Here is a 144,179-nt window from a genome sequence, read left to right on the forward strand (position 1 = left end):
CCCCAGCATACTTCTTAATTTTAGCCCTCACAACGTGCTCCAAACCCTTAACAGAACACAAATTAGAACAAGAAAACGGGGTCCGTGTACCCTGATAAGGAATTCTAAACCCCTGGGAAAACCCTTCCCAAAGGTAACATCTCTCCTCCAAACGTGGATAGTCCCACAACAATGGCTTAAGAACCCACAGATTAATGGGGCTGGGCCCCTTTTGCAGCATGCTGCACCAGCCCCCCACTTGGCCACTTACTAGCTCCCCTTGGTTTGGACCTGTTACAGGTCGTGAATGCGGAATTGTTCGTCATACTAAACCCATGCCCCTCCAGTAAAGTCGTTATACGCCCTATAAATAATATCACAGTACTGGAAGAGGGGGGCAGCACGCCATGGCTGGGCCCTAGCTATGACCCCCGCATATATAAGAAATCCTGGCAACCAATTTGACCATGTCCTATCTACCTTCCTTCGCTTCAGCTTCTCCTTATCCTTCTCATCTAGCTCATCCTTGGACTTCTTTTCCAATTCCCTATATAAAAGGCTAAACACATCCACATATTCGCCTTTTAAAATCTTATCCCTGGTAGCAACAGTAAGATGACCCCCAAGAGGCATGGCAGGATCTCCAAATGGCAATGCGTGAAAATCCACCATGCTATAAGGGACTGGTGGGTGAGATGGAAACCCCCAAAGCCACTCTGCTGTGGAGGCCATGTTGACGGCAGGGAGGCGGCCTGCTGCCAGCCCCATGGTAAAACTCCCCCCAGCATCACATGCCCAGCAGGCCCCGTGCTTCCAACTTGACCTCCTCCCATAGGAGCTGCATACTACGGCACCCAAACACCCTCAGGTGTAGAAGCCGTAGCCGAACTGCTCACCTGAGGGGTCGGTGTACCTGAAATTGCCTGCCGAATTATGGGCGGCCCCAAATAGGTTGACCCCAACACCTGGGACACCACTGCCGTCACCGAACCAGATGCCCCATTGGGACCCCATGGACCCCATAGCCATACCACCCCCTGCTGCTGGGCAGGTAACTTACCATCGACCTCGGGTGATACTACCACCACTGCATCAGGCTCCTTTTTCTGCTCGTCCTCTGGCGGCACCTCCCTCGCTTCGCTACTGCTTTCCTCGGCACCCTGCAAAACAGAAAGTCGAGCAAGCACCTCCTTTTGAAAAGATATGGTGGCCGCTCTCCCGGAACCCTTGAGCCCCGCAAATCTCCGTGAAGGGCCACCCACCCCTCTTGCCTCCTCCATGGCAGCCAGCCGCTCCATGATGGCATACCTGGTACGGACATCATCCCCGCCATCAAGCGGGGGCTGGTCAGGGGGAAGCCTCTTGAGGGACCTCTTAGCAGGTTGCTTCCCCTTGGATGTGCCCTGGCCCTTTTTTGGCCCTATGCTGAAGGCCGCTGTGGACATACCAACCAACACCTGCCTCAACAAATCCTTGGATCTCTCAAGGAGGGTTCCCTCCCCCCCCCCCCGCTTAAACCAAGGCCCAGCTTATTCACCGCGATATGGAGTGGCCAGACCCCTCAGGGCACCCAACAACACCCCTACTGCCGCCCCCCAGAGCAAACCATCCCCCCAGCTTGAGCCTGCACACTTCCAGCTCACAGCCCTTAAATCGACGTCAACGGAGCTCCACGCTCTGGCTCCTCCCAGCGCGAAAAAAACCCACAGCCGTCCAAATCATCTGGCTCCCGACGCGCCAAGGCATGCGCCGCACAAAGCCCCTGCCGCCGGCGACAACCCGCAGGCTCCTGACGAGCCCAGGCCTCTCTTCCACGCCGCTCCGGACCGCAGCAGACCGCTACTCTGCTCCTTGTCCGAGAGCGGTTTCAACTGCGCAGTTGAGGGCGGGGCCGGCCTTTTAAGGCTGCGCCTCATCCTCCCCCGGATTTCCACTGCCTTTGATCCTTCCAGGGAGGCAATGGACGGCCCCCAGCCTTGGCGGTCGGTCGACCACTTGGCTGGGAGGGGGCCGAATTACCAGGAGCCAGACATTTCATACTAGTTACCAGTTGCACTGGCCAATGTTGTGCATCCCTATTTTCTTCCTCACTGGACCTATTAGCAAGCCCAGACACCCTGATGCTAGGCATACTTGAAATGCTGAAGCTAAAGAGCATGGATAGTGGTACCTGGGAGCAGCAGCTGCTGCCAGAGTTGAGCAAACCAGCGAAAGCAGTCAGCCCTAGTAGCAGACTTAACCAAAGCCTGAAAAATCAATTGACTTCACCAACGTTCCTTAAAGAAATATGTATGCAAGACAAAGTGGGAGAATGGAATGTTACTTACTGAAGCAACTTTATCTTTGAGTTTTTAAAAACACAATGCCCTAATGGAATAACAGAAAACTCAAGTTAGTCAACAGAATGCATACATGTCTTCATCAAAAGCCATTGCAGAGATGACTGGATGAACTGTGATTTATCTATTTCTTAAGAAAATCTGTATGCTGCCTCTCCAGACCTGCTCCAGTCAGCTCTCAACTAAAACAATAAAGTGAAACCAAGCAAGCAAGATATTAAAACCAAGTTGATAAAAACATATTATGGCAGTAAAAAAAAACAATAAACAAACCAAGCCAATAAAATAAATCATTAACACCAAATCAATAAAATTAGGCCAATAAAGTCAGTTAATATAAGCAAGTCAGGGCATAAAGCAATATAAAACAAAGTAATCTAAATAATGTTGAGAAAATAGTCCTCAGGCAAGGAGCAGCTAAAAAAAGTTGACACCTCTTAGTGAAAAGCCTGGGGAAAGGAAATGTGTTGACCTGTCATCTAAAGAAAAGGAAAGCAGGTGCCAGGTGAGTCTCAAGAGGGAGGATGTGCCAAAGGCAGTGTACCAAAAATGAAGTGCAGTTTTGTCTTGTGGATACAAATGAGCATCCTGATGTATACATCTATGTTTGTATCAGCTGCATGTGCAGAATCTCAATAACTGGATTGGGGCATATCTTCTCATAAAATCATTTTACATACCCTTCCACCCATCACAGTAGAACATGCAGAAGATATTAGTATATCCAGTTTGGGAATATTAACACATATGTTTGGTGCTTGGGACAGGAACCTGTGGGAGGGCTTCTAGTGTCCTGGCCCCACTAATGGATCTCATGATGGCACCTGGGGTTTTTTTGGGAGGGAGACACTGTGTGACACAGAGTGTTGGACTGGATGGGCCATTGGCATGGCTTCTTTTATGTTCTTATGTCTGTGATGCCTTTAATTTTGTGTTTTAACACAATCAAAGAAATGAAGGAAACAGTGCTGGAAATTAACAGCCCAATTAGTCAGGATTTTGTGCAGCTTTGCACCATACAGACTCTTCCATCTAGACTGATCCTACAATTCTGTCATCTGTTTCATGAGATACGAGTGAAGTCTGTCCATGTGTGACTTCTGGAGATTAACAGTCCAATCCTAAACAGAGTCACATCTTTCCATGTCCATTCAAGTCAATGGATTTAGAAGGGAGTAACTCTTAGGACTGCAGTGTACATACTTCAAATGTGAGGATCAGCTCCTAGATTTTGTGTGTGTGTGTGTGTAGCTGCAGATCAGCATATCTAAGGCCTGCAGAGGGAGTGGGGCATGCAGATACACCCTTTGTTTTTCTTGCTTTACCAGAGTAAGAAAGCCTTTGAAGAACATTCCTAATAAAAACAGGATATGCACAAAGGGCTGAATTGTTCACTTGGGTACAGCTTTAGCGGGAAACTTATTTCTTACACTATGCATTTTTTGTGGGAAATAATGTTTGCCTTTCATGAATTCTAATTGACAAAAACGTCTTCTTATGTGTGCGCCATTACTCTTCAATTACAACATTTGTTACTTCCTGTTAGAATAAACTGAGCAAGACTAAACAGCATGGACAAATTACATAGTCCAAGAATTTATGACAGATGCCTACAGACAAGTGGAATATTTTTCCAAACTTTCAAAGAATCCTTGTTTTTTTGTTTTGTTTGTTTGTTTAACTAAGGGATGCAAATAGCTGTTTCTCCTTTCTGCACCCTCTTCGTCTTAATAGAACAGGACATTCTTTCTGCAAGGACTACATGTATGTAAACATGTAAATAAGGGAATGCCAAATAATAGCTTGAATTCCCAATTGAAATACAATTAGACTTTCCATTGTTTTCATGATATTACACTAACCCTACTATAATACATATGTATATAGAGGCAACTCACTAATGGCCCTTTTCACATTAACATTCTAAAACAGATCCTATTTATTTTGGCCCAATTTCAAGTAAAGTGATAAAGGGACGCAGGGTTGATACAGTGAATTTCTTTCCATTAATGTGTGTTATGGTTATTTCAAACTGCTGCTTTTTCACTGCACAATCTTCCCTGACTTTTTTTGAACATTCTAAGTTGTGCACTCTTGCGCTAAACTGATATAGCACTTCAGTGTTATAGCAGCACCACTGTGATGCCTTGACTCCATTGACTAAGAAAAAAAGTCTGAGGAAGATCACACAGCAAAAAAGGGTGTGTGGGGTGGGGGAAGCAGCATTGTAGGAAGTGCTATGGACATTTTACACAGCACACCACAGTGATTCAAAAGTGCAATGAAGGGGTTGAAAATGGAAGAAAGTAGTTTCCCTCAAAAGCAGCTCAACCACACTTTGCTAACCCAACACAAGCAGGTTTGTATGAATAAATAAATGTTGCTAGTAGCCAGTTACTAAAATAGATCTGTCTGAAATGACAGAAAAAATCCATTAGCAACCAGTTACTAAAATGGAATACAAAGGTAGTTTTAAAAGGGTCTAATGTCCTTGCCCTTCCCCCACCCATGCATTCACTCAGAACTGTGAACACAGTCTTCATATGTATAAATTAGACCAACAAAGGACAATAAACTTTCTTGAAAAGAATCTCCAAACATATCCTGGTGACATATCAGATGAAATAGTTTACATTTGGAACTAAAAATCCCATGAGTTGAATACAGTTTACTTCCAAGCAAGTATGCCAAACATGGAGTCAAATACTCTGCATGTCTATTCAGAAGTAAGCCTTACTGAATGCAATGGAATTCATTGTAGATGTGCATAGGATTGCAACAATAGAACTGTCTACTGTTTAAAATGGTCCCTGTAGCTGTTCTTTTCTTATCAGTTTGATTAACAAGGAATTACTGGGTGATGTTATTTAACTTCATGCTATTTCCACTCATTAACCTCTTTTAAAGAGACAGGACATTTTTTTCCTCTTTCCAGTTGGGATGCGTAGTTAGGGTTTCCAACTGCCTACAGAAATATATGTCTTTATGAGAGGCATAATTGGCTGTTATTTACCAGGTGATGTTATTTACCCTCATGCCATGAAAAGTTTCAGTTGCCCATTTTCACAAATTAAATCTCTGTTTATAGGTCCAGGACATTTTTCTCCAGGCCTGCTGGCAACATTATTGGTAGGACTTGCTTCTGGACAAACATGCTTGGGAGTGTGCTGACCATGCCATTTGAGAACCATTGAAAAAAAAACTTATACAGAATGACTAATTTTGTTCCACTATGAGCTCTCAGTCATAACATAAATGCTAATATATTTGGATAGGTTAAACAAGAAAAAGGACAAGATTTCAAAATGTACCAAAGTCTTGCAACACTGCAGTATTTAAGGAGCAGGTTGTTATAACCTTCAGGAAAAGTTCATTCTAAACGTATCTAAATTTAAAACTTAATTAAATAAAGTTGCATTCTATTTAATAAAACTAGGACAACATTATGTAACCAAAATGGCCAAAAATGCACACAGCTTAGCTTGTTTAATCCTTTACAGTTTCATTGCTGCACAGCATTTAGATACTTATCAATTTTAAAAGTGGTTTATTTGGCTTTAAAAACACTATTAAAACTAGACAGTGCCCTCTAGTGTTTTCATGGTGGAAAATTGCTAGTGAAATACTAAAGCATTGCACCATTTTAAACCCAAATGATATGAATGGATTTAGACATGTGTAACTCTGTTTAGGATTGTATAGTTACACATTCCTATGAATACAGTTTCATAATTTATATCATAGCCTTTTTAGATTGCTGATCTTAAAAACTGCAAAAATGCCACACATTTCTATTTTCAGTAGGCAAATCACTGAGAACAGATTCCACAATTGAAGTGCCCTAACAGAAGGGGTCTGGTTGCCACCTGTCTTACTTCAGACAAATACAGAACAGAAAGTCTGATCTTAACTGATGTGTAGAATTGCATGTAAATAGGTGATCTTTCAGATACTCTACTCCCACTACATTACAGCAAACAAGAATAGCTATGTTGATTATCTTTAATTCTGCTTGTGCCCACACACCTCACTGCAGAATTTTACCCTTGTTCATCTCTATCACAATGGGATGGTGTGGCATGTTAGCAATACTTGTTACACTACCTTGTTTTTCAGGGTCCTTACTGGTCCTTCAGGCCAGTAGCTACGAGGGGGCCTATGGGGGAACAGCCCCCTGACTTCTGAGTGAGGCCCCCTGACTCAGGGCCTTCAACCACTCCCTAGGGCCTCTGCCTCGTCCTCACACGCAGGCAGGTGGCACAAGCAGTCCCCAGCCTCTTTAACCCATGGGGGAGGCTGAGACTACTTCTGCGGCAGGCCCTACACACTATTTGAGTGGCGGGGAAGGGAGGGCAGCTGCAATGAGACCTTTCCCAACATGATCCTAGTAAGCCCTCTGCTCCTACCTGGCCCCTGCCTCCTCACTCCCCCCACCTTGGGATTCAGATCATGCCGGACTAGGAAGCAGGAGCTGCTGCCAGCCTCACAGCACCATTTAAAGGGCCTGGCAATCAGCTGGTCAACAGGGCCTTTAAATCTCTGGTAGAGGTGGGGGCTGCTCCTGCTGTGTTCCCCCGCCCCCCGCATGCTGACCAGAGACTTCCCTGGCAAAGTTTAAAAAAAAAAGAACACCCCAGTGGTTTTAAATCCCCCCTCCCATTACTTTGCAGTGGAATTGGAGATCTCCCCCCACCCCTTCTGCTAAGAGTTGGGAGGAGGCAATGTGCCTCAATTGCTGGCCTCCACTAAGGTGACCCCCCCTTCCTTCCAGGGCCAATGGCGGCAACATCTTTGGTGCAACAGGACAGCTGGGGTAGCTGAGGCGCTGCCCAAGATGCCTGGCCTCAACACACACCCCTGCGGTCCCTGGAGGGGCTTCTTCCTCATAGCTGCAGGCAGTCAAGGCCAATGGGAGCGTGGCTCTAGCTAGCAGGAAAGCAGCGGAAGGGTGAGGACCACTGGGCAGCAGGAGAGCTTGAGTATGTGTGTGGGAGTATCACTTCCCTCCATCAGCGCACATTAGCATAGGCAGTCTGAGTCTCCACCGGCCTTTCTAAGAAGAGCCACAAAGAACCACCCTCAGAAGAGCTGAAGCTGGCCAAAGGGGCTGTGCACCAGGTCCCCCTTCTCTTCCCTCCCTTGCAAGCCTGGACCTTCAATTGGTCTTTGGGGCAGGGAGAAGAAGCCCTGGCGGGGTGGTGGTGTTCCGGTAGCAACAATCAGTTTCTCTGGAAGTTGCACTGGGTTTCAGCAGCGGACCTTGAGAATGAGGAGGATGCCTGTTTCCAAGGGATTTTTGTACTGCAATCAGGTACTAAGAGGAAGGAGGAGAAAGAGGAGGAGTTGGGGAAAGTGCAGTGAGGGGGGAGACTGTAGGGCAGTGAGCTGGCAGCCTTCCTTCTCAAGTGGTGGTGAAAGGGAAGGCCACAGGGTTGGGGCTGCTATGTGCCCCCTGAAAACATTCAAGGCCTCCTGATTCCTCAAATCCTGGCTCGGGGCTGCCAGTAACACACTGCTATATAACAAGACACATAACTAGAATCACAAAACTAGAATAACACATAACTAGAATCACCAGCTCTGGACTAGGAAATAACACATTGCCCCCCCAGGCGGAATAACGAGGCAGACACAAAGTTGGGTTAACGGGCCACTTTATTAACTTAACGGCAAGGGCAAAACATGGGGACAGGTCAAGCCTGGGGTCAATTCGACCACCTCCTTGACCCGAAACTGGGCGAGCCCCCTAAGCCCCGGGTGTGAGCCAACCGAATGGCTCAGACCCGGCCGGCCCGGCAACTTGATCACCGCACACCTGAGCTCCACCATCCCCACAGACAGCAGCCTGGGATGCGGACGCTCGGCACTTGCCGGGATCCTACAGACTCCCTGGAGCCAACCTTGGGCCGTACAGCTTGCAGTTCCCCAGGACAGTCATACGCCAAATGGCGCGATGCTACAGGAGCTCACCAATCCCCAAAACATAATGCCAACCACAAATTGCCAGTGACCAACCTATATAACGGCACCGCCATTCCAAATGCCAACACCAAACATCAGCAGTACAAGGTAGGCAAAAACACCCCCGAACAAGGCCAATCGTCCGAGGGCGAAAAATTCCTACCCGGCCCCTATAAACAGGCGACCAGCCTCTGCCTGTACTGCTTGAAGGGCGGGCAGGCGGGCCGAGAGCGATTTTCCACTGCGTGCTAGGGGGCGGGGGCAGCCCTTTAAGGCTACCCCAGCCCCCTCCCTCCAGGGATATCCCATTGCCTCTCATCTGTGCGGGGAGGCAATGGGCGGCCCCCAGCCTCAGCAGTCAATGGTCTGCTCGGCTGGGAAGGGGCCGAATTGCCCCCCCAGGCGGAATAACGAGGCAGACACAAAGTTGGGTTAACGGGCCACTTTATTAACTTAACGGCAAGGGCAAAACATGGGGACAGGTCAAGCCAGGGGTCAACTCGACCACCTCCTTGACCCGAAACTGGGCGAGCCCCCTAAGCCCCGGGTGTGAGCCAACCGAATGGCTCAGACCCGGCCGGCCCGGCAACTTGATCACCGCACACCTGAGCTCCGCCATCCCCACAGACAGCAGCCTGGGATGTGGACGCTCGGCACTTGCCGGGATCCTACAGACTCCCTGGAGCCAACCTTGGGCCGTACAGCTTGCGGTTCCCCAGGACAGTCATACGCCAAATGGCGTGATGCTACGGGAGCTCACCAATCCCCAAAACATAATGCCAACCACAAACTGCCAAGGACAGCGCCAAGCCTCTGCTTAGGCCGCTGTACCCCCAAACTATAAGACCTGAACCAGCCCTTGCCGCAAGTCAGTTAAAAACAACTCATTGCCCTTTTCTGATAGGTGTACCCCGTCATCCCGGTATAATTCGGGCTCACTAGATAGAATCAAAGGATGGGGCACATAATCTCCAAGCCCCCCATACAGGGCCTTACGCAAGGCCCGGTTGGCCTTTATTCTAGCCCGCTCCAGACCTTCAGGGTCCCATGCTGACCGCCAAACACGGCGCGGCAGCATGGCCGACCACAAAATAAGGACCCTCGGCCAACGTTTTTTGATCAAAGCCAGGTCCGACTGGGCCTGAATAGAAAGGGCCTTGCCCTTAACCAACCCCAAGTCGTTCTCCCCCAGATGAATTACAAGAATCTGCGGAGGAGGGCCGACCGGCTCCCTGAACAAGAGAGGCAGGAGCCCAGGCCACCTCAATCCACAGTGGCCTTGCCAGGTGATTACCGCTCTGTCGCTCAGGCCCAGTTGAGAACCGATTGGCGTCCGACGGGCCTGGTGTGCCGCCCAAAAGACAATGCTGTGGCCGCATATCAGGACCCTCCTCCTTGCATCGCCAGCCACAGCCCCTAGAAGAGAAAACTATTAGAACTGGAAAGAGAGAAAACAGATAACAACAGCCCGGTTCCTTGAGACTACGGAAGTAGACAAAACCAGCCTACGACCTCAGAGGCCTAATATAGGTTCGATAGGCCCCTGACCTCCACCGTCCGACTCGGCGAATATCATCACCACCGTATCCCAGTGCAGCAGCTGTAGAGGCAGCACCGATTCTAAAGGAATGAGTACCAAATTTTTGATCGCCGAGGCCCAAATGATGCAAGGCCCGGCTGGTGACGGCCCAAAATTGGTACTTTGTCAAGGGGGATTCATCGGCATGGCGGAAAAAAGGGCCATCAGATGCGCCCCGCCATTCAATATAATGTTTAATCACCGTGACTGGGCATAATTCACATTCAGCGCAAGTTCCAATCTTAACAGTGCAGCCATGCTGCTTCTGATCCGTCTTTGAACGACGGACTCTAAACTCCACCCGGTCGCTGAACAAAGTAACATCCCTAAACTGCAGGGCCCTTGCGGAAACATCATTACGGGAGAGTGTAACCAGCTCGGATACCCTAAAGGCCCCAAAAAAGGCCGTCAAAGAGGCACCATGGAAGAGGGCCTCCTCATAAGCTGACCCACAAACAAGGGCCCAGGAAGCGCGCAGCCCCCGCAGGATAGAAGGCGAAATAGGCTGCCTCCCGTCGGCACGAGGTCCAGCCTCACGAGACCATCCCTCAAACATTTTTTGAATGCGAAAATCCTTGGTGGCATCGCAGTGCCCCCCGGACTTACTTAGAAAAGCCAGGGCCGCCATCTGGCCTTTAATAGACTTAACCGACAAACCCCGCTGTTTCTGGTACACACAGAATTGCAACAAATGTTCAACAGGAACTGGCCACACATCCGGTAAACCTGCCCCCTTCCTAAATGACAAAAACTGGCTAGCCGCCCGGTCATACGACCTTTTAGTGCTGGGCGCTATGGCCAGGTGTATCACCCGGCTCACTTCTTCCCTCCAATCAGCCATAACTCCGCCGGGATGCGCTGGGGCAACAGGTCGGCCTCTGGGGCTAACTGGCGGAAACGGTCCATCTGTTGGCGAGACAGAGCGTCCGCCACCCCGTTACAAATGCCAGGAACGTGTTTAGCCAGAAACAAAATGTTCAACTTCAAACAACGTAAAGTAAATGCCCTAACAAGCCGCATAACTGCAGGGGACTTAGAGGTTAACCTATTGACGACATGGACCACGGCCATGTTGTCACACCAGAAGTGAACCGTGCAATTGGCCAGGGCTTCGCCCCAAAGAAATACGGCAACAACGATCAGAAAAAACTCCAAGAACGTTAAGTTCCGACACAGCTTGGTGCCCAACCAATCCTGCGGCCATTGCTCGGCACACCAATGCCCCCTAAAATACACCCCAAAACCAATAGAACCAGCGGCATCGGAAACTATCTGCAGCTCAGCTTCAAGCTGCATATCCCTCCGCCAGAAGGAAATGCCGTTAAAATCCTGCAAAAATGTCAACCAGACCTGAAGGTCCTCCCGCATATCCCTAGTGACACGAGTAAAATGATGCGGCAAGCGCAGGTTGACCATGCCATCACAGAACTGCCGCAAAAAGGCCATGCCCGGGGCAACCACTTTACAAGCAAAATTCAAGTGGCCTACGAGCTGCTGAAGCTCCAGTAAGGTGACCTTGCGCTTAACCAGAACAGCTCGGATCCGGGCTAAAAGGCTCACTCGCTTGTCTTCGGGTAGCCTAGAAAACTGGTGTACCGTATGCCCAGAAAAGTAAGCACCGTGGCAGGACCCTCAGTTTTTTCAGGAGCCAACGGTACCCCTAATTCCTTGGCCAAGTCAACAAAAGCCGTTAACAAGAACAAGCACTGCCCAGAACCCGCGGGGCCTACAAAGAGAAAATCGTCCAAATAATGAACGGTGTCCTGGATGCCCGTCCTGAACCGTAAAACCCATTCCAAAAACGAACTAAAACGCTCAAATGCAGAACAGGAAACTGAGCACCCCATAGGAAGAGCCCTATCAACATAGTAACTTCCATCGAACGCGAAACCTAGTAATTCAAAGTCACTGGGGTGTACTGGGAGGAGGCGAAAGGCTGATTTTATATCGCACTTTGCCAACTCAGCACCACGCCCACACCGCCGAACAATCTGGACCGCTCGGTCAAAAGAAGTATATTTTACCGAACACAGCTCAAATGGGATGGCATCATTTACAGATCGACCCCTAGGGTAAGAAAGATGGTGAATCAACCGGTATTCGCCAGCTGCTTTCTTAGGTACCACTCCCAGGGGGGACACCCTCAAGTTTGGCAGGGGGGGGGGACTTAAACGGACTTAACACACAGCCCTCAGCACACTCTTTACTAATCTTCTGCCTAACAATGTTTTCCAAACCCTTAACTGAACGCAAATTGGAAGAGAAGAAAGGAGTACGAGGGCCTTCATATGGAATTCTAAATCCAGCTAAGAACCCCTCTGCCAGGTAACACACATCCTCCCTATGAGGGTAAAATTCCAACCACTGCCTAAGAACCCTCAGACGAATGGGGCTGGGGCCCTTTTGGAGGGTGTTGCCCGGACCCACCGCCGGTCCGCTTATTAGGCCACCTCTGCTTTGATCTGGTGCAAGCCGAGAAGGCGTGAGGGCCCGCACAAATCGGGCACTCATGTCTATATTTACAGGCCTTCCTGGAGCAGGAACCTTGGGAGGTGAACTCCCAGAAAAGCAGCCGTGGCTGAACCGACTGCCCCGCGGCTGCGCGGGCCCCAGAAAAGGTTGTTCCTGTTGACTTTTGCACCAAATGACCACTGTCAGATCGCTCCCCTACGTTCGGTTTTGCGGGCGCCATGAGCTGCAGCCAAAGCTGCTGGTTAATTTGATTCCACTGAAGGAAAGGGTTAACCGCCGCACGCATGCGGAACTGCTCATCATATTGAAGCCATGCCCCACCAGCGAAGTCATTATATGCACGATATATAATGTCGCAATACTGAAACAGTGGAGCTGCTCTCCACGGCTGGGCCCTGGCGATAACACCCGCATAAATGAGAAAACCGGGCAGCCAATTTGCCCACGTTCTATCAACTTTACGACGCTTGAGCTTCTCTTTATCTTTCTCGTCAAGCTCATCCTTTGATTTCTTCTCCAATTCTCTATATAACAGGCTGAATACATCCACGTATTCGCCTTTAAGGATTTTTTTCCCTGGTCGCCGCAGTAAGATGGTCACCAAGAGGCATGGCGGGGTCCCCAAAGGGCAAAGCATGGAAATCCAAAGAACCGTAGGGAACAGGTGGGTGAGGTGGGAACCCCCAGATAGCACCATGATGCCCGGACCACGGGGAAGACATAGACGGGGCCTGCTGCCATCCCCATGGTAGCACACTCAAAGCCAGCCCCTGACTACCGGTCCCAAGACCGCCCCCGTAACCATCGTTCCCCGGCGCTAGCCCCCAAGGCAAACCGGAACTCTGAGACGCCTGAACTGCAGTAGAAGTAGTAGCTTGTGGCAGTAAACTGGGAGCCAACTGCTGCCCCACAAGTGGCACCGCCCCTGCGTAAGTGGCCCCTGCAGCCTGGGTTCCTCCCGCCAACTTGGATGCGTAAGCTACATTGGGCCCCCACGGGCCCCATGGCCATGTCATTCCCTGCTGTGGCATGGGTAACTTACCTTCACTCACGGGAGGTACCACCACCACCGCATCAGGCTCCTCGCTCTGCTCCTCTTCCTGCAGCACACCATCCTTCGACGCACCACTGCCTCCTTCCGCTCCCTGCAACACAGAAAGCCGAGCCAGCACCTCCTTCTGAAAGGAGATGGTGGCCGCTCTGCCCGATCCTAACAGGCCTGTAGCCCTCCTAGAAGGGCCAGCCACACCCCGCGCCTCCTCCAGTGCTGTCAATTGGGCCATAATAGCCTGCCGCGTCTGGGCCTCATCCCCTTCATCCTGTGGAGGCGATTCTGGGGGCGGCCTCTTAGCAGGCCTTTTGGCAGGCTGCTTCCTTTTTTGTTACCCTGTCCCTTCTTAGGACCCTTTTTTTTTAATATATGTTACACGAGCCCACTGGCTAAAATGGCACAGGGGGGGGCATGAGGGGGAGGGTGGGAGGCCCGCCCAAACAACACCACAAAAACTATCCCTCCAAAAACGGGGGGGGGGGGGACCCAGAACCAGGCCCAATGTTGAATCCCCACCCTGGCAAACGACTGGCTCCACCACTATCGGGCCTGTGAAGGCCTCCCAAACAGAATGATGTGTGCTTGTGGGGGGGGGGGTGAGGGCTATCGACTATCAGCCCCTTAGGCCCACACCGCCCCTCAGACGCAGCTGAGCCGTCTGCACACACTGAAACAACCCCCCCAAAAGGGGCGTCGGCCCTTGCTCCGGCCTACTCGGCCGTAACCAGCCGAGGAGAGAGGGGGAGGGAGGGGCTGAAGCGACCGCGCAGCCTCCGAAACGCTGCCGCGCCGCCCCAAAAGAACCCGACGGCTCTCAATCCGGCCTACCCAGGCCCTCACTAGCTGAAAAAAGGAGGGGGTGGGTTAAGGCGGCCGCGCGGCCTCCGAAACGCCGCCGCCGCACTACAAGACCGCCGGCTCGGCCCTTGTCAGGCTTGCCCCCCGCCTCTGCAGGAACGGGTAGAAGGCCTGGGGAGCTCAAACCCGAACGAGCTGCTGCCGCCGCAAAAGCCGCCCGCCGCCGACAGAAGCCGCCCGCGTCGTTCCTCGACGCTCCAGAAGACGCTGCAGCAACAACGCTCCCCACCGAGGAGGCCAACCGACGACGCCTCGCTCTCAACGGCCACAGTCAGCCTACAGGTGACTGACCCGTCCGAGAGCGATTTTCCACTGCGTGCTAGGGGGCGGGGGCAGCCCTTTAAGGCTGCCCCAGCCCCCTCCCTCCAGGGATATCCCATTGCCTCTCATCCGCGCGGGGAGGCAATGGGCGGCCCCCAGCCTCAGCAGTCAATGGTCTGCTCGGCTGGGAAGGGGCCGAATAACTAGAGAAGACTCTTGAGAGTCCCTTGGACTGCAAAAAGATCAAATCAGTCAGTCCTAAGGGAAATCAACTTAGACTGTTCCCTGGAAGGTCAGATGATGAAGCTGAAGCTCAAATACTTTGGCCACCAAATGAGAAGGAAGCACTTCCTGGAGAAGATCCTGATGCTAGGAAAGACAGAAGGCAAAAGAAGAAGGGAACGGCAAAAGATGAGATGGCTGGACAGTGTTACTGATGTAACAAACATGAATTTGAGCAGACTTAGGAGGATGGTGGAAGACAGGAAGGCTTGGCATGACTTTGTCCATGGGGTCACAAAGAGTTGAACTTGACTGTGCAACTGAACAACAACAAAGAATCACCAGCTCTGGACTAGGAAATTCCTGAAGATTTTGGGGCAGAGCAAGGGGTTTAAAAAACGCTGCCAGATCTTTTTTGCATTTCTCAATTATGCCCTTTTCCCCATTCTTTCTCCTTGCCACAATATCCATAGTGGGTTATGGTCTGCAAAAATCTCTGGTCGAATCCCTGCATTTTAAAGATTCATGATTAAGGTTTTGGACATCCAACATATATCAGTTCTTGAATAAGTTTGGTGTCTGTCCAAATAAAAAAAATATAATTTCAAGATTTAGAATTGATTATTCTCCAAGCATCAATCAGCTGCAGCAACTCTATATACCAAACTACATTATTGGGAAGTCTTTTTACTTTCCCCAAGTTTTATCTCAGAAACTAATAGCAATTTTATATACACTATGGCTGCTTACAGACCGGCACTTTGGGTCGACTCAGAGATGCCTCTGAAGTCTACCCAAAAAATCTGTGCAGATGGCAACATCTGCCAGCCATCCTCCTCCCATCCTCACCCAGTCCTCCAGGCTCCTGTGACCAACTCAAAAAGTTACCACTTCCAAAGTGGTAACAAATATTTGAGCCGGCCGTCAGTCACCTCCCCGCCGTCTGGACGGGGAATGGCGCAAGCGAGGCAACTTGGCAATCTGGAGCTGCCACGCCGCCCCAAGCTGTTCTGTTTTTTATTTTTATTTTTTTAAAAAGGAAGCCTATCAGAGTGTTGGTGTGCTTGTGCACATGAGCGCTTGCCCCACAAGGGAGGCACCCGGGAACTGTCTGGAGGCTCCAAGCTCTTTTTGAGCCGTCCCGATTCGGGATGCCTCCCAACCGCCCCAGAATGCCCATCTGTTCTCAGCCTATTAGAAGTTATTTTACCTTTTTCCCTCTGAATTTCCCTTGTAAAAGACTCTTTCATGCAAGCTTTGTGTTTCTCTTTACAAACACATTAAATAGCACAGCTTTCAAAATGGCAACTCTAATCTATGCTCTTGGTTTAGAGAACAACATTTTAGTTAACAAAAACCACACTGATTCTGCTGAAAATGCATTTTTTAGCCAGAAGGTCTGAAGCCCTGTTTCTATATATGATTAATAGTATTATATTTAGGGCGTTTTATTACATTATGTTACATGACTACGCTTACTTCATTTTGGACTTTGGTTGCTGAGTACAAAGATACTGTTGACTGAAATGACCAGATTTATCATTTGCAGGAAAAAAATATCATTGACTGTAAATAGCAAAACACATTCATGGTGACCATTATTTATGCATTGCACAGTAATTGACCTACAGTGTGGCTATTGAATTTCCAGGAAGTGTTTACTAGGTCACACTGACAAGGTGTTTGCTGGCACCTCATCAATTAGTGGTTAAAATAGGGTAACCCCATCACCAGTGAATCATACTTGCTGACATTTATTTGTGGCAACCACTCAGTTTCTCCATAGTTTGTGCCACCTCAGTTAATCCACCTGCTCATTTTTAATTTTTTTTAGATTTACTGTGGGACCATTCCCATAATGTATAAATGGAGCCAGTTCTACCTTTCTTTTTTCACAGACTTTACCGCATGATATTATAGTGGATCCATAAATAATCCAAATTAATTCTGATTCAAGATTTGTTTTCCACCAGTTAATGACAGGTTACCTTAGTCATTCTGTCAATATTTTCTTTTTGCTCTTGGGAAATACAAATGCCAGGAAAAAAAATATGTATCTTACACATAGAATCATAGAATTGGAAGGGATCTCTAGGGTCATCTAGTCCAACACCCTGCACAATGCAGGAAACTCACAAACACTTCCCCCTAAATTCACAGGATCTTCATTGCTGTCAGATGGCCATCTAGCCTCTGTTTAAAAACTTCCAAGAAAGGAGAGCCCACCACCTCCTGAGAAGCCTGTTCCACTAAGGAATCACTCTAACTGTCAGAAAGTTCTTCCTAATGTTGAGCCGGAAACTCTTTTGATTTAATTTCAACCCATTGGTCTGGTCCTGCCTTCTGGGGCCACAGAAAACAATTCCACACCATCCTCTATATGACAGTCCTTCAAGAACTTGAAGATGGTGATCATATCACCTCTCAGCCACCTCTTCTCCAGGCTAAACATCCCTAGCTCCTTCAACCTTTCCTCATAGGACTTGGTCTCCAGACCCCTCACCATCTTCGTTGCCCTCCTCGGGACCCGTTCCAGCTTGTCTATATCAATCTTAAATTGTGGTGCCCAAAACTGAACACAATACTCCAGGTGAGGTCTTACCAGAGCAGAGTAAAGTGATACCATCACATCACATGATCTGGACACTATACTTCTGTTGATACAGCCCAAAATTGCATTTGCCTTTTTAACCACCGCATCACACTGTTGACTCATGTTCAGCGTATTATCCACTAAGACCCCTAGATCCTTTTCACACACACTACTTCTAAGACAAGTCTCCCCCATCCTATAACCATGCATTGGATTTTTCCTACCTAATTGCAGAACTTTACATTTATCCCCGTTAAAATTCTTACAGAAGAAATGATAATCAGCAAAGGTACAAGACAAAGTTGTCCGCTTTCACCTTTGTTGTTTATAATGGCTCTTGAAATTTTATTGATGCAAATACAAGATGATAAAGAAATAGAAGGGTTGAGAGTTAAAGGATTTATTTACAAATATAGAGCATTTGCAGATGATATAATGTTTATAAATGAAAATCCTACACAAGTAACACCTTTGCTGTTAGCTAAAATACAAGAATATGGAGAACTGGCGGGATTTTATGTTAATAAAGAAAAATCAAATTTTTTATGTAAAAATATGCAAGTAAATAAACAAAAGAAGTTGCAGAGACTGTGAAGTTACCTCTAAAGTAAAATATTTGGGTGTGGAAATTTTTTCCACTCCCTTTTAAAATCTTTTTTCCCCAGATCTGTCCAATGTATTCTGAATTGTTCCATTAAAGTCTCCCATAATCATGACCTGGTCATATGTCACTTCATCAAGTTGTTTTATAATGTCTTTAAAAAAAACATCTTTTGCACCATTTGGTGCATACAGTCCCAATAATAAGTTTTTTTCACATTTATTATTACTTCTACTGCCACAAATCTTCCATCTTTATCTTTAAATATTATTTTTGGGTCCAATTCTTGTTTAATATAAAAAATCACACCCCTTTTCTTCTGTTCAACCAATGAAAAAAATTCCAGTCCCAATAGTTTATTCCATAAAAATTTATAATCCTTTTTTTAATATGAACTTCTTGTAAGCAAATTATATTACAGTTTTGTTTTTTAATCCAATGAAATATTGCCTTTATTTTTTGTGGTAAATTTAATCCATTCACATTCCAAGATAATAACTTATAATCCATCATGGTGCAAATTCTTTATTCTCTTCATAAAATTTATGCAGCTCCTGCGTATTTGTAACTGTACTCCTTCTTCCTTTTAGCACAAAGCTGAAACCTTCAGGTATTATCCATTATACCTCATTCCATTGTCACATAGTTTTTCTGTTAATTCCTTATATGTTCTCCTGTCATTTATCACTTGTCTTGGCAATTCTTTCATTATTCTTACTCTGCTTCCTCCCATTGTCAATGTCTTTTCAAAATTTTTATTCAAGATTTTCCCCACCATTTCTTTTGTCATATATCTTATAACCACATCTCTTGGTAAATTATTTTTCTTGGCATATGATGAATTCACTCTATAGATATAATCATACATATTTCTAGTCCCTTCAGGATCTTCCTCCAAGAAATCAGCAATTATTTTTATTACATGTTCTTTTAAGACTGTCCCTTCTTCTTCAGGTACTCCTCTCAGACGTATTTGTGTCTCCATCAATTTACAGTCATGGATTGTTATTTTTTTTCTTGCATTTTTAATAAGGTGGACTCCTGGAGTTTAACTTTCCCTTCTATCTCCTGCACTTTTTTTGACACCACCACTGTTTCATTTCTAAGCTCTTCCATTTCTTTTTTAATGTCCTCAATATCTTTTTAAAGTTCTTTTTGCAAGCATTTATCATCTTTTCCACCCCTTTCATCATCCTAGCTTCCATTGCTTCCAACTGATCTTGCATCTTCTCCAATGAGGCAGCCCTTGCACGGGTTACCTTTGACTCTGACATTAAAAAAACAGCGAAAAGTTTGATATCACCAAATTAAATTTCAGCTATCAAGTTTGATAGATTAGAACTTGCCCTTTCAAATGAGCCTAATTTCGCTATCCTCCAACCTCCCCAGGCTCAGATATTAATTTTTTAAAAAATTAGCCTCCCAGTAATGGCCGCCGATGTTTTTCTATGGTAATACAATCCTAGAGTAGGTCCACTTATTCAATAGTTACTTCCTGCTTTGCTTGCCCCAAGTCACGTTCTCACTGATAACAAAGTCTCACGATACTTGACGTATTTCCTGTGTTGACTGTAGAAACTGCAGATTTCTGATGATGGTGCTTTCATTCCACGACCGCAGGTAGACAAAACAATAAATTCCTTTCCAATTTTTAGCACTGTCCTTAATTTAACAAAGTCCAAAATTCACCCCTTCTCCTTTTCTTCTTCCAAGCTTTCAAACTTTCTCTTTCCCACCTTCTAATATTATTTTGTTTCCTTTATGGTCCCAAAATGGTAGATAGCAATCAGTACCTTTTTCTAAGGTCATCCAAATCAACACTGGTCTCGTAGAGCATCAGATGCTTAGCAGTCTCAAAGAAGATTAGGATCTTGTCAAGCTTATGTCAAATAAATGACTCTGTAAGCTTCTGCAGATGATGAATATGCAACTCTTCTCCGGGGATCCTTCAAAGCCTCAAAGGAGCCCCCTCCAGGACTCCCTTTTAGCCAAGGTAAATCACCTCAAAGTTTCCTGTGCATATCTTGGACTAATCTCTCACTGAGAAAAGTAGGCAGAAGGCAAAAATTTGCCCTTTATTACCCCGAACAGAAGCTCCAGTCTGCCCTTCTTAGAGAGGAAGGTCAGCTCAGCATTCTCCGAATCCCAGAATTTAACGGTAACAGGATCCAAACCACATTTTACCAACTTGTCAACGATAGTATGTGGAACTTTATCAAAAACCTTACTGAAATAAAGATAAACGATGTCTACAGCATTCCCCTGATCCAGCAAGGTAGTCACTTTCTCAAAAAAAAAAGAGATCAGTTTAGTCTGACATGACTTGTTCCTGAGAAAATCATGCTAGCTCTTCGTAATCACATCCATTCTTTCTAAATGTTCCATGACCGACTGTTTGATAATTTGTTCCAAAACTTTTCCAGGTATAGACGTCAAGCTGACTACTAATCTTAAATAGGTACACGCAAGGCCCAGCAAAACATGGCATGACCTTACATGGCACAGCCCGACGAGGTCTCATTTATGTCAGATCCAGCCCTCATAACAAATGAGTTCGACAGCCCTGCTCTAGATGGACTTTAACATTTTTTTCTAACTCTATAATGCTAAAAATGTTCTAAAGGCAGATAAGGATTGTGATCAGTGTTAATTCCAATAAACAATTAGTATGGATATATATCTGTATGTAAATGTTAGGTTCATGTCAAGGACCTCAACTGTGTGCCTGTGGGCACTTTGGCATACTTCCTTTAAGCTGTGGAGTCTTGTGAGCAAAAATTCTACTTTGTGAGCTACTGGCATTGAAGTTGTGAGCTACTGCGCTGGGGACATTTTTCTTGAGCTAAGACATAAACGTGTGAGCTGGAAGCCAAAAAGCTGTGCGTTAGCTCACATTAACTCAGCTTCAAGGGAACACCTTTCCTGGCACCCAGCAAGTGCTTTCAGAATCAGGGTGGAGCTAGGTAGGATTTTTGACCAACAGGATTTCTGCTTGGCTACACAGATAGAAAAGGTATCCAGTTTAACAGAGCTTCTGCCTGAAATGTTGAATAGTTGCTATTAGAGTTGACTGCCTCCTGTGACAGTCATTTTGTGATTGTTGGCTTTGCTTCCTGTGTTAGAATTCCAAAGGAGCCCATAGTCTCAAAAAATGCTCGCAAGCATTTGTGTTTTTTGTAGCTACTAAGGAATGGGGGACTTCCTAATTATTGTTTTTCTGTACAAAAACCACATACACTGGTTTTGTGACTGGGTCTGCTTCTCAACATTTTATTTGGTGGGTATGAAAGGTTATTTTTAGTAATGTTTATAGTCCACTTTTCTATCATAAAATGGCACTTAAGGCATGCATAAAATTTATAACAGAAACAAGTATAAACTCAACCATCAGTAAACTCAGCAGACTGCCCATAATCTAGGAATGCAAACTGAAAACTCTGGAAGCTGAGCTAAGATTGAAGCCTTGCTCCAGCCTAAGGAGTCATCCTTCACATTAAGTGGCTCTTCTTTCAACAAGTTGGAGGAAGCTTCTTTATGCTGAAGCAACTTCCTCCAGCCTAAATAAGAATAAAAATAACAAGGAATAAGAATACTTACAGAGTATTTCCAGAATAAGATAGTTTTGACACAGGTCTTGAATGCCAAGACCAAGGGGAGATGGCATAGCTCTTGAACAAGGAAATTTCACACTATGGGAATCACAGCTGAAAAAGAAGTTGTCAGCCAATGACACTAATAATTTTCACTGCCTTCCTGGAATTGTCTGGAAAGGAGACATATTGATGACTTTGTACTGCAGCATGGAAGACAAGATAGGACATTATGGAACACTGGAGCTAAAAGCCAATGGGTAGAGCAAGTTCAGCTTCACTTCCTGGAACCTGTTGACCAGGAATAACCAAGCCACAATATAACAGTGTCTTCAAGTCTCATCTCAGCAAGGCAGTCATGAAGAATACTGTGGTCCTTCAGACAAGTCTGTTCCTTTAATTTGGGCCATTGTTTTAGACTGTGCTAATCCACTCCAGGTCTTAGTGTGAACAAGAACACAGGAAAAAAGGAAATTGTTTTTACGGCAGCTCCACACAAAGAACTGGCTTACTAAACTGTATTCAACTTTAAAATTATACTGCCTCCTTATTCTAATGCCTAGCATTAAGGACACAGTAGATATAATGGCTGATGGTACCAAAAGCCATTGAGAGGTTCAATAATCATAGTCACCCTGGAAATGAGATTGAAAATTATCTAGATCAGCATTTCCCATTTGCAGGGTTGTGACCCGGTACTGGAGAGCCAGTTTGGTGTAGTGGTTCAGTTTGCGGGCTCTTATCTGGGAGAACCAGGTTTGATTCCCCACTCCTCCACTTGCACCTGCTGGAATGGCCTTGGGGCAGCCATAGCTCTGGCAGAGATTGTCCTTGAAAGGGCAGTTGCTGTGAAAGCCTTCTCAGCCCTACCCACCTCACAGGGTGTTTGTTGTGGGGGAGGAAGATAAAGGAAATTGTGAGCCGCTCTGAGATTCTAAGTGGAGGGCAGAATATAAATCCAATGTCTTCTTCTACAGGGCCATGGAAGCCTCAATACCAGGTCACAAGAAAAGCCAAAGCTATCCCCACACCCAGCAAAGCATGAGCTCTGCTCTGCTTCCTTCCTTCCTTTCCTGTCTCTGTGTTGTGCAGAGAAAAGCTAAGCTTGAAGACTGACACAGGCTGCAAAGCCTGAGCCCCGTTTTCCTTCCTTCCATTCCCAACATCTTTGTGTTGTGCAGAGAGGAGCTGGGCTGCCTCTCCTTCCTTCTTCCCCCCTCCCAATGTTTGAGAGAAAAGCTGGAGTCCACTGGCACTTTAAACCCATGAAGTGTTCTTCAAGGTATGAGCTTTCATGTGCCTTGCAGTATGTTCTTTTGGAGAGATTTCCCTGGGAGGCAAAGAAGGGGAGGGGGGTTTCAGCCGGGAGGGGTGGGTAGTGGACATTCCAGTAGCTTTTTTTTTTAACCAAATGACTCCTGGGCAGATTTGTTGCTGGCTGGGGTCATCTGATGGTAAGACTTTTGTTTTCTTTCTTTCTTTCTTTCTTTCTTTCTTTCTTTCTTTCTTTCTTTCTTTCTTTCTTTCTTTCTTTCTTTCTTTCTTTCTTTCTTTCTTTCTTTCTTTCTTTCTTTCTTTCTTCCTTTCCTTTCCTTTCCTTTCCTTTCCTTTCCTTTCCTTCCTTCCTTTCCTTTCCTTCCTTCCTTCCTTCCATTTTACTGGATGAAACTTTTCTGTTCATCATACCGTTGTTGAAGACATAGGAGCTCTGCCAATGAAAAGTTGCCCCCCCCCCCAGTTGTAGCCATCTGGCCTTTCTATGAGATTTCTGTGTGAATGAGTGAGAGAGGTGTGGGGCAGAAAGAGCTTATTGGAGATTACTACTATATATCTCAAAAGCACTGGAAGTGATGGCACTATGAACTTGGCACCATTTTACTGGTCCTGCTTTTAACAGCTGTATGACACCAAAAATTAAACTCCTCCTGTAGATATTAAAAAGGATGAAAGAAGTTCACTTGCTAAATATCTGCACAACAGGTTGCTTTTAAAGGCATGGGAAACACAGCCAGTAAAAAGCTGCAAGCCCCTCTTAAATATCCATTTGGGGATAACTGCAGAAAAGCTTGTATGAACTTGATATAATTTTATTTATTTATTTATTTATTTATTTGGGATTTATATCCCGCCCTTCCCACGAATGGCTGAGGGCGGCTTCCAACAATTAATCAAACTTAAAATTAAACAATTTCAAATATAAAACAGTTAAATAATTAAACAGTTAAAAACATTAAAACAGAGTAATTCAGTTTCCTGTAAACAGATGGCTGGCCAGTTACCTCAAGTTGTTATCCTAGCTAGATGTAGGCTAGGTATAGGCTAGCCGGAAGAGGGTCGTCTTACAGGCCCTGCGGAACTGCGCCAAGTCCCGCAGGGCCCTCACCTCTTATAACTTGAAATTAATTCATTAGTTGCAGTACAATTCTCTGCTACCTTTTACAGCAATTTTCCAGTGTTTCAGCCAAGGAAAAGTATGAAAAATAGCTGTCAAAAGATTTTCTTGAAACCAAGCAAGCTTGGTTGTAGCTGTAGACAGGGTTCCAGTAGTAGCAACTGAAGGAAGGGCCTACTAAATGTGTCAGCATATTTTGAGGTAGAGCAGCAGCCAGAGCCCAGTGTGGGTGGTACACAGTGCTGGCATTCCTGATGACAATGGCAACAGCACTCTCCACTGCATACACTGGTCAGTACTGTTGTGGAAGGGGTGTGTAGGTGGTGCAGGCAATTGAACATGGGCATTAGGAGTGCTTGCAAGCTGGAGAAGAACACACAAACAGATGCAATAGGTACATGCAGGTGTGGGAGTGGAAAGAGAAGAGCCTGGGAATGTATGAAAAAGTTGCAGACCACCCACTTTCCACCCCCATTTTGGCTCAGATTTCTCTGAAAACGAAGTTACTTCAGAAGAAGAGGCAGGTTTGGGGGAGTGCCCTGGAAGTGACATCACAGGAAGAGGCGGAGTTTTGGTTCAGTGTGCCCTGGAAGTGACACCACAGAAAATGACATAATTCCTGCCTCCCAGCGCCACCCCCAAAGTCTTCTGGCTCCACCCCTGAATTTTAGTGGCCCATGAAGGAGAAGTGTAAAATTAACCAGGTCACGGGGGAGCAGGGAAAGTTTGAGAAATCCTGATCTAGATGATTTGTCTCATTCAGAAATACATGGAATGAGAAGTCAATATTCTCTACACCCGAGGAAGGTAATGGGGGGGAAAGCTGTTTAAACTTGAGAATAGAGATTTTCTTATCTTTTCAGCAGAGGTCTTTTCACCACTTCCTTTAAGTTTTTAGGAACCCATTGGTCTCCCATCTTCTGAGTTCAGGTATTAAAGTAAGGTTGAGGTTATGGTAACTGCTAAAATCAAGGGATGAATATGCATTTGCAAGTGTGCAGTAGACAAATGTGAAGAAATCAGCAATTTGCAAGCTAGTGTAATTCAGGTTTCTTGTTTTGTGGTGCGCTCTGCCATCTACTGGCTGTTTGCTACCATCAAAAGAATTTGGCCCAACTTTTGCTCTCGCCTCACGGTTCATCTGTGTTTGAATAATCTCAGTACTGGGTTAACTGCATTGTTAGTGCATACATTTACACCCTCCTTACTGACTTAAGAACTGGCATGCCAGGACCTTTCACTTATGGTGTGTGGAGAGGGTGGGGGGAAGCTTAAGTTTTCCATCTAGGATAGATATGACCCATGGAGTTTTTCATCCTTACGAATGAATATTTTGGGGGGAGAGGAGTTCAGTTACCTCTTATTTGTGCCAGAGATCTTCAAATTAATATATGTTATAAGCATCTAAGAGATACTACAAACTGAAGTCCATTTTGATGCCACCACCACCCCACCCAAAGAGGGAGAAATCAGTAGGAATGGAGGGGCTTAGTCACTGGGGGGGGGGGGGAACAAATGGTGCGTTCACACACACTAAATAAAGTGCTTTGCAACTGGATTTCTGCTGTGTAAGAGTGGCAAAATCCACTTGCAACCAGTTGCTTTGTGAACACACCCAAAGTGTATAATGACTCAAGCTTGCAATAATTTGTCCAGCTCTTCTGTATACATTCACTTTACAACTCTCCCCCCTCCCTTCAATGTAATGGCCATTTAAAGCTGAAGTCTTTGGGAATGTCCAGGCCAGAGAAGGACTTTGGGAGTGTCCAGGCCAGATACAATAGCAGCAACCCCTAGCAGGTCTTAGCCCCTATACCAATTTAGCTTGGTTAAGACAACTAGCAGAAGGGTTTAAAGCTGCAGAAAATATTCACCATTGAATTGTGCATCTGCTGGAGCTGGAGATGCTGTTTAAACAGGAAATAATCTATGTCCAAGGATATTCTCCATGGTATTAGGAGCAGGTCACGGAGACCCACAATTCAAAAATACTGCTCAGTGCTTATTATAAACCTGTCCCAGTGTTGTTCAAGACCAAAAGCTCTTCTTCAGAACAGCTTTTAAAATGTCACATAATTGGATTTAGAACTCTTGCTAAAAGCATTTTTTTTACACATGGCAGTATAATATAACCATGTTCATGTTAAAATCTACTATAAATATGTTTATTATATAATGAATGTATTCAATTAGAATTAATCGGTTGGTCCATTTCCAATTAAATAAAGAGAAAATAGAAACAACCTTATTGTACAAAGAGACTTGGTTTTTCTGGAATTAAGCTTACTTTCTGCCATCCCCTGTCTTTTCACACCCCACCCTGGTTTGTGACACTAGAGCAACTTATCTAGTAATAGAGGCAAGATTTGTGATATGAATGGTAATGGAAAACTTCATGTGTTTGCTTTATGTTTTGTGCACTCTTGAGTTTCAGGAGTGTGGGTCTGAAGTACCAGTCCATGGCTCATTTGCAGAGCAGTTGGTTTGCATGCCAAAATTCCTACCTTCAGTCCCTGTCATTTCCATTCAGCAGAAACTGGTAGTGGGTGATGTGAAGGACCTCTGCCTGAGACCCTGGAGAAGTATTGCCAGTCAGAGCAGACAGTAATGACCTTGATAGTCTCTGTATAAGACAGGTCCAGGTGAGTAGCCATGACACTGGGTGTCAAGGAGTCCAAGGCTGAACCTCATGGATCCCCTTTAATTTTTAATAACATTTATCACATTTATTTCAGTTTCTGTCAATATGAAAATTATTCTATAGTTATGTCCAATTCAAGAAATATCTGGGGACTTTGGGGTGGAGCCAGGAGACCTTGGGGGGTGGAGCCAGGAGCAAGGTTCTGACAAGCATAATTGAACTCCAAAGGGAGTTCTGGCCATCACCTTCTAAATGCCTTCCCTCCATTGGAAATAACGATGGGGCACATTATTTTGGGGCTCATAGAATTGGACCCCTGGTCCAATCTTTTTGAAACTTGGAGGGTGTTTTGAGGAGATGCACTGGATTCTATACTGAACATTTGCTGCCTCTACCTAAAACCTAGCCCCTCCCCCCCCAGAGCCCCAGATACCCATGGATCAATTCTCCATTATATCCTATGGGAATCAGTCTCCATAGGGAATAATGGAGTGCCCAGAAGACGTTTCCTCCCCCCACACTTTCTGATGACCCTGAAGTGGGGGGAAGGGCCTCCAAACCAGGGGATCCCCTGCCCCCACCTCAGGATTGCAACCAAATAAAACAAACCACTCTGTGAAAAATACTATTACAAAATATAATTCACACAAGGAAAACAGTGCATTTCAGCAACCTCATATTTTACATACTGCATGTGCATAATTATGCACATATATACAACAGTGTGCAAATAGTTCAAATCATGAATAAGTCCAAATCATAAGTCCAAAAAGACCTCCAACAGACCACTAGCAGAGTAAAATCCATTTTGGATGGCCAGGTCCTTCCTCCGGGGAGCGTCTTGGAAAACTTGCAGTATATGTGTAAAAAATATTCACAATGTTTAGTTCTATCACAAATTCATGCACATATGTGGAGAAACGCCATTTTAGTCAATGTTGGTGCTTCATTGGGAGGGAAAACATGAAACTCCTAAGCAGGCTTTGGCCTAGCCTTCCCCTCACTCCCCCCCTCCCTTCCAGAGCCAAACCAACAACTCTAGGGGGAAAGTCTCCTAGAGCGGCAGGAAGTTCTTTTGTTCTTGGCATGTGTTAGGCAGGAAGAGAAGGCAGTTTGCAGCTGGTGCTCTGGAAGAGAGGTTGCCTGCCTGTGGGCTCCTGCCTGTGGGGGGGGGGGGCTAGTCAGGAAAATGAGGCCTCCAGGCAGTAAGACCAAGTAAGTCATCCAAAAGGCAGGGTGTGTTTAGATCAGGGACAATAGGATGCGTTTATAATCACCTTTTCTTTGTCATGCTGTTTGAAGAAGAAGAAGAAGAAGAAGACTGCAGATTTATACCCCGCCCTTCTCTCTGAATCAGAGACTCAGAGCAGCTTACAATCTCCTATATCTTCTCCCCCCACAACAGACACCCTGTGAGGTGGGTGGAGCTAAGAGGGCTCTCACAGCAGCTGCCCTTTCAAGGACAACCTCTGCCAGAGCTATGGCTAACTCAAGGCCATTCCAGCAGGTGCAGGTGGAGGAGTGGGGAATCAAACCCGGTTCTCCAAGATAAGAGTCCACGTACTTAACCACTACACCAAACTGGCTCTCTGTTTGCTGTGCGTGTGCTGTGCTGTGCTAACCATTTACATGCAACTGTTTTTGTTTTGTTCTTCTTTTCTTTTCTTTTTCTCTTTTAATTAAATATTTTTACTGTTTTAAATGCTGGCAGTCCATCTCTGTACCACATAGATCCCCGACCGTTTAGACCACGCTGCTTTATAAAGGGGGCCCCGGGGAAGGCATGCAGTTGGATAAGGTGCCAATCCTCCAGGGGTGCCCCAAAGAAGTGCTGAGGTCTCTGTGAAACCCAAGTACAGGGTGGCAGAGGACCTTGAGGCCTGGCCTCATAGCTGGAGAGGGGGATTGGGAGTCCTGTTCCTCTCAATCTGAACCCCTAGACTGAGCAGGTGGTGGCAGCGAGCCCAAGGGGCAGGAGGAGAAATAGCTCCCTCCAGGAGTTGGCGACTCAATAGGGAGCTGACGGGACCGGGTCTGAAGGCAGAATCGGGCCGGTTCCGTCACAACATAATTGAAACTTGTTGACCAGATGGAGGCAGCAGCATTCCGATTATGTGCATGAATATTTTCTACACATATACCGCACATTTTGTAAGACACTCCCTGGAGGAAGGACCTGACTGTCCAAAATGGACTTTACTCTGCTAGCGGTCTGTTGGAGCTTTTTTTGAGCTTATGATTTGGACTTATTCATGGACTATTTGTACACATTTGTATATATGTGCATAATTATGCACATGCAGTATGTAAAATATGAGGTTGATGAAATGCACTTTTTTCCCTGTATGAATTATACTTTGTAATAGTATTTTTCACAGAGTGGTTTGTTTTATTTGGTTGCAACTTTATTCTTCTGTGTAGCCTATTGTGTATCCCCACCTGGGGATTGGCAACCTTATCTATAGCCAACACAGTACTCTGAAATAGGGTTGCCAGGTCCAATTCAAGAAATATCTGGGGACTTTGGTGGAACCAAGAGACATTAGGGGTGGAGCCAGGAGCAAGCTTGTGCCAAGCATAATTGAACTCCAAAGGAGTTCTGGCCAACACGTTTAAAGGGACCACACACCTTTTAAATGCCTTTCCTCCATTGGAAATAATGAAGGATAGGGGCACCTTCTTTGGAGGCTCATAGAATTGGACCCCCTGGTCCAATCTTTTTGAAACTTAGAGGGTGTTTTGAGGAGAGGGGATGCTATGCTGAAAATGTGGTGCCTCTACCTCAAACCCCCCCCCCCAAGCCCTAGATACCTGCGGAGCAATTCTGCATTATACCCTATGGAAATCGGTTTCCATGGGGAATAATGGAGTGCCCAGCAGACATCCCCTCCCCGCTTTCTGATAACCCTGAAGCGGGGGGGGGGCTCAAAACTGGGGGATCCCCTGCCCACAACTGGGGATGGGCAACCCTACTCTGAAATCATGCAGCAAGAAAACCAGCTTAACTTTTTTCAGCAGCTGTGTTAGATGGTACCAGCCTTGAAATCAAGAGTCAGAGGTCAAAGCTCAAGTGTTCTCTATGTTGCTAGCAGTTACAATTCATTCAAGCAGGTCACAAGTTCAGGCCTTTAGTCCATCACAATCTCAGTTATTCTGTCTTTTTCAGGGTTTTAGCTCAATTATCTCCTCAGATGCTAAGATCGACAAGGGGATTGACAACAGGCTGGCAAAGGCAAACCGTGCCTTTGGCCAACTGCACAAAAGAGTATGGAGCAACAAGCATCTGAAAAAAGGCACAAAGATCAATGTTTACAAAGCGGTTGTGATGACAACCCTCATCTACGGCTCCGAATCGTGGGTTTTATACCGTCATCACCTGCGACTCCTTGAGCGCTTTCATCAGCGCTGCCTTCGCACCATCCTCAACATCCACTGGAGTGACTTTGTGACCAACACTGAAGTTCTCAAGCGGGCGGAGGTTACCAGCATCGAGGCACTGCTGTTGAAGACGCAGCTGCGCTGGGCAGGGCATATTTCTAGGATGGAAAACCACCGCCTTCCCAAGATTGCCCTGTATGGCGAACTCTCCACCGGCCATCGAAATAGATGGGCACCAAAGAAGAGGTACAAGGACTCCTTGAAGAAATCCCTTGGCACCTGTCGCATCAACCATCACCAGTGGTCTGACCTAGCCTCAGATCGCAAAGCATGGAGGCACACCATCCACCAGGCTGTTTCTTCTTTTGAGAACGCACGCATAGCTGGTCTTGAGGACAAAAGGAGATTGAGGAAGAATCGCACTGCTACAGCACCAACCCTAAATCAGACTTTTCCCTGCAGCCACTGTGGCCGGACCTGCCTGTCCTGCATTGGTCTTGTCAGCCACCAGCGAGCCTGCAGCAGACGTGGACTATTGCACCCTTCTTAAATCTTCGTTCGCGAAGCCAAGCCGAGAGAGAGAGAGAGAGCTCAATTATAGTTTTTGTCACAGCAATGTCAGGTGAGGATGACATCCAATAAGAACATAAGAGAACATAAGAGAAGCCATGTTGGATCAGGCCAACGGCCCATCAAGTCCAACACTCTGTGTCACACAGTGGCAAAAAATTTTTATATACACACATACACTGTGGCTAATAGCCACTAATGGACCTGTGCTCAGAACAATCAGAACACATTCTGAAGAGAAGCCTCTAGAAGACTACCTCATCACCCTGGTTCTCTCCCTCCCATCCAATAGACACAGATTTTCATTAGAAACTAAATACCATGCTTCCCTCTCTGGCCTTGATGGTGATAAGGGTTGTGTAGGCTGGGAGACCAACTTGTAATACCTGCTGGATGGATCAGGTCCATAACTGTTCACATTAACCCTTGAGGGGAGGCCAGAGGTGCTTTGCCTCACACTGGGAGTTCTGTGTTTGGAGCTCCTTGTTTTTATTTCTTGTATCTCACACTGGGCTATATTTGGATTTGTAATATAATGCAGCAGGGGAGGAATAGTTAATCCCTGCCCCCTTGCTAATTAACTTACCTGAAAGAGCTCTGTAGAGTTCCTATTTGCACCATGCAGCCCTTCTTTTTGTTTTTTAGTAAACTGACAATATAACCATGATTTGGCAAATCTACATATTTTGTTCTACACTGTACATCCTGTTGTTCAGGTTTCTGCAACAATATTGCATACTCTTGAGTGGTATTTACACAAGATCCCAAGTGCTTATTGAGTATTATTATTATTATTATTGACCAGCAACTGAATGTTCACATGCACAAGGGAAAAAATATCATAGAATTGTTACCAGTATTTTTCTTAAACCAAAATCCAGTGTTAATTTGTCCTCCCTTGGCCAAAATATCTGAGAGGTTGTACTAACACTGCTAGAATGTCTTAGTGTGCTCCTGATACCTTAAAGGTTTTTAAATTTATACATTAATTTATACCCCACTTTTCTCCCCTAATAGGGACCAAAAGTGCCTTACATCATTCCTCCATTTTATCCTCAAAACAATCCTTTGTGGTAAATTAGGCTGAGAGACTGTTTTAATGGCAAGCAGGGATTCAAACCAGGGTTTTCCAGATACTAGTCCAACACTCTTAACCACTATACCACACTGGTTCTTCACCATGTTTTTTAAAAGTGAAAATTTAAGTAAAATACTCAGGTAAAACATCTCAGGAATCTGAAGGTGAGTCTAAACCATTTCAGCAAAATTAGCATCATTTCTGAGAGAGGTTTTACATATCCTTAAATTAAAATTAATCTTTCAGTGCTATCATAAGCAGAATTACACTGGAAACAGACTGGCAGGAAAAATGGTGCTCGAAAAGGCCTTGCGCCCAGCCTTCCCAGGCCCCACCCCCACAAAGGAGGGAGGGAAGGATGGAGAGAGGAGTCAGCCATCGCCACAGCTCTGTCATGCACTGCATCTGGCTTGCACCAGCTGGCATCTGCTTTTCCATTTGAGAACCACCTTCCCGGGCTGAGAAAGATTTGCACTGACTGGAAGCTATCTATGCCAAGCCATCTTGACTCTTCTACCCTGGGCTGGAACTGCAAAAGTGGGAGAAGCAGGCCATTGGCCCACTGAGAAATTTCCCTGTTATTATAATGGATAGTCCACCTCAATTTTTTGTTGTTCAGTCGCGCAGTCGAGCCTGACTTTGCAACCCCATGGACTAAGTCATGCTAGGCCCTCCTTTCTTCCACCATCCTCCAAAGTCTGCTCAAATTCATATTAGTCACATCAGTAACACTGTCCAGCCATCTCATCTTTTGCCATCCCCTTCTTCTTTTGCCTTCTGTCTTTCCCAGCATCAGGATCTTCTCCAGTGATTGCTCCCTTCTCTCAGTTACAGCCTGCTAAATCCACTTAAGTAAACGGGCTTAGAAGTGTGCCATTCTGCTTAGGATGGGACTGAAAGACTCTGAATTCTAAATGGAAGTTGCACGAAAATAAACAATCATCTTGTGGCAACTTCAATATTAAGTTTTTATTTCTACTGCAAGTTTTTGTGGGTTCCCACACACTAAAAGCTTTTCTTTAAAGAGAGCTCTTATCTATTACACTATAGCTACCAGATATCAGACAATGTTTACAAAACTAAATTCCTTATTAATAACATAGCTCTTGTGCTGAAATATTTTTCTTGTCTTTTAAAATCTGAATAATATACCCATACAGTGAAAATAAACTGTTGAAACAAATCATTTTATTCTGCATGACACAAATTACTTTCTCAGTCCACCAGAGGGTGATAGTTCCTCATATATTTGCACTGCATTGTATTTTTTTCTCCATGCATGAGTATGTATTACTAGCTCTCACGTCATTTACAAATCTCTGTGAACTCTATGTTCATGCTTATTCACCTGCCAAGCCCCAGAGTAATTTTGTGCTTTTAAATGCATTTGCATGTTTTTAAGAACAGGCAATGAATGAGTGGTTAAATGTATATTTTAAGGATGTTTCCACCTTGAGAAGCCTACCTAAAGCATGAAAGAGAGGAAGAAAGATAGATGTCAGAACCATGTCATGGGTCTGATCATCTGTAATCCACATTGTGTAGTCAAGAGAACACTGGGCTTACACTATGGACAAGGGATCCACTAGTCATTCTTTTTTTATATATTACATTTGTCTTCACCCAATAGGGTTGCCAATCCCTAGGTGGGGGCAAGGGGTCCCCTGGTTTGGAGACCCTCCCCTCACTTCTGGGTTGTCAGAAAGCAGGTGGGGAGGGAAATGTCTGCTGAGCACTCTAATGTACCCTCTGGAGACCAGTTCCTGTAGGGTATAATGAATAATTGATCCATGGGTATCTGGGGCTTTGGGGAGCTGGGTTTTTTTCCAGCATAGCATCTGGTATCTCTCCTCAAAAAATCCCCCAAGTTTCAAAAAGATTGGACCAGGGGGTTCAATTCTATGAGCCCCCAAAGAAGGTGCCCCTATCTTCTGTTATTTCCAATGAAGGGAAGGCATTTAAAAGAAGTGTGGTCCCTTTAAATGTGATCATCAGAACTCCCTTCAGAGTTCAGTCATGCTTCTCACAACCTTGTTCCTGGTTCCACCCCCAAGGTCTTTCAGCTCCACTCCTAAGTCCCCAGATATTTCCTGAGTTGGAATTGGCAACCCTACCACACATACATGACTGCCTAGTCCGTGCCTGGATAGCACAATCCTGGGAGTCCTATTGATGCCACTCTGAGCTTCTGGATAGGAGAACAGGATATAAAGTTAATACTTAAATAGAATCAGCATGACTGATTAGCAGTGCATGAAAAGATGACAACAGTATTCATCGATTGATTGGTTTGCATTCCTCTGCATTTAGACAATGTGATGCCAACTGGCAGTTCACCAGCTCAGAGCATTCCAAATGACTGCAAAAGTATTCATGAATGACAGAATCAAAGTCAGCTCTAAGCAGTGAAAATTAATAATCTGCATATGAGTTTTAGCAAAACACTAAAGTTCTAATGCTCTCATTTAAGAGATGTTAAAATTTTAAAATACAAGTGTTATAGTTACAAGGCAGTTTTTATTTGGCTTTAGAAGCAGATTCAGTGTGTCATATAGAAAGAACAGCTGGAAGCTGTGCAACTTCTTAGCTCATATGGCCGTATCTCAATATAATCACCTTTCTACATGTCAGAAAACAACACCTCAGAAAGTAGTGTAGTCCTCTGTTGTGAGATGGACAGAGAAATCCAGTGAATTGCCTCAGAAGAACCACAATTTAAGCTGATCTACAGAGTTCCAAGCCCCCTGGCCTAATCCTTTCAATGCTTAGCACTTTCTCATGTTGGTCATGCTGAGGAAGCAGATTAGGGAAATGGCCTGGGGTTGTTACAAAATGTTAGACACATTAATCATATGTCTAAAGAGAAACTCAGACTGTTATTACACCTGTTAAGATGCTAATGTCTTTTCAAGTCAGTCTTATTTTTATAAGGGAAAATTCAGTAACTCTGCTCATTATGTTTTTCAGGCAAGGAGCCAGAGGAAAGTTAATTTTGTCTTTGCAAGATATGGTTTTGTAATATTGTACTTTCACCTATTGCACAGTAACTCTTCCCCACTATTAGGTCATCTGCATACACCTCATAATCATGATGGATGACTAGTAGTGTTACTTCTTATGAAAAATGCCTGGAGAATAGGGCTGATTTCAGAATTCTCATCCCTGTTGTTTTACTCCAAAATCCTTTTTTGACAGGGATGCCTAAATCTGTTCATCTTTCAGTTCTTGGTGTGTATGGTTTTGGTTTGTGTTTTTAAAGGAGTTATCATTATTGCTATCTTAGCTCCCCCCCCCCCCCCCGCCACTTATGTTCAGTTCTTCCATCAAATGTTAGATGCCAGTTTTAGGCTTATTTTATTATTCCTTTACACTTCTTTTATACCTGTTCTAAAGGTTTTTACTCAATTACTTGCCCCACTTTAATCTCCAATGTGACCTAAAGCAGCTTACAAAATACAGTTTAAATAAGCAAATGGAACTAAGCAAGTAAACAAGAATAGGTAGGTTCTGGATCTACTGACCTGGCTCACATAAAGGACTGAGAGCAAAGAGCTTTTTTAGTTGACTGTAATATTTCCATAATGTGTAAACTCCATCAACTTATTTGTAATTAATAATTAAAGCATTATTTTCAAAAGATGAGAAAAAAAGTTAAAGTTGACTACAAAGTGTTTTCCTTTAAACACCACATTTCCAAGGAACCCAGAGCACCTATGGCCATCTTCTATTTTATGGCCATTTTCCATGTTTAGCTTTGGAAATACAGATCTTCCAGTTCCAGTGCCACTACAGGAAGTTTTCCACTCCCCCTCTCCTATACTAAGAACATAAGGGAAGCCATGTTGGATCAGGCCAATGGCCTATCCAGTCCAATACAATGTGCCACACAGTGGCCAAAATTCAGGTACCTGTTGAGTCCTGGATGCCTGCAAAACAGGGCTGCCAAGCTCCCAAGCGGGGTAGGAGTTCCCTCGCTTTTGGAATCCCCAACCCGCCAGCCCACAGTGGGCTGCTGGAGGGGATCCCCTCCCAATGTTGCCGGCATGATAACATCACTCATAAGTGATGTCATTGTACTGGTGACATCGTGTGCTGTCTGTTCTAGGAGCTTCCAGGAAAACTCAATGGTCTTCCCAGACGCTCTAGCAATTTGGGAGGAAAACTCTATGGTACTCTAGGGATGATTCTGCACTACTTGTTTGCCTCAGTGTTTTTGCAGGTATGTTTCCCATGGCTCAGATTTTTTATTTCTGCACCACAGCTTCACACACACACACCCAGTACATCTGCAAAATTGTTTTCAGAGCAGTCTAGGTCGCTCTCTCTCCCTTCCACATTGTTTTGTCAATCAAATCTCTACCTCCTTCCCTTTCCCCCCCCCCCATGCATGCATTGTTGCAATTTAACACAACCAATGGGCAGCAACCTTACAGGTAGTAGGCTTCTATGTGCTCACTTTAAACCAGCATGCTGATTGGTTGCCTGTATTACCGCCATTGCTTGAAATGCTCTGTTTTCAATAAAGTTTGAGAATCACCTTCTTCGTTCCTATTCGCAACTGCAGAACTGAGGCATGGCAGCAAACGGATATCAGAGAGCACTTGTAGCACTTGTAGGAATACAAGATAATAAAGTCCGTGGGGAAAGCTGCTCTCCTTTGAAGGCTATGCTAAAAAGAGTGAGGGGAAAAGGTTTCTCTTGCAGAGAGAGAGGGAGGGATGAAGAGCAGAGAGATGAGGGCAGGAGAACCGGGAGCTTCCCCCTTCTCACCTGTGTTACTGTCCTTCACCACCACAAGCCTCCCATCTCTCCCCCCCCCCTCCCGATTCTGGTGCTTTACATCTAGGACTTGATGGCTTCACAACCTGCCATCACTGAGGAGCCAGGGAGGTAGCCTAGCTGTTGGTTTCTCTGGATGCCTTCCTCTAGAGCTAATCCACCAGCAGGCACGATGCCTGGAGCTGCACTCAAGCAATGGGCCATTGGCGGCAGTGACTCGTTCCTCCTCTTCCTGTCCTTACTTCTGGCTTCCCTACTGCAATGCAGCTGCCAACCTTAAGCTTTCGCAACGCTTAAATCAGACAGTGAAGCCCAAATGGTGAGCCTTCCTCTTTTGACTACACACTTCCTCTTGCTTTTCTGCTTCTTCGTGGATCAAATGAGAAGTTGCTTTGACTGTCTTCTTCAAGGGCAGGAGGGGGCAGAGCTGGGAAGCATCAGCCATGCTAGTTCTGAGAAAATAACCTGCCTGCCTTACAGCAGTACAGGAGGATTCCTTTTTAAAAAATCACATGCATGCACTGGCACCCACCTGGCACCTGGGAGAGGTGGAGAAAACTGTGCAGTCATGTCAGGTTCTCACCATGTCACAATATGCATGTCAGAAGAGGAGGAATGGAAGGCATGATCACCAGGACAGGGGCATGAAAAAGTAGGCCTGAATACAAGAATTCCACTTACACAGCCATGGTTTGACAGCCGAATCAAAAAAAGGGAAACCTGAAAAAAGAGTTCAAAAAATCTGTGTTCAAGTTTACAAAACCCGGATCTAAACCTAGACCCGGATCAGCATGTGGGGAATTCTTTCCAAACTCCAAATTACTTCGTCAGCCTGCTCCTGGGTAAGTGACTGTGCAGAAATGCCCTAGGTGAATTTCCAACTGCTCTTCTACTCTAGGAGGTTGTCCATTCACCTTAAGATAAGAGAATAAGGAAATACAGTGGCTTACCTGTTCATTAAGGATTGGAATTTTGCTGTGGGTCATTAGTCCTTCCCTCACCTATTTATTCTGTTTTGTATGTAAAACATGTGCTGGTACATGTTAAAGAAATTATTTTGTTAATCTCCGAGTTTGTTAATATCTACTATCTGTGAGTCTCACCCTAGTTGCCAAGCCTCCAGGTGGGGACTGGAGGTCTCCCACTTTAACAATTGATCTCCAGCTGACAGAGATCAACTGCTCTGGAGAAAATGGCTGCTTTGAACGATGGACTCTATGGTATTGTAGTATGCTGAGGCCCCTCACTTCCCAAATCCCACCTTCTCCTGAATCTACCCTTCAAAGTCTCAAAGTATTTTCCAACACAGAGCTGGCAGCCCTAGTAACCTATAATGTGTTATTTTGAACTAAAATACACCTCTTGCAAGGTGGAGATGGATTAGCTGATTGGAAATGAAAGGTGTCTACCTCTTTCTCTTACAATCATTCTCCCATTTTCTATCTTCGAAGGGGCCTCTCTCACATGAAAATAGGAGAAGAGGAGGACTATAAGTATCATAAAATGTATTTAGAAAGTAATGTGTCAGCAGCCACTGACTATGGTATATCTTTTACACTGGAAACCAAGGAGAGAAATGTTTTTAAATTAGGTTTACCTTATTTCATTCTGCACTGAAGTGGGTTTGCCACTGGAGGTTTAATAACACAACATTTCAAGTACAAGGCCTCTAATATTTCCCTGGCCATCAGAATGGGTCTCATGGCTGAAAAGGAGAACAGTGATCTGACATTGAATTATCATAGCTAAGATTGCATCGTAGTGCCCAGGTACAAATACCATGGCTCATTACTGAAGTTATTTTTTCAGAGTAATTCCGCCCCCCGCTCCTCTCAGTCTTGTTGACACATTTCAGCTAATAACACACTTTTACATCCTCAAGCACACACAAACTGCCTTGACGAGTTTTAGAAGGACTAGCTAGGCTTCCCAAACCTCCCGCCCTGGCGGGGGAACACTGGATTTTCAGCCTCCTCCCCCGCTCTGCAAATATTCGGAAGCGGGAGGGGGGACGATGCTTCCCCCTCACAGCGCCGGGCCGCCGCAGCAACACCAGCGCAGCGCCGCCACCACAAGCGCTGCTGGCACAGGCACAGGCAGCAGCTGCCGCCGCCATCACCGCGGCTGCGGCCCGAGCTACAGGCTGCCAGTGCCTGAGGAGAGCGGCAGAGGGTCTCCTCTTCCCCCCCTTTGATCCTGCCTTCTGGGAGGGACTTGCGAGAATTTTTTTTACAATAAATACCAATTGCCCTTTCCTTCCGAGGAGCAGCTGTAGCTGGGAAGGAGCGATCGGGAAAGTCAAAGGGAGGAAAGGTAAAACAGAAAAACAACAACCCCATGCAAGCCCCCCCGCCCCGTCCGAGGCTGCCAGTTACAGGCCGTTTTCCAAATCGACACCCCCGGTTGAGATCTTTTCGCCCTCAACCCTGAAGAGAAGCTAAAACCGGCATGAGGAAGCCCGCGCCTGCCTGCACTCTTTGCTTTCTTCCTGAGTGAGAAGGAAGCCGTCCACTTTCTTAACGCTTGCAAGGTCCGGGTAAAGTTAGAGAGTCCAGCGGCTCCTTTAAGACCAGCAAAGTGCTATTCAAGGTATGAGCTTTCGTGTGCACAGCATGCACACCTCAAATACGCAAGGTCTGGGTAAATAATTTTAAAAGCACATTATGCGGTGGGAAAAAGGCCAGAAAGGCATCGCAACCAGCCAGGCAAGACTGCCTCCCTAGCAAGAGAGAGCATGTGACTTACTACCAGACTGGGGAGGGAACTGACTGCTGGGCATTCATTATTCCCTATGGAAACCGATTCCCAAAGGGGATAATGGAGAATTGATCAGCGGGTATCTGGTACTCTGGGGGGGGGGGCTGTTTTTTGAGATAGAGGCACCAGATTTTCAGCATAGCATCCAATGCCTCTCCTCAAAAGACCCTCCAAGTTTCAAAAAGATCTGACCGCGGAGTCCAATTCTATGAGCCCCCAAATAAGGTGCCCCTATCTTTTATTAATTCCAAGGAGGGAAGGCATTGAAAAGGTGTGTGGTCCTTTTCAATGTGATGGACAGAACTTCCTTTGGAGTTCAATTATGCTTGTCACAACCTTGCTCCTGGCTCCACCCCAATGTCTCCTGGCTCCACCCCCAAAGTCTCCTGGCTCCACCCCCAAAGTCCCCAGATATTTCTTGAATTGGACTTGGCAACCCTAGGACTAGCTGTCATTAAAAACATGATAGCTTAATAAGTGCTTATCTGTATTAATGAATACATACTAATAACCTGTCTTGTGGAGAGTTTCTTAGTCACCACTTCTGGGCTGAATCAGCAACTTCTGGATCACTTCCATGAATTTCTGCCCCATAAGGTAGAGGAAATTGATTCTGCAAGCTACACAAAATAGCAAACTCACTGGCCTCTTTGTGGCCTACCTCAAATTATAGGAGACACCACTGAATCTCCCTCCTTCCCTTCTTCAACAGTGAGGGGTGAAAGTCCTTGTTGCTATTGTTAAACTTGTGTTACAGATAAATTGTCCCAATTTATTTTAAATAGCATAACTAGGGTTGCCAGTCCCCAGATGGGAAAGGGAACGGAATACAAAAAGAAAAATCACATGAACAATGAGCAACCAAAAACCTCTAAAGGTATATGTGATCAAAATTACTAGGCTGTGATCTCCATTCTATGTGTTGAAAATTTAATCAAACAAGTGTCTCTTTAAAATGTCCCAAACACAAATACACAGATCAGGTTCACAGTAGAACTGATATATATTGAAATCCCATACAGAGTAGATCACGACAGGATTGTTACTTTGTAATTCCTGTTTCATTAACCAATTTCTTCAGGCTTGGGATTTTCTATAAAACTCAGAAATTAATCTGGACTCAGTTCTATTTCATTTCCAAGGTACCCGAAGGTCTCCACAACAATTCTATAGCTGGCAAAAAAGCTCTGTCAGACCATAACTCCCATTATGGCCAGAACTTCCTTCAGAGTTCAATTAAGCTTGTCACAACCTTGCTACTGGCTCTACCCCCAATGTCTCCTGGCTCCACCCTTGAAGTCCCCAGATATTTCTTGAATTGGACTTGGCAACCCTAAGCATAACAATTGTTGTGTTTCGTTGTATATAATTTCAGAGTAATTCATTATTGTGGCATTCAGTGTTTCACATGGAAAAGCCATCAATGACCCTCTGAGATCACCAGGCCTCTGCTGCTCTAATCCATATAAATTACTCTGGCAGCAGGCTATAGCCTAATGGAAAATATCTGATAGTGGTACTGAATTATATACATATTAGAGAACAGTGGCTCAGTAGAAGTCACATTTTATGCAACTATGGCTATAAATTGATAAAATATGTTTATGACAGCCACCAATATTGCTCCCTGGACTCTAATTAAAAATAAAATAAAATAAAGCAAGACCTTGAAAACAAGGAAGGTCATTCTCTATCCCCAATCCCAGTATTTGTGTTGGGGATTGGTTCAACACTCCCAATATGTGTGTTGCTTTAGTGGGGTGGGTTGAAACAGTCCTCTGCTCTTACATTGTAAATAGATTATCAGAGTATCCTGTCCAAATCTAAAGCCTGAGTGGGTTTACCTAAAAATATTGGTAACTGTGTAAATTGCGTGTATGCAACAATGCATGATTTATTAGGAAAGTTGTATTTTGATGTAGATCAGCCATTAATAACTTTTAGTTGATACCATATATTGGTGTCTTGGGTCGTTGATGGGATAAAACTGACTATATCAGCTCAACCCTAGTGTAAGCTCATAATTATTTTATTGTGTTATTTGTGGTCCAGCATGTTTCCAACTATAAATCACTTACCTAGCTTACCTGAAAACCAGCCTAAACAGGATAATCTTACAGTATTTTTTTTGGGGGGGGAGGTGAAATCTATTTCTGGAAGAAGTGCATTCTATGGCTGTCCATCAGAAACCACAAACATGCCCCTGTGAGCTTTTGATCTTTGACCACTTTAATTTAGTGGGTTCTATGCATGACAGAGTCTCAGCGTAGTGATAACAAGCTCTTTATTAGGAATTGCATAGTAAAGGTTACAATACAAGACTGGCGATGGGGCCAGCCAGCCCAACTTATATACATCTCTAGGTTCCTGAGCTAGCACATCATTGGATCATTTAAACTGGTGGGGGCTTGCGATTGGTCTAGGCCTGCAGGGATTTGGATCCTGCAGCCCTTTGTTCCCATGTCCCCAAGCTCAGTCTGCCTGGCTCTAATGAGCCAGTGGGAATATCCAAGTCTTCTCTTGAGTCCACATACATAACATCCCTCCCCACTTAGTTCGCAAGCCTAGTGAACATAGTCTTTAAGGTACGCGGGCTTGCGGTGCCTTCGCGTTGACCGCCTGAGCATTGGAGCTAGTGGCGATGCAGTTTCTGTACCAGGCGTTCCTGGTGAAGGTCCAGGTGCTGAAGGGGATTCTGTCAGCTGGACGGGGCCCTCCGCAGTCTCTGGTGCTGAGGGTGGTTCTGTCTGTTCTGCTGGAGCTGACTTTGGTGTAGCTGCAGGCTCTTCTGCTTCCTCTGGCTCAGGGATTGTTTCACCTAGATCAGGTGCCGGGGTGGTTGTGTGCTCGTCTTTTCCCCCGGGTGCCTCTCGCCTGTGTAATTGGTCAATGTGCCATCTTATTGTGAATCCCCCCTCTGTGATGACTTCATACATGACGGTCCCTAGTACCCGGGATACTCGTGCTGGTATCCAGGCTGGCCCTCCCCCAAAGTTTTTGGCAAACACCAAGTCCCCTTGCACTGAGCCTGAATAGGCTTATCCCACCCCTCATGATTCTATTCAAGGAAGTGGGGGTGGTCAATTGTGGCAGCTGCTCCAAGGCCCCCACCAGTTTTGTTGATGAAATTACCTTGACAGATCTATGTGGATGCCTGGCTTTGCAAGCCCATGTGGCAATGGGTAGGCAAGTAGATGTCCCATCAGTGTGTCAGTTTTCCACCCAAGTTTTGATCACTTTACTAGCATCACCTGAGAAGAGCCTAGACCTCACCTTTTCCAAAACAAGGCACTGTTATCTCCTAACATAACCTCCAAAGTAAATTGAACCAAGATGAAGAACCAAGATGCAGACAGTACACATCTAGCAATGGAGACCTTGATAACATCTTCACCCAGAGTGGATGCTTAGAGGTAACTGAAGGAAGTTCCCTATAAGCACATACAAGCTTTTGAACTTATTCAGTATATGTGTTTTTGGCACTAGAAATTCATAAATACTAACATGCGCATAGGCATTTAGTATATCAGATGTTGTTCCTGAGAATACAATTGATTTTCCATTCATTTCTTTGAAGTCCAACCTGGAAATATGACAGTCCCAGCTAGCAAGGAAGGCTGACTTCAGTCAAATAAGGAGATGAAAAATCCAAAACGCATTTTCTCAGTTAATGTTAACTCTCCTCTTGAGCCTTACTCATTCACAGTAAATTTCTCCCATTTTATCTTTACATGCCGGAATAAATTTACTCACTTAGCCAGTTTTTCCAGATGATCTATTTTGTTTGAATCAAATAAATATGTCTGGGATGCTGGTGTTTTCCAAACATAATCTAGTAATTTATTTCTGCTAGATTTTAAAGGCAACACACCTGGTATATATTAGTGATATTTTTGAGTCTAAGTAGGAAAAAAGAATTAGATGAATGTCTTTTTCTGTTTAAAGCAAAAATGAGGGAATATGGCAGGGTACTAAATGAGATGTTTCACTAGATTTAAAAAGATAGTTGAAGATTATTTTAGCTGTGGTGGCTAGATTGTTTTTCATTAGTGTAAGGACAGTCTGTGGCACATTTAAAAGCTTGTGTGTGTAAAATGGCTGTCATGTAGAATATGGATTAAAGTCCAACTAGTGGTAACTGACTCATGTGCAGAATTATTCATCAGTGAATGTTTGCCATGGGGATCAAGGGATTTTCATCTCATCACTACAGACATTTGTTTCTGAATGTCTTCAGCACTGTGGAAGAAGTGCCCAGACTGTGGTAAATTGCTGCTTAACATTGGTTTGCCATGTAGAAACAACCACCACAAGGACACTTTTAAAATACATCAGTTCCATGTATTCCCTGGCCTTAAAAGTCACAGAAATGAGACTGCACAGCTGATAGCGCTTCAAGTTTCTTATATGGCCTAGAATCACACGATCAATCAATTACACCTTTGGATTTAGGCCTGTGTGAATCAGGGATTAATGTCAGCTTTTAGTAAGCATCTGTCATCTACATTTATTCCTACAAGTGACAAGATGTTCCTTGGCATTCTAATGTTCACAAAATGTTCTGACCGCTTAAGGAAATCGCAAGTAGAATTGATTAAATATTGTTGTGCCTATTTGCACATTAAAACAGAATGTGGGGAGAAAGTATTGATCTTGCAGAGGGTAAACGCTCAAATTCCTACTCATTAATGAAATAAATTGGGTGACTTTGGGACAGTCACTATCAATTTAACCTAAATCACAGGATTTTTATAAGAATAAAATGGAATATATTTGGAGAAAGGGCAGGATACAAATGTGACAGAGAACGAATGAGATAGAGGCCCAACTCAAGCATTCTCCCAAAATCCTTATCCAATTAATGTTTCACTTAACTGATGATTTACCTTTGCACAGCTTGTTGGGAATGGCCCCTTTCTTTGAGCTAAGGATGTGGAATTACTCAAACAGCAAAGGAGGTGAATCATGGGAAGATGGCTTCCTGTTGTATAATATCCAGGTTGAGCTTCTGTTTGCTTCTTGTTTCAGGTACTTGAACTCTGATAATGTGGACAAAGCTCTGAAGTAGGGGCCTTGATGAGCTGTCCCAATGGATCCTTCCTGAATCCCAGATATGGTTTCTGAGTGATTTGTGAGCTAGTACCTGGAGAGGGTGGAGTTTTGGTAAAATATATCAATACCAGGTGACACTCTAGGAATTTTCCCAATCTCTACTGTCTTTACCATGGAGATATGGCAATTCCTAGAGTAGACCCCCAATCTTTTACCATAGAGTGTTACCATCAATGCCATCCTCACCTTATTTTCTTCTGCTCCTCAAATTATGAAGGGCAGGGGACTGAAATTGGGGGTGGGAGATTGTACAATGCCTCCTGGTAATAGGGTTGCCAATCCCCAGGTAAGTCCTGGAGATCAGTTGCTCTGAAGAGTGGACTCTATTGCATTGTATCATGGTGAGGCCCATCCCCTCCCCCAAACCCTGCCATCTCCTGGAACCACCCCCAAAGTCTCCAGGTATTTTCCAACACAGACCTGGCAACCCTATTGGGAAATAGTAAGCCTAATCCTGTACCAGCTCAGAACATTTAGTACACCTTGTTTCCTGTTTATTTACATTGTATTTTCTTTATTTAAATTTATTGATAGCCCAATCTCAACAAATCTCAAAAGCAGGGTTAGCCCATGGTTAGTACTTGCATGGGAGACCACCAAGGAAGCTCAGTATTGTTAAGTAGAGACAGGCAATTGCAAAGCAACTGTAATGTACTGGGTTTAGACACGAGTAACAGTCAGCATACTTTATTAGCTAGTATATGACAAAGGCAACATGGTGGGGCCTGGTCCCTGATTATATACATTACCCGGAACAACCCACTTCCCAGTCAGGTCCAATCCTGACCAGTTAAACTTCCTGCCACATATCTTCATAGGCAGTTAGCGCCTGTCCTTTACAGCCAGGTGACCCACGGTTTCCTGCTGCTCACCTCAGAGCTCATAGCCATGCTGTGCTGTAAATTCAGGGACTGAGTTGCAAGACACAACACTCCTCTCCCCTTAGTCAAGATACATAGTCTTTTAAGTAAGCTGGTGGCTGCTGTTCGTGGTGTGACCTTTGAGATTCAACCAGGGCAGCAGGGGCTGCTGAAATTGCAAGGAAAGCAGCGAGTTCCTCGCTGTGGGGCGAGACTGGAAGAGTGCTGCCCTGTGACTGTGGTGGTGTCTGAGACTCCTCCCGCTCCCCTGTCAGGGGAAAGTCGCTCTAGTCTCTGCAAGGCTCCGCCACTGGCAAGACCAGGGCCGGCAGGGCAGATGCTGGTGGAGTTCCTACACTCTCCCCGTTTCCCACTCCCTCCGGTTTTCCCAATTCGTCCGACAAGGTGCAACGACACAACTGGTCAATGTACCAGCAGAGGATCTGACTCCCCTCTGTCAAGACCTCATATGAGTGGGACCCAGTAACCCACAGCACTTGGCCTGGTATCCACTCTGAGCCGCTTGAAAAGTTCTTTGCGTAGACTGGATTCCCTGGAAAGAACCTCCTAATGGACTCCCAGGTCTTGGGGGAGCTGTGGAGGTCTGGGGCCCAGTCTGGATGCAAACTATCTAGCCTGGTGATTAATCTCCTGTCCATGAGCAGCTTGGCCGGGCTCAAGCCTGTGACGGGGTTCAGGGTGCTCCAGTTCCCAAAAGGAAGGCCACCAGGCAGTGATCCCAATCCCCCTGGACTATGTGGCCCAGGGCCTCCTTGGTTGTGTGAACCATACGCTCCACTTGGCCATTAGTGGTCGGGTGAAAGGGAGCAGACCATAAGTGCTGGATGAGGTACCTGTTCAGGAACACCCAGAATTCCCAGGAGGTAAAAGTGGTAGTGTTGTCTGTCACAATGGTCTCTGGGATCCCATGGGTGCTAAATGCTCTCCGTAGGGTCCTAACTGCGGCCAAGGTGGAAGTTGAGGCAACAGGGATCACCTCCAGCCACTTCATGTAAGCGTCAACCAGGATGAAGAATATTTGACCTTGATATGGCCCTATGAAGTCTAGGTGTAGCTGGGACCAAGGTGTGTAATTAGACTCCCAGCGGTGAGTGGGGGCGCTGGGCGAATCCAGCTGGGACTCTTGGCAGGGCTGGCATCTTCTAACCCACCCCTCTATCTCTTCATCCATCCTCGGCCACCAGACATAACTATGAGCCAGGGCCTTCATACGTACTATCCCTGGGTATGTCTCATGCAAGGCTTCAAGCACTTGCTTCCAGAGGGGGGGGGGCACCACCCTGCTGCCCCAGAGGATGCACCCCTTGTGTGCAGAAAGTTCATCCCGGCGGGATGCAAAGTGCCTAAACTCTGCGTCCACTTTGCCAGTAGGCTAACCCCTCCCCACCCAATCCAAAACACATGGAAGAATGTAGTCCCAGCTCATGATCCGAGCTACCCCAGTGGCATGGAGGGGCCTGTCAGGTAGAGTCTCTATTAAGGGCCGGATCAGGGCCCATCGCTGGCAACGGAAGATGGCTGAGGGTGTTGGCGTGGCCCATCGCTTTGCTGTGGTGGTAGACAAGGTTGTCTACATGCATTGAGGAACTGGTTCCACCTCAGGATGCACTGGGACAGGATCTGCAAGGTCTGGCGATCTGGTGCGAGGAGGCTGAGCAACGTCTTGTGGTCCATGGCAATCGTGAAGCGCCTTCCGTACAGGCAGTCATTGAATTTATGCACACCTGCCATGATTGTCAACCCCTCCTTGTCTACTTGGGTGTAGTTACGCTCTGCCAGTTTTAAAGTATGGGAGTAATACACCACATGGACCTCTCTCCCATCCAGGAGTTGGTGACCCAGGACTGTGCTCACTCTGTAGGGAGACGCGTTGCAGACCAGAATCACCGGAAGAGACTCATCAAAATCATGGAGCACCTCATTCGAAACCAAAATGTCCATGACTGCCTGGAATGCAGCGGCCTGCTTTCCCCCCCCCAGACCAACAGGACTTTTTTTATCCAGTAATCTATGTAGGGGTTCTGCGAGGGCAGCATTGTAGGGCAAGAAGGAATGGCAGAAGTTCAACAGTCCCAAGAAACGTAGAAGTTTCACTTTTCTGTGAGTCAGTTTGGTGTAGTGGTTAAGTGTGCAGACTCTAATCTGGGTGAACCGGGTTTGATTCCCCACTCCTCTTACACCTGCTGGCATGGCCTTGGGTCAGCCATAGCTCTGGCAGAGGTTGTCCCTGAAAGGGCAGTTGTTGTGAGAGTCCTCTCAGCCCCACCCACCTCACAGGGTATCTGTTGTGGGGGAGGGAGATAAAGAAGATTGTGAGCTGCTCTGAGACTCTGAGTGGAGGGTGGAATATAAATCCAATGTCTTCTTCTTTACACTTGGGGGTCAGAACCTGCACTATCGCCCTGGTCTTGTCCGCTGTGGGGTAGATGCCGGCCGCGTTGACGGCAAACCTCAGGAATTCCACCCTTGGCACCCCGAGCAAGCACTTCTCCCACTTCACATTAAGCACCGCATAATAGAAACGGCACAGCAACTGAATTCTTCGATGTATGGGGCTGCTATTAAAATGTCATTGAAGAATGGTTGCACTCTGGGAATTCCTTTGAGGAGAGAGTCCATTAGATTTTGGAAAATTCCTGGAGCCACACTGACCCCGAATTGCAGCCGGTACACCTTGAAAGCCCCCTGGTGCGTTACTCTAGTTTGGGCCTCTGCGGTCTTAGTGTCCACCGGAAGCTGTTGGTATGGGGTGTCCAGGAGCAAGTTCATTACCTGGATGCTGGTTGAGGCTGTCGTGTGTGTGTCCGTCGAGTTGTGGTGCATGGACTCATGCCTCCAGTTGGGCTTGACTCGGCAAGCTCAAGTAATGTGGCCTAATTTCCCACAGTTTCTGCAATCCATGTTTTGGTAGGGGCAGTTGCAGCGCTCGTGTGGATCCCCACAGCTGGTGCATTTTGTACTGGCTGGCTTCTCTGTGACCTGTGGTTGGGCTGAAGGTTGCTGCCTGTGGTGTGGGTGGCGGCAGAACTGGTGTGCTTCTTTCCCATCAGAGCCGTTGGAAGCTGATGAGGTGGTGGCTTGATGTGTGCTCGTCGTGAAGCGGCCGCTGTGGGCCTGTTCAAAAGTGGTTGCTTGTTTGGCCATCTTGACAAGGGTGATGTAGTCTGTGGCCAGCAGTTTTTGGCACAGTTTCTCCTCTCAGACGCCCACCACAAAGCTGTTGAGCAAGATCTCTTCCAAGACCCCTGTGAATTTGCAATGCAGGGTGAGACCCCAGAGCTCGGAGAGGTGGTTGGCCATGGACTTGGCCGGTCGCTGCTGCCTCATGTAGAACACATGCCTGTGTGCGAGATGAGTAGGTTGCAGTGTCAAGTGGTTAGTCATGACCTTGATTAAGTCTTTATAGGTGGTGGCAGCCGGTGTCGTCAGTGCAATGAACCACTTCATCAACTGGATGGTCTCCACTCCACACAAACTCAGGAGGAGCACTTTTTGGCTGCTTCCTCCATCTTGTGCAGTTTGATGTAGTAGCTGACCTGGTCCACCCTAGATTTCCACAGATTGGGCCAGGTGGAGTTGAATTCCAGCAGTGGTTGTCCTGGAGCCACAGCCATGACCTCAAGCACGGTGTGTTGCTAGAGCACAGAAGGAAGCGCTGGAGCTCAATGCGCCGAGCGTGCTGTGTGGTTGGGCAAAAGACTGGTTGCTCAACAGGATCCCACCTTCGTTGCCAGTGTAATGTACTGGGTTCGGACATGAGTAACACTCAAAATACTGCATTAGCTAGTATATGACAAAGGCAACATGGTGGGGCCGGGTCCCCGATTATATACATTACCCGGAACAACCCTCTTCCCAGTCAGGTCCAATCCTGACCAGTTAAACTTCCCGCTACAGCTCTTCATAGGCAGTTAGCCTCTGTCCCTTACAGTCAGATGACCCGCGGTTTCCCGCTGCTCACCTCAGTGCTCATAGCCATGTTGTGTTGTAAATTCAGGGAGTGAGTCACAAGACTCAACACCAGCTTTATTCATCCAGCCATAAATTGGCTGCAACTTGAGAGCACTTTCCACCACTATTTTTGTAAATCCATTTTGTTCCCCACTGGAAGAAAAAATGGAATAAGAAATAATAATAATAATAATAATAATAATAATAATAATAATAATAATAACAACAACAACAACAACAACAACAACAACAACAACAATAATAATATCATCCTTTTAGGGTTCCTGTGGAACCTTTTCAGCCATGAACTTATCAAGCTCCTCCAAGCATGACCTTTTAGGCTGCATTGGAATGTCCTCGATCTCAAGAAAAATCAATGAATTTTTTTCTGGAAGAGGAGGAAAAATGGCAACAAGACAGATTTTGAGCTTCTCTTGTGCAACAACTAAATCAAAATGGTCTGAATTCTTTTGGCTTAGCCCTCTAACCTTCAGGCAGTGCTATTCCTTCTTCAGCCAAGTGAAATTTAGCCTGTATGCTGAGGGGTTGGAAAAGAGCAGATGCAGAGAATGCAGGAAACATTCTCATTGCTCTTTAACTAGCGCGCGTGGTGACTCTCAACAAAACTGGCAGAAGTATGTTAGTTGACTCATTGTTTTCAATGGAAATTAGTCACAAAATACTATGAATTATGCCATTTGTTTTCAGATTTGTTATGAGTCATAAGTGTTTTGTTGACTGAACACAGTATTGATTCACAGTTCCCCTTAGCTATATGTGGTGTACTTCTGTGATTATTGTTACTGATTGGGTGTGCCAGGAGTAGGTCTGTCAATCTACAGGTGGAAGCTGGAATTCTCCTAGAATTACAACTGAGATAATTTCCACTACAGAGATAATTTCCACTGGATATAATCGCAGCTACAGAGGATGAAGTCTATGGTTTTATAGTCTACTGAAGTCCCTCCCCTCCCAAATTCCCAGAAACCACCTCCAAATCTTCAGGAATTTCCCAACCTGAAGTTGGCAACCCTTGAAATCCTACAAGGGTGTTTTTCATGGGTAATTGTTCTAGGGTCTCCTGCAGTCTTCTGTCAAATGCAACTTAAAGGTATCCAGCCTGGGTTGAAGAAAGGAAGGAGAATCAGTTGCTATGCCTCTCTTACATACATGAACAAAAGGTGGAATTTGAGTTCTCACTCAGGGTCTGTACTCATTGTTTTCAATGGAAATTAGTCACAAAATACTGTGAATTATGTCATTTCTTTTTAGATTTTTTATGAGTCATGAGTGTTTTGTTGACTGAACACAGTATTGATTCACAGTTCCCCTTAACTATATGTCATACTGACTGTTAAAGGGACAACAACCTGTGGAAAAAATGCAATCACCATCTCAAAATTTGTTTTTTGTCACCTGATATAGCAAACCTCTCATGATCTGGAGTCCTGTCTCTATTTCTGATTTCTTCTCCAAGTCCTTTTCAAACTGGATAAACTCTACTACTCAACCTAGGCTATCATGCTGTGTCAAGCAATAGTCTTTTGAATTCAGGACCTCTTAAAGCATTTATTCTACCACTTCTTACCTCAGATTCCATCACTGCTTCTGTTCTCTCCCATCCCACTGAGAAGGAAGGTTAATTTATAGCATGTTGCTGGCCCCCACCTATTCCTACACAATCCTCTCAAAGGTTGCCAAGTCCCCCCTGGCCAGCAGCAGGCAATGGGGTGCGGATAGAGTTGCCAGATCCAGGTTGGGAAACTCCAGAAAATTTCAAGGTGGAGCCTGGGGAAGACAGGGATCTCAGTAGGGTACAATGCCATAGAGTCCGCCCTCCAAAGCATCCATTATCTCCAGGGGAACTGATCTCTATAGTCTGGAGATGAGCTGTAATTCCAGGAGATCCCCAGGTCCCACCTGGAGGCTGGCATCCCTACACCTTCTCCATGCTGCTATAAGTTTAGGCCATCCTGCTTCCCTTGCCTCTGCATTTTTGCAGGCTTGCACTCAAGGGGGAGGAGAGAGTTACACAGGAATTTGCTGATTTGGGGGCATTGGTTCATTTTTCCTTCAGTATGTAGCTCCACAAACCCTGAGGTTTTCTCAGGCCCATGACTAGATGAATGGTCATGACATGTTTATTGGATATCTTTGTAATTGTATATAAATAATAGATACTGCCTAGCATTCTGCTATGCAATCACATAGGTCTTTACTGGCAGCAACCAATCATTGCTTTTCTTGATATTGGTCTGTCATGGGGAAAACACAGGGCTATGAATACAACTACACATTTGAGTGTATGTGTGTGAAAGGGGTGGCAGGTATAGTGCATGACAGGAGGGTGGGAGTATGCAGGAGGGTGTATGTTTATGTCTCTGTACATGAATACAACATGTCTGTGGAGTTGTAGGATCTGAGCAAGTCAAAGTCTGCAGTATCAATAATAATTATTCAAGTGTGGTTGTTCATTCATAAAAACAATAACAAAATCTACTTGTACCGTTTAAACTTCACTACCATCTGATGAAGTAGGTAGTATTCTATAAAAACTCATTCTCTGCAAATAAAATACTCTGCAGCTGGGGTTTCTTAATATCATCATTGCTAAATATTGTTTAATAATTTTATCAATGAAGAAGACATTGAAAAACGTATAGTGGGTATATTCCACAGTGTAGTTCCAGATAGTGGACAAATCAGGTTTGTCAGGGAAATCCAGCAAATGAGAATGTAATGGGGTAACCCTAGGGACAGGTGTTGAGGTGTTAAAGCAAAGGAAGGAAGGAGTTCCTTAGATCAAACAAAGGTGCACCATGCCAATATGGAGTGAGCAGGAATGCACCCTGAGGCCTGTATCCTATGGGCAATGCATGCCAAGGATGCAAAAATATGGGATCACTAGTTAAAATCTGCAGAAAACCCCAGAATGAAAGCATTAGTTTGTAAAAACGTTTCTAGGAAAAGATTGGGGGGAGGGGGAGAGGAACTATAAAGCCAGAGTGTCATATGGATTATGTTTATAGTTCAATAATAATTCACATGTACATTTTATAGTCTGTACACTAAAACCTGAAGTGGCATTTCTTGAAATTCTGGCACATATTTTCCCCTAGAAGAAGAGAACAAAAATATTTGGTTAGTGGTGTAATGCAGTGGTTAAATAATATTTTTGTTTAAAAAAACCCCTGTATTCTGCAAAAATTGTACTTTACTTCCTTCTTGTTATTGTTGGCTCCAGAAAGAAGAACAAAAAACCAAGCAATATTTGAATGAAAACAAAGAGTGCTGGTGCCAGATGTTGGAAGGGACCTGTCAAAATATGGATCTCTGGAGGGAGCTGCAGGAATCTCAGCCCACTTGGCAGCTACTGTTTGTGGCTTAGTCCGCTAGTGTTAAAAAGCAAATCAGAGATGTGAGAAGGAGACTGTGATTCTTTTCATTGGAACGGAAATGAATTGGCTCCATCAAATATCCTTTCCAAACAGTGAGTTTTCCAACCTCCCCCCCACCACATTTTATTGCACAGCACCATGAAGTCTGGATTGCAATTTAGCTACTTCTGTCAACAATTGAGGAGCTCCTTTTCAGTTAATATAAGACTAGTAGACTTCTAGTGGCCTGCCTTTTCAAATATGATAGACTTAGAAAGTATGTAAGTGAAAGAATGTGCTAATTAGTCAGTGATTTCCAGAAGGCCAAAAATAATAAAAAAAAATCTTTTAAAAATCATAATAAAGTTTCTTTTGAATCTTTAGTTTGCATTGAAAAGTTTTTGTATCCATGAACAACATAATAATAAAAATGCATGCTTATAGCATCAGTATGACATATTAATAACCCCTCCTGCCTCTTCCATCAGAGCAGCTGATCAGCACATTCAAACAACAAAGCTTTGAAGTGTGCTATTTCTTGTTAAGAGCTCCGTGGCGCAGAGTGGTAAAACTGCAGTACTGCAGTTCTAAGCTTTGCTCACGACCTGAGTTCGTTCCCGGCAGAAGCTGGGTTCAGGTAGCCAGCTCATGGTTGACTCAGCCTTCCATCCATCCAAGGTCGGTAAAATGAGTACCCAGCTTTTGCTGCGGGGAAAGTGTAGATGACTGGGGAAGGCAATGGCAAACCACCCAATAAAAAGTCTGCCATGAAAACATTGTGAAAGCAACGTCACCCCAGAGTTGGAAATGACTGGTGCTTGCACATGGGACTACCTTTACCTTTTTTACTATTTCTTGTTAAGAATGTAGCACACAGTTTTAAAAATCTTGATCCTCAAAACAAGAATCATAGAATCATAGAGTTGGAAGGTACCTCCAGGGTCATCTAGGCCAACCCCCTGCACAATGAAGGAAACTCACAAACACCTCCCCCTAAATTCACAGGATCTTCATTGCTGTCAGATGGCCATCTAGCCTCTGTTTAAAAACCTCCAAGGAAGGAGAGCCCACCACCTCCCGAGGAAGCCTGTTCCATTGAGGAATCGCTCTAATGGTCAGGAAGTTCTTCCTAATGTTGAGATGGAAAATCTTTTGATTTAATTTCAACCCATTGGTTCTGGTCCTACCTTCTGGGGCCATAGAAAACAATTCCACACCATCCTCTATATGACAGCCCTTCAAGTACTTGAAGATGGTGATCATATCACCTCTCAGCTGCCTCTTCTCCAGGCTAAACATCCCCAGCTCCTTCAACCTTTCCTCATAGGACTTGGTCTACAGACCCCTCATCATCTTTGTTGCCCTCCTCTGGACCTGTTCCAGCTTGTCTATATCCTTCTTAAAATGTGGTGCCCAAAATTGAACACAATACTCCAGGTGAGGTCTTACCAGAGTACCATCACATCACATGATCTGGACACTATACTTCTGTTGATACAGCCCAAAATTGCATTTGCCTTTTTAGCCACCAAATCACACTGTTGTCTCATATTCAGTGTATGGTCCACTAAGACCCTGAGATACACTAAGACCCTGAGATCCTTTTCATACATACTACTGCTAAGTCAAGAATATACTATAGATTTTATTTTAATGGCTGTTTTCCCTATGGCTTGGCTCAGACATAAAGCAAAAGCATGGCTTATTTAACTATGAATAGTTTGTAAGATCAGGGCTCAGCTCACCAACAGTCAACTCAAATCCTAGTTTATTTCAACAAGGACTGGTTTCAGTGTCTTCTCTCTGCAGTTTGGGAGTCACTGGAAAACAAGGTTGGAGTTCTATATATTCAGAATAGCAATGGCTTCATATCCTGCACAGACCCGTAATGAATGTCTGTTGCCTTGAAAACTTTACAGAGTTGCCATACGTCAGCTAAGACTTGAATGCACTTTCCACCACTACATGAGGTTTTCTAGCTGGGGCAAAGGGTAATGTATGATCTACTCACATTCCTCAAAAAGGGAAAAACATAAGCAAGCAGCAAACAGAACCAGATAAATCACAGTCTACAAACATGAATAGGAAAAAAAAAGGTCTGTTTGCAGGTAACACCTATACTAGTCTCACAAACAAACACTGGACTGTTTTGAAACATATAGAACAAGAAGATGGAAAATAAAATGGAAGGGAGGTATTTAAAATGTGTCTGGGAAAAGGAGCTTCCTTCTGCTCGATTAATAGGAATGTTCAAATCTGTATATATATTTTTCATTTCTTTTATTCGTCATGCATCATTGGGAAGACCGGATTAATCCTGTCTATTTTCTTTGGTAAATGTCCAATTTTTGTATGTTTCTTTTCTGGCAGTTTCTGTTATATACTATTTTTTCTGCCTTGCTAATGTTATTTTAATGTAATTTATACACAATTGATGCAAAAAAGGTATCAATTTTAGCAGCAGTGTTTCTATACAATGTATTAATATAGTCAAGAAAAAAAGATGGCTACATTTCCATGTGAGTGTGCAGAAACTGTAAAAGAAACCTAAACTTTCAAATTAGGACTCAGTTGTCACAATGTTTGATATTCCTGTTTCTTAACATTTTCATGTAGACTATGAGATCTTTATATATCGCTGTAACCAGGGCTTTTTTGTAGAAAAAGCCCAGGAGGAACTCATTTGCATATTAGGCCACACACCCTGGTGCCAAGTCAGCTTGAACTGTGTTCCTGTGCACTCCTGCTTTAAAAAAAAAAAAAAAAAGCCCTGGCTGTAACCTTTCTTCTTTTTCTGCACTATCAATCTATCAACTTTTTAGGACGCTATGGACCTATTATTGCTCAATCCTGGTCAGTTTTATGTCTCTTGTCCTTTTAAGAAATCAGAAACCAACTGCTTGAGGTTGTACAATATTGACAAAAGTTTCCTTTCTTTCTGGAATTAACCAGATAATAACTCCATTAAGAAAATCAAGAGCTGTTGATCTATCCTTCCTTTATATGTTAGAAATAGTGTGCTTGATGGTTAAGTTGCATAACTGTCATCCAATCTGACTCTAATTCACAGGCAACTATTCTCTAATTAATTAGCAAAAATATCAATAATCAATGGTGTGCCCCCTAATACATGAAAACAATGCAGCTCACTTCCCCAAACTCCATCTTGCGCTAAACCTGAGTTATCTTTCATCACATACAACTATCTGAGTCAGTTTTCTGCAATCCATAAATCTACGTACTTGGGAAAATGGCAGAAAAAAGCAGTGAGAAATTTGTAAGAGCTCTTTTCATGAAAACTTGAAGAAAATTCTTACAAGAAGACAACTTTGAGTGTATCAGCATTGCTTGTGTTTTCCCATCATGGGTTCAGAATCCATTGAATATTTCTAATTTGATGATAAGAAGACAGCTAGGATCAAAACATAGGTTTTTCTTGTAGCCTGAGAGCCAGTTTGGTGTAGTGATTAAGAATATGGACTCTAATCTGGGAGAACCAGGTTTGATTCCCCATTCCTCTACATGTACCTGCTGATTGACCTTGGGTCAGTCCCAGTTATCTAAGAGCTATTCTCTCAAGAACAGTTCCCTCAGAGCTTCCTCAGCCCCACCTACCTCTGCTCTGTTGTAGGGAGAGGAAGAGAAGGAGATTGGAAGGTGCTCTGAGTCTCTGAGCAAAGGTCAAGGTATAAACCCAATCTCTTCTCCTCCTCCTCTGCAGCATTCTGTTTCCAACAGTGACCAACTGGATGCTTCTAAAAAAAATGTAGGAAGGGTATGGCGATAACAGCCCTCTGATGTCTATCCTCAGCAGCTGACATTCAGCTGCAGAACATAGAGGATTAGCTATTAGCTGCTGAACATGGAGGGTTAGCTATCACAGCAAATACCTATTTTACACATTCCCCTGGAAGGCTATGGATATGTGAGAACACTATGAACTGGATCCTTGTCTTAGCATTGCCTGCATTCACCCTCCTCATCTGCTCAAGAACAGAAAATGGTTGCAGTTCTGGGGGAAGTGCAGCAAGAAGGGAAAACTGGCAGACATCACATGCACACAGCTTATGTGATCTTTTGCTGTGTTCATGAGAAAAGGTTGTGCCAGAAAAAGCGGGGGAGCAAATTCTATCAATCAAGCAGAACCCCCTCCTTGCACTGTATCGCACTCTGTTCCCTCCAAAGAATAGCAGCAGGAAGGGAAAAGGTACAGAGATCTCTTCTGTGCAATTGTCCGTGCACAGTTCATTGGATCCAGTTCATAAATATTTGAAGATCCCTGACTAACTTTAGGATATGACTTCCTGGGGATTAGTGCTGCACTTCAATGACCTTGAAAAAAATGTAGGACAAAAAAGGAGTAGAGTTTAGAAGGCTTGAGTATAATGCTTAATTTTAAAGAGTTTCTTTTCTTGTTGATTTAATTTTGTTCTTTTTAAAAATTCCAAACCCAAGAACAAAAATTCATAAAACACTCAAAGAACAGTAGATAGATCCAGATGGACAGCTGTGTTGAACAGCAGATAGATCCAGATGGGCAGCTAAAACAGTAGAACAAAGTAGGAGTCAAGGAGCACTTTTAAGACCAACAAAGTTTTATTCAGAATGCAAGCTTTTGTATGCATGCATACTTCTTCAGACAAAGGAATGGAAACCTACAGTACCCCATTCCTTCATCTGTGCTACTTGACTTCTACTTTGTTCAAAGAACAGTAGTAACTTAAAGAATTTTACCAAACAAGATTATTCCAGTATCTGATTTTTATAGTACAAGCATCAGGAAGCATTAGGGATACTCTTCTTGTCTACTAAAATAATCCATGCTGGAGACAGTCTGGTCTATGCAGCAGTTAAAGGATCAGACTGGGGAGATCCAGGTTCAAATACCCCCTTTCTTTGAAATTCACTGAGTGACCCTTAGCCAGGCATTCTGTATCATTCTAACCTACTTTATTTGGGGGCATGGTAAGGTTAAAATGGAGGAGTTCTTCAGATGATGGTGATATCAGGAGTAACTGGATTTCAGGTTATTATTAATAAAAATAAGTAGCAAATACAGTAAATGAATTTTTTTTATTTATTTATTTTACAGATTTTTATTCCACCTTCCCTAAGCAGGCTTAGGGCAAATCACAACAAAGCTCATTACAATAAATTACATTACATTAAATTAATCAAAACAGTAAAATTCAAAATTGGCGACAATTTCAGGGGGAAAACCTACTAATGCCACATAGGAGGAATCAATGGGTGCTTCAGTGGATTAGGAACTAAAGCAAAGAGGTCAACTGAGATGGACACCTGCTGTCTCACCCAAAGGCCTGGAAGAAGAGCTTAATTTTATAGGCCCTGCAGAATGATAAAAGGTCCTGCAGGGCCATGATCTCCAATGGGAGCTGATTCCACCGGGTCAGAGCCAAGGCAAAGAAAGCTGGCCCTGGTCGAGGCTGGGTGGACATCCTTAGGGCCAGGGGTAACCAGTGGGTGCTGTTCCAGTAAGCATGGGGCTCTTTGGGGCATATATGGGGAGAGGCGGTCCTTCAGATATATCAGTCCCAGGCTGTGTAGGGTTTTAAAGGTTAATACTACCACCTTGAAGAGGATCTGGTAGCTAGGGTAAGCGACACAGTACCAGCCAAATACATGCCCACACAGGCGATGCTGTCAGCACATGTGCTGCAGCATTCTGTACAACGTGGAGTTTCTAGATCAGTCTCAATGGCAAGCCTGCATAAAGCAAGTTACAGTAATCAATCCTGGAAGTGACAATCGCATGTGTTAGTGTAGCCAAGTCCTGAGAGGAGAGGTAAGGGGGCAATTGCCTGATCTGCCAATGATAGAAGACAAGTCTTGCAACTGCAATGACCTACGCCTCCATAGAAAATTAAGCATCTAGGACTACCCCCAGGTTCCTCACCTTCTGGGCCAGTGCAAGTGGTGTACAGTCTAGGGTGGGCAGCCTGGTCCTGGCATCAACCCCCTCCCCAACTCAGGTACAGGATCTCCATCTTCATTGGATTATTTCAACTGGATCTGCTGAACCAACCAACCAAGGCCTCTAACACCCTGGTCAAATTCTCTGGGGCAGAGTCTGGGCAGCCGTCCAATAACAGATAGAGTTGGGTGTCATCTGTGTATTGGTGACATCCCAACCCAAATCCCTGGACCAACTGGGTGAGGGGACGCATATAGATGTTAAACAACATTGGTGAGAGGATTGCCCCTTGTGTCACACCACACTTAAGTGGGTATCGCAGGGAGACCCTCTCGCCAAGTGCCACCCTCTATCCCTGACCATGGAGAAAGGAGGAAAACTATTGAAAAGCAGCCCTGGATGACATAGGGCAAACCCCTATGTCAGAGAGATAGTGAGTCATGCGATCGTAATTGACTGCTGAACACTGCTGTTAAATCCAACAACAGCAATGCCAACCTGCCCCAATCCAGATGTCTCTAAAAGTCATCTGTAAGGATGATGAGCGCCGTCTTCGTTCCATGACCAGGGTGGAAGGGGTTGAGGATAGATACATCATCCACAAGAGCCTGGAGCTGGTTGGCCACCACCCTCTCAACTACTTTACCCAGAAAAGGTAGATTAGACATTGGGCAATAGTTGGCAAGTATCATTGGGTCCACAGTTGGTTTCTTTAGGAGCAGGCGAACCACTGCCAATTCCAGCTAAGTAACAGCTTAATGTGGATTTATGTAGAATATCTTATTAATATCTTTGGATCTTCATTTCTCGAAAACGTTTGGCATCTGAATTTAGCCAAAGTAGGGGATATTATTTATATATATATATATATATATATATATATATATATATATATATATATATATATATATATATATATATATATATATATATATATATATATATATATATATATATATATATATATATATATATATATATATATATATATATATATATATATATGTATGTATGTATGTATGTATGTATTTTAAATACTATTTAGATTTTTGAAATATTTTAATGTTCACTGCCTTGGGTGGAAACGTTGCATAAAGGATTTTAATATAAATATATCAATAAACATCAATAACAGCTGATTGTTAAATTTGTGTAATTATACAGCATATATAAACATAAGAACATAAGAGAAGCCATGTTGGATCAGGCCAACGGCCCATCCAGTCCAATACTCTGTGTCACACAGTGGCAAAAAATTTTATATACACACACACACGGTGGCTAATAGCCACTGATGGACCTGTGCGCCATATTTTATCTAAACCCCTCTTGAAGGTGGCTATACTTGTGGCCGCCACCACCTCCTGTGGCAGTGAATTCCACATGTTAATCACCCTTTGGGTGAAGAAGTACTTCCTTTTATCCATTTTAACCTGTCTGCTCAGCAATTTCATCGAATGCCCACGAGTTCTTGTATTGTGAGAAAGGGAGAAAAGTACTTCTTTCCCTACTTTCTCCATCCCATGCATTATCTTGTAAACCTCTATCATGTCACCCCGCAGTCAACGTTTCTCCAAGCTAAAGAGTCGGTAGGTAGGTAGGTAGGTAATTTTATTTATATCCCGCCCTCCCCGCCGGAGCAGGCTCAGGGCGGCTAACAACATCATTCAGTTTCCCTTATACAAAAGACAAGGTTACATTAACATTAAACATTAAAAATTCTGATAGGTTTAAAATCACTTAATTAAGTTGATAAAAGTGCTAATGCTAGTTGTGCTTTTATAATGGCGGTAGTCATTAGCAATTTCTTTCTTCGTCAGCGAAAGCCAGTCGGAAGAGGAAGGTCTTGCAGGCCCTGCGGAATTGTTCAAGGTCCCGCAGGGCCCGCATTTCCTCTGGAAGTTGGTTCCATAGGTTCGGGGCTGCAGAGGAGAAGGCCCGGTTACGGGTACATTGCAGCTTCACCTCTTTCGGTCCGGGGGTGGTCAACAAGTTTTTTCCAGCTGACCTCAGTGCTCTCTGGGGTTCGTATGGGGAGAGACGGTCCCTAAGGTAGACAGGTCCTCGACCATATAGGGCTTTAAAGGTAATGACCAGCACTTTGTAACGAACCCGGTATGTAACTGGCAGCCAGTGCAGCTCGCGCAGCCCAGGCTGTATGTGCTCCCATTTAGGGAGCCCCAACAACAGTCTGGCCGCTGCGTTCTGCACCAGCTGCAGCTTCCGGGTTCGGTACAGAGGCAGCCCCATGTAGAGGGCATTACAGTAATCCAGTCTCGAGGTGACCGTTGCGTGAAGTACCGTTGCCAGGTCTTGGCGCTCTAGGAAGGGAGCCAACTGCCTTGCCCGCCTCAGGTGAAAAAAGGCTGACTTGGAAGTGGCTGCAATCTGGGCCTCCATTGATAAAGAAGGCTCCAGTAAAACTCCCAGACTCCTGACCCGGTGCGCCGCTTTCAGTGGCGCCCCGTCGAAGACCGGGAGAGGTATTTCCCCTTCCCGGGCGCCCCGACCCAGACAAAGGACTTCTGTCTTCGCTGGATTCAATTTCAGCCCGCTCCCCCTCAACCACATTGCCATGTCCTGCAAGGCCCGGTCTAAATTTTCAGGGACGCAGCCAGGTCGGCCGTCCATCAGCAGATAGAGTTGGGTGTCATCTGCATATTGGTGGCACCCAAGTCCATATCTCCTGGCAATCTGGGCAAGAGGGCGCATATAGATATTGAATAATATTGGTGAGAGAACTGCCCCTTGAGGCACTCCACAATCCAGTGTGTGCCTCCGGGACCGCTCACCACCAATTGCCACCCTTTGTCCCCGATTCTCGAGGAAGGAGGAGAGCCATTGTAGGGCAGACCCCCTCACCCCTATATCGGCGAGGCGGTGGGTCAGTAGCCGATGGTCGACCGTGTCGAACGCGGCCGACAGATCTAACAGCATCAGCACCGCCGCACCGCCCCGATCCAGATGCCGTTGGAGATCATCTACCAGGGCGACCAGTACTGTCTCCGTCCCATGACCCGGGCGAAAGCCGGACTGGCAAGGGTCTAGGATGGAAGCGTCATCCAGCGTTTCAACCTTTCTTCATAGGGAAAGTGTTCCAGCCCTTTAATCATTCTAGTTGCCTTTCTCTGGACTTTCTCCAATGCTATAATACCCTTTTTGAGGTGCGGCGACCAGAACTGCACACAGTACTCCAAATGAGACCGCACCATCGATTTATACAGGGGCATTATGATACTGGCTGATTTGTTTTCAATTCCCTTCCTAATAATTCCCAGCATGGCGTTGGCCTTTTTTATTGCAAATGCACACTGTCTTTTTTTTTTTTAATTTTTAAAATTTTATTGTTATATATTCCAACACCACTACACCTCTGTGAGAGTCCCAGGCCATAGATACATTATAATATTCCATATATTTATAATTATAAACATTTCATCCAAATACAACTCCTTCCCTCTATTTAACCTTCTTATCCATTCATTTCCTTATTAACCAACCAATCGTCTTAAATTGTTTAAACTTTTCCAGATACCTCACCATCTTTCTAAACCAGCCCTCCTCTTGTTCCCTAACCTTTAATCCATTCATTCTTCGTATCTTCATCGTTAAATACTCCAATATTATTATATTATTCATCTTATCCCTCCAGTGATTAATTGTCAGTTCCTCAGGTTCTTTCCAATTCCTTGCTATCACTTGTCTTGCTGCTACTAACATCAAATTAATCCATTTACTATCCTCTTTTGATCCTAATCCCACACCATCCAAATTAATAATTGCCATTGCTTTAGATATACTTATTTTCCTTCCCATAATCTTTGTCATCTCTATGCCAACCTGAACCCAGAATTTTTTCACTAAGGGACAATCCCACCACATGTGACTGAAAGTTCCAATTTCTCCACATTTCCTCCAACAATTTTTACTCCCTGATTTAGAAATATAATACATCTTAATGGGTGTATAATACCATTTCTGTATCATCTTCAATCCCTGCTCCTGCATTAACCTAGATGTTGTAACAAAGGGAGGTAATCTAAAAATCCTCTCCCAATCTTCATCTAAAATTTTATCTTCAATATCTGTTTCCCAATATTCCTTCAAAAATTCTCTCGGGGATTTCCCTGTACCTAATAAAATCTTATACAATTTTGAAACTATTTTTGATTTATCTTCTCCATACTCTTTCACCAATTTTTCAAAGGGAGTATTAATTCTTTTACCAATATTTTTAATTTCTTCCTCCTTCAACAATGAGGAGATTTGACTTTTTAACAACCAATTAATATTATTCAAAATATTATACTCCTCTTTCTTCACCCCATCAGTACCCCAAACCTCTTTCAATTCTCGAATCGTAATCCTCTTCAGTTTATCTCCTACTTCCTTTGACAGCGATCCTCTTAATGGAGCAAATTTATCATAATACCACATTTTAGTAATAGATGATATCTCCGGAGCGAGTTCTTTTTTCCACTTCTCCCATACCCTACTGGGCCCCATAAAGGTTGATAATTTATCACCTATCTTCTTCTTCCTTTTCGTTCTATCAAATAAACTTTCCTTTCCTCCTACTACCTCTAAATTTTCCTTTTCTATCCCATTCAGCTCTTCTCCTAACTCTCCCTCCAACCAAGTCATTAAGTGCCTCTTTCAATTCTCGAATCGTAATCCTCTTCAGTTTATCTCCTACTTCCTTTGACAGCGATCCTCTTAATGGAGCAAATTTATCATAATACCACATTTTAGTAATAGATGATATCTCCGGAGCGAGTTCTTTTTTCCACTTCTCCCATACCCTACTGGGCCCCATAAAGGTTGATAATTTATCACCTATCTTCTTCTTCCTTTTCGTTCTATCAAATAAACTTTCCTTTCCTCCTACTACCTCTAAATTTTCCTTTTCTATCCCATTCAGCTCTTCTCCTAACTCTCCCTCCAACCAAGTCATTAAGTGCCTTAATTGATATGCGTCATAATAGTAAATTATATTGGTAATCCCCCATCCCCCATCTTTAATACCATAATATCTATACCTACTAGCTGTCCTTGGTTTCTTTGAAGCAAAAACAAATCTATCTCAGAGAGGCCTGAGAGGAACAGAACAGAGCAGAGCAGCTCTGATAAGCTGAGACAGCTGGAGAAGTTGCTAAGAATTTCTGCGTTTTGAAAGACTTCATTCTGAGGCTTGGGTGACTGCTGAAAAGGCTGAGTTGTGATAGCTGGGGAACTGCTGTACGTTTGGGTGAGTGGGCTAAAGGTGAAAGTGATTGATTGATTGATTGAGAGTAATTGTTGATGATTGCTTAGGAGTGGTCTGCTCCACCCTCTTTGCATTTTAAGCTGCGCCTTGCCAAAGGCACGAGCCTTTGGCGCGAGCCGAAGGGCGAGAGCTAAAGGGCTCTTGGCCTGTGGCTCTTTGCCTGGGGGCTTCCTAAGGACCAGGAACCCAGATCCCTGATTTCCTTGTTCTCCCAATAAGGTAAGTTGACCTTCCAGAAGGGGAGCCACGTAAACAACAGCATTTAAGGAGGACTGTATATTTAATATATATATATCATGAAGGTAGAATGCCAGCAGGGGGGTGGGGGCTTGCCAGTGTTTTGCACTGAGTGTCACATGTATGACTATCTGCCCACAGGACAGAAGTCTTGGATGTGTGCTCGATGCAAGGAGCTCCTGGTCCTCAGGGAACGAGTTCGTACCCTTGAGGCCGAGGTGACTGCCCTGGAGAAGCAGAGACGGTCAGTTAGGCAATTGGGGAAGACTCTTGGGGACGTATTAGATGAGCCCCACTCTGAATGTGGCAGCCCCGTTGCTGCCAGAGAGCGTGAGGGTCTAGAGGGAACAGGGCACCTTGCTGAGGATAAGGGGAATGCGCCCTCAGAAGGGACCTCTTCTTCGGTTGGTGAGCGGGTATCCTTTCGCGCCAAGGAACCATCCCTGGGCAGGGGGAGAGGGGGGGTCTTGGTAGTTGGTGATTCGATCCTTAGGCAAGTAGACAGCTGGGTGGCGAAACCGCGTATTGACCGTATGGTGACTTGCCTGCCTGGTGCGAAGGTAGCGGACATTACGCGTGTAGTAGATAGGCTGATAGACAGTGCTGGGGAGGAGCCTGTGGTCATGGTGCATGTTGGCACCAACGATGTGGGGAAATGCAGTCGTGAGGTCCTGGAGGAGAAATTTAGGCTGCTAGGTGGGAGACTTAAGGCCAGGACCTCCAAGGTGGCCTTCTCGGAAGTGCTACCTGTTCCACGTGCAGGGCAGGAGAGACAGGCGCAAATTAGAAGTCTCAATGTGTGGATGAGACGATGGTGTAAGGAGGAAGGGTTTAAGTTTGTTAGGCACTGGGATGCTTTCTGGAACAAGCCGGAGCTGTACAAAAGAGACGGTCTCCACTTGTCTCCGGATGGAACCAGGCTGCTGGCGCTTAAAATCAAAAAGGTGGCAGAGCAGTTTTTAAACTAAATCTTGGGGGAAAGCCGACAGGAGATGGAATGTCTCTGGTTCAGGAGGACTCGTCTCAAAGAGATGAAGGGTTGGCTTCTATTTTTCTACCGAGTAACGGATCAGAGTTGTCCACTGTGATGGTGACAAACAGTATGGACTGTGTGCTAGAGTCTCGAGGCGGCAGGAGAGAGGTGGCGGGCCTAGCTTGCTTGGGAAATTATAAATGTTTGTATGCAAATGCTAGAAGTGTCCGAAGTAAAATTGGTGAATTGGAATGTTTAGTGTTGGGAGAAAACATAGACATTGTGGGAATTTCAGAAACTTGGTGGAATGAGGAGAATCAGTGGGACACGGTGATTCCTGGATATAAGTTATATCGGAAGGATAGGGAGGGAAGGGTTGGAGGTGGGGTGGCTCTGTATGTCAGAGAGGATATACGGTCCAGTAAGACTGAGGTCAGAGAATTAGATTCCCTTTTAGAAATGCTTTGGGTTGAAATAGAGGGCCCAAAAGGAAATTTAACTATGGGAGTATGTTATCGCCCACCAAATCAAAAGAGAGAGGACGATTATAATATGATGGAGGGATTAAAGATAGCGGCTAAACGTAAAAACTGTGTTGTAATAGGTGATTTTAACTACCCGCAGATTGATTGGGTCAATATGTGTTCTGGTCGAGAGAAAGAGATTGAGTTTCTTGATGCTCTCAATGACTGTGCTATGGAGCAGATGGTCTCAGAACCTACCAGGGGTGGGGCGATCCTGGATCTGGTCCTAAGTAATGCCCAAGACTTGGTGAGAGACGTAAAAGTGACTGCGCCGCTTGGGAACAGTGACCATAATGTTATTGATTTCACCATTTGTATAAATAGGGAGTTGCCCAAAAAGACCGCCACAACCACATTTAACTTTAAAAGGGGTAAATTCTCTGAGATGAGGAGGCATGTGAGGAGGAAACTGAAAGGAAAGGTAAATACGGTCAAAACCCTTGGGGAAGCTTGGAGACTATTTAAAACTATAATCCTAGAAGCTCAGATAAAATACACACCACAAGTTAGGAAAGGCACAAACAGGTATAAGAGGCCAGCATGGTTAACAAACAAAGTAATGGAAGCTGTAAAAGGTAAGAAGGACTCCTTTAAGCGGTGGAAAACCAGTCCAAGTGAGATTAATAAAAGGGAACACAGGCAGTGGCAAATCAAATGCAAGACTGTGATCAGGCAGGCAAAAAGGGACTATGAGGAGCATATTGCAAAAAACATAAAGACCAACAATAAAAATTTCTTCAAATATATTAGAAGTAGGAAACCAGCCAGGGAAGCAGTGGGGCCCTTGGATGACCATGGGGTAAAAGGATTACTGAAGGAGGATGGGGAAATGGCTGAGAAGCTGAACGCATTTTTTGCCTCCGTCTTCACCGTGGAAGATGAGAAGTGATTGCCCGCCCCAGAACCACTAATATTGGAAGGGGTGTTGAAAGACCTGAGTCAGATTGAGGTGACAAAAGAGGAGGTCCTACAACTGATAGACAAATTAAAAACTAATAAGTCACCGGGTCCGGATGGCATACATCCGAGAGTTCTGAAAGAACTCAAAGTTCAACTTGTGGATCTTCTAACAAAAATCTGTAATCTTTCATTGAAATCTGCCTCCGTTCCTGAGGACTGGAAGGTAGCAAATGTCACCCCCATCTTTAAAAAGGGTTCCAGAGGAGATCCGGGAAATTACAGGCCAGTCAGTCTGACTTCAATACCGGGAAAGTTGGTAGAAACCATCATCAAGGACAGAATGAGTAGGCACATTGATGAACACGGGTTATTGAGGAAGACTCAGCATGGGTTCTGCAAGGGAAGATCTTGCCTCACTAACCTGTTACATTTCTTTGAGGGGGTGAACAAACATGTGGACAAAGGAGACCCGATAGATGTTGTTTACCTTGACTTCCAGAAAGCTTTTGATAAAGTTCCTCATCAAAGGCTCCTTAGAAAGCTTGAGAGTCATGGAGTAAAAGGACAGGTCCTCTTGTGGATCAAAAACTGGCTGAGTAATAGGAAGCAGAGAGTGAGTATAAATGGGCAGTCTTCGCAGTGGAGGACGGTAAGCAGTGGGGTGCCGCAGGGCTCGGTACTGGGTCCCATGCTCTTTAACTTGTTCATAAATGATTTAGAGTTGGGAGTGAGCAGTGAAGTGGCCAAATTTGCGGATGACACTAAATTGTTCAGGGTGGTGAGAACCAGAGAGGATTGTGAGGAACTCCAAAGGGATCTGTTGAGGCTGGGTGAGTGGGCGTCAACGTGGCAGATGCAGTTCAATGTGGCCAAGTGCAAAGTAATGCACATTGGGGCCAAGAATCCCAGCTACAAATACAAGTTGATGGGGTGTGAACTGGCAGAGACAGACCAAGAGAGAGATCTTGGGGTCATGGTAGATAATTCACTGAAAATGTCAAGACAGTGTGCGTTTGCAATAAAAAAGGCCAACGCCATGCTGGGAATTATTAGGAAGGGAATTGGAAACAAATCAGCCAGTATCATAATGCCTCTGTATAAATCGATGGTGCGGTCTCATTTGGAGTACTGTGTGCAGTTCTGGTCGCCGCACCTCAAAAAGGATATTATAGCATTGGAGAAAGTTCAGAAAAGGGCAACTAAAATGATTAAAGGGCTGGAACACCTTCCCTATGAAGAAAGGTTGAAACGCTTAGGGCTCTTTAGCTTGGAGAAACGTCGACTGAGGGGTGACATGATAGAAGTTTACAAGATAATGCATGGGATGGAGAAAGTAGAGAAAGAAGTACTTTTCTCCCTTTCTCACAATACAAGAACTCGTGGGCATTCGATGAAATTGCTGAGCAGACGGGTTAAAACGGATAAAAGGAAGTACTTCTTCACCCAAAGGGTGACTAACATGTGGAATTCACTGCCACAGGAGGTGGTGGCGTCCACAAGCATAGCCACCTTCAAGAAGGGGTTAGATAAAAATATGGAGCAGAGGTCCATCAGTGGCTATTAGCCACAGTGTGTGTGTGTGTGTGTATATATATATATATATATATATATATATATATATATATATATATATATATATATATATATATATATATATATATATATTTGGCCGCTGTGTGACACAGAATGTTGGACTGGATGGGCCATTGGCCTGATCTAACATGGCTTCTCTTATGTTCTTATGTTCTTATCTATATCTCCTTGCCACCTCTTCAGTACATGTCCTGGTATATGCCAAGGCAATACATAAAATAAATAAGTCAACCTGGGAACTAGAAACATTTTAACCATAGCATTCCTAGTACTAATTGATTCTTTCCTCTTCCTCCAGTCTCTCATTTTAACTTGAATTCCACTCCAGATTCTTTTATAATTATACTCAAATATTTTTTAAATATTCCTAGGAATATTTACCCCTAGATATTTCACCATTTTATTTGCTATGGGAATACCCAAGATTTTTGAAACTGCTAATTGTAACCCTGGTTTTACATTAACACACATCATCGAAGATTTTGAAAAATTCACTTTTAACCCTGACACTTCCTCAAATTCCTGTAATATCTTTTTTAAGGGTGCCACTGCAGGCTCCAAATCCTTAATTGTCACCATCATGTCATCTGCATACATTGTTAAGAGATTCCCATCTATTTTCCCTTTACCTGGAACTTCAAAGCCTATAATTCTTTTGTCCTTTTTTAATTTATTCACTAACGGTTCCAATGCTAAAATAAATAACATAGGGGACAAAGGGCATCCCTGCTTCGTACCACTCATTACCTGAACATATCCTTCTACTGATCCACCAACTCCTATCAACGCCTTGGATTTAGAATATATTGCCTCAATCACATTTTGAAATTTCTCCCCAAACTTATACTTTTGAAATATAATCTTCATGTACGTCCAATCCACAGAATCAAAGGCCTTATAAATATCCAACGCCAAAAGCGTAAGCGGCAAATCCTGATTTTTAGCTAATTCCCTTCCTAATAATTCCCAGCATGGCGTTGGCCTTTTTTATTGCAAACGCACACTATCTTGACATTTTCAGTGAGTTATCTACCATGACCCCAAGATCTCTCTCTTGGTCAGTCTCTGCCAGTTCACACCCCATCAACTTGTATTTGTAGCTGGGATTCTTGGCCCCAATGTGCATTACTTTGCACTTGGCCACATTGAACTGCATCTGCCACGTTGACGCCCACTCACCCAGCCTCAACAGATCCCTTTGGAGTTCCTCACAATCCTCTCTGGTTCTCACCACCCTGAACAATTTAGTGTCATCCGCAAACTTGGCCACTTCACTGCTCACTCCCAACTCTAAATCATTTATGAACAAGTTAAAGAGCATGGGACCCAGTACCGAGCCCTGCGGCACCCCACTGCTTACCGTCCTCCACTGTGAAGACTGCCCATTTATACTCACTCTCTGCTTCCTATTACTCAGCCAGTTTTTGATCCACAACAGGACCTGTCCTTTTACTCCATGACTCTCAAGCTTTCTAAGGAGCCTTTGATGAGGAACTTTATCAAAAGCTTTCTGGAAGTCAAGGTAAACAACATCTATCGGGTCTCCTTTGTCCACATGTTTGTTCACCCCCTCAAAGAAATGTAACAGGTTAAAGAGGCAAGATCTTCCCTTGCAGAACCCATGCTGAGTCTTCCTCAATAACCCGTGTTCATCAATGTGCATACTCATTCTATCCTTGATAATGGTTTCTACCAACTTTCCCGGTATTGAAGTCAGACTGACTGGCCTGTAATTTCCCGGATCTCCTCTGGAATCCTTTTTAAAGATGGGGGTGACATTTGCTACCTTCCAGTCCTCAGGAACGGAGGCAGATTTTAATGAAAGATTACAGATTTTTGTTAGAAGATCCACAAGTTCAACTTTGAATTCTTTCATAACTCTCGGATGTATGCCATCTGGACCCAGAGACTTATTAGTTTTTAATTTGTCTATCAGTTGTAGGACCTCCTCTTTTGTCACCTCAATCTGACTCAGGTCTTTCAACACCCCTTCCAAAATTAGTGGTTCTGGGGCGGACAAAAAGTTCTCGTCTTCCACAGTGAAGATGGAGGCAAAAAATTCATTTAGCTTCTCAGCCATTTCCCTATCCTCCTTCTATAATCCTTTTACCCCATGGTCATCCAAGGGCCCCACTGCCTTCCTGGCTGGTTTCCTACTTCTAATATATTTGAAGAAAGTTTTATTGTTGGTCTTTATGTTGTTTGCAATATGCTCCTCATAGTCCCTTTTTGCCTGCCTGATCACAGTCTTGCATTTGATTTGCCACAGCCTATGTTCCCTTTTACTAATCTCACTTGGACTGGTTTTCCAGCGCTTAAAGGAGTCCTTCTTACCTTTTACAGCTTCCATTACTTTGTTTGTTAACCACGCAGGCCTTTTCTTATGCCTGTTTGTGCCTTTCCTAACTTGAGGTATGTATTTTATCTGAGCTTCTAGGATTATAGTTTTAAATAGCGTCCAAGCTTCCCCAAGGGTTTTGACCGTATGTACTTTTCCTTTCAGTTTCCTCCTCACATGCCTCCTCATCTCAGTGTATTTACCCCTTTTAAAGTTAAACGTGGTTGTGGTAGTCTTTTTGGACAACTCCCTATTTATACAAACGGTGAAATCAATAACATTATGGTCACTGCTCCCAAGTGGCACAATCATTTTTACATCTCTCACCAAGTCTTGGGCATTACTTAGGACCAAATCCAGGATCGCCCCACCCCTGGTAGGTTCTGAGACCATCTGCTCCATAGCACAGTCATTGAGAGCATCAAGAAACTCAATCTCTTTCTCTCGACCAGAACACATATTGACCCAATCAATCTGCGGGTAGTTAAAATCACCTATTACGACACAGTTTTTACGTTTAGCCGCTATCTTTAAGCCTTCCATCATATTATAATCGTCCTCTCTCTTTTGATTTGGTGGGCGATAACAAACTCCCATAGTTAAATTTCCTTTTGGGCCCTCTATTTCAACCCAAAGCATTTCTAAAAGTGAATCTAATTCTCTAACCTCAGTCTTACTGGACCATATATCCTCTCTGACATACAGAGCCACCCCACCTCCAACCCTTCCCTCCCTATCCTTCTGATATAGCTTATATCCAGGAATCACCGTGTCCCACTGATTCTCCTCATTCCACCAAGTTTCTGAAATTCCCACAATGTCTATGTTTTCTCCCAACACTAAACATTCCAATTCACCAATTTTACTTCGAACACTTCTAGCATTTGCATACAAACATATATAATTTCCCAGGCAAGCTAGGCCCGCCACCTTCCTCCTGCCACCTCGAGACTCTGGCAGACAGTCCATACTATTTGTCACCTTCACAGTGGACAACTCTGGTCCGTTACCCGGTAGAAAAATAGCAGCTAACCCTTCATCTCTTTGAGACGAGTCCTCCCGAACCAGAGACATTTCATCTCCTGTCAGCTTTCCCCCAAGATTTAGTTTAAAAACTGCTCTGCCACCTTTTTGATTTTAAGCGCCAGCAGCCTGGTTCCATCCAGGGACAAGTGGAGACCGTCTCTTTTGTACAGCTCCCGCTTGTTCCAGAAAGCATTCCAGTGCCTAACAGACTTAAACCCTTCTCCTTACACCATCGTCTCATCCACACATTGAGACTTCTGATTTGTGCCTGTCTCTCCTGCCCTGCACGTGGAACAGGTAGCACTTCTGAGAAGGCTACCTTGGAGGTCCTGGCCTTAAGTCTCCCACCTAGCAGCCTAAATTTTTCCTCCAGGACCTCACGACTGCATTTCCTCACATCGTTGGTGCCAACATGCACTAAGACCACAGGCTCCTCCCCAGCACTGTCTATCAGCCTATCTACTACACGAGTAATGTCCGCTACCTTCGCACCAGGCAGGCAAGTCACCATACGGTCAGTACGCGGTTTCGGCACCCAGCTGTCTACTTGCCTAAGGATCGAATCACCAACTACCAACCCCCCCCCCTCTCCCCCTGCTCAGGGATGGTTCCTATGGGTCATGTGTAAGAGAGCAAAACATTTATTGTTATATAGTAAATGCTATTATGTCACATGCTTAATTTACACTAATTGCTAATATCAGTAATAGACAAATGTTTACCAGAGATATCTGGTATCCACAGTAACTTTCATTCATTAAATAAATGAGCATGCAAAGATATTTAGTATTAAGTAGAGCCATTGCTTAGAAGAGAAATGATAACTATCTAAAAAAATTGTTAGGCCAAAGGCCCTGGGAATTTTTTAAAAAAAATCTCTGAAGACTTCCTCCTGATGGACACCCACATTGCCATCTTGTGAGAAATCTTTCCACTCATTTTTATGAATGAATCCATGTGCGTACACACCATATGGCTTTAAATGTGGTGACATACAGAATCACTTATTTCTCTATATATATACTGAAATATATTTTTTAAATCAGCCGTACATGATGCATTTTTATTATGACTAACATTTGTGTAGTTTGGGTCCCCCTATTTCTTTCCAGTAGCATTTAGTGAAAATGTATGAACTATTCTTTTTTCTGTTTCCATTTGATATTTTCTGGGCTGGAGAACTTTCAACATCAGTTAACTTAAAATTAGCTACTTGGTTGTCTTCATCTTAATATAATTACTAGCTTCATGGGAATCATCGGGGGTTATGAACTTCAGATGTTCTGCTTTCATAGAAAGTATTTGCCAAAACTAGAATGAAACAGACTGAACTACCTGAACAAAATTAAATTTCTGCCTTGGACCTTATTGCAGCTTTATAATTTTAGCAACTTAATAAATTGGTCCTGCCAAAAGCAAGAGACTGGAAGGGTTACAGAGGCACAGGATCAGTGTTTGGTAGAATTTAATATCTTCCTTAGCAACCTGGATGAAAATTTTGAATCTGAGGCAACAAATAAGGGTTTACCAGAGAGCCAATGTGGGGTAGTGGTTAGAGTGCTGTTGAACTAGGATCTGGGAGACCCAGGTTCAAATTAATCCCTATCCAGCCATGGAAACTTTCTGGGTAACTTTAAGTCAGTCACATACTCTCAGCCTAACCTATCACAGGGTTGTTGTGAGGATAATATATATATATAACCCTGTTTGGATCTCCATTGGGGAGAATAGTGGGGTATCACATGAAGTAAATAAAATAAATAGCACCAGTGGCCACAATCACCTGGACAAAGTAGGGGATAGACAGGGCCAGACTAGACTGTTTGACACCCTAGGCAAGGCTTAATACTTGCACTCCCCCTGCACTGATAGCCAGTTTTACAAAAATAGATGAATTGTGGGAAAAATGAAAACCACAAAACTTGAAATTGCTCCCTGACTTGGACAGAACAGGCAAGCCTCATCTTGTAAGATCTTGAAGCTGAGCAGAGCCAACTCTGGCAAGTATTTGGATGGGAGACCTCCTTGAAACAACAACATTGGGAGGGCAGGCTCTATTCAGCTGCCTCTCTGAATATCCTCCAGCCCCACATTAGAGGTGAGTCACCAGAGGTTGACATGACTTTAAGGTGTGCAGGCGCACACACACAGACACACACAGGCCCATAGGATAGAATGGACTCCATTCTATCCTACGGACCCATAGGATGGAATGGAGAGATCAGGCCACCACTGCAGTATGACCCCAGAGAAGGGATTTAAAGTTTAAAACATTTTCTGTAGCATCATGCCGCAGCCCAACATCTCCATTTATCGTATGGGCCGATAGGATGGAATGGAGAGATCAGGCCACTGCTGCGGCATGATGCCGGATAAGGGGTTTTAAACTTTAAACCCCTTCTCTGGGGTCATGTTGCAGCTGTGTCTCGATCTCTCCAGTCTATCTTATCGGCCCATAGGACAGAATGGAGTCCATTCTATCCTATGGGCCCACGGGATAGAATGGAGAGATCAGGCTACCACTGTGGCCCAACCCCAGAGAAGGAATTGCCCTGCCAGCCTGTGCCTCTTGGAGACTACAAGAGGTGAAGGGGGGAGATCCTTTTCCTGCTTTTGCATCCCAGGGTGCAAAAGCAGGAAGAAAGCCCCACTGCCTGCACCTTGCGGAGACTCCAAGAGGTGTGAGGGGGGGGGGGTGTGCCATCCAGTTCTGTACCCCTGGACCATCAGCACTCTAAGCAATCGCCTAATTCACCTAGTGGTCGGTCCAGCCCTGCAGCAGCAAAACATAGTTTGGCAGAGGGCCTTGAAGTTTGCTGGTCTTCCATGCTATGAATTAAGAGAATCAGTTAATGCATTACAGGGGTGTATAAACACAAGTCTTGCACACACAAGTGCAATGGAGAGCTAACATCCAGGACTAATTCAGATGAACCATCCTTATGTGTCAGCAGGTGGAAAGAAAAAGAATGTGTCTCCTCTCTGCTTACCCACCCCTGACATTCCTTCGCCACCTCCAAAGCTAGTGGTGGTGTGACATCTGAATTTAGCCAAATCTTATATACACATTCATACAAGCAATGAATAAAATAATCTAAAAGAAAGTGAACCACAGTAACCAAGTAACAGAAAATACTACTGTGATTCAGTCACTAACACATTTTACACTAACCCATGTAATAAAGGCATCTTCAAAAACAATTTCAATCACTTGTAATTTAATTTACTATACAAAAAGTTATTAATATCATGTGAAATGTCCAAAAGTCCAAGAAACAGAATTTCAATTCATGTAATATTTCTCAAGCAATGATAATGGAGAACTGCCCAAAAATATATGACAACTGGAGGTAAATGACAAATTCTTTTGAATCTTTATCTGTATGGCATTGAAGGCAAACATAAAAGATCCTCATCTTGAATCATATGACATGGCTTCCAGATTTTATCTTGCCATTGTTTTGAGATCTTCAGACAAAATTCTCCAATGAAATTAGCAATTTTACAATGCAATCCGACTCATCACAGAATTCCTGAATTATAATAATTGAGGCACCAATCCACAAATCAACAAATGCTCCAAAAATTTACATGTTGGTCCAGTCTCTAACATGTTGATGCTGGTAAGAAAGGGCAAGGTGAAATGAACTGTCTTTACTGTGGTCTAATATTTAAACAGATCAAGTAGAATACTGTATATCAGGAGAAACTTACAGGGAAAAAGTGGATAATATTGCTGCATAAAGTGTCAGTAATCTACAAATTCATTCTTTGCTCCCTCCTACATAAACATACTGCCTCTCACCCCCTCTCATAGCTGTCTCAATCAGCTGTGGAAAGTTGACTGTACAGATGCCAGAGGTTTCCACTGAGATTTCCAGAGATTAATAATTATTGTTTTGCTTAACAATTGGATGTTCTATGATACTAGCAGTAATGAAAATGGCTGTTTGTATAGTTATTTAATCAGGTAATTTTGTGTGAGATGCTCTCAGCCTACCAGAACAGATCCCAGATACACACACTACCCTATAGAGAACAGCAGAGAACTGGCTTGCTACTTGCACAGATATTGTGAACTTCACATAAAAATGTTTAGCAGGCATATATAGTGTTTTTGACAGCCACAATCATTATTTGAGATGCAGTTCTCATCTCACTGCCACAGCTGAACACCTTTGTGGCTGTACAATCAGCAGTGGTAGAAATTCATTTCTTTCTGACTTGGGGCTCTTTTCATATCTCCACAGTAAGTTTATTTATTTATTTATTTATTCTATGACTTATATCCCGCCCTTCCCATAAAATGGCTCAGGGCAGCTCACAACAAACGATAAAACAATAAACAGAGTGCAAAGTTATTACATTTAAAAAAGTCAAAGCGTTTAAAACCTAAAAACCTTAAAATCTTAACGTTAAAACTATACAGTATATTTCACTAAAGTTAAATCAGTTCTCCCCCAGGGTCATGGACAGTTGGGTCAGATAATTAAATGATGTAGGAAAAGTGAACTATGACTTCCATAAGGCTTTGTAAAAATATGCACATGCAAAATAATGTCAATAACATAGATTTAAATAAACACAACTGAATGAATAGTTGACTCCTTTATTTAAACAACTGGATATGAAATGGCATGCAGTTATAACAAGTTTGGGAGGGCGGGAGGCTGGCACTCTCATTGGGCTATGTGAGAACATGTATGCTTATTCCATTCTAAAAAAGGTAAAGGTAGTCCCCTGTGCAAGCACCAATTGTTTTTGACTCTGGGGTGACGTTGCTTTCACAATGTTTTCACGGCAAACTTTTAAGGGGTGGTTTGCCATTGCCTTTCCCAGTCATTTACACTTTCCCCTCACCAAGCTGGGTACTCATTTTACCGACCTCAGAAGGATGGAAGGTTGAGTCAATCTCGAGCCGGCTACCTGAACCAGCTTCCGCTGGGATCAAGCTCAGGTTGTGAGCAGAGGGCTCCGACTGCAGTACTGCAGCTTTATCACTCTGCACTGTGCTGTTGAAATACACAGAAAGTAACCTTTCACACTGACTTGCACTGCTCACAAACAGTTGAACTGCCAAAAAAAATATTGACTCCCTGCTCATGACCAGCAAGTAGAACATAAACCAACCTGGCAGCAGCTTAGACATCCCTAACTACATGTTTATATTGCCTTTGACAGGAAACTTTCAGAACCATTTTTCCCCTCAACAAATACTAAAAGGTAAAGGTCATCTACACTTTCCCCCCAGCAAGCTGGGTATTCATTTTACTGACCTTGGAAGGATGGAAGGCTGAGTCAACCTGGGACAAATAAAGGAATGCCAAAAAAGATCTTACAAACTGACCTTGAGAAGAGACAGAAGCACTTAATGAAATTTGTGTATAAATTTCTCTTCAGAGAACTCTGTTTAGCATATCTAAAAAGGGACCCTGCATAGAGATACTGATGCTGATCATAGGACAAGAGACAGGTACCAGAAGCCTAAGTAACAAGCATTAACAATCAAGTTCTGTTCTTGGGGGTGGGGGAGAATGGAAAGGGCTACTAAAGAGAGGTGTGCCTGGGAACAACCTCTAGGATTGGTAGCTGCTGACCAGTAGCTAGTATTGTCCACTTGAAAAACTGCAAAGCAGTGAGAAAAAATGCAGAGGGACTCCACAGGCAGTGCTGGATTTATGTATAGGCTACGTAGGCTGAAGCAAAGGGCCTCTAAATCTAGGGGGCCTCCACAGCCCTGCCCGCTCCTCAGTGGGCAGTCTCCCCTCTCCCAAAATTGCAAACCCAAGACTTCATGCAAGGGCAGGGCAACTCGGGCCCAGCAACTATGAGACTCAGGTCCAGTCAGTGGGGCCCAATTTGAAACTCTGGGGCCCAACTGGAAAAAAATTTGTGGGGCCCCAGTTCACAGCCAAAGTCTGCAGAATCTTAGAGATATAAATAAAATCCATCTAGATTGCCCTGGTGTGGGGGCCCCCTTAGGAGTGGCCCATGGGGCCCAATTAATGTGGAAGCAATCTTGCGGCTATTTCTTAGCTTTATGGTCACTAACTGCTAAGGAGATAGGAGTTTTTCAACACTCAAAAGAATTAAAAATGAATTAAGGGCCATGATGTCTCAAGAGAGGTTGTCCACACTTAGTATTCTGTACATTGAAAGTGATAAACTTAGACAAAAAATTTTTGATGAAGTTTTGGACGATTTTGCTATGATGAAGGAAGGCTAGAAAAAAACATTTTTAGTCTTACTATATTTGATGGTTGTAGTTTACTTCTTAAATTGTACTTTAAAACTGACTGTTAATGACAACATAAAGTAGATTCTAAAAGTGCCACACTGTCGGGTAATAATGATCATATTATATACACTTCCCAGGCAATATAATTTGTAAACTCAAGGGATTTTTTTTAAAAGAACATAAGAGAAGCCATGTTGGATCAGGCCAACGGCCCATGCAGTCCAACATTCTGTGTCACACAGTGGCCAAAAATTAATATACATACATATATATATATATATATCTCGGCTTGGCTTCGCGAACGAAAATTTAAGAAGGGTGCAATAGTCCACGTCTGCTGCAGGCTCGCTGGTGGCTGACAAGACCAATGCGGGACAGGCAGGTCTGGCCACAGTGGCTGCAGGGAAAAGTCTGATTTAGGGTTGGTGCTGTAGCAGTGCGATTCTTCCTCAATCTCCTTTTGTCCTCAAGATCAGCTATGCGTGCGTTCTCAAAAGAAGAAACAGCCTGGTGGATGGTGTGCCTCCATGCTTTGCGATCTGAGGCTAGGTCAGACCACTGGTGATGGTTGATACGACAGGTGCCAAGGGATTTCTTCAAGGAGTCCTTGTATCTCTTCTTTGGTGCCCCTCTATTTTGATGGCCGGTGGAGAGTTCGCCATACAGGGCAATCTTGGGAAGGCGGTGGTTTTCCATCCTAGAAATATGCCCTGCCCAGCGCAGCTGCGTCTTCAACAGCAGTGCCTCGATGCTGGTAACCTCCGCCCGCTTGAGAACTTCAGTGTTGGTCACAAAGTCACTCCAGTGGATGTTGAGGATGGTGCGAAGGCAGCGCTGATGAAAGCGCTCAAGGAGTCGCAGGTGATGACGGTATAAAACCCATGATTCAGAGCCGTAGATGAGGGTTGTCATCACAACCGCTTTGTAAACATTGATCTTTGTGCCTTTTTCCAGATGCTTGTTGCTCCACACTCTTTTGTGCAGTCGGCCAAAGGCACGGTTTGCCTTTGCCAGCCTGTTGTCAATCTCCTTGTCGATCTTAGCATCTGAGGATATGATGCACCCCAGGTAGCTGAACTGCTGGACTGTCTTCAGAACTGATTCACCCACAGTGATGCAGGGAGGGTGATAATCTTCCTGGGGTGCAGGCTGGTGGAGAACTTCTGTCTTCTTCAGACTAACTTCTAGGCCGAATAGCTTGGCAGCCTCTGCAAAGCAGGACATCATATGCTGCAGAGCTGATACCGAGTGGGAGACAAGTGCAGCATCATCAGCAAACAGTAGCTCTCGGATGAGTTTTTCCATTGTCTTGGAGTGGGCCTTTAGTCGCCTCAGGTTGAACAGGCTGCCATCGGTGCGATAGCGGATGTAGACACCATCATCATCATCTAGATCTACTGCGGCTCTTTGAAGCATCATGCTAAAGAAGATCGTAAAGAGAGTTGGCGCGAGAACGCAGCCTTGCTTTACACCTGTGCCTATTGGGAAGGTCTCCGAGAGGTCGTTGCAGTATCTGACTTGGCCTCGCTGGTCTTCGTGTAGCTGGATGATCATGCTGAGGAACCTTGGGGGACATCCTAAACGTTCCAAGATTTGCCACAGGCCTTTCCTGCTAACGGTATCGAAAGCTTTGGTAAGGTCGACAAAAGTCACATACAGAGCCTTGTTCTGTTCCCTGCATTTCTCTTGGAGCTGCCTGAGAACAAATACCATGTCGGTGGTGCTCCTGTTAGCTCTGAAGCCGCACTGGCTCTCTGGGAGGAGTTCTTCTGCAATGGCGGGCACCAGTCTGTTCAGGAGTATTCTGGCAAGGATTTTGCCTGCGATGGAGAGCAGGGTTATCCCCCGGTAGTTGGAGCAGTCTGACTTTTCCCCTTTGTTCTTGTATAGGGTGATGATGATTGCATCGCGAAAGTCCTGTGGTAATTTGCCTTGTTCCCAGCAGGTGACAAGTACTTTGTGAAGTGAGCTATGTAGTACTGTGCCCCCATGCTTCCAGATCTCTGGTGGAATTCCATCAACTCCTGCTGCCTTGCCACTTTTCAGTTGCTTGATGGCTTTAACAGTCTCTTCTAGAGTGGGGATCTCATCCAACTCTGTTTTCACTGGTTGAAGTGGGGTGAGGTGAATTGCTGAATCTTGAACTACGCGGTTGGCACTGAAGAGAACCTGAAAATACTCCGACCACCGGTTCAATATGGATGCCTTGTCTGTGAGGAGCACTTGGCCGTCTGCACTACGCAAGGGACTCTGAGTCTGATATGATGGACCATATACTGACTTCAGGGCTTCGTAGAACCCTCTTAAATCACCAGTGTCTGCACACAGCTGGGTTCTCTCAGCAAGCTTGGTCCACCACTCGTTCTGAATGTCTCGAAGCTTGCACTGGAGGTTGCTACATACAGCGCGAAAGGTTGCTTTTTTCTCAGGACAGGAGGGCTGAGCAAGATGTGCTTGGTAGGCAGATCTCTTTTTCGCCAGTAAATCTTGGATCTCTTGATTGTTCTCATCAAACCAGTCCTTGTTCTTCCTTGTGGAGAACCCGAGGACTTCTTCAGAGACCTGCAGGACAGTAGTTTTTAGGTGTTCCCAGAGTGCTTCTGGAGAAGGGTCTGTGGGGCAACTGGGGTCCTCAATTCTTGACTGGAGTTTTGCCTGGAAGGCAGCTTTAACTTCGGCTGACTGGAGACTGCCAACCTGAAACTTCCTCCGAGGGATACCTCCTCTCCTGGGTGTGGGTTTAAAGTGAAGACGGAGATTGCAGCGTACAAGACGATGATCCGTATGACATTCTGCACTGGGCATTACTCGGGTGTGTAAGACATCTCGAAGGTCTCTCTGGCGCACCAGAATGTAGTCGATAAGGTGCCAGTGCTTGGACCGTGGGTGCATCCAGGTTGTCTTCAGACTGTTCTTCTGCTAGAAGATAGTGTTGGTGATGGTGAGCTGGTGCTCCATGCAGAATTCTAGCAGGAGGCGCCCGTTGTCATTGCAGTTGCCAATGCTGTGTTTGCCAAGTACTCCTTTCCAGGCTTCCGAGTCTTTACCTACTCTGGCATTGAAGTCGCCAAGGATGATCACCTTGTCCTCTGTAGGGGTCTTCCATACGAGGTTGTGTGGATCAGCATAGAACTTGTTCTTTTCTGCAGGATCTGCTTGAAGGGTTGGGGCATACACACTGAAGAGTGTTGCATGCTGCTTGTTTTGAAGTGGGAGGCGCATGGACATGATGCGATCTGAGTGACCTGTTGGCAGGTTTTCGAGTTTGGAGGCTATGGAGTTCCTGACCATGAAGCCAATGCCAGAAAGGCGGCTCTCAGCCTTTGACTTACCTGACCAGTAGAGGGTATAGCCAGCACCGGGTTCTTGAAGACTACCTTCCTCAGGGAAACGGACCTCACTGAGAGCTGCTATGTCGATATTCAACCTGAGAAGTTCGTGGGCAACTAGAGCAGAGCGTCGTTCAGGGCGACCACTGTCTACTGTGTCAAGCATGGTTCTGATGTTCCAACATGCAAGCTTTAGTCTTTGCACACTTTGTGAGGCAGGTGCATGCCTTTTTTTGTTGTTATTTTTTGACCGCAAGTAAGGATGCCCGTTGACCGCGGCTAGCCAACTGGGGTGGAGGAGACAAGCTTTGTTTAGGCCACCTTTTCTAGGCCCCTCTCCGTGTGGAGCAAGCAGTGCTGTCCCTAGATAAGGCTGCTTGGTCGTTCAGGGTGCTGCCGAAAAATGCTTTCGTCTCCGGGTTAGCATCAGGCGACCAATACCCTGAACCGCCTACATGCAGGATCTGGACTGCGGCTTCCAGTGGCACCTTCCACCTGCCGTTTCGCCCCTTGCCCATCGCTGCAGGACTTGATGCGTTGTGGGTTGTGTATGTGGATATGCCCTTCAGGCCTGCGCAGAGGAATTTTTTAGGTGAAGCCCAGTGTGCGCGGTACTGGCTCCACCCTTTCACCTGGGGGTCATCTGCCATGGCCCAGTAAGCCGGGACGCCGGCAGCGAGTCCTCCAGGTGGTAGGTGTTACATTAACGAGCTCTATCTGCCCGGGTTTGATGTTAGAGTTTTCCTTCTCTTAGGCTGGCAAGGTTGGTGGGCCCAGCCTGCCCATCCGGTTATACCGCCGGACAATTCGGTCGCACCATGACGTAGCAAACTCTGTGAAAAATGGGGGGGGGGGGACCAGCGAGAAGGTGTTGCTACGGATGCAGTAATGCAGGAGAGGCCATTGCAGTGACCATCTGCCAGGCATAGCCAGACAGTGACCACGCGGCATTCACTACACCGGGAGAGGAGAGGCTATGTATTGCGCATACACTTTCCCTGGGGGGGTAGGATACCCAGAGGGAGCCCACCCCCTATATATATATATATACACACACATATAAATACACACACACACATATATATATATACACACTGTGGCTAATAGCCACTGATGGATATCTGCTCCATATTTTTATCTAACCCTCTCTTGAAGCTGTCTATGCTTGTAGCCGCCACCACCTCCTGTGGCAGTGAATTCCACATGTTAATCACCCTTTGGGTGAAGAAGTACCTCCTTTTATCCGTTCTAACCCGACTGCTCAGCAATTTCATCGAATGTCCACGAGTTCTTGTATTGTGAGAAAGAGAGAAAAGTACTTCTTTCTCTACCTTCTCCATCCCATGCATAATCTTGTAAACCTCTATCATGTCACCCCACGGTCAACGTTTCTCCAAGCTAAAGAGCCCCAAGCATTTTAACCTTTCTTCATAGGGAAAATGTTCCAAACCTTTAATCATTCTAGTTGCCCTTTTCTGCACTTTTTCCAAAGCTATAATATCCTTTTTGAGGTGCGGTGACCAGAATTGCACAGAGTATTCCAAATGAGACCGCACCATCAATTTATACAGGGGCATTATGATACTGGCTAATTTGTTTTCAATTCCCTTCCTAATAATTCCCAGCATGGCGTTGGCCTTTTATATTGCAATCGCACACTGTCTTGACATTTTCAGTGAGTTATCTACCATGACCCCAAGATCTCTCTCTTGGTCAGTCTCTGCCAGTTCACAACCCATCAACTTGTATTTGTAGCTGGGATTCTTGGCCCCAATGTGCATTACTTTGCACTTGGCCACATTGAACCTCATCTGCCATGTTGATGCCCACTCACTCAGCCTCAACAGATCTCTTTGGAGTTCCTCACAATCCTCTCTGGTTCTCACCACTCTGAACAATTTAGTGTCATCTGCAAACTTGGCCACTTCAATGCTTACTCTCAACTCCAAATCATTTATGAACAAGAGCATGGGACCCAGTACTGAGCCCTGCGGCACTCCACTGCTTACTGTCCTCTACTGCGAAGACTGCCCATTTATACTCACTCTCTGCTTCCTATTACTCAGCCAGTTTTTGATCCACAAGAGGACCTGTCCTTTTACTCCATGACTCTCAAGCTTTCTAAGGAGCCTTTGATGAGGAACTTTATCAAAAGCTTTCTGGAAGTCAAGGTAAACAATATCAATCAGGTCTCCTTTGTCCACATGTTTGTTCACCCCCTCAAAGAAATGTAACAGGTTAGTGAGGCAAGATCTTCCCTTACAGAACCCATGCTGAGTCTTCCTCAATAACTCGTGTTCATCAATGTGCCTACTCATTCTGTCCTTTATAATGGTTTCTACCAACTTTCCCAGTATTGAAGTCAGACTGACTGGCCTGTAGTTTCCCGGATCTCCGCTGGAACCCTTTTTAAAAATGGGGGTGACATTTGCTACCTTCCAGTCCTTAGGAACGGAGGCAGATTTCAATGAAAGATTACATATTTTTGTCAGAAGATCCACAAGTTCAACTTTGAGTTCTTTCAGAACTCTTGGATGTATGCCATCCGGACCTGGTGACTTATTAGTTTTTAATTCATCTATCAGTTGTAGGACCTCCTCTCTTGTCACCTCAGTTTGACTCAGGTCTTTCAACACCCCTTCCAATATAAGTGGTTCTGGAGCAGGCAAACACTTCTCATCTTCCACAGTGAAGACGGAGGCAAGAATAACATTACAACTTCATTTTCCTAAAAATTAATGCTTATTCCACAAAAGATTTACAAAGTTCAGTTATTGCAAAAGTTTTTCAGTGTTAATTTTAACATTTATGGGTTTTTTTCAATCACTATGGTATTTAACAATAACATTTCATGTCCTTTAGAGGAGAAATTGTGAATTGCAGAATTTTAAATACCCGTCATCATCCTTGGCTTCACTCTTCCATTTTCTTCTAGTCATGAGGGTGGGGGTTCGGGAGGGGCCTCACAAGTGGAGTAGCCTAGGGCCTCTCTTCATCTAAATCTGGCTCTGTCCACAGGTTATTTTACCAGTCTTCCTTTTATAGAAACTAGGGCTTGAGTTTTGCCCTGTTGCAGGAGGAAAACGAACCCCAAAGAGGAAAGGGGCAGGAAATGAAACACTACTTTAGAAGTTCTAGAATATTCAAAGGACAAGCAGAATCTCTGCTGATTGTAATCTGTACTCTGAGCATCCCTTCTCGAAAAAAAAAGTAAAATAATAAAGGACAAAGGTCATTTGGACATATGAAGAGTTCCTTCCCCTCATTTCTGAGCAAGCACAATCAGTTCTGCATATTTGGGATTAGGACAGAAGTCTTCTAAATAAGAATCAGGCAAAGCAATTCATGATCTTGTTCTCATGTTGTCATAGGAGAAATAATACTTTAACTAGGGCTTTTTTCCTGCTGGAGCCCACAGGAGTGGCTCTCCTCCTGGGTCGGCCAGGGCTCCAGCTGGCCCAACCCACCATGCGGCAGGCACATGTTTCCAGGCCAGGTGGTATGGCCTAATATGCAGATAAGCTCCTGCTAGGCTTTTGCTAAATAAAGAAGTACTGACCTTAATGAACATTTTCATGAGGCATGTTTTCTGGAACTGGAAGACATATTGGAGAAATTCTCCATTTTCAGAAGACTGTATCCTGAAAATCTCATTTTAAAAAGAGGATTTGCACATAATTTTATTTTTTAAAGGACCTGGTTTCTATGTGGTATTACACCAAGAAGAGTCCAGATAGTTCCTGCCGAAGTCTTACACAGGGACAATCCACAATGTATGTCACAATGTATGTGTATGCCCACACACATGCAAACTAGGTATATATATATATATATATATATATATATATATATATACACACACACACACACACACACACACACATACTGTAAGTATACATATTATATGCAGCAAGGTTAAATGTGCATTAATATAGCCATCCGAATATAGCTGTATATACCTATCAAAATATTATATGTATAGCTATCAAAATATTTTCATCATGTCTTCCCTCAAATGAACTTTGGATAGTGGGTATACTTCTATCTCATGCTGGCAGAGTCTCATGTTATCCATGCACTCCATGGCTCAATGGGTATTTGAACCCAGGTCTCAAGTGTAATTGACACTAACCATAGTCCTTGAAGTATTTTACTTTCCCCTCGTGTAATCCTATTTTCTTTTTACACTTAGATCCCACACAAAAAAGATTTATGAAGAAGGCAGCTTCTGATTTTCACTGTCAAATCACTGAGGGTAGATTCCATGTTTGTTCTGTCAAAGGGTAAACCTCAGCAGTTCTTACATTTTAGTTACCACTAGATGGCAGAGCAACAGCGTCCTGAAACAATTGTAAAGGTCTCTGGGAATAGACTTTACTTCTTTCTCCAGTTTACAAAAGTGATATCTCAAGGCATTGATTTATTTCTGGAATCTTCTCTGGCTCATTTGGTATAGCTAGCTTTTCCACGACGAAATGATTTATACAGGTTCAGCCTCTGGAGTTCAAAACTTGTCAAGGCCCACATCCTGACAGTACAGCTGCCTCTGTCTGGAGACACCTAGGTCAATGCCCCATCTGCCAAAGGGAAAACTATCCAGCAGCAGTGGAGAATGCAGTGCACAAGCAAATGGGGCCCTACTGCAGTCACCCCTCCCAGTTGATGTAAAGGACCTTGAAACACTGCAGTGTGGACTACAGTTTCCCTGTAGGAGAAAATCTGGAGGCAGCAAAGAAACAACTATTTTGCATTCCTTTTACATCTACTGGCACCAGCTGGGCTAAAAGGAATGCAGTTCTGCTCTTTCCAGCATTGCTGCAGGGAGAGAGATAGAAACAACCATGACTGAAGGGGAAATGGTAGCTGTAATGTAGTGGTGTCAAGGGACAGAGCTGGGGAAGGTTTAGAGACCACCAAAGAATTCCAGGGTTGCTAAACAGAGACAGGCAATAGCAAACCACCTCTGAATGTATTTTGCCTTGAAAATCCTACAGGGTTGGCATGTCAGTTGTACTAGTATAGGCATACAAATTGTTCTATGCCCAGCTTGCAGATATTCACAGGCAGCTGATTGGCTACCATTGGAAATATCATTCTGAACTAGATAGGCACTGGGACAATCCAGCAAGTCAAGGTGTTCTTATTCACCCCACCTCAAAAGTAGAAGAGGCAAGCTAGTTCTTCTCTTTTTTTGTGATCCTCATAATTTCCTTGGTTTCTCAGAACAGATGTACTTTTTTAAAACGCTAAGATCTTTAAAATAAATAAAAGAGTTCATTTGCCTATTGCCCCCCCAGGCGGAATAACGAGGCAGACAACAAGTTGGGTTAAAAGGGCCACTTTATTAACTTAACGGCAAGGGCAGAACACGGGGACAGGACAAGCCAGGGGTCATCCCGACCACCTCCTTGACCTGAAACTGGGCGAGCCCCCTGAGCCCCGGGTGTGAGCCAAGCAACCGGCTCAGACCCGGCCGGCCCGGCAACTAGATCACCGCTAACCGGAGCTCCGCCATCCCCACAGGCAGCAGCCTGGGATGCGGACGCTCACCACGTGCCGGGATCCAACAGACTCCCTGGAGCCAACCTTGGGCCGTACAGCTTGCGGTTCCCCAGGAAGTCATGCACCAAATGGCGCGATGCTACGGGAGCTCACCGATCCCCAAAACATAATGCCAACCACAACTGCCAGTGACCAAACTATATAACGGCTCCGCCATTCCAATTGCCAGCACCAAACATCAGCAGTCCAGGGTAGGCAAAAACACCCCCGGACAGGCCAATCATCCGAGGGCGAAAAATTCCTACCCGGCCCCCAAGAAACAGGCGACCGGCCTGTGCCTGGACTGCATGAAGGGCGGGCGGGCGGGCCGAGAGCGATTTCTTGCTGCGTGCTAGGGGGCGTGGGCAGCCTCTTAAGGCTGCCCATCGCCCCCACCCCTTGGGATAACCCATAGCCTCTGATCCGCGCGGGGAGGCAATGGGCGGCCCCCAGCCTCAGCAGTCTATGGACTGCTCGGCTGGGAAGGGGCCGAATTGCCCCCCCAGGCGGAATAACGAGGCAGACAACAAGTTGGGTTAAAAGGGCCACTTTATTAACTTAACGGCAAGGGCAGAACACGGGGACAGGACAAGCCAGGGGTCATCCCGACCACCTCCTTGACCTGAAACTGGGCGAGCCCCCTGAGCCCCGGGTGTGAGCCAAGCAACCGGCTCAGACCCGGCCGGCCCGGCAACTAGATCACCGCTAACCGGAGCTCCGCCATCCCCACAGGCAGCAGCCTGGGATGCGGACGCTCACCACGTGCCGGGATCCAACAGACTCCCTGGAGCCAACCTTGGGCCGTACAGCTTGCGGTTCCCCAGGAAGTCATGCACCAAATGGCGCGATGCTACGGGAGCTCACCGATCCCCAAAACATAATGCCAACCACAACTGCCAAGGACAGCGCCAAGCCTCTGCTTAGGCCGCTGTACCCCCAAACATAAAAACCTAACCAGCCCTTGCCGCAAGTCGGTTAAGAACAACTCGCTGCCCTTTTGCAATAAATGCACCCCCTCTTCACGATAGAATTGCGTACAGCTGGATAGAATCGAAATGGGGGACGTAATAGCAAGCCCACCACACAGGGCCTTACGCCATGCAAGGTTGGCCTTTATTGTGGCGCGCTCCAAACCTACAGGTCCCCTGCAGTCCGCCTAACCCAGCGCGGCAGCATGGCTGACCACCGGATAAGGAGCCCTGCCGCCGTTACTTGATCAGAACCAAGTACTACTGGGACTGAGACCCAATCGTTCTCCCCCAGATGAATTACAAAAATCTGCTTCGGGAGGGGGGGGGGAGCAACCCGCTCCCTAAACAACACGGCAGGAACGCAGGCCACCTCAAACATGGCGGCCTTGCATGTGATCACCGCTGTGTCGCTCAGGCCCAATTGTGAACAGGTCGGCATCCACCGGGCCTGGTGTGCCGCCCAAAGCACAACGCTATGGCCGAATAAGGATCCTCGTCCTCTCATCGCCAGCCACAGCACCTAAAAGAGAAAACTATTAGAACTGGAAGCAGCAAATACCCGGCACCAACAACGGTTCACTACGACTAGAAGAAAGACAAAAACCTGCCGTAAGACCCAAAGGCCTAATATAAGCCCGGTAGGCCCCTAATTTCCGCACCCAACCCGACGGATAACCTCTCCCCCAACCCAAGCGCTGCGGCTGAGGGAGCCCCTCGCCAGGCAGCACGCATACTGCCAATGAGGGTAACATTCCAACTGCCGCCTAAGAACCCTCAGATGAGTGGGGCTGGGGCCCTTCTGGAGAGTGTTGCCCGGTCCCACCACCGGTCCCCTTTTTCGGCCCCCTCTGTTTTAATCTGGTGCATTCCGTGGAGGCGTGAGGGCCTGCGCAAATTGGGCACTCATGTCTATATTTACAGGCCTTTCTGGAGCAGGAACCTTGGGAGGTGAACTCCCAGCAAAGCAGCCGAGGCTGACCCGACTGCCCCCCGGCTGCATGAGCCGCAGAAAAGGTTGCACCTGTTGACTTTTGCACCAAATGCCCGCTGTCGGATCGCTCCCCAACATTCGGCTTTGCGGGCGCCATGAGCTGCAGCCAAAGCTGCTGGTTAATCTGATTCCACTGAAGGAAAGGATTAACTGCCGCACGCATGCGGAACTGCTCATCATACTGGAGCCACGCCCCTCCAGCAAAGTCATTATAGGCCCGATATATTATATCACAATACTGGAACATTGGGGCGGATCTCCATGGTTGGGCCCTAGCAATGACGCCCGCATAAATCAGAAAACCAGGGAGCCAGTTCGCCCATGTTCGATCAACTTTACGACGCTTGAGTTTTTCTTTATCCTTCTCGTCCAGCTCGTCCTTTGATTTTTTCTCAAGTTCTCTGTATAACAGGCTGAATACATCCACGTATTCACCTCTCAGAATTTTTTCCCTGGTTGCTGCTGTGAGATGGTCACCCAGGGGCATGGCAGGATCCCCAAAGGGGACAGCATGGAAGTCCAAGGAACCGTAAGGGACTGGTGGGTGGGGTGGAAAACCCCAACTTGTACCATGCTGACCGTGCCAAGGTAAAGAAGCAGCTACGGTTTGCTGCCAACCCCATGGGGGCACACACACAGCCGGGCCCAGTCCGCCTGACCCGAGGCTGCCGCCATAAGCACCGCTCCCAGGCGCCGCATTCCATGGAAAAACCAGGACTATCAGTTGTGGGCACTGCAGTAGAAGTGCTCGCCTGCGGCATAGAACAAGGGCCCGCCGTTCTCCCCAATAGTGGCCCCGCCACCAAGTAGTTGGCACCTACGCCTTGGGCACCTCCCACAGGACCTGAAGCGGGAGCTACATTAGGCCCACTTGGGCCCCATGGCCATACTACTCCCTGCTGTGGCACGGGGAACTTACCATCCCCAGCAGACGGCACAACCACCACCGCATCAGGCTCCGCAGACTGCTCCTCCTCCTGGGGCACTCCTTCCTTTGACGCACGACCGCTTCCTTCGGCTCCCTGTAAAACAGAAAGACGAGCCAGCACCTCCCTCTGAAAAGAGATGGTGGCGGCTCTACCGGATCCCAATAAGCCTGCGGCCCTCCTGGAAGGACCCGCCAAGCCCCTAGCCTCCTCCAAGGCTGCCAACTGGGCCATAATGGCCTGCCTTGTTTGAGCTTCATCGCCTTCCTCCTGCAAGGGCGCTTCAGGGGTTGCCCTCTTGGCGGGGCGCTTGACTGGCTGCTTTCCTTTTTTATTCCCTTGCCCCTTTTTGGGAGCCATATTCTACCTTTTTTTTTTTTTTTTTTTTTTTTTTTTTACTGCCCTGCACAAGCCTTACTGGCTAAATGGCGCAGGGAAGAGTGGGGGGGGGGTGGAGGTAGCCTAAACAACAGCACCAACAGCTGTGCCTACAGGCCTATGTATTACACAACCCAATACCCACCCAGGCTGAAAACAATCACACTAAACAGGCCCGCAGGAAGGCACTCCCAAACAAGAGTGAGGGGGGGGGGTGGAAATCAATAACGGCCCTTAATGCGCCGCGCCGCCGCCCCCAGCCCAACTGCGCCGTCTGATATCCCTGGCGAACGCCCCCCGACCAACAACCCACACGGAAGGAGAGGGTGGAAGCTTGGGTGCCAAGCGGCTCCCCACCACCGAAGCCGCGCCGCAACGTGGGCCGCGGGCTCGCCTCGAACGCGAGGGAACGAGGGAAGGGAGGGGCGGGGCCCGAAGAACAACCTCGCACGGGACCCCCTCCGCCCTGCAGAAGCCGCCGCCGCCGGCAACAGCGCCGCGCCGCAAACGGGGCCGCGGGCTCGGCACAAGCCCTAGGAACGCGAGAAGGGAGGGTCGGGGCCCGAAGCACGGCCTCGCCCGGGACTCCCTCCGCCCCGATGAAGCCGTCGACGCCTGCAGACAAACCACGCCGCTCTCCGACGACTCCAAAGCGCGCTAGGCAGCAACGGCTCGCTCTCAACGGCCCTCAGTCAGCCGGTAGGTGACTGAGCCAGCCGAGAGCGATTTCTTGCTGCGTGCTAGGGGGCGTGGGCAGCCTCTTAAGGCTGCCCATCGCCCCCACCCCTTGGGATAACCCATAGCCTCTGATCCGCGCGGGGAGGCAATGGGCGGCCCCCAGCCTCAGCAGTCTATGGACTGCTCGGCTGGGAAGGGGCCGAAATGTTGCCCGCCCACCCCTCGAATGAAACACAAGTTATGTGTTAAACTGGGAATTTTATTTAAACATAAGCTGATCTGCAACACATTAAAGCATGGGTTGTATTGTGCTTGCAGAGCAAGCGTCCTAAAAGGGCAAACCCACCCTGGCTCAGAGCCAGGTCTGGGATCCCTTTGGACCTTACTCATCACAGCCCATACAACAGTATGTAGAGGGGAAGGAGTGCACATTCCGGCCCACTACTGCCAAGCCCTAAGGCTCGTAATATGCTCCCTCAATGCCGAAGAGGCCCCCAAATAAGGCACCCTGACTGCCAAGCCTATAGGTACCCAGTTTGAGGACCCCCCTATTGCTGATATCTCAGGGTGCTTGCTAACTCAAAATCCCTTCAACCCATGCTTTTCCCACCTTCCTAATTAGGGTCTAACCAGCTTTGCCATGCCTATTTATCTCTCACCCCTGCTGACCATGCAGAGCAGGCGAAAAAAGGCCTCCCTCCCTGCCAATCTGAGTGAGGCCCAAAAAAATTCCTGCTCAGCCCCAAAAAACTGTGACTAGCTGATCCCACATGATCTAAAAAGAGGGTGGGAGGGTGGGTGAGGAGCTTGCACTGGGTCAAACTGATGCTGAAGGGTGGCTGATGCCAGACCTGACTGGCGAGCCAACATCTCATTGGCCAGCACTCCTGCACTGAGCCCCAATTGGTTTTCCCCAGTCTCATGCTTCCTTCTAGGAGATGGGGAAGGGGGGGCTGGCAAATGCCGCCGCCTGCTTCAGAAGAGGCAGCAGTCTTATACTGGCTCCCATGCCACACCACAAAAATACATTACAAAGTTAAAAGATGAGCCATTTCCAGAATGTTTTAATATTGGGTAGCATTTATTTTCTTGGCTGTTGAATGTATTTGTGTATTTTGCTACAATTTAATGTCATCTGTAATTCAACAGGTTATAACATGGAGGGGAAAGACTGAATGGAAGCTATACATGTGAACAGCAATGAACTCAGCAAGCAAATTCAGTGGCTGCCAAAAGGCATCAGGGACATGAAAAGCAAAAATGTGAGAAAAAAGATTTGCACGAACTTTTAGGGTGGTGTTCTTAATATTGGTAATAGTTGTAGAGGCCATTGTTAATCAGAGATTCTATTGATGGCACTTTTTTCCCCAAGAAGAATTGCATCTGTGGAAAAATTCAGTTCCCAAACTTGTAATTACACACCATTAAAGGTACATAATTCAATTTATGTTCAGCAGAGAAGCTGACTGCAAAAATAAATGACAAGGAAAGAAATATGGAAAAGGAGCAAGAATAAAATTTTCCTTTTCCTTTTGCATCCTGTGTCCCTCTATAATCATTTCAATTTATTTTAAGAAACTTGACCAGTTCTCCATTAAACATATTTATGCTCTTGAGTAATGTGTCCCATATGTTCAGAAATACTTTGCTCAAAACCTTTGAGTTGTCTCACATACAGAGTTGTCTTCCTTATGTGCAAATATGGTATTTGCCTATATTAAACGTTAGATGGTCTGGCTGATGAAACAGCTTGGGCCTCTGCCCCCCCCCCCCCCCACTCATCAGGGCCACCACTCTGAAAAGGAAAACTCATCAGAAATTTTATCAGGAGATCCAAACTTCCACGTATGACCAAATACTACCCAAACTTCATCTACCACAAAGGCAAATCATCTGTAATTTTTTTTTATCTGCTTCAGTGGTGGTCCCTAATATCTACCAGGGGCCATCCAGATGTCCAACATCATTAAGCACTCATCAGTCAGCTACAGCTCTTCATTCAAACACTCTCTGCCATGGTTGTATCCCATGAAACAGTTCTAAACTGGGGCAACAAATGTGTCAGTCTCAATATGCCCGTCTTTCATTATATGGTGCAGCACTTCAGACCATTTAGTAAGTTTCAACGTATTCCTAAACATCCCTGCTTAGGGCTGACCACCCAGCAGGTGAAATTTAGATATCTGTTGCCTGACAACTACAAACACTTCCCCCATCTATCTTGATGCAGGTAAAGAAGTTCTGCGGCAGCGTCCACTCACTACACAAAAGTTATAAGAGCCCTTTGGTCTTTCTTTAAATGAACTTCAAATCCCATTATTAATGCCTAACAACTCCTATCAGCTGGGCACCTATTTTCAGGTTGCTAATTCTCACAACATATCACCTTAGTGATTAATGACCCCCAGAACTTTCTTTGGTAAAAACCCCAATCCTAGCTTGCACTTAAACCATATGTTTTGTTCAAAATAAACTCCCAAATTAGTGAGAATACCTGTAAGTGGCTCAAAAATGACTACTTGAAGAAAAAACCTGAAGGGCTCATTCTAGCTACACAAGAGCAGACATTGGAAACAAATAGTATGAAAGCCAATATTCAGACCAGTGATAACAGCAGGTGTTGACTTTGCAAGACAAAGAATGAAACAGTTGATCACATGTTTAGTGTCTGCAATAAAACTGTTCAAACTGACCATAAAGAATGTCATGATAGAGTTGCAGCTATGTTGCACTTGTAGCTTTGCAAGAAATATGGCTTACCATCATCTAGAAATTAATGGGAGCACAAACTAGACAAGATCATGGAGAATGATGAAACAAGGACTCTGGGATTTCCAGTTACAAAGAGATAAACACCTGGAGCATAATACCCCTGATATCACAATTGTAGGAAAAAAAATGAGAAATAGGGTTTGGATCTCAGGAGCCAATCTCAGGAGATAACAGAAGAGAAAAGAAAGGACAGGAGATGATCACAAAATACCAAGTCCTATGAAGAGAGACAGTGAAGAAGGTGACGATTATGCCAGTTGTCATTGGAGCACTTGGAGCAGTGCTTAGAAGTCTCAAGAAACACCTGGATATTATAGGCATTTAACAAATAACACCAGCTCAGCTCCAAAAACCAGTATTGGAACAGCAAGAATCCTGCAAAGATACATTGATGATGATGGTGGTGGTGGTGATGGTGGTGATGATAAGGAGGAGGAGGAGGATGACAACGATGACGACAGATTGTCTCAGTCAGATATTTGACTGGTAGATGGTATTCTGAAATTCAAGTTCTTGGGAACTGCAGATGTATCTTCACAGGATTCTTGCAATTCCAATACTACTACTACTATTACTACTACTACTACTACTACTACTACTACTACTACTAATAATAATAATAATAATAATAATAATAATAATAATAATATAATTATTATATTTTGTAAATGAACCACAGTCAGCTGGAAGTCAACAGACAACAACTTATTTATAGGATAGAAAATCCCAAGTAAAGTGTGTTCTGTTAAACTAAACATATCCTAACTGTGTCATCCATTTGTCAATCACTCTGAGATATCTTGTGGGTAAGAGACTGGGTACTATTGAACAATAAGAGACAATTGTTGTTAGAGGGACATGACCTCACTATGGGGTGGCATGTGTACCTATGGTACCAAAGACCTGAAGGACACTCTTATTTTAAGAACCATTGGTTTCAAAAATCTTTGTATCATACATGGTCATGGTTAAATACAAGAATTTACCAAAAAAATCCAAGATGGGTCTCCCCAGTGGAAGCATTTACTCACCCAAATCTTCTAAAATCTAATCAGAGTTATAGATATGATGATCTGTTGGGAAAAGACAATCAATTGAAAACTAAAGAGTTAGAAAGTATGGATAGTAAAATTAATTGGTGGTTGAGAATGCAAGTTGAATCTAGGTATATCAAAGACAAGATGATAGGCTTCAATATTGAACAGTACCCATTTGATAAAATTCTCCTAGGCCCTCAAGAAAAATTAATCTCTAAACTATATGCATATCTGTTGCAGATGAAGATGCAAGATGAAGTTGTAAAAGATTGTATGGTCCAATGAGCGAAAAATTTGGGCCATAGCATTACACTAGAAGAATGGGAGAGACTCTGGAAGTTTAATGTCAAATTAACCAGGTCGGTAACCTTCAAAGAAAATTTGTATAAGATGTTTTATAGATGGTACCTGACTCCACAGATATTGTGTAAGATTTATACTAACATGTCTAACAAATGTTGGAAATGTACTAAACAAGTTGGTTCTTTTTATCATATGTGGTGGACATGTGAGATGGTGAAGGACTATTGGAAAATGGTGCATGAACTAGCTCAGAAAATCATGAAGACACAGATTCAATTCAAACCAGAATTGTTTTTATTGAATATATTTCCTGGTGATTATTCCAAAGAAATTAGACATTTGCTGGTGCATTTCAATACAGCAGCCAGGATGCTTCTGGCGCGGAGATGGAAATCTCAGGAAATTCCCACGAGAAGGGACTTGGTGGGAAAAATTCTGGAAACAGTTGAGCTGGATTTTTTGTCCCAGGTGATGGCTGGGAAATCTAAGAAAGAAGCAAGAAAATATTGGATGAAATTTTATGCCTGGCTAGATACTCAAGATTTTTAAGATTCTCTGGTGTGAACTTATATCTCCTTTTCTTCCTATATGCTGTACTATATGATTGCCTATATTAGATTTGTCAAAATCAATAGACATTATAACTAAAAGATTTATAACATAAAATACTTTAATGTTGATGATGTATAGTTTAAATATAATAATAACTGACAATTTATGTATTTTAAGAAAATATTGTAGATGCAGACTTGTATTCTTTGAAAGTATTTTTATACAGAAAAAGACTAATATGTATTTTATTTTCCATCCCCCCTTATTCTTTATTCCTAATTTCTTGAAACTAATAAGACTTTTAAAACTAAAAAAAAAACCCTATGGTTTGAAACCAGTTTTACCACAGAGTTTTGCCTCAAAACCAGAATGTTGCCATGCAACATCATTAACATGATGATGCATTTCCAGGTGATTTCATTACATTGGAGGTGTCCTAGAAACCCCTCAAATCCCCCTGCTCAGGAGACAAGGAAACCTAGCAACCCTAGCAGATGTAACAAAGTAATGGTGAGCCAACATTGATTCATGTTAGGGGAAGAAATCTGTTTAATCCTGAAGCAGGTCAGTATAGCCACCCTTCTTCTGCAAATCAAACATGTTTGGCAGCCTCAACTAAGTAAACCCTCCATATATTATTTTAGATGCAAAGATTGAGGTTATCTTGATTTTGGTTCTGGCCTTGATGGCCCAGGCTACCCTGATTTTGTCAGATCTATCTGACGAATCATAGAATCATAGAGTTGGAAGGGACCTCCAGGGTCATCTAGTACAACCCCCTTCACAATGCAGGAAACACACAAATACCTCCCCCTAAATTCACAGGATCTTCATTGCTGTCAGATGGCCATCTAGCCTCTGTTTAAAAACCTCCAAGGAAGGAGAGCCCATCACCTCCTGAGGAAGCCTGTTCCACTGAGGAATCGCTCTAATGGTCAGGAAGTTCTTCCTAATGTTGAGATGGAAACTCTTCAGATTTCATTTCAACCCACTGGTTCTGGTCCTACCTTCTGGGGCCACAGAAAACAATTCCACACCATCCTCTATATGACAGCCCTTCAAGTACGTAAGAACATAAGAGAATCCATGTTGGATCAGGCCAATGGCCCATCCAGTCCAACACTCTGTGTCACACAGTGGCCAAAAAAATTATACACACACACACACACACACATATATATATATATATACACACACACACACACACTGTAGCTAATAGCCATGGATGGACCTCTGCTCTATATTTTTATCTAACCCCCTCTTGAAGCTGTCTATGCTTGTAGCCGCCGCCATTTCCTATGGCAGTGAATTCCACATGTTAATCACCCTTTGGGTGAAGAAGTACTTCCTTTTATCCGTTTTAACCTGATTGCTCAGCAATTTCATTGAATGCCCACGAGTTCTTGTATTGTGAGAAAAAAAAAAAAGTACTTCTTTCTCTACTTTCTCCATCCCATGCATTATCTTGTAAACCTCTATCATGTCACCCCGCAGTCGACGTTTCTCCAAGCTAAAGAGCCCCAAGCGTTTTAACCTTTCTTCATAGGGAAAGTGTTCCAGCCCTTTAAGTACTTGAAGATGGTGATCGTATCACCTCTCAGCCGCCTCCTCTCCAGGCTAAACATCCCCAGCTCCTTCAACCTTTCTTCATAGTTGTCAGCCACCCTGAGAATGTTGTCAGCCACCCCGAGTCCGCTTGCAGAGAGGGTGGGATAGAAATGTAAAGTAGTAAATAAATAAATAAATAAGACTTCATCTCCAGACCCCTCACCATCTTTGTCACCCTCCTCTGGACCCGTTCCAGCTTGTCTATATCCTTCTTAAAATGTGGTGCCCAAAATTGAACACAATACTCCAGGTGAGGTCTTACCAGAGCAGAGTAAAGCGATACCATCACTTCATGTGATCTAGACTCTATATTTCTGTTGATACAATCGAAAATTGCATTTGCCTTTTTAGCCACCGCATCACACTGTTGACTCATGTTCAGCGTATTATACACTAAGGCCCCTAGATCCTTTTCGCACATACTACTGCTAAGACAAGTCTCCCCTATCCTATAACCATGCATTGGATTTTTCTGACCTAAATGCAGAGCTTTACATTTATCCCTGTTAAAATTCATTTTATTGGTTTTAGCCCAATTTTTCAGCCTGTCAAGGTCATCCTGTATCCTGTTTCTGTCTTCTACTGTGTTTGCAACCCCTCCTAATTTAGTATCATTGGCAAATTTAATAAGCATTCCCTCTATTCCTTCATCCAAATCATTGATAAAGATGTTGAAGAAAACAGGCCCCAGGACAGATCCTTGAGGCACTCCACTTGTCACTCCTCTCCAAGAGGATGAGGAACCATTCACAAGCACTCTTTGGGTGCGATCTGTCAATCAGTTACAGATCCACCTAATGGTAACAGGATCCAAACCACATTTTACCAACTTGTCAACAAGGATAGTATGTGGAAGCCTTACTGAAATCAAGATAAACAATGTCTACAGCATTCCCCTGATCCAGTAAGGTAGTCACTTTCTCAAAAAAAGAGATCAGGTTAGTTTGACATGACTTGTTCTTGAGAAACCCATGCTGGCTCTTAGTAATCACATCCATTCTTTCTAAATGTTCCAGGACCGACTGTTTGATGATTTGTTCTAAAACTTTTCCAGGTATAGACTTCAAGCTGATTGGTCGGTAGTTACCTGGATCCTCTTTCTTCCCCTTCTTGAAGATGGGGACAACATTTGCCCGCCTCCAATCTTCTGGCACCTCTCCTGTTCTCCAAGAATTCTCAAAAATAATAGCCAGAGGCTCAGAAGAAGTATGCATGCACACAAAAGCATATACCTCAAATGAAACTGTATTGGTCTTAAAGGCACTAGTGTACTCAATCTTTGTTCTATTACTTCAGACCAACACAGCTGCCCACTTGAATTTGTCAGATCTTGTAAGCTAAGGCAGGGTCAGCCCTGCTTAGTACTATGATGGAAAACCACTGAGGATGTCCTGGGTTGCTGTGCAGAAGCAGGCAATGGTAAACCATCTCTGCTGATCTCTTGCCTTAAAAACCCTATGGGATCACCAGTAAGTTGGCTGTGACCTAGCATCACTTTCTACCACCTTTTCTTAGGAGGAAGAGAGGTGGAATGTACTACAGAAAGTTGTAGGAAAAGACATGTTAAAAAGAACCCACTCAAGTCTTCATGGCTGTGAAGTGAGCCACAGTAGAGTCATTAGGTAAAGTAGTCAGATGACCACAGTGTTATAGATTTGATGTCCATGGCACTAACCCACATCATCACCCAATTAAAGGGTTCTGAGAATTAACCTGTAGTTTGTATGTGTGTTAAATAGACAAGAATAATGTTCCCTTGTGAAACCTGAAGAATTTTACTAAGCTCAGAAAGAATGGAAACATATGGGTTTAATTTTTGATTTAGAACTCTAGAGAAGACTGATGTTTTCTTAAACTTGCATCCTACTACAAAAGATTTCATCCAGATTATGCAGCTATTGCCAGAGCTTCATAATTTACTGTCTGAAAAAGAAACGGTTCAGCAAGAAGACACTAGCATGCCTAAAGTAAGCCCCAAAAGATTTAATTTTGGATGCAAAAATGGAGGCTGTCTTGTCTTGGGATAAAAAAGGCCTGAAATGCATTAAAGGAAAGCACTAAGAAAGGATGAGTTAAAATGTTGCGGTTTTTAGCTTGCTTAAACCAAATAAAATGAATTCCAAAAGGAGAAATAGTTGACCTAGACTCCATCATGAACAGAATAAATTGTTAGAACAGAAGCACTAGGACAAGGATAGAAGAGAAAGGGAAATGGAGAGAAAGAATCCATGTTAACATTTGTTTAAAACAGTTTTAAGCTAGGAGAATTGTCAGTTCAAATGTTTTAAAATAGGGAAATATATGGACCTCAAAAGAGTACTGCATCATGCTGTGAAGCTCCTATAGGAAGACACTGTTCCTTACTAACATTTTCAACAGAAGGTGGTCTCATTCCTAAAATCTGTTTAGGCAATTTATAAAAAAACATGCATGTCACAAGCAGTTGTTTTGTGCCACTGAGTTAAAAGAAGGCAGTAATTGCAACTGGCTATTATTCTTTCTGTCTAGCTGTCTGTCCACCTGCCTATTTACAAAATATATATCCAGCCTTTCAACCAAACAGGATCATCAAGGCAGCTAACAATTAAAAACACAACATATAAAACACATCAAAAATGAAACATGTATTAAAACAGCAATTATAATATAGGGCAGGAAGGAAAGGTCAATGAGAAAATGCTAAATGAAACAAAATGTCTTTAACTTCCTGGCAGAAGACAGTGATGTAATGGGCCAAATAAATACCCCTGGGGAGTATTGGATTGCCATCCACCTAAACTCAGGATACGGTCCCAAATCATATAATGCCTTAAAGATCAGCAACAGCACCTTGACTTGAGCTTGGAAACAAATTAGGAGCCAGTACTAATGGACCAAGACTAGAGTGATATGGTCCCAATGACCCACTCCAGTAAGCATCCTGGCTGCAGCATTCTGTACTAATTGATGTTTATGGACACATTTCAAAGTCATCCCCACATAAAGTGCATTGCAGTAGTCTGCATACAGAGTATGTATTCTGACCTAAGGGTGTTTTTAGTGACTACCATTGATTGACCCAAGACTTCCTTTATCATGTAAGTTTTGCAGCTTTGAGTTGTTCCAGTTTTACCTGGTGAATTGGTGATGACCATGGGGGATTGTTATCTGGGCCATACCAGATGGCGGAAAACTTTATACTCTTTCTGTCACATGCAGACCTGATGATCATAAATGATGCCTTTGTTATGATGAGGATAAATTATTGCAATATGTTTTGCCCTGATTACTTTTGAAGATTATTTGGAAGCTCCTGTTGTTTGAAATACAATGGCCAGCATACAAATGGGATCATGTTACAGACATATTCGATGTAGAATGAATGTTGGTTCCCAATTGTCTTCTGAATACAATTCAGAGTGCTGGCTTTAACTTATAGTGTCCTAACCAATTTAGGCCCCATCTCATTCTCCAGATTCATCTGAGAGCACCCTCTGCATTCTTATCCATAGGACAGCATAGAGAAGCATTTTGACCTCCCCCTGTAAATCCATTTAAACCAGATCATCTGTCTGAGGCATGAAATGGTTCAGGTTGCCATCCTAAACAGAGATACACTATCTAAGCTCAGTGACTTTAATGGACTTAGAAGGGTGAGACTCTGCTTAGGACAGCACTGCCAACTAGACTTGTTCACAGTAGTGGGGGAAAGAAGGTAAAGTTAAACTGGAAAGAAGAGAGGGTTCATAAATGTGGCTGAACTACATTCTTGTGCATGGGACTTTCTGTTTTTTAAAATACTTTCTCAAGCCTTTGGGATCAGGCAGACTGTTAAAATTGTTTTACTTATTCATTTTATTTCCTGATTTTTGGTCAAAATTGGATCCTAAACTGATTACAGAGATTTTTAAAAACTGACATTCATTTCAAGTGTTCCTTGGAGAAGGAATTCTCAGCTGCAGCTGGATCTGATTGGAGGGGTGTCTGGCTGCTTTCTGCTCTCTCTCGATGGCCCTATCAGTAGCATTTGGAAGCTGAGGGGATGGAGCTCTCTGCTCAAGCTGAATCCAGGCACAACAAATTTTTAAAATAAACAAATACAAGAAGTGTATTTTACAACCCCCTAGCATGTACCTCAACATACTCTTTCTAAGCTTCATGCTCCTGTATCAGCAGCTGTTTTAGTAAGTACATTAATCTTATTTGTCACTTTGTTCGGTGTTCACCAGCCAGTCATATCCCTGACCTAAACCTAGCTTCCTTGCAGGATTTCTTGGGGTCGGGTATTAGACAAGCACAGAAAGATTCAGAGCAGATAATTGACTTTATTGAAGGGAGCAAGAAGACCAACTATAACTTGATTGATGGGGAAGAGAAGCAGAGGTATAGGTGAGACATATTTCTTATCTTAGAAATACGTGCATAGAGGTATGTGCATAGCTCAGTATGGGTTGTTTCATTTTTCAGCTTACTTATTCTTTTAAGGCAAATTAATTTGATTCCGAAAGCAGACATAGATGTATAAGCATCAAAGAAAGACAGGAAGGGCAACTGAGATGTTATCAAGCTTTAATTTAAAAACCTTTTAAAATATCTGTTTTTCAGCTCAAAATGTGAACAAGTCTCAACTGAATATTTAGGTTAGATTAGAACATTCCTGAGAGCCACTGATCCCAAGTTTAAGGCTAAACTGATCTTGGTTGTTGTAGATTTTCCAGGCTGTGTGGCCATGGTCTTGGCATTGTGAGACCTGACGTTTCGCCAGCAACTGTGACTGGCATCCTAAGAAAACTGGAGTTCTCCCCTGGATCAAATTGAGAAGAAGCTGGTAGGCAGGTAATTTATATCTACTCAGACAGGTGGAGTAAGACTGAGTCATTATCTTGTGGAAGCTTCCTGGGCTGTGACATGCTAATGGAGGAGCTTACCTGAGGGGGTTCTTTTGTATATGGATTGGCTATAGAAATTCTAATCTTATCTGTAGTGCTGTTGTAAGTTGTAGGGCATTTTGTGTTTTTCAAGCCTGGAAGCCATGCCCTATTCATTTTTAAACTTTCTTCCTTCCTGTTGAAATTATGTTTATGTTTATGGATTTCAATGGTTTCTCTGTGTAATCTAACACAGTAATTGGGTGTGTTGTCCAGCATTCCAGTGTCCTTGAATAAAATACTGTATCCTGTTTGAGTTAGGCTATGTTCTTCTACTGCTGATTTTAGGTTGGCCAGGTTGGGTTGCACCTCTGAGGATGCCAGTCACAGTTGCTGGCAAAACATCAGGTTTCACAATGACAAGACTACATCCACACAGCCCGGAAAATCTACAATAACCAATGGACTCCAGTCATGAAAGCCTTCGACAACATATTAAACTGAACTTCTTTGTAATTAATTTCCCCATTGAGGCTTCTTTCTCAACTGTTATGAATAAAAATCCTTGAAATTTTCTTAGTTCTCAGCAAATTCAGTGCATCAGCACTAGGCATGGGCACAAACTAAACCATGCATTGTGATTCGTGCACAAATCAGGCTGAATCGTGGATAGTTTTGAACCGCTTTTGACCATGCTTCATTTGTGAAAGGAATCTGCATTAAACCAGGAAAATATAAGAAACAACTAAGAAGACTTTGGTTTCAGTGGAGATCAAAGAAGAAAGAAAGAAAGAAAGAAAGAAAGAAAGAAAGAAAGAAAGAAAGAAAGAAAGAAAGAAAGAAAGAAAGAAAGGAAGGAAGGAAGGAAGGAAGGAAGGAAAGAAAGAAAGAAGAAAGAAAGAAAGAAAGAAAGAAAGAAAGAAAGAAAGAAAGAAAGAAAGAAAGAAAGAAAGAAAGAAAGAAAGAAAGAAGCTGTTTGAAGTTTCTTCCTCTCCCTATCAGACTTAACTTAACCATTCAGAATTGTCAGGTCAAAGAGGATCAGTTCAAGAGCTAAAATTAATATGAGATTTTTGGAGTTATGTGCAGAAGTCATAGTAAAGCAGTGTGAATGGTAAAAGCAAAAAATAAAGGATTTACTGTATATGAGGTGTATGTACGCATGAAATTCCCAAAATTTAAAACCAAGAGTTCGTCCAAGATTGATTTGTGGATATATAAATGTCTTGAATAATTGTCATATTTTTGGTCTGGCAATAAAAGGTGCTACTGAAGTAGCTTAAAATATAATAAAATATGAGTTGGTCTACAGCTGTAGAAACAAATGTACTTGACAGCGTAAATATTACTATAACTTTCTTACTTGAATTTGTTATTTTAATGGTTTCATTTTTCATTTAGTGAAATTAAGAGTCCCTCTGCAAATTGTGAGCTTTAAATAAGAATCATGTTAAGCTCAAAGGCTCCACTGCCTTCAATTCCAGAAATCATCTAGCCTAAAAAAAGGCCACCCATGTTTGTTGGTTTTGCTTGTTCTTTTGCATGATAAGCTCCCTACTTTATTTATTTATTTGGATTTGTATCCCGCTCTCTCTGTTTCTAGGTTCAAAGCAGGTAACATCTAATGAAAACATTCTAAGTATAAATACAATACAATAATATATATTATAATACACTATATTAAAACTAACAATATAACAATAACTATACAATATAAGATGGCATACTAGGGTTGTCAAGCCCCACCATCCCGCTGTCAGTTAGCTGGCCAGTGGGAGGGACTTGCCTGGGGAAAGCGAAATCCAGTCAACATTGCAGCGGTGTGTTTACTTCACTTCTGATATGACCTGAAAGTGACCTCATTATGTCAGTGACATTGGAGCAACAGTCTGATATTTGGGCAAAACCTCTGCAGTAGAAGCCAAATTCACCATAGTGTCTATGCCCAAATAACAATATTTGCTGCATGTTTGCTGATGTTGCTGCATGATGTCACTTCCAGGTCACATCAGAAGTGACATAATCATGTCACTGCCACATCAGATGGGACTCCCTCCTGCTCCTGGTAAGTTCCCACAAAAACAAGTAAGAACCACAGTTTGGAATTATTAGTAAACAATGGAAAACTGTGTAGCACAATAATACTATGTCAGTAAGGAACAATTGTGACAACTATTTCTATATTCAACCTCTGGTATATTATAATAAAGAAAATAAATGTAGCTGACAAATAGGCACAGTCCATAAGATTAAACAAATTATGTCCATAAACAATACTAGTGCACATTCCAAGTAATATTCCAAAATAATCCTGGAATGGATCACAAATTTGAAGAATAACAAAGGTGGGACGCTGCAGCCAAATCAAGAAGCTCAGGTCCAGTTTTGGTGAAGACACATTTTTTCAATTTTTAGGCTCCAGCTGCAGCCATTACAGTCATGAATATCTATCTGTTGGCTACGGAAGCTCCAGTCTATATTCATTCAGTAGACAGTGTGGAAACACTTTGTAGCTGGAATTGCTTCTCACTGCCACATCAGCTGGGGCTCCCTCCTGCTCCTGGTAAGTTCCCCCCATCCTCTGCCCATTGCCAGGAGGAACTGGCAACCCTACTGTCTTTTAACTGAAAACTATCACAACAAGGAGAAAAGCTAGATCCAAGTCCAGCAGCACCTTAGAGATCAATGAGATTTGGGGGTATGAGTTTTCAAGAGTCAACACTCCCTTTGTCAGAGAGCTTTGACTCTCAAAAGCTCATACCTTGATAATTTTGTAGGTTTCCAAGGTGCTACTGGACTTGAATGTAGCTGTTAGCTTGCCAGGTCTCCTTGCCATTGCAGCGGAGGGATTTGGGGGGGGGGGGGGTGTTCCAGGGGTGGGTGCAATGTGCAATGCCTCTGATGCAATGGTGTCACTCAGAAGTGATATCATCATGTTGATGATGTCACATGTGATGCTCTGGGTTTTGGGCAAAACTCTATGGTTTTCTTTTTTCCTTCAAAACCACAGAGTTAGCCCAAAAACCAGAGAATTGCCATGTGACATCGACATAATGACATCACCTGGAAGTGACATCATTGCATCAGGGATGTTATACAGTGATGTCCCTGCTTGGGAGTGGAGATTCTACCAGCAGCCAGCTGGGGATCAAAGCCCCAAAAAGCAGGGGAAACCCCACCAGCACCTGGGTGCTGGCAACTCTACTAGCTGTTCTATTGCAGACCAGCACATCACCCTCTGAAACTATCAGCAAGGAGACAAGGTTCTATCCCTTCTCCTTATTCCATTTGCAGGGAGTATGTATAACTCAGCTCCATCTGCAATCCACCTAATCCTCTATGTGTAGTCTGAAGCTATGTGGTCCATTGTACCACATCAGCATTCTGCCTCCTCAATTGGTCTGCCTGTGTGAACCAGGCCTCAGTCACTGAGCAAGGCATCATTGTACATACATGAGTTCCAAAAGTACTTGCAGAATTCTGAACTAGAAGGGACTGCTCCATATTTTTCAGTGCTTTCTGAACAGCGTTTGCTGACCATTCTCCAACTTTGCTGATGTTAGTGAGACAGATCCTCCCCTTTCCATTTATTTTAGTAACAAGCCTTTCCAGTGGTTTCCAATACAAATCATAAAAACACAATACAGTGAAAGCTTAAAAGCCATCATTTTAAAGTTTTTATAATAATATAACTCATTGTTTGTTTGTTTATCGGATTTCTATCCCACACATCCACCAAAGCAGGCTCAGGGTGGGTTACGGAGTAAAATACAATATATAATTTAAACATAAGAATATAAAAGGACCCTGTCAGATAAAAGTAACTATGAAACCAATACAAACTATATTGCCTGCTGAAGAAAGTTGTGATTCCGCCTGTCTAATTTCTTCTGGGTAGCACCACAATGCTGTTTTAATTTATTTTAATATTGTTTGTTTAATTATCTTAATACTGTAATTTTGGTTAATTGTTAGCTACCCTGAGTCTGTTCAAGGAGAGGGTGGAATATAAATCCAAAGTAAATAAATAAATAAAATAAACAAAAATTATCAGTGTAAAACAGTATGCAAAACAATGTAGAACAAGTCTGACCCTGACCCTAACCCTGAATCTGCTCATCAATGAGCTTAGGGTGGCAGGTGACATCGGGTAACTTTCACTTTACTTTGACACACGTTTTCCAGTCACAGCACAGTAAAACACACATACATAATCACCAGAAAACTTGGTGTTATACTGTTATCAAGTGATAATGTGATGAAGCATTTTAAAGAAATATACATTGCATTGTGATTATCAGCAATGTACTGATGTATGAGATCCAGCAAAGCTTTATACCTTGGTTATGAACTTGACAAATGCTGGAACAAATTTGAGATGATAGTGGTGAAGATTTTGGAAAACAACTGAGAGACCAGTGAATGGACCTAGTAAGAAACTATTGCTTTTAAGGACTTGAAGACCCTGTAAACTGCATTCCCCCACCCCCCTTTTCCATATCTAGAAAAGCATTAGAATATTTTCCTTCTCTGTCATCCTTGAAGAACATAATAAAAAAGGCACTGTTTTCAAGTACTTTCCAAACCATTTAATCTGTTGCCTTGTTGTGAGGAAACTTCAGGAATCCTGCCGCTGTTGTTCATATCAACAAACATTTATAAGAACAGTCACAGACGGGACAGTCCTTTAAATCATTAGGGGTTTTTGAGTTCATGCAATATCCTGCTGGATGTAGCATAACTATGCAAGTGAAAAGATCACAGCATTTTTTTAACAAAATGAAGCTGGAAACTGCCAATGATTTCCTTAGTTATTTAGTTCAGGGATAATGCTGAGGGGTGAAGCTAATACATACCATTCTTTGCTTTGATTTCTAGCCTACCCTTTGATCCATAGGGCAAATAAAATAAAAATACAATAAAGATGGGGTTGCTTCCATTCTTTCTGTTCATAGCATTATTCTGAGGTCTTCTCCCAACTCCAGTTCTCTTCATGTGACCATCCTTTTTAACCCCATCTCATGTCTTCAACTACTGTCTACTGGATAGTCAATTGCCTGGCTATACATAGGACCTTAGTCTTCAAAGGGCAGGCTCCCCCCCACCCACCAACTCAAATTGTGGTCTTGCTCAAGGTCATAAGAGTGTTCCACTACAAGCTGAGGCTGCAAAGGAATGCCATGTATGGAACATTTGCAATGATATGAGCAAAGTCTATCTGGTTTCACTGGTGGAATCCTTGCATACCTTGTTTGCAGTGACCTGCAACCTAGGCAGCATTTTTTAAAAGTTGTATGTTTGTGGTTGTATGAATTGGCCCTGCAGTGATTTTGAATATAACAGTGAAAATCAAATCTAATCCTTCAGAAGGTACTTTCATAAGGATCTTTTTGGATGTCATCACAAGCCCAGTTTTAGAAAGTTTTTGCCAGTTATGAAAAAAGCAGTGTTCATAAGTTTGTGCCTCATAAATAGCCATAACCCCACCCCCCTTGCCCCTGCTCTTTATGTGATTCCTTTCCTTTATGCAGGTTCTGCAGAGGATGAAAGAAGTAACAAGAAGCCTACTGCAGTCCCTGGAGAGTGTAGTTTCCACTCTCCAATCTGGCAAATGGTAAGTACCATGATTTCATGTTCATTTTCCTTAATGTCAGTAAATGGCTGAAACACTGTAAATATTAATTTGCTTTCTCCTCCTCTGTTCTTTAACGAAAATTCATAGAGGCATGTAGGACACTGGTGTTAAGTAAATTTCAATAACTCTTAGTAGTCACAAGGGATACATGATTCAAATTAAAATGATTTAAACAGACTATAGGGGATGGGGGCTTCCAGCATTTCCTCTTTTTGGTAAGGATGCCTGTCTTCGGGACCGGACAGGGAATACCCCAGTTTTTGGAGCTTCTCCCCACCACTGGCCAGTTGGGCTGCAGGAGAAACACCACCTCAAACAGCCATATCCTTGTGTGATGTCCTTGACGCAATGATGTCACACAGAAGTGACATCATCACAACAGAGATGTTGCATGGCAATACTCTGCTTTTTAGACAAAGCTCTATAGTTTGGACCTAATTTTACCATAGAATTTGCCCCCAAAGTAGAACATTGCCATTTGATGTTGTCTACATGATGACATCACTTCCATGTGAGGTCATCTGTCAGAATCATCCCCACTAACCCAGAAACCCCCCCAGATCCCCCCACCAGCATGACTTTGTGGATGGTTGAAAAATGATTTGTTTTTGCCCCCACAGATGGAAGAAAGAGACGGACACAAGGGTTTGGGTAACTAAAGGGCCACTTTCTTTCTTTATTAATATAACAGCAAGGTCTATAAACATAACAGGCAGCATGGCAGGGCCAGGGGACAAACACCCCTTCCCTGCTGCATGATGGACAAGCCACCCTGCCCCTAGATATAGCCAAATGAATGGCTCATACCCGGCCGGCATAGCAAAGGTCGTGCCCTGGAGTTCCAACCCCAGCCGCAGCTGGAGGGCAGATCAATCCAGGCAAACCCAAGGCAGTCCGCTTTATCACTCAACCAGTCTGCATGGCACAGGAATGATTTAGTTGGACCCCATGCCACAAAACTGTGGTGCTAATGGTGCTCACCAAGCTGCATAACGGAAGTTAGGCAAAAATCCAGCAAACTAGAAAGTGACCAATCTATTTAACCAGCCACACTCCAGCCAATTCCAATTCCCTTCTGTCAGCAGTGTGAGGTAGGCAAAAAACATATCTTACCATAGCCAAACAAGAAGATGTGAAAAAATTCCTACCCGGTCCTACATAATAAGAACAACCAGCTGTCGCCCACACTGCACCAAGGGCGGGAGGGTGGGCCGAGCACGAGGCAAAGACTGAAGGAGCGGGAGCAGAGCTAGCCGTTAGGGTGTGTAAGCTCTGTTCCCGACTCCCATCATGCCTTGCCTGCTCTTCTTCCTCACGAGGAGGCAAAACAGCCCCCGTCTGCATGGTTGTTCAGCCCGCCTCTGGTGGGAGCCACATTGGTAGGGGGGTATTACAATTCTTTCTGTTGTGGCATCAATTATTAGAATGAGCTGCATGATTAAGGTTAAGAAACAGTTGGACTGGTTTTAGGGAAGGTAGATTAAAACAGATATCACACCATTTCATATTTCCAGGCCTCAGATTCAGTGGGAGCTCACAAGAGCACAGCTCCTGAACCTTTCTGAGAGTTCCACCTCCTCCTTCTGAGAGTTCCACCTCCTTGTCCATTGAATAGTATGTGCATCTGCATAACAATCCCTGGATATGCTCCACCACCTATTTTTCTACAAAATGACCCCTGCATATTTCTATCACATTCACATGACATTTTGGGAAGGAAACTTCTATCATTTGTTGAATTGACACAAAAAGTGACAGAATAGTGTTATACACAGGCAATACAACTCTTTGGAGACCTGGAGGCCTTCTTCCGCCATCTACACTTGAAAGAATACTTTTACCACAGCACAGAACAATACAAACTTGAACAGGCAGCCTTCTCACAGCTTCAACAATCCACTGCCAAACAGTTGCCTTCTCACCCTTCCACCAATGAACAGTATAAGAGTGACCAATTAGTTCCCACTCAATACTACAGAAAGAAGAACTCCAAATTCTTGAAGATACAGTATGTAAAGTAACATCTCTAATCAAAAGACAAATGGCATCTATATTCTTCTAAGGATAGACATTAAATTCTTAAGATTCTTAAGGTTGTAAGATTGTGGACTTTTCATTCATGGAAGTTTTTTTTGTAGATTCAAGAGAATAAAATGCTGGTTATCAACCAATAAAAAAACATTTGTCTAAGAGAAGCATCATTAAAGTCACTAAAATGTTTATGTAAACAATGCTGTTATAAGTCGATCTTTTAAATGAAATAAGAATCTCTGAGTAATTTTTTTAATCTGAAAACTGAATCAAATGCAATATATCTATCCTGGCATCTGTCTGGCTTTCTGATACATTTTAACTTAACAGGTGTGAGTTTGGGACCTTTTCCAGCTGAAACAAAGGGGATCCCCTATTCATTTTAAACTATTCATTTAAAACGATTCATTTTAATACCAACAGTGAGAAAAGCAAAAAAGTCAGCCACTAAATAAAGCCACTAAATAAAACCCGCTGTGTATTTTTAACCTCATTAGCAGTAAGTACTAACTTTGCCACCACCAACAACAATCATAAGCAGTGGAGATGGACATAGTCTTTTTGACCTTAATACTTCCTTAATTGTTTCAAAAATAAGAGAGGAAAGATAAGAGTAACAAAAGCCAAAATAAAACTTAGCATAGAATACCTTATCTATTTCAATATCAACAGAATCTATTGTTAAAAAGAAAAGAAAAAACAATATGAGAATAACCAGGAGCAGATCTTTCAAATTTTCAAATACCTGTATCAACTTTTATAATTTGGCCCAAGTTAATTGCTTATCTAAGTTAAGTATTTGAGTATTTAGCTTCATTACGTTTTGGAGACTATCAGCACAATTCTAAGGGGGGCGCAGAAAGTCCTTTGGGTGCAGACGATCCGCTATGCGGGCACAAGTAGCAGCTGCGCCCATGTACGGCTGGCACTGCCACAGCAGAGGAGAGTTACATGTGTGTGGGGCTGCCCCAGCACCGCTCCGCCCAAGAGCAGTGGTGCCTGAGCGCTGTGCCCAAGCATTGGCAGAGGTAAAGATGGAACACGGCACTCAGGCGCAGAAGGTGGTGGAGTTGGGGGTGCGGCCAGGCTTAGGCAGCTCCCTGAGTAGTTTGGACCATGACACACACCCCTGAGAGGCACAAAGTTACGTCTGCAAAAATGGCGGCATGCCCCATAGGTCCTCATTGAAACCGAAAACAAAGGCTGCCACCGCCGCTGCGGGAGCTCGCAAACCCCTGAGGGAGCGGTATAATTGCTTCACCAATCCCCTTGCACCCTGGGCTGGCAAGCACCCTCCCCAGCAGCCAATCGGGGCACCCCACTCTCCTAGAAATACTTCCACTCTGACCTCCCGCAACTCAGTTGTTAGGGACAGACGCGCATGGCGAGGTACTCTGCTGGTGAGCTCCCTGCCATGCAGACTTAGAGCAAGGAACAGGCAGGCACGTTAGTTTTCACTGCATGGTTGCTTTGACAGTATGTTTGACTTGCTAGGGGGAAAGTGAGGTCTCTCCCCTGGGGCTAACTGCTCTTGTTTCCAGGTCTCCACAGGTTCCCAGCTCCTGGAGGCTCTGTATGCAAGGACTGTCACACATGGCTGGGTAAGTTCAACTGTGTGCCCCTGCTGTCCTCTTCCCCACCTCGTTCTAGACCGGGTGGTGTGCGAGTGTCTCTTGCACTTGAACCAGGCAGTGGGTTCCAGCAGGGGGCATTTGCTGACCTTGCTCCCCTGTGATGCTGTCTGCTCCCTTCCCTTGGTCTGTCCTCTGCCGCATTCCAAACCCCTGGCAGGGCAAGGTGTGTGGGTATGTGGCAGCCACCCCGATGTGGGGAGATGGGTCAGAGACTGTCCCTTTAAGAGAGCGCCCAGCTGAAACGCAGCCTGCCGCCCCTGCAGGTGCTCTTGATCTCTGTCTCTGTTTTGCAGGTAAGACTCCAACACAGAGGCTTCCGCATGTGTTGCTCCACCCCTCCTCCACTCCCTCAGCTGTTTCTGCCCGCTGCTCTGAATGGAGCCCTGCCCACAGGGAGACTGCCCAGCGTGCACCAGGGCAACCACTCTGTTCTAGAAAAATAAAGTCTGAGCTGTGCCCTCTGTTGTCTCTCCTGCTTGGCATCTGCTGCATATTCCCTGGCAACGCCCCCCCCTCTGTTAGTGACCTCTCCAAGGGAATGCCTGGAAGGGTAGGCAGACTTAGTTCTTGTAAGGGGGATCAGGCTATGAGCTGCCATGCTCCCCCATGTGGCTGGATAGGGGAGGGGGGGTGCCACCCCTCAGCCTGCCCAGGCTGATTGCCTACCCGACCCCACAGGGCTGTTGTGTGCAGGGCAAAAAGGGGGGCCTCAGAACTCAGAAATGGATTCTGAGTTCTGAGGCTGATGAACTTGCACTCTGAATTCTGCGGCCCCCAGGGGAGGTGTTTTGTGCACATGGCAGGGAGTGTCAGGGCAACACAGGGGGTCTCTGGGTGGGGGGAGGTGTCTGCTGGTGGCCTGCTCACTCCCAGACACACATTCCAGCTGCTGTCTATGACAGCGAACTTCTGCACTTGGTCGTTCCTGCTTGTCTGCGCATGCCTCTGCCTGTCTGCCTGCCATTGGCAGAGTCACTGACAGCGGGAGGGTGTGAGGGGATTGACGGCCTCTCTGTGGTCCCATGCAGGCCTGTCTCACCTCCACCCCCGCCTCGCCACCAAGCCAGGCTTCTCATGCCCAGCCTCACTCCTGCTCCCTGCCAGTGTTGGTGTGACGTCTCTCCTTTGCCTTTGATGGTCTGCACATCATTGGCTCTGTTCTCTTTTGGGGGGTGGGTTGGGGATGGCTATCAGCCTCTCCAGGGCCACCTCTCCCCATCCCTGTTATGAGCCATGGCGCATGCGCCAAGACTGGCCAATGGGGGGGGGACTGGTCCTCCCCTCCAGCTGCCTCCGCCTCCCTTCATGGCAAGCTATGCCTCTCCCCTCCCCATGCTCCAGCGTGCCAAAGTCCTCGGGAAGTCTACTAGTGGCATGTCAGTTATGCCACAGCTGGCCACCACTTATATCTGAATTGGGCTGCCTGTCTCCCATTTCTATATTCTTTTAAAAACTAGAAAGAGAGAAAAAAAAAGATCACCAATTTAATATGCAATGGCAGCCTCATTTCCCATACTTATTATTGCATATATATTTTCCAATTAAAAAGTCATATATTCTCTATAATTCACTCTCTGTTAAATTGCTCTATTTGCCTTTGTAAAATAAAAGGGAGAAGGTCCCTAAATAAAAACAGCCTCCTCTCTCACCCTTATTTATTTTTATCCCTAGTAAAAATCATACACCTATATAACTCTTTCTCTGTTAATTACTCTACTTAGCTTTGCGAACATACAATCTGTAACACCAAAAACAGAGAGAACACATTTAAATTCTAAAAGTTTCATTGCCATTTCAAAGCCACACGTCTCAATAGGTCTTGATTGTCCCAAGTTGCTTAAAATCACATGTCAAGTCCCTTTTATTAATTTCATGTTAACCTGTTACAAGTAAGAGCAGTAGTTTATAATCCCTTCTTTCTGAAAGCTTTCCAAAATTTGCATTTCTTTAAGTAGTTGGCCTTTTCTCCCTTTAATGCATATGTCCATTTTATTAAAACCGGTAAAGTCTCCAGACCGTCACTTTCTCCTGCAAAGATTTTGTTAGAGAATTTATACACAGTTCTCTGAAGGGGCTGCTGAAGGACAGGAATGGGGTATACAAGAATTAGCAGACAAGAGACTTTAGTCACAGTGAATATATTTACCAGGACAGCATCCAATATTCAAAGTCGTTGCCAAACCAGGGTCATACACAGTAATCAGTCCAAAACACAGCAGATAACAGTAGTATCAGTAAGTACACCGAGAATGATCCAAGCACAGTAGCTAAGATCAACACGCAGTATGTGCTGCCAAAACAGACAGTAAGTAATGCAGTACCCACAGTCCTACCAGGCAGGAAGAGCAAGCTCACTGACCTTCCTTTAATACACATACCAATCATGCAACCTAAGCAGAGGTTGCATCAGCTTCATGAGTCAGCTTCGTGAGTCAGCAAAATTTGGGCATTTGCCTATGGCGCTGGACTGGGAGGACCCACTTGGTGCCCTCCCCAGCACCATGCCCTAGGCAAATGCCTAATTTGCCTAGTGGGAGGGCCAGCTTTTGTTTCCATAGATGTTTTCTAAACCAGTAAGCTGGCTTGCTGTGTGGTGTACATTATAGAAGGTCAGTTCACACAAGGAAGAACTGTGCCAGTGTAAAAGCACATAACCACTTTTGCTTCTCCTTCTGCCCCAATGAAACATTGGCTCATTCTTCTGGAGAAGCAGAAAGATAGGTATCTATCTTCCACCCTGGCTTCTTGACTCTTAATTCATCCAGCTGTTTAGTGCTTGGGATGAGCTGTCAGCATGTTTCTCAACCAAGTGCAACTGCAGCCAGCTTGGAACTCCTTTCAAATCCTTAAACTGGCAAGGAATGTATTCATTTATATTATCTCATGTCATTTTGCTGAATTAAGACTTACGGTGTTGGTTATTTGGACCATTTTAAAATACTCTTTTTCAAAAACTTCTGGCAGATTCTGTGTTTTGCTTTTTTAAACTTTTCATTAATGATGGGAGAGCTTGTAGTTAAAATAATCAATTCTTATTTTTAAACATATCAAGTCTATGCTACTCTACTTCTTTAAACTTCGTATTTGCTATTAATTGATAATAAGCTCTTTGCCATTACCATGGTATCCTGGATGATTACCATTTTCACCTTAATTTTCATTCTGAATCCAAATCCATATGTTTTCCCTCTTCATTTGAGCAAATATAGGCAGATCTTTTCTTCATATCCCTTTTTCTAATATAAACAACTGAGGGATCCCATTGCTTTGGAACAGGCTGCACTTGTTTGTCACTTTAAAATATGTAGACATGCAGGGGGGGGGGGGTGGAGTGGATAGAAACATGCATTCAATCAACAGCATGTGTTGCAGAAAATTATCCAGTGTTATCTTCATCCCCTAAAATGCAGACAGTTCAGTTCTCAGATCTGTTTGACAATCATACTGTTCAAAAGTGTTCCAGCATTCCTGTAGATCAATCTTCTTGTCTGAGGGAGGTATGTAAACATTGACAATTAAAAGATACAGTCCCATCTGACAATCATACTGGAGTTTTGCTCATTGATCATATTTAATGGATTAGCAGCCCATTTCTGAGAACCGCCGTGTAGCTGCGCTCGAGTGTAGAACTAACGTAGGCAGAACTTTCGGTTTCGGCAGCACGCAGCTGGAAGCAGCTCAGACCGACGCATCTAGAGCTGCTTCTAAATTGGTCCGAAGAGAGGTTGCCCCTGAAGATTCTGGGACCCTGGAAGGGTTCCAGAAGGCAGGGGGCTTGAGCGGTAGATCAGGGGTATCAGCGGAGGCGACTGCTCCCTGATCTCGCTTGCCTCTAGCCTCATCATTCCGATCACCATTTTTAAATGGCAAGAGGGTCAGCCACCGGCTTCTTATTTTATTCTCTTACACTCTACATTTTGGACCTTAAAAGCATGTAAAATCAAGACTCTACTACTGTAAGTGTGTGTTTTTCCCTTACTATTTTGTTTGAATAGCAACTTCTCTGACAAGCAGGAAGAAGGAGAATCAGGAGTGAAGCAGATTTTAAGTGCGGCTAAAGACAGAGAAGGGGCACAACTCTCCCTCATTCTTTCTTAAGGCTTATAAAAGTTTCTGCCTAACCTGAAAACATTGAAAATACCTGCATGAGGAGATCACACCAACTTTTAGTTTTGTACGAGATTGGATGGCTGGATTTAACTGATCTGCTTAAACCCTCTTTGGGGGAGAAAAATGTTTTGGATTTTGGGAAAGATGCTTGCTTGCAAGTGTATATGGATGTGAAAGACAGCTGGCTTAAAAACACTTTGAAGCTTAAATTGAAGTGCTCTTGTTTTAAACAATTTTATTGATAACATATGGTAACAATTTCTATTCATAACTTGTTTTCATCTATCCCATATGCTTCTTTCTAATCACCCCTCCCCCCGTTACTTGACCCCCACCAGTGTTATTTACTCAAAATACTAACATTAAAAGGTACCTTTAATTCCTAAGAACTAAAATTAATATTCTTCTTTCTTTTAAAGTTTAATCATTATCTAAAATTGTCCAATGTTCTTTTACTTTCCACTCGTCTTCTACATAACTTCTAAATTTTTTCCACTCCCTTTTAAAATCTTCTAAATCATAATCTCTTAAAGTTCTTGTTAATTTGTCCATCTCACTCCATGTCAGAACTTTTACAATCCAATCCCATTTTTCTGGTATTTTTTCTTGCTTCCATAACTGCGCATATAGTGTCCTAGCAGCTGAAAGCAAGTACCAAATTATAGTTCTATCTTCTTTTGGAAATTTTTCCATTTGTAATCCCAACAGAAAAGTCTCTGCAGCTTTCTTGAATTCATATCCCAAGATCCTAGAAATTTCTTGTTGGATCATCTGCCAATACTTTTTCGCTCTTTCACAAGTCCACCACATATGGTAGAAAGAACCTTCATGTTTTTTTATATTTCCAATATCTGTCTGGCATCTTGGTATTCATCTTTGCCAATTTTTTGGGAGTCATATACCATCTATACATCATTTTAAAACAGTTGATGGGGTGTGAACTGGCAGAGACAGACCAAGAGAGAGATCTTGGGGTCATGGTAGATAATTCACTGAAAATGTCAAGACAGTGTGCGTTTGCAATAAAAAAGGCCAACGCCATGCTGGGAATTATTAGGAAGGGAATTGAAAACAAATCAGCCAGTATCATAATGCCTCTGTATAAATCGATGGTGCGGTCTCATTTGGAGTACTGTGTGCAGTTCTGGTCGCCGCACCTCAAAAAGGATATTATAGCATTGGAGAAAGTTCAGAAAAGGGCAACTAAAATGATTAAAGGGCTGGAACACCTTCCCTATGAAGAAAGGTTGAAACGCTTAGGGCTCTTTAGCTTGGAGAAACGTCGACTGAGGGGTGACATGATAGAAGTTTACAAGATAATGCATGGGATGGAGAAAGTAGAGAAAGAAGTACTTTTCTCCCTTTCTCACAATACAAGAACTCGTGGGCATTCGATGAAATTGCTGAGCAGACAGGTTAAAACGGATAAAAGGAAGTACTTCTTCACCCAAAGGGTGATTAACATGTGGAATTCACTGCCACAGGAGGTGGTGGCGTCCACAAGCATAGCCACCTTCAAGAAGGGGTTAGATAAAAATATGGAGCAGAGGTCCATCAGTGGCTATTAGCCACAGTGTGTGTGTGTGTGTGTGTGTGTGTGTGTGTATATATATATATATATATTTGGCCGCTGTGTGACACAGAATGTTGGACTGGATGGGCCATTGGCCTGATCTAACATGGCTTCTCTTATGTTCTTATGTTCTTAGTTCTCTTTAATATTCTGACATGTTGAAAGTTTTATAGAGTTCTTCCATAAATATTCCCATGTATCCATCTGTATTTCTTTATTTACATTTATTGCCCATTTAATCATTTGAGATTTCACTACTTCATCTTCTGTAGACCATTTTAAAAGTAACATAAGTTTTTGAAATTAATTTTTCATTATCTCCAAGCAGAACTTTTTCCATTTCTGTTTGCTCTCGTCTTATTCCTTCAGTTTTAATATCGTTTTCCACCAAACTCTTTATTTGTTTCATTTGAAACCAATCGTATTTTTCAACTCCACAGCAGTTTTCAATTCTATTTTGCCACTTTGCATTTTTAATAATTGATTGTATGACAGCCATTCTTCCTCACCTGTCTCAGCTGTTATTTTTATCACTTCTGCTGGCACTATCCATAATGGTTTTCTTTCATCACCATATTTCTTATATTTCATCCATGTATTCAACAAATCATTTCTTATATAATGGTGAGAGAAAAAACTATCCATCTTCTTCTTCCCATAATACATATAAGCGTGCCAGCCGAATTTATTTCCATGACCTTCCAACGCTAAAAGTTTTTATTCAACAGCATCACCCAATCTTTTATCCACACTAAACAAACTGCTTCATGATATAATCTTATATCTGGTAACTGGAATCCTCCTCTTTCTTTAGCATCTATTAAAACTTTCATTTTAATCCTTGGTTTCTTCCCAGCCCATACAAATTCCAAAATCTTCCTTTGCCATTTGTTAAATTGTTTACTGTCTTTCATGATGGGAATAGTTTGAAACAAATACATTATTCTCGGCAAAATATTCATCTTAATTGTAGCTATTCTTCCAAGCAATGACAAGTTAAGCTTATTCCATTTTATCATACCTTCATCCATTTTATGCCATAGCTATTCATAGTTATTTTTAAACAGGTCAATATTCTTCATTATTTCCACACCAAATATCTTACTTTAGAGGTAACTTCACATCCTGTTAGTCTCTGCAACTTCTTTTGTTTATTTACTTGCATATTTTTACAGAAATTTAAGTGCTCTGAATGAACTTATAAGAGTTTTAATTCACTTCCAAAGGCTGGTGGACACCTGATATTGACTTATAAGTTATAGAAGGATCTCTGGCTGTAAGAAGAATAACTTTATAAATTTCCAAAGTGATTTTTTATCTATTTTTGTTGGATGATATGAATATAACCTTTTAAACTTGTTCTTATTTTTTCTCTGCCTTCTTTATATTAGTGGCTGGAATATTGTTTGACATGGTTTAAGTAATTTTCAATTTGGGATTCCATTTTCTTATGCACTTTTTATTTTTCATGTTTTGTTATATTATTAAATAGGGGAACTTTTTCCTATTAATTACTAATTTTTACCTTTATCTTTGGGAGTGCCGGATTTTCTTTTTTTCTGTTTGGATTATTGGCTTATTTTTCAATCTTGGATTTCACTCTTGGATTATAAATAGGGCATCCAGTCCTGGATTACAAATTTACATCTTGAAGTTTCTGAAGTTTGAAGTTATTTGAAAGATGTTGTCGGGATTGGATTGCAGCTGAATCAGCATTGTTAGAGGACTTGTAATAGTGAATTGTTGTTGTTGTTATAACGAACTGAATTGTTTTGCCTATAGACTATCTAGTGTGGTTGACTAATTTTTTTTTTGTTTACTATTATTCTTAACATTGTTTTGGCTATCACAAATTGTTGATGAAGTTAGAAGGTTGTTTTTTTTAAACTACTTCACAATAAGGGTATTGCTTGGTGGATATTAGCTTATCTGTTATAAACAGGAACATAGAGTTCCAAAACAAATGTTGAAGAGGCACTTATTGAACTTGTAGTTGTGAGTGTGCTTATTCTAATAAGAATAGAAAATAAAGCTGGGATTGGCTTCAAAGAAACAGTAAAAAAAAAGATAACAGAGAAGGAAAGCCACCATTTCCTTCGCCCAATGCTCCACCTGGGCCAGGGAAATTTATGACCATGCAGGGAGATATGAAAGAAATGCAAAACACCTTAATGATGGCTATAACACAGCTGGCTAGTAAAGTAGACAACAATGGTGAACAGATGGCAGAGATTAAACAAGAACTTTTGGAGAATAGGAGACAGACAGCTGAGACCAACAAAGCCTTTAAAGTACTAGATGGTCAGGTGACAGAGAATATCCAAAAGGTGGAACATCTTGAAAAAGAACAGAATATATATGATTCTAGACTCTTGCAATTGGAAGTAGACAGAGCCGCCTATATGTTGAGGTTTCAAAATATACCAGAAGAGAAAGATAAAGATTTACAGAAAATTTTAAGTGAAGCCTTGGCTGAAATTTTACAGGTGACTCCGCAGAGGATGGAAGAAGAGTTTGATCAAGTTAGATGGGTGCCATCAAGTTATACAAGACAAAACAAATTACCTAGTGAAGTTCATTTGCGATTCACAAGAAAGAGGACTAAAGATGACATCTTGAAACAAGTAAGAAACAGACCTATGATGATAGCTGGCAATATGGTGAAAATCTTAAGAAAGGTACTGTGGCCAGTGAGACAAAAAAGGAGAGAATACCAAGTGCTAACAGATTTTTTGAGAAGAGAAATACCCTATTTGTGGCTAATGCCAGAAGGCCTGCTTTTTACCTACCAGGAGAACAGATACAGGATTAACTCCTCTTTTAAAGCTCAAAATTTTCTGGATAGAGTGAAGAAAAAAGACGGCAAGGAAAAGAAATATGAGGAGGAGGAGAAGCAAGAAAGTTCTGGTGAAGAAAATCCAAATAAACCACGGAGATATCATACAAGACAGCATTCCAAAAAAGATAAAAAAGATAATGATAAACAAAACCCATAATGGCTTCAATAGTTTCAATTAATGTGAATGGACTTAACTCTCCTGCCAAAAGGAGAAAGACTTTTAGATATTTGACAAAAATGGAAATGGACATAATTTGCCTACAAGAAACTCACATTTTAACTAAAGATCAACATTTTTTGAAAAATAAAAAACCTGGTAATTTATTTACAGCAACAGACATGAATAAGAAGAAAAGGGGAGAGGCAGTATATATTAAAGATAAATTTAACCCACAATTGCAATATGCTTCTGAAGATGGAAGAATTCTATTAGTAGAAATTACAGTGGATAATAAGAAAATTTTATTGGCAAATATCTACGCCCCAAATGACCATCAAGATAAATTTTTTCAAGATTTGCATCTTAAATTATCAAATTTGGAATATGTAGAACATTGTCTAATAGGAAATTTCAATGCAGTTTCTGATAGACAACTGGACAAAAAAAATGCATACACAGATGAAAAGTAAAGGTCTTCAGTTGCCAACAAGTTTTTGGAAGTTAGCAGAAGAAATGGATCTGGTTGATGTATGGAGAACAAGATATCCCAACTCCAAAGATTTTACTTACTATTCCTCTAGCCATCAAACTTGGTCAAGAATCGATATGTGTTGGCTTTCTGAAAGTATGATTAAAGACTTAGTTGACACAGAAATTCATACAAGAGTTATTTCAGACCATAGCCCTGTAATGATAAAGCTTAAAGGTCCATGAATGAGATCATGGAGGTTAAATATTTCAATTTTGAAAGATAAAAATTTTCTCAAAGAATCTAAGGTGGAAATGGAATCTTTTTTAAAACAAAGCATAACACCAGAGGTAAAGATGCAAGTAGTTTGGGACACCGCTAAAGCTTATTATAGGGGCCTTGCAATTAGATGTAGTATCAAGAAAAAGCAAGAAAGAACTGAAAATTTTCAAAATTTAATGTCACAAGCTGGAGAAGTTGAAAAGAATCTTTAAAAACAGCCAACGAAGTATCAATTTCAAAAGAAAGTGAAAGAAATGCAACAAAAAATTTAATTTAATTCCAGATGGATTACCTGCAGAATTCTACAAAGTTTATGAAGAGTTTTACTCTTACCATTTAAGCGCCTTATTGAAAAGATTCAAGAGGAAGGCCAAATACCAGTTTCATGCAAGAAGCTACAATATCTTTGATTCCAAAAGAAAATAATGACTTGAAAGATATTAAAAACTATCGTCCAATTTCCCTCTTAAATGTGGATTATAAAATTTTTACTACAATACTGGCACGTTTGAAGAAAGTCCTACAGTCTATAATACATTATGATCAAGCAGGATTTCTTCCTAGAAGATATTTGAAAGATAATGTCAGAACAGTTTGTAATATTTTGGAATATTATGAGACTTATCCAGAGAAATAAATGGCTTTAATCTGTTTAGATGCTGAGAAGGCCTTCGATAATGTTCGTTGGTAATTTTTGTTGCAGCTACTGAAAGGCATGGAATGTGGTGAAAACTTCTTGAGAGCAGTGGAAGCAATATATTCTTCACAAAATGCAAGGGTGACAGTGAACGGCGAACTAACAGATATAATTAACATTCAAAAAGGTACAAAACAAGGCTGTCTATTGTCACCTCTACTTTTTATTTAGAGGTGTTGAATAATCAAATAAGGGAAGATACAAGTATAAAGGGAGCTGTGATATTAGATGAACGATACAAACTTAGAGTTTTCGCAGATGACCTAGTTTTTATACTAGAACAACTGATGGACTCAATAGACTGTTTTATAAATAAGATTAAATAATTTGGTCACTGGGCAGGATTAAAGATTAACTATCATAAAACAAAATTTTTGACAAAGAATATGATGATGAAACAAACTCAATCCTTCCAGCAAAGATCAGGGTTTTTGTATGAAAAAAGAATCAAATATCTAGGTGTTGTTATTTCAAATAAGTGTAGTAATTTGAAAACAGATAATTATGACAAACTGCTTAAAGAAATTCAAAAAGATTTGGGAAAATGGCACAACTTGAAACTATCTTTAATGGGAAGAATAGCCTTAATAAAGATTAATATCCTTCCAAGGTTGCTATTCCTGTTTCAAACAATTTCAATATTTTAAAATAGTGGATTCTTCCAAGAATTGAACAAGATGGTTGCTAAATATGTCTGGCAAGGCAAAAAACCCAGAATTAAATTAAAGACATTACAAGACTCTAAATTAAGAGCAGGTATGGGTCTTCCAGACTGACAATTGTATTATAAAGCCTCTGCGCTTCTATGGGTAAGAGACTGGATACTGCTGAATGACAAGAGACAATTGTTGTTAAAAGGACATGATCTCACTATGGGGTGGCATGCATATTTATGGTATCAAAGACTTGAAAGCCATTCCTATTTTAAGAATCACTGGTTTCGAAAATCCTTATGCCATATGTGGTCGTGGCTAAAGATTAGAATTTATCAAAAAATTCCAAGATGGGTTTCTCCAGTAGAAGCATTTACTCATCCAAATCTCATAAAATTAAATCAGAACTATAGGTATGAAGATCTGTTGGGAAAAGATAATCAATTGAAAACCAGAGAAGAGCTGGAAAATATGGATGTTAAAATGAATTGATGGTTAAGAATGCAAGTTGAATCCAGATATGCCAAAAACGACAGGTTTCAACACAGAACAATATCTATTTGATAAAATACTTTTGGGTCCACAGGAAAAACTAATCTCCAAATTATATGCATATTTACTTCAAATGAAGACACAAGATGAAGTTGTAAAAGTTTGTATGGTCCAATGGGCAAAAAATTTTGGTCATAATATTACATTAGAAGAATGGGAGAGATTGTGGAAGCTTAACGTTAAATTAACTAGGTCAGCAACATTTAAAGAAAATTAGTATAAGACGTTTTATAGATGGTACCTGACTCCACAGAAATTGTGTTTTATACTAATATGTCTAACATATGTTGGAAATGCACTAAACAGGTTGGTTCTTTTTACTATATGGTTTTTTTACTATATGGTGAAGGGTTATTGGAAAATGGTGTATGAAATATTACAGAAGATTATGAAGACACAGATTCATTTCAAACCAGAACTATTTTTATTGAACATATTTCCTAAGGACTATTCCAAAGAAATGAGACATTTGTTGACCCGCTTTAAAACAGCAGCTAGAATTCTTCTGGCACAAAGATGCAAATCTCAGGAAATTCCCATGAGAATGGACTTGGTGGGAATAATTCTAGAAACAGCAGAGTTGGACTTTCTATCCCAGCTGTAGGTTGAGAAATCTAAAGAAGAAGCAAGAAAATATTAGATGAAATTTTATGCCTGGTTAGACATTCAAGACTCTTAAGATTCTCTGGTGTGAACTTATTTTTCCTCCCCCCCCCTTTTTTTAAAATTACAAAATTGCCTTTACTAGAATTGTCAAAACTAATAGATAATTGTAACAATAGATTTATGCTCTAAAATTTTAAAATGTGAAAGATGCTTAGTTTAGACATAATAAGATGGGACAATTCATGTAAAGAAAGTATTGTAGAACTAAGCTTGTACTTTTTGAAAATATTTTATGCAGAACAAGGTCAAAATGTATTGTGTTTTCTACTCCCTCTATTCCCTACCTCCAATGTTTTTGAAATCAATAAAACTTTTGAAACTGAGAACTAACGTGGACGGTCGTAGGTGACTTCTAAAGGGGAGACATTATGCCAGGCAGGGAGGGGGAGTTTGGGTGGACAAACGAGAGAGAAGCAATCGCCATGGTGATTCCACCCGTGTCCACGCCATTGGCCCGCTGCCGAGGCGGGGGTGGGGGGAGGGACAAAGTTGTGCAGGAAGAAGAAGAAGACTGCAGATTTATACCCCACCCTTCTCTCTGAATCAGAGACTCAGAGCGGGTTACAAACTCCTATATCACTCCTCCCACAACAGACACCCTGTGAGGCAGGTGGGGCTGAGAGGGCTCTCACAGAAGCTGCTCTTTCAATAGACAGTGGCTGGAATGTGTGTATGGAAATGAGCAGACCACCAAGTCCAACAGACACCCCCCCACACTCAGAGACCCCCTGTGCCACCCTGATGCCCCCTGCTGTGTGCACAGAACACCTCCCCCCGAGGGCTGCAAAACTCAGAGTGCGAGGCGCTGGGTATGTAGCCACTCCATCAGCCCCCCTGTTGTTCTCTGAACACAACTGCCCTGTGAGGTCAGGCAGGCTGTCAGGCTCACCTGGCTGAGGGGCGGCAACCCACTCTCCCCTGTCGAGCCACGCAGGGGCAGCGGGGTGGCTCATAGCCTTCTCCCCACCCACCCCCAAGAACAAGTGTGCCTGCCCTCCAATTCCCTGAGGAGCCCACTGACAGAGTGGTGGTGGTGGGGGGGACACAGGGAACATGCGGCAGATGCCAAGCAGGAGAGACAAATGAGGGCACAGCTCAGACTTTATTTTCTGGAACAGAGTGCAACAGTATTCCCAGTGCACATTGGGCAGTCTTGTTGGGGGCGGGGCTCCATGCGAAGCAGCAGGCAGGAACAGCTGAGGGAGTTGGTTCAAGTGCCGGAGATGCTTACACACCACCCGGCCTTGAGCAAGGGGAGGACAGAGGAGGGCAGAGAAGATGGTGTGGGGTCTGGAGACCAAGTCCTATGAGGGAAGGTTGAAGGAGCTGGGGATATTTAGCCTGGAGAGGAGGTGGCTGAGACATGACATGATCACCATCTTCAAGTACTTGAAGGGCTGTCATATAGAGGATGGTGTGGAATTGTTTTCTGTGGCCCCGGAAGGTAAAACCAGAACCAATGGGTTGAAATTAAATCAAAAGAGTTTCCGACTCAACATTAGGAAGAACTTCCTGACTGTTAGAGCAGTTGCTCAGTGGAACAGGCTTCCTTGGGAGGCGGTGGGCTCTCCTTCCTTGGACTAGATGGCCATCTGACAGTGATGAAGATCCTGTGAATTTAGGGGGGAGGTGTTTGTGAGTTTCCTGCATTGTGCAGGGGGTTGGACTAGATGACCCTGGAGGTACCTTCCAACTCTATGATTCTATGATTCTATTACAGTGGGGATGCACAGTTACACTTAACCAGCCATGGGCAACCGTCCTCGCACACTGAGCCTCTGGGAATCGGGAACCTGTTGAGACCTGGGAACAAGAGCAGTTAGCCCCAGTGGAGAGACCTCGCTCTCCCACTTGCAAGTCAATAATACAGTGTAAGTAATCGCGCCATACAGTGCCCGTCACCAATGTGCCTGTCCCTCGCTCTAAGTCCACGCGACAGGGAGCTCCCCGGCAGAGCCCCTTGCCCATACAGCTGTCCCTAACAAATGAGTCATGTGAGACTGGAGCAGAAGTATTTCTAGGAGGCGAAGAATGGCAATTGGGTGTTGGGGAGGGGACTTGCCTAGCCTAGGACACAAGGGGATTGGTGAGTCAATTACACCGCTCCCTGAGGGATTTGCGAGCTCCGCGGTGGCGGGGGCACCCTTTTTTCAGTTTCAAGGAGTGCCTAAGGGATATGCCACTATTTCTGTGAATGTAACTTTGCACCTCTCGGGGGGGGTGTCATGGCCCAAAGTCCTTAGGGAGCTGCCTAAGCCTGGTCGCGCCCCCGACTCCACCCCCTCCTGCATCGGAGTGGCTCGCTCCGCCACACTTACGCCAACGCTTGGGTGCAGCCCTCAGGCACTGCTGCTCTCGGGCACCCACATAAGTTCCCTCCACCGTGGCACGACTGGATTTATGTGGGGGAAAATGCAGCTTGTGCCAACATGGGGAATCGTTCATTCCCAAAGCACTTCCCCCCACCACCACATAGGATTGTGCTCTAGGTTTTCTAAGTATAGACAATAACAAGAAGTGCCTTGGGTGAACATCTGGAACTTCTGAGCCTCTGGCTATTATTTTTGAGAATTCTTGGAGAACAGGAAAGGTGCCAGAAGATTGGAGGTGGGTGAATGTTGTCCCTATCTTTAAGAAAGGGAAAAAAAGAGAATCCGGGTAAATATCAACCCGTCAGCTTGATGTCTGTACCTGGAAAAGTTTTAGAACAAATCATCAAACATTCGGTCCTGGAACATTTAGAAAGAATGGATGTGATTACTAAGAGCCAGCATGGGTTTCTCAAGAACAAGTCATGTCAAACTAATCTGATCTCTTTTTTTGAGAAAGTGACTACCTTACTGGATCAGGGGAATGCTGTAGACATTATTTATCTTGATTTCAGTAAGGCTTTTGATAAGGTTCCACATACTGTCCTTGTTGACAAGTTAGTAAAATGTGGTTTGGGTCCTGTTACCGTTAGGTGGATCTGTAACTGGTTGACAGATCGCACCCAAAGAGTGCTTGTGAATGGTTCCTCATCCTCTTGGAGAGGAGTGACAAGTGGAGGGCCTCAAGGATCTGTCCTGGGACCTGTTTTGTTCAACATCTTTATAAACAATTTGAATGAAGGAATAGAGGGAATGCTTATTAAATTTGCCGATGATACTAAATTGGGGTTGCAAACACAGTAGAAGACAGAAACAGGATACAGGATGACCTTGACAGGCTGGAAAACTGGGCTAAAACCAATAAAATGAATTTTAACAGGGATAAATGTAAAGTTCTGCAATTTAGTAGGAAAAATCCCATGCATAGTTATAGGATGGGAGAGACTTGTCTTAGCAGTAGTATGTGCTAAAAGGATCTAGAGGTCTTAGTGGATCATATGCTGAACATGAGTCAACAGTGTGATGCGGTGGCTAAAAAGGCAAAGGCAATTTTGGACTGTATCAACAGAAGTATAGTGTCCAGATCACGTGATGTAATGGTATCGCTTTACTCTGCTCTGGTAAGACCTCACTTGGAGAATTGTGTTCAGTTTTGGGCACCACATTTTAAAAATGATATAGACAAGCTGGAACGGGTCCAGAGGAGGGCAACGAAGATGATGAGGAAAGGTTGAAGGAGCTGGGGATGTTTAGCCTGGAGAGGAGGCGGCTGAGAGGTGATATGATCACCATCTTCAAGTATTTGAAGGGCTGTCATATAGAGGATGGTGTGGAATTGTATTCTGTGGCCCCGGAAGGTAGGACCAGAACCAATGGGTTGAAATTAAATCAGAAGATTTCCGGCTCAACATTAGGAAGAACTTCTTGACCGTTAGAGCGATTCCTTAGTGGAACAGGCTTCCTTGGGAGGTGGTGGGCTCTCCTTCCTTGGAGGTTTTTAAACAGAGGCTAGATGGCCATCTGAGAGTGATGAAGATCCTGTGAATTTGGGGTAGGTATTTGTGGGTTTCCATTCATGTTGTAAAATAGAGAACCATTTATCCATAAGACTTGATAAACCCAAATGAAACTCCATTTGGTTTAAGGAGTCAGCTACTTTGTCCATTGTTAAGAAAGATTATACCTTAGTATGCCATTGATCTATAGAAGGAATTGCACTAGATTTCCAATAAGTGGCAATCAAAAGTTTAGCAGCCTTTAAGAATGTCATGATAACCTCTTGTCTAATCTTAGGGATAGTTTTTCTTTCTTTCTTTCTATCATAAACCCAAACTCCTTCAACATTTGCAGACATACACTTAGGTTACACCATGTTTGAGTCACAATTTAATACAAATAGTTTCACTAAAAAAATTGTGTGTGTAAACAAGTCTGGCTTGTTAGAGTTCCTGAACAGAGCAGATAAGTGACTTCTCATGAAGCATTTAAAAAGTCTAAGGAGCTGTTATTTTCAAAGTAACCAAATTATGTGCTGTGACATCCTCCAGACATCTCACTATTTGCAGTATTTAAAACACACATACAAACAGTTCTGCTCACAAAAATCCACACCAGACATTGTAAAATTCTTGCTAAATTGTGATCAGCTTCAAATCATTTTAATTAGCCTATAAAATGAAATTGCATTTGTCTTCAGTTTTATTATCTACAGTTTCAGATTTAAAAGACTAAATGACTATCAGTTTTCTCAATGGACATAAATGTGCATTTGGCCTGGAATAAGTCTCAATAAAATCAATCTCACCTGATCAACTGAATGGCAATCTGTGCACTGATCAGTTGAGGGATATTGCAAGGAAGAATTTGCGCCCCTGGGCTACAGCAAGTTGTGTATGTAGGAATTTGTTGCAATGATTGTTCTCTTCCACTCTTTGTGAACTTCAAGGAATAGGACACAGCCACTAGTAGTATACCATGTTTGCTTTTGTGGAACTGAAAATAAATTTACAGAGCAATCATTACACCATTCTGCCCATTAAAGTTAACAGACTTTGGGTCAAACTAAACATTACTCTTTTTAAAGAATTGGGTCTGGATTTCCTGAACCCAGTATGTTCTCACAGCCTCATAGCAGCTGCAGTGAATGGCTTCTGAAAAAAAGAGCCCAAGTTGACTTAGAATGGCACCACGGGGGTGGGGGCTCTTGCCTTCCTTTCCCCAAGCCATTTTCCCATGTGAAAACCATGTGGGGGAAGAGTTATTTCCCTGATTTTGCTGCTGTACATGCACAGATGCAGCACAGGGAGCATCACAATCATGGAAATAACTCCCTTCCATTGCTGTTTTTGCATGAGAAAACTTGGTCCCCAAATGATGCAGTTCTGAGCCCATTTGGGCTATCTTTTTTAAAGAGCTGTTTCCTGCAACTGCTATGTGGTTTGGGGGAAGCATGGCACTTTAAAAAGAGTAACATTTATTTTGGCCCTTAGAAGGGTGCAATTCTGCATTAGAGTGGCAAAGACAGAGCCAGCTTGGTGTAGTGGTTAGAAGCATGGACTCTAATCTGGGAGAATCAGGTTTGATCCTCCACTTCTCCACAAGCAGCTGCTGGGTGACTTTAAGTCAGTCACTGTTCTCTCAAGAGCAGTTGTCTCAGAGCTCTCTCAGCCCCATCTACCTCACAGGGTGTCTGTTGTGGAGAGAGAAAGGGAAGGAGATTGTAAACCACTCTGGGACTCCAAATGAAGGGTGGGGCATAAATCCAATCTCTTCTTCTTCTGGATTGGTATTGCAATCTATAGAATGTAGTGGCTATTTAAAAAAAATCAGTAAAACAAATGAGGTAATATAAATAAACTCTCATGCCTTCCCCAACCTCCATTTGTAATGAAGATAGAAGACAAAGGAATGAATAGCTAGACAGACTGACTGCTTGGGATGGGAAACCAAACTGGAGGAGGAATGGTTGTGGCCACTGTGCTCAGGAAAAATAACTCCTGGCAAGACCAGTTTTTTAATGACCATTTGGCCAACTTGTGCGCTGTTAAATAAAAACACCTTCTGTCATAATGAGTTCTCCTCCAATATATATGCCAAAACAATGCTTAGTGCATTGACCTACAATGCAAATTGCAAATAACAAATAAAGAAATTACGAGATTGTGACTCAGCACTTGGATCCAGAGTCAAGAGCTAGGCTTTCCAAACATTAGACAACAGGAATGTTTGGTTTAAAGTTGCACCCATCTGGTTCTACTACTAAATATAGGACACATTGTCTAAGAAAGTAAACTATCATAACTTCATGAGATGTGTTAATATTTTGAGACAAAGAAAATAAAATTACTACAGAATGGGGGGGGGGGGGGGACAAGGATGTTTTCTAGCATTTTATCTGTGAATCTCTTGTTGCACACAAAGCTAATAAAAACAGACACATCTATTGTTTAAGGTCAAAAGTATCTAATAAACTCAGTCCAGCCTGTCATGACCTGATCCCTATATTTAACAGCAAAAGTCTGGCACCTGTGCAGATAGGGCAATCCATATTGTAGAGCCAAGCACAGCTATGACTTAAGGTTCTGCAGATCCAGGGATATCCATAGGTTTGCAGGAAAATGAGTTTTTCTTATAAAAAATTCTAATTTTGGAGTTGGTAAAGTTATCCGAGGATTGGTAGAAGTTGCAAAAATAAAAGAGTTTAACAGTATGTTGAGCAGGGCTGTAGCCACTGAAAAGAAAGATTGGGGAATATTGGGTTGTGGGCTGGGTGCTGCGGATTCAATAGGGGGCACCACCCCCAGTGCCCTCACTGGCTACAGCCCTGTTGCTGAGTTGTACACACAGTAGCAGCAACAAGGAGAAGGAGGGGGAGCTGATCCTGTGATAACAAAAGAAGAGCCTATCTGTTGCTATTTGAGGAGGAGACTGATAGGGATAAGGAGAGTGGCAGAAGAAGGAGGATGCTGGTGGGGTAGTAAATTTTGGAAAGTCATTAGAGTAGCGGCAATTTCAAAAAGGCAAATTGCATGCTAGACATAATAAAGAAAGGTACTGATAATGCAGGTATGGTAATGCACATAGACAAGTCCATGGTGTGGCCATATTTGGAATATTTGTATGGTTTTGGTTACTGGTTTCAGGTCATTTATGAATACATAGCACCAACTCTAACATAGATCCCTCATGGCCCTTCCACTGCAAAAACTGTCTGTTTAGTCTCACCCTCTGTTTTTTTCTTTTTCAGTTACCCATCAAGCAATACTCATTAGGAAGCAGTACTTTCCTTTAAAGATCCAAGGCTCATTCTTCTATGCATTTAACAATTCTTTCTTTCTTAATACCAGTTCACCCAGGACAGATATCTAGCTAAACAGTCTATAATTTCCCAGATTCTTCCTATAAAAGGGTGGACAGACCCTTTTTAAAAATTGGTGTGGCATTTGCTAATTTTAAATCTTCTGACACAGAGACTGATGTTAATGACAAATTATATATTTTTGTTAGGAGATCAGCCATTTCATTTTGAGTTCTTTAAGAGCTTGTGCATGTATACAGTTCAGACCTCTTCTCCTGCAGAAAGACTAGTACTACAGCACTTGTAGTTGATTTGCAACTTGAAATCTTTGACTTGGTTTTGCATCTCCCACTTCAGTCACACTAGCTTGCACAGAGATGTAAAATGCACATCCACTATGGGGATAAAGGGATCAACCATAGCCCCCTCCCCTTACCCCTCTTCATAGATTATATGTTCATTGGATTTTTTTTGGGGGGGGGTCCATGTTACAAGTTTATGCTGGGCATAGAAAAAAGAGCTTATCTGAGTTGAATGAGCTATCAGAGCTATGCTTGGTCTCATTCATTCGCAGTGTCTCACAGAAGGGCCCTGGCAAATAGAGACTAAGTAATGTTCCTAAGTATATTTATGGTCCATTACTAGACCTGCAAGTTTATTCCTGAGAACTCCTTAAAAGCTTGTTTATATATTACAGTATGCCAGAAAAGTGTAGATTGGAGAATGACTATTCTGTTCACAACTAAACAATGTTTTGTTATATGATAGACCACAGTCTTGATGACCTGATAACGACAGCCATCAGATTAGTCATTAAATGAATTTTCATCTTAGCTAATGATTCCTAGAACTTTGTAGAACAAACAGACAAGGATCTGCAAACATTTGCAAATGACTTCCTCCGTGCTTCTCTGACAGAATGTTAAGCCAAAAGGAATACCAGTTGCCATGATCTTTCTTGATGGAGAGAAAGCCTTCGATAGACTAGAGAAAAAAAAATTACTTGGGTGAAAGCTTTTAGCTTCTGTATTGTTTTACAACACTGAATTAAAAAAAAAAATCTATGCAAAATTATGGACACCTATTTGCATTAAACCAGTCTTTTGTTTGTGATTACTGTCAAGCCCCTTGTTACTTTGTATCTAGAAACCTGTCTGGTAGCTCAAGGTCCTCACTCCCTCTCCATTATTTACCGCCTAGTCAATACGTAGGCACAGACATCTGGCAGGTAGTTATGGTCCTCAATAAGTCTGTTGTATGTGAAGGCCTAATTTCCAAACCCCTTATCTTGTAGCATTCCTATGAGAAACCTTTTGTAGTAGAACCGTTAGAGTATTTCTTTAACCTATGACCTTTGGGACCTCCTGTTCATAAGTTGTTTATGATACTCTTTATAATATGCATGTAACCACCTGTATCTCATTTTTTCACTGACTGTCATCAGTGGAGCACTTCGAATTCGAATAAATGCTTCTATTTGAAATAACAAAGGAAATCATTATTTGGAATATTGGGGTTTGACAATTACATTAGAATACGTGGTTGCAAATTTTTGATTGTTCAGAGGGTATAAAGGGTATTACAATAGTATGTCTAATTCAAATTGAACCTTTATGCAGATTACATGGTGATTTTTCTAACCAATGTGACAAGATCAAGTATGGTGCTTTGGGAAATTCTACTGGAATATGGAACAGCTACAGCAGTGGCCCCCAAACTTTTTGGCCCCAGGGACTGGCCCCTGGGCTGACCTGCCCACTGCAGTCCCAGGGCCGGCAGGGTGGGGGCATTGAATTTGGCCTCCCCCTGCCCCCCCCCCACATGGTGCCTCCTCCTCCCCACCCCCCTGTGAGTTCTCCTCTCTCCATTTTCACAAATTTAAGGCCAGGGAAGGGGTGGTGAAGCACCTCCCCAGCTCTTTAAAGGCCAACCCCCCCTCCACCAATCAGCTGATCAGCAGGGAAAACTGTGGCAGCATCCCACTGAAAAAGCCGTGCTGCCCTTACTTCCTCCCCATTTCCTTCCTGGGCATGGGAAGGAAGCAGGAAGGAGGCAAGGGCGGCACCACTTTTTCAGCGGGTTGCTGCCACTGCTGCTGTAGTTTCCCCTGCCGATCAGCCTTTAAAGAGTCAGGGAGGCACTTCACCAACCCTTCCCTGGCCTTAAACTTATGAAAACAGAGGGAGGAGGAGGTGTCATGGGGAGGCAGGGTGGCGAGGCTACGTGGTGTTCAGGGGGCAGTGAGGCTGCATGGCCTGGTTGCTAACACGCTGTGGACTGGTACCAGTCTGCAGTCTGGGGGTTGGGGACCCCAGAGCTATAGAATATAAGCTGAATCTGAAATGCTTGTTTATCATTTGCAAATTCAGAATTATCACACAAAATTCAGAATTATCACTTTTTTGTGGTAGAAATATAGGAGAGAAATAGATTAAAGTATTTCAAAATACTAGTGCATAATGACAATGAAGATACACTTAATGCACTTAACTATTTGCCTGTAATACAGGTATAAAAAGAAGGTGCACCCATGAACTTCTCTAAAGCTATTCCTTCTAGGAAGATTAACTGTATAGAAACTCCTGAAATTAAGACTGTTATAAGGATTCCTGACATGACGTATATGAATTTTAAATACTTGAGCTATATATATCTTAAGTAGTAGCATTATTACTACCTCTGTAATTACCTACTTTGCCTCTCTGATTAACAGATGCTCCATTTTCCTTTTAAAAATCAAATGCCTGAAATAACAATTTCATTCCAGTTATTCTCCCAGTTACTCAAACATTCATCACACAATCATAATTTAAATGAGAAATATGTACAGTAAACACTATTCCTTAGCATCTGTTAATATATATTATGTCTTGTTTACTGTTACTGGGGGTAATTAACTTATATGTACTTCTAACTGCTTATAACCATAAGATTTATGACCCTCTCATGTGTGTATGTGCATTTCCACATTTACTTGAGTATCAGATGAGCATTGTGCTCAATGGACTTACCTGCATAGCCCAAGAATAATGCTTTGCAAATATGGAAGCTCCCTGTGTACTACAGAATGACACCCACAAAAACCCAGCTTGATTAGAGCTAAATTCCAGTAGACAGAGCTTACTTAATCATAGACTGATGGCAGATTTCTGGTTTCAGCAAGACAATGAGGAATTAAAGAAGGGCAGTGTGTGTCTAAAAGCATTCCATTTTGATGCCTGGAAAATCTGGTCAGTCCATATTCATGAGACTGAACTAAGTCAGTTTACAAAAATATTCTTAAAATTCACAATAATCTTTATTGAAAACTTCTATGACTCGTCACTTTTCCAACCATACAATTTTAATTTACCAAGCTGGGCTGCTTTAAAAAAAATCTGTCAGGGAATGTGCTTTTCTTTAAATCTGCAAAGGAGGTCTCATTTACATGACATTCTAGCCATGCCGTTGATAATTCCCTGTCAAAATGAAGTCCAAGACCCTTCAGAACCATAAAGATAATAGTCTGTTGACAAGCAATTTAAAGTTGTGAGAAAATCATGTATGGTAACAGCAAGGCCACCCACATAGTTCATGATATATAACAAATTTTACTGGGCACTAAAGATCCTTAATAGCCCTCATGCTATACAAAACCCAAAATAAGAAATGGGCCTCATTGTGAAGAACTTCAAGGACCTTTCCAACTGTTTTTGCCCCCCCCAGTCGGAATAAAGAGGCTGACACAAAATATTGGGAAATGGGCCACTTTATTTAATAACACAACTAACACGGCAGGGCTACCTGCTATTGGACAAGCCCTGGGGTCTTCCCACGACCCCACCAAGTCCAATAATGGGTGAGCCACCCAGCCCCCGGCACGAGCCATATGATTGTGGCTAATGCCGGGCTAGCCAGGCCAAAACTACCCTCCCCTTAAACTTCAGCCCTGATCACCGGAAGGAGGTGAATTTAGTGGGAGGCATGAATACGATCCACATTCTACAGCATTGAGCCGTAAAGCCTATCTGCCATTCCTGCGTCTCGACTGCACTAACATGTGCAGTGGCCTGGGTGCTCACCTGCAAGGTATAAACCCCTTGCTCCTTCTGCCACCCCTTGCACCAATGCCAAGCCTTTGCTTAGGCATTAGCGCCCCACTGGGTGGCCTAACACTACCCGAAGCCCTTGCCGGATATCACTTAAAAAGGCCTGGTTCCCCGCGTCTGATAGATGAACCCCATCTGGCCAGTAGAGCTCTCCCAAATCCACCCTAATTCCAGGGTGGGGCAGGAAGGTACCCAGACCTCCTTCCAAGGCCTTCCACAGGGCCCAGTTTGCCTTCTGTCTGGCTCGCTCGATCCCCGCAGGATCCCAAGCAGCCCGCCAGACTCTTCTCAGAAGGATGGCGGACCAAATTATACGGACTTCAGGCCACCTCCGCACAATGGCCTGAAGATCCGACACCGCCTGCAATGAGAGGGCCTTCCCCTTCATCAGCCCCAAGTCATTCCCACCCAAGTGGATGACCAGTATATGAGGCAGGGAAACGGCCCTCCCTGAAAACAACAAAGGCAAGAGCCCTGGCCATCTTAGCCCCCGGCACCCTTCCCATTCAACCACTGCCCACTTGCTCAACCCCAGCTGGGTTCCAAACGACGATCTCTTTGCATAGTGGGCTGCCGAGAAAATCATGCTGTGTCTGCATATGAGGATCCGCAGCCTCCCTTGCTGAGACACAGCACCTAAAATGAAAAAACAGTCAAACACAATAGAACTTTAACTACTTAACCTTGACAGCCAATCCCCAACTACCTATGGGGACACCAGCAGGAGCACATAAGCTCGGAAGGCTGCCGAACGCCAATGGTCTACCCTTTGTATGGCCGGACCCGGATAGCCCATTGCTGCAGCAGTTGAAGCAGTCCCAATTCGAAAAGAATGGGTCCCAAACTTAAACCTCGCCAAGCCCAACTTGTCTAAAGCCCTAGAAGTAACAGCCCAAAACTGGTACTTGGTAAGTGGGAACCCATCCTCATGGCAGAAAAGAGGCTCTTGGGCATGCCCCCTAACTGCCAAATAATGCTGCAATGATTGAACTGAGCAAAGACCAGCCTCCTCACAGGGACAAATCATGATCTTGGTACCCATACATCTTTGGTCTGTTTTAGACCGCCGGACTTGCAACATCACATGTCCGCCCTCAAATTTAACATCCCCACTCTGCAATGCCCAGTCAGATTGAACATTCCGTGGCAGCTGCACCAGTTCGCAGACCCTTAAGGCCCCCAAAAATGCCATTAACGCTGCTGCGTGGAACAGTGCCGCTTCGTAGTCAGAACTACACACCTCAGGCCAAACCGGAGCCAACCCCCTCAATATGGACGGAGAGATGGATTGCCTGGCATCTGCCCGCGACTTCCTCTCTCTGAACCAGCCTTCAAGCATCTTTTTCAACCTGAAGTCCCCAACCTCCACTGAGTATCCCTGGGCCTTACTGATAAAAGCCAAGGTGGCCAATTGTCCCCAAATGGACTTAATTGGTAGACCCTTACCTTTGAGATGAACGCAAAACTGCATCAGGTGCTGAACTGGAATGGGCCAGCTATCCTCCAACTCCGCCATATGCCTGAAGGCCTTAAGCTATAAAGCGGCCCGCTCATACACTTTCCATGTACTCGGGGCCAACGCTAGCAAAATTGCCCTACCGGCTTCAGCCTGCCAAGATGCCACAGGTCCTGGAGCATCCAAACTGGCTGTGGATCTGCCTCCGGGGCTAGCTGGAAAAAGCGCTCCATCTGTCGGCGAGACAGAGCATCCGCTACCCCATTACAGACACCAGGAACATGTTTTGCTAAAAACAACACATTCAATTGAAGGCAACGCAGCGTAAAGGCCCTCACCAGGTTCATAACCGGTATTGACTTGGAGGATAAAGAATTAATAACATGGATCACCGACAAATTGTCACACCAAAAGTGCACAACTTGATTTGCCAGCAGCTCCCCCCCAAAATCCAAACTGCCCCAACAATAGGAAAAAACTCCAAAAAGTTCCTGCAGAGACCATTGGTTTGCCACTCTTAGGCCACTGCTCAGCACACCAATGCCCCTGAAACACAACCCCAAAACCAGATGCACCAGTTACGTCTGAGGAAATCTGAAGGTCAGCTTCAACCTTCCTGTCCTCCCACCAAAAGTAAACCCCGTTGAATGATTCCAAAAAGGTCTCCCATACCTCCAAATCACTGCGCATATTTGCCGTTATACGCACCCTATGATGGGGTAACCGCAAGGACCCCATGGCATCACATAGGCGCCGAAGGAATGCCCTGCCCGGTGCTACTACTCTGCAGGCAAAATTGAGATGCCCAACTAGTTGTTGCAATTCCAACAGTGACACCTTGCGTTTCCTCTTAAGCGCTGCTAGCCGTTCTCTAAGCTGCCGGACCTTTTCTTCCAGAAGTCGAGAGGCTTGGTGCAACGTGACCAGCTCAATGACCAAAAATGTCAGCCGTGTAGCCGGGCCCTCGGTCTTTTCATGAGTCAATGGCACTCCGAGCTCCGATGTCAGTTCCATAAATGACTCGAGCAACCTAGCACTCTGCCCAGTCCCGGCTGTGCCCAGAAACAGAAAATCATCCAGGTAATGAACCGTCTCGTTACACCTGGATCTATTCTTCAACAGCCATTCCAAAAAGGAACTAAATTTCTCGAAGGCTGCGAAAGATATAGAACACCCCATGGGCAGGGCTCTATCTAAATAATATTTCCCCTCAAACTTAAACCCCAACAACTCAAAGTCATCCAGGTGTACTGGTAAAAGGTGAAACGCCGACTTAATGTCGCATTTGTCCATTTCCGTTCCCAGCTCACACCCCCACACTACTTTGACCACTTGGTCAAAGGAAGTGTATCTAACTGAACATAGATGGTCAGGAATTCCATCATTCACCGATCCACCATTAGGATATGACAGATGATGAATCAACCTGTATTCACCCTCCACCTTTTTAGGCACCACTCCCAAAGGGAAAACCCGTAAACATGGAACTGGGGGGTCATCGAAAGGACCGATGACTTGCACCTCTGAACATTCCCTCTCAATCTTCTCCCTGACCACATGCTCGAGCCCAACAATAGAATAAAGGTTAGAAGCCGTACATGGCGCACGAGGCCCCTGAAACGGGATCCTGAATCCCAAAGTGAATCCTTCCCATAAGTAGACTCCATCCGCTGCCCTGGGATAACCTTCCAAAAAACGCTTAAGAACCTTCAGCCAAATGGGGCTGGGCCCCTTTTCCAGGCGTCTGCAAATTACCTCCGCCCCCGGGGCGCTTAACTCCCCCTTTTTGCCTAGTCTTACTACATGCCGAGAATGTGTGGGGCCCGTCGCATACCAGGCATTCGTGCCTAAACGTACATGCTTTTCGGGAGCACGCTCCCTGCGAAGTGAACTCCCAGCATAACAGCCAGGGTTGAACCAGCTGGCCCGCTGAAGAGCGGGCAACGGAAACACCAGATTGTTTATGCACCAAGTGCCCACTGTCAGCCCTATCCCCCGCATTAGGTTTCGCTGGAGCCATCAGCTGCAACCACAGCTGCTGATTAATTTGGTCCCACGGTAAGGCCGGATTAAGTGCTGCCCTCATCTTAAATGTTTCATCATACTGTAACCATGCAGCTCCCACAAAATCAGTGTATGCCCTGTATACAATATCACAATATTGAAACAAAGGTGTGGCCCTGCAGGGCTGCGCCCTCACAATGACTCCCGCGTATATAAGAAAACCAAAAAGCCAATTGGCCCATGTGCGATTGTGGAGAAACGCCATCTTAGTCAGTGTTGGTGCTTCATTGGGAGGGAAAACATGAAACTCCTAAGCAGGCTTGGGCCTAGCCTCCCTCCAAACCCCCCCTCCCTTCCAGAGCCAAACCAACAACACTAGGGGGAAAACCTCCTAGAGAGGCAGGAAGTTCTTTTGTTCTGGGGATTGGAGTTAGCAGGAAGAGAAAGCAGTTTGGAACGGGCGCTCGAGTGAGCATATGGTGAGCATGGAGGCTCCTGCCTGTGAGGCCCCCAGGTAGTCAGACCAAGTAAGTCATCCCCAAGGCGGGGCAAGTTTAGACCAGGGACAATAGAATGCATTTATGAACACCTTTTCTTTGTCATGCTGTTTGCTGTGCGGGTGCTGTGCTGTGCTAACTTTTTATAGGCAACTGTTTTTGTTTTGTTCTTCTGTTCTTTTCTTTTTCTCTTTTAATTAAATATTTTTACTGTTTTAAATGCTGGCAGTCCATCTTTGTACCACATAGATCCCCAAACCGCTTAGACCACGCTGTTTTAAGAAGGGGGCCCCGGGGAAGGGGGAAGGCATGCAGTTGGATAAGGTGCCAGTCCTCCAGGGGTTCCCCAAAGAAGTGCTGAGGTCTCTGTGATACCCAAGTACAGGGTGGCAGAGGACCTTGAGGCCTGGCCTCATAGTTGGAGAGGGGGATTGGGAGTCCTGTTCCTCTCAATCTGAACCCCTAGACTGAGCAGGTGGTGGCAGCGAGCCCAAGGGGCAGGAGGAGAAATAGCTCCCTCCAGGAGTTGGCGACTCAGCAGGGAGTTGACGGGACCGGGTCTGAAGGCAGAATCGGGCCAGTTCCGTCACATTTGGCGGCAGCGGTGGGATAAGAACAAACAGAGAACTTGATTGGCGAGGCATTTTTGTTTTTTGATACGTGCAAGCACCCAGAGGAAGCAACAGAGGTTTTGTTTTATTTTCGGGTCAACTGGAATAGGGAAAGTTTAGTTAGTTAGGATGGAGCGTGCTAAGAGACTGGAAATCCTGAAGATGACAAAGCCACAGCTCCAGGAAGAGTGCGCAAAGCAAAAGCTGGAGTTTGACAACATGACTGAAGTAGATATGAAAGACCTCCTGTTGGAGCATCTTAAGCATGCAGGGGCACCTGCAAAAGTGCCCCCTACCCAGTCAGAAGCAATTTTGCGGCTACAGTTGGAACTGAAGAGAATACGTATCGAGGCGGACCAAGAGCGCAGACAGGAGGAAAGAGAGAAGGAGGAAAGACGAGCTGAGATCCGCAGACGGGAGCAGGAAGAGCAACGTCGCCATGAGCTTGAGGTGCTACGTCTGGAAGCTGAACAAAGCAAAAAGATCGAAGTCACCCCCAAAGACTTTGCAGTGTACCAAGAGGGAGAAGACCCCTCCATATACCTCTCCAACTTTGAGAAGGCAGCCAAACAGTGGGGGATTGCAGAGGAAGACTATATGTCTTACCTCTGTAGCAACCTGACTGGAGAGCTTTCAGCCATCTATCACAGCATGCCTATGGAAGATGGGGGGATAACTTTTGCGGCCTATAAAGCCACTGTATTTAAGAGGTTTAAACTGGGGCCAGACCACTCCCGAAAGCAGTTCAGGGGTTTAGCTCCACAAGAATGTAAATCCTATTCTGAATTTGGGGTAATGGAGGAACAGACAGTTCCAGTGTTATTGGGCCGGGATTTGTTGGTTGGCCAGTACTCTATCAATGCTGTAACCCGCAGCCAAACCCTCAGAAGAAAGTGGGAGGAGGAAGGCAACTTTAGGGAAGCCACCTCACCACCAACCAGGGAGGGGGAAATAACCCAGGTTACTGAGGACGAAGAGAGGGCAGTCACCCAGGAGGGGGAGGACCAGCCTGTCTCAAGCCCTGGAGGAGGGTGTTCCCAAGGGGAAGAGGGGTGTAGCTTTCCCCAAGTGCAGCAAGAGGCTGTAGATGTTCCTAGCGAGGAAAGGAACCTGTCTAGCATAAAGGATGTGCATCCTGAAGAGACAGAGGTGGGGAGTGGAGATTTCACAGGAGGTTCTGAGAGCAGCAAGGCTAATGTGGGCTCAGAGGAGCACATAGCTGAAGGCTTGGGGGAACGGGAGCGGTTCCAGAAGGGGGTCCGGAGTGGCCTTAGGTTGGAACCGGTTCACCAAGTAGCTGTGGATCAGGAAGTGGGATCGTCCGAGACTCTCTCAGAACAGGTTGTCTTGAAGCAGGGCAGACAGGAGTCCTGAGAAGCTGTGGGACCTTCCAGGCAGGAAGGGGGTCAGTTGGGTAGTGCTGAAAAACCAACCGAGGGGACTGAGAACCCAAGCCAAACCCTCAGGGGAAGGTGGGGGGAGGAAGGCAACTTTAGGGAAGCCACCTCACCAGCAACCAGGGAGGGGGAGGACCAGCCTGTCTCAAGCCCTGCAGGAGGGTGTGCCCAATGGGAAGAGGGGTGCCAATTTCCACAAGGGCAGCAGGATGCTGTGGAGCCTTCCAGGCAGGAAGGAGCTCAGTTGGTTGACACTGAAAAACCAACTGAGGGGGCGGAGAACCCAGATCAAACTTTGGCTGAGTGTCCTGGAAACAGTGGGACTAGGGGTGGCTTGAAGGAACAGATGATAGGAAGTCTGGGGGAGCCAGAAATGTTCCTGTCTGAGGTTCAAAGTGACCCTAGGCTGGAACCACTGTGTGAGGTGGCAAGGGACCAGAAAGTGGAGTTCACAGAAGCTGAGACAGGGGATAGGGTGATGGATTTCCTGCCACTTCATACTGGTGGACGGAAAGTGGAATGGGAGGGACCCCATATGATTGTGGATGACCTGGACGATGCTACTTATGTGGTGGCTATGGAGAAGACAGGAAAGGCAGTTAAAGTGGTACAGGTGAATATACCACAGCCATTCTCTGCGAGGTCCATGGTGTTGCATATAGGTAGGAAGGAAGGAGACAGAAAGAAGCTGGGACAGCAATTGTTTGGAGCCCCAGAGGTGGTTTTCTGGGAGGTCAGAGTGGACAGAGGGAACATTCCACCAATGAGGGATAAAGAAGAAGCAACTGTGTGGGAACTGGGCAGTTCCCAACCCCATATGTGGGGCCAGGAATTTCCTCCTTTGATGGACCACTCACCCCAGCAACAGCAGTAACGGAGGGAGAGCACCAAACTCCAGAGGTGGTCCTGGGAGATGGAGGAGTACATCTTAAAGACTGGACATTCCTTCTGAATGCAGCAATGCGACTGTTTGTCCAGAAAGGACATGGACACCTATGGTGTGGGACTTTGTGTATTGTTGGGAAAATTCCTAATCTTGGTGAATGTTCTGTTTGGGTTAATGGGTTTCTCCTTGTTTGGTTGGATTCTGCTACGGGGTCACCTCTGTAGGAGGCAACCCCTCCGGCTCAGACTTTAAGGAGGGGGAAGTGTGGAGAAACGCCATCTTAGTCAGTGTTGGTGCTTCATTGGGAGGGAAAACATGAAACTCCTAAGCAGGCTTGGGCCTAGCCTCCCTCCAAACCCCCCCTCCCTTCCAGAGCCAAACCAACAACACTAGGGGGAAAACCTCCTAGAGAGGCAGGAAGTTCTTTTGTTCTGGGGATTGGAGTTAGCAGGAAGAGAAAGCAGTTTGGAACGGGCGCTCGAGCGAGGATGTGGTGAGCATGGAGGCTCCTGCCTGTGAGGCCCCCAGGCAGTCAGACCAAGTAAGTCATCCCCAAGGCGGGGCAAGTTTAGACCAGGGACAATAGAATGCGTTTATGAACACCTTTTCTTTGTCATGCTGTTTGCTGTGCGGGTGCTGTGCTGTGCTAACTTTTTATAGGCAACTGTTTTTGTTTTGTTTGTCTTTCCCTTTCTTTTTCTCTTGTAAATAAATATTTTTTCTGTTTTGAATGCTGGCAGTCAATCTCTGTACCACATAGATCCCCAACCGCTCTAGACCACGCTGTTGTAAAAGGGGGCCCCGGGGAAGGGGAAAGGCATGCAGTTGGATAAGGTGCCAGTCCTCCAGGGGTGCCCCAAAGAAGTGCTGAGGTCTCTGTGAAACCCAAGTACAGGGTGGCAGAGGACCTTGAGGCCTGGCCTCATAGCTGGAGAGGGGGATTGGGAGTCCTGTTTCTCTCAATCTGAACCCCTAGACTGAGCAGGTGGTGGCAGCGAGCCCAAGGGGCAGGAGAAGAAATAGCTCTCTCCAGGAGTTGGCGACTCAATAGGGAGCTGACGGGACCGGGTCTGAAGGCAGAATCGGGCCGGTTCCATCACAGCGATCAACCTTCCTGCGCCTAAGCTTTTCTTTCTCCTTTTCATCCATTTCTTCCTTGTTCTTCTTTTCTAATTCGTGATACAGGAGACTAAATACATCAACATATTTCCCTCTCAGAATTTTCTCCCATGTCGCAGGGGTCAAATGGTCCCCTAACGGCATTGCAGGATTCCCAAAGGGGAGGGCCAAGAAAGGCATGGACCTGTAAGGATTCGGGGGGAAACCCCATGCAGTTCCCTGTGCACCCTGCCACCCCAATGGCTGGGGCATTGCCATGTGCCGACCCCACGGGAGTACCCCCATCACTGTTGACAATGCCGTAGATGCCTGGGCGGCCTCTGCCCCAGATAATGACACTGGCGGTGAACACCACCCCAATGTACCACCTTGTACTTGACCCACGGTGGTACCCCCTGCTGCCCACACCGGGCCAGGTTGGGCGGAAAAAACCCACTGCCCTCATTGATCCGCCGATGTAGTGGCTTGTACCAAACTAGATGGTCCTGAAGATGAACAATAACCCCATGGCCCCGCCTGTGAATGTAGTGTAGGTGCAATTTTACCTTCAATTCCTGCTGGCATAACCACCACAGCCACCGGCTGAACCAGCTGTGACCTCTCTTCAATAACCTCCGGGTCCGTGCTTTCATCCCCCATCAAGGCATCCTTACTCATCCCAGCCTCCTGGCTCTGATCGGGGGCCATACACGAGCCCGTGCCCTCCTGCAATGCAGACAGTCGCACCAATACCTCTTTTTCAAAAGTAAGAGCCCCCAACCGCCCTGAAGACCCGACCAACTTGAAGGAGCCCCAGCCGCACCCCTTTCCCTCTCCAAGGCGCACAGCCACTCCATAATGGCCTGCTTGTGTCGCTCTCCTCCATCTCTTCCTCAGGGCGGGCCCGCTTACTACCACTTTTGGCCGGTTGCTTACCTTTTGACAGGCCTTGTCCTTTCTTTGGGCCCATAATTCCCCTTGAAAGCTACCTTCTAACAAGAAAAGTACAATAGCCAAAGAGGGTGAAGTCCCTTCCCTCGTAACACCCAGTCGTTGCTTGGCCAGAAATAACCCCCAGTTCAAAATAGGGAGGAAAGAAGGCCTGGGGGGGGGGCAACTCCCGGCCCAACTCTCTAAGTCCCGGCCAGCCCCTGTCTTTGAGCTTGGCCACCCAACCACCAAAAACCGAGCCCTTCCTTTCCCCAATGCTGAAGCCTGGAGCGTGGGGGGGGGGTGCCCCAGGAGCTTCCTCAAGCCCCCAGCTGCCTGCTGCCCCCAAGAAGCCTGTCACCCTTATTAATGCCTGGCCCCGCGCCCAAATACCGTGAGCGGCACACCGCTGTGCTGCCCTCAAAGCACGCTGCTCCCTCACGCTGCTTCCTAGCGGGGGCTTGCCAGACGCCTTCTGTGCTGCAAAGCCTGCCCGCTCGCCATGCCGACCACCTCCACCGCCGCTCTTTGGCCCATGAAGGGGGCTAACGCCTGTCCCTGCCTTGCTCTCGGCGCAGGATGCACAGCGTGCGTCCGACTCTGCTGAGAGCAACAAACGAACTGTGTAGCTCCGGGCGAGGGCGGGGCTATATATAGCCCCGATGCACCGCCCACACGCAGCCCCACATGCCCAGGAACCTCTTCAGCCTCCCTCCTTCCGGGGAGGCAAAACGCGGTCCGATGGTGCGTAGCCTCTTCGCGGCCCAGCCAGGGCGGGGCCGAATTGTTTAAAATAGATTTTACCCTTCCTTCAACACAATCCAATCATGCAACTATCTTGTCCCATGTAAGAGATGGTAGGTAGCATAGCAGCAGGGAATAATGGTGTGTCACGGGAGACGTGCAGTATAACTGTAAGGTCACTGAACGAATTATAGTGTCTCCTTGAATTGTTCATATCAACTGCAACAACTACAAGGTTCACTTCATCCAGGAAAATTCCTCTGGTCATTACCTTCACCTGCTCCAACTGATGCTCGCAGTTAGCTTCCTAACTAGACTATGGTTGCCAACTTTCAGATGATGCCTGGAATTCTCCCAGAATTACAGCTGATCTCCAGACTACAAAGAAAGTTCAGTTGGAAGAAACAGCAGATTCAGAGAGTCGACTCTTCTATGGTATCACATTTCTGCTGAGCTTCCTCCCATCTCCAGATTGTTCTTCCCAAGCTCTACCTTCAAATCTTCAAGAATTTCTGAACATGGAGTTGGCACTTGGCAGCCCTGAACTTCCATCCTTCCTTGGGTCTTTTAGTTCCTTCCCTTGGCTGGTACACCCTTCCTGCAGGGTTAAGCTAT

The sequence above is a fragment of the Heteronotia binoei genome, chromosome 1, assembly GCF_032191835.1.
Source record: "Heteronotia binoei isolate CCM8104 ecotype False Entrance Well chromosome 1, APGP_CSIRO_Hbin_v1, whole genome shotgun sequence".
Taxonomy (NCBI): domain Eukaryota; kingdom Metazoa; phylum Chordata; class Lepidosauria; order Squamata; family Gekkonidae; genus Heteronotia; species Heteronotia binoei.